Source organism: Lithobates pipiens, unplaced genomic scaffold (genome assembly GCF_037356315.1).
Source record: "Lithobates pipiens isolate NorthernLeopardFrog02 unplaced genomic scaffold, aLitPip1_a1.2 Scaffold_28, whole genome shotgun sequence".
Lineage (NCBI taxonomy): Eukaryota > Metazoa > Chordata > Amphibia > Anura > Ranidae > Lithobates > Lithobates pipiens.
The window spans coordinates 60,529,205-60,673,383 of NW_027507789.1; the positions used below are offsets into that span (position 1 = coordinate 60,529,205).

Here is a 144,179-nt window from a genome sequence, read left to right on the forward strand (position 1 = left end):
TTGTGTCTGAATGGACAGACAGAGCAGTGGCTCGGGAGTGAGCCTGCTCAAATTTTCCCATAGTGAGCTACCTTAATTAGCTTTTGACTTCAAAGTTGCTTGGCATGAATGCTGTTACTGCACAAGTGTACACAATAGCATCACATTCACCCTCCTTAACGTTTTGTAAGTTTCTAACTTTGTCAGGAACCAAGTCAATGCCTATAAATTATGATACATGCAAAGAGGTGAATGTGACGCTATAATGCTCATCTGCATGGTAGCAATGTTCACGCTTGGGTTTTTCCATACCAGCAAATGTGAGTTTGGTGCTTTTTTAAATGATTACACTATACACGTATTTCTTACATGTTTTTTTTCTGTAGGTGAGTTGTAATCCAAAATATGGAATAGAATACAATTTAAAATGTCAGAGTGAATATTCTCCTGCATATAAAACCTGCGAGATCACATTGCAGTGAAGGCTACTGATTGGCCAAAGCATGCACCCGACCTTCAGGCTTTAGCCAATTACAGGCTGATCTGCTGTGAGAGCCATACACCCTGCCTTTGGCCAATCATGGCTCAGGGGGCTAAGTCCATGCCCCCTGCCAGTGGCTGCGGGAGGGAGGCTAAGGGGGGCTGGAGCCCTGAGTGGGCCCCCAAAAAGCCCCGGGTCTCAGGCATTCACAAATCTATTAGCCCCGAGCCCGAGCGGGGACCATGCTGACTCAGAGCGCGGCCGAGTGATATAACAGGTCCCGCCTTCTGGAGCCTACAGCGCCTATGATGGACATCCCACTGGTCCAATGCTAGGACAGTGGGGTGTGTGACGTCCATCATAGGAGCTGCAGGCTCCAGCAGGCAGGAATTACAATGCGGCCATGTCACTATGAGAAGATCCCCACTCGGCGCTCGGGCGGGCAGCTCTCCTCTCCTGTCCTCTGCTGTCTCTGGCTACCTGCTGTCTACTGGGATGGGTGTGGCGGTGCTGCTTTAGGAGGAGCCGGAGGACATGGTCACCTGAAGTCTGATGTCACTGGTAATTATGATGAGGTAGATCAGTGCATGTCAGTGTGTGTCAGGCAGGTCAGTGTGGGTCTGGGTCAGTGTAATGCTCAGTGTGTGTAAGGTAGGTCAGTGTGGGTCAGTGTAATGATCAGTGTGGGTCAGCTAGGTGAGTGAGGGTCAGTATGTGTTAGGTGAGTCAGTGTAATGGTCAGTATGTGTTAGGTGAGTCAGTGTAATGGTCAGTATGTGTTAGGTGAGTCAGTGTAATGGTCAGTGTGTGTTAGGTGAGTCAGTGTAATGGTCAGTGTGTGTCAGCAGGGCCGCTGTTAGAAATCATGGGGCCCCATACAGCCTACCTGACGGGGCCCCCTTGACCCCGCCCACAACCCATCTTGGCTCCGCCCACAAGAGCGCCCCTGCCTCCACGCTGTCAGGGTGGGGGGAGGGGGGGGGGTCTGGAGGCAGGAGCTGGAACATGTAACATTTACAGCGCCCCACCAATCATAACTGCATCTGAATGGGAGAGATGTCAGTGTTTTGACATCTGTGCCCATTCAGTTTGTGTCTTCATACACCACCGACTTGTGTCCATTTACATCAGGCTACCTCTGGTCTGTTACATTAGGTCTGGAAAAATAGAAAAGGATATTCTTTTCCATTTTTTTTCCCCACCTGAATGGACACGGAGGAAGGTGGATCTAAATGCACACAAGTCAGTTCATACCTGTAAACCTACAAGGAGCTTTCAATCAGGTCTGCATGAAAAAGGACCTAATTGCAAAGCTAGGGTGAAAGGGTATGAAAGGGGAGGGGTTTGGGGGTGGTAAAAATGCAGCTTGGCTATGTGTTTTTACTGTCCCTTCCCCCATCACATGTGTAAAAGTAGCATCTCACTATGCGCTCATGGTCATTATCATTATGATGATCAGGGCACAGCAGGTGATGTATGGATCTGTCAGTGTAACATGACTGTGTGGTGCTGACTTTGTTATGGCTGTGCTGAGTTATAGTCTGTAACACACAGTACAGCCATATATCAGGAAAGTCAGCACCCAACAGCCATGTTACACTGACAGAGCCAAATAGCACCTGCTGTGCTCTGATCATCATAATGATAATAACCATGAGCACACAGAGTCTGGGGACTGCACATTCTACAATAGTGTGACCTGTCAGTATGTGTGTCTGTGCAGGGGACTGCTTGCCTGTGCACCACTGCCTTTGTCCAGATTACTCCTGCTGCACTGTCTATCTCAGCCGCCTCAGTGATAAGTCCCTCAAGCTGCAGCACTTACTGAATGAAGGGAGCCATATAACAGTAATATCCATCCGCCGGAAAGGCATACAGTGAGCAGGAAGAACTTTAGTTCGTGCAGGTATACTGAGAGCAGCATGCGGCACAGCATTGTATCCCTGCACCCGAAAATGGAAAAAAAGTCCATCTTCTGCTTTCACCTCCTGGGCCCCTCTGGTAACCTGATGGGGCCCAGGAAATGAATATATATTCCTTATATATCTTAGTAATCAAGTGGGTGCAGGTTAATATAGTTATTTTTTTTTTTTTTTAGCTAGAAGTTAAAAGCTGCTCGGGCCCCCCCTGCTGGCCGGGCCTGGTACAACAGGGCTGGTTGTACTGCCCTATCAGCGGCCCTGTGTGTCAGGTAGGTCAGTGTTGGTCTGTGTAAAGGTCAGTGTGCGTCAGGTAGGTCAGTGTACGTCAGTGTAATGATCAGTGTGGATCAGTGTAATCATACCTCCCAACATTTTGAGATAGGAATGAGGGACACCTACTAACAAACATATCTAGGCATAGGACACACCCCCTGCCACACCCCATTAAAGGAGAATTAACCCCAAAAAAGGTTAATTAAATCCACAGGGGCTTTTTTTTACCACTACTATTCCTTTATATTGGCTTTTAAAATGTACAAATGCAGCAATTTAGAAACTGGATGAAAGGTTTAGCACTGGGAAACACTTTTTGAAAGATAAAAAGTGCATTTTATATACAACTATATAGATCAGAAAAAAGGAGGGACAAATGAGGAGGTGTGATCAGTGTGGGTCAGTGTAATGATCAGTGTAATGATCAGTGTGGGTCAGGTAGGTCAGTGTGGGTAAGTGTAATGGTCAGTGTGTGCTGGGTAGGTCAGTGTGGGTCAGTGTGTGTCAGTGTAATGATCAGTCTGGGTCAGGTAGGTCAGTGTGGGTCGATCAGTATGGGTCAGGTAGGTCAGTGTAATGGTCAGGTAGGTCAGTGTAATGGTAAGTGGGGGTCAGGTAGGTCAGTGTAATGGTCAGGTAGGTCAGTGTAATGATCAGTGTGGGTCAGTGTAATGGTCAGTGTGAGTCAGTGTAATGGTCAGTGTAATGCTCAGTGTGTGTAATGTAGGTCAGTGTGGGCCAGTGCAATGATCAGTGTGGGTCAGGTAGGTCAGTGTAATGATCAGTGTGGGTCAGGTAGGTCAGTGAGCGTCAGTGTAATGATCAGCGTGGGTCAGGTAGGTCAGTGTGTGTTAGATGAGTCGGTGTAATGGTCAGTGTGTGTCAAGTAGGTCAATGTGTGTCAGTGTAAAGGTCAGTGTGTGTCAGGTAGGTCAATGTGTGTGTCCGTATAAAGGTCAGTGTGTATCAGGTAGGTCAGTGTGTGTCAGTGTAATGATCAGTGTGGGTCAGTGTAATCATACCTCCCAACATTTTCAGATAGGAATGAGGGACACCTACTAACAAAAGTATCTAGGCATATGGCACACCCCCTGTCACACCCCCTTAAAGGAGAATTAACCCCAAAAAGGGTTAATTAAATCCACAAGGGCTTTTTTTACCACTACTATTCCTTTATATTGGCTTTTAAAATGTACAAATGAAGCAATTTAGAAATTGGATGAAAGCTTTAGCACTGGGAAACACTTTTTGAAAGATAAAAAGTGCATTTTATATACAACTATATAGATCAGACCAAAATGAGGAACAAATGAGGAGGTGTGATCAGTGTGGGTCAGTGTAATGATCAGTGTAATGATCAGTGTGGGTCAGGTAGGTCAGCGTGGGTAAGTATAATGGTCAGTGTGTGCCGGGTAGGTCAGTGTGGGTCAGTGTGTGTCAGGTAGGTTAGTGTGGGTCAGTATAATGATCAGTATGGGTCAGGTAGGTCAGTGTGGGTCGATCAGTGTGGGTCAGGTGCATCAGTGTAATGGTCAAGTAGGTCAGTGTAATTGTAAGTGTGGGTCAGGTAGGTCCATGTAATGGTAAGGTAGGTCAGTGTGGGTCAGTGTAATGATCAGTGTGGGTCAGTGTAATGGTCAGGTAGGTCAGTGTAATGGTCAGTGTGCGTCAGGTAGGTCAGTGTGTGTCAGTGTAGGTCTGGTAAGTCAGTGTGGGTCAGTGTAATGATCAGTGAGGGTTAGGTAGGTCAGTGTGGGTAAGTGTAATGGTCAGTGTGATTCAGGTAGATCAATGTGGGTCAGGTAGGTCAGTGTGGGTCAGTGTGGGTCAGTGTGTGTCAGGTAGGTCAGTGTAATGGTCAAGTAGGTCAGTGTAATGGTCAGAGTGTGTCAGGTAGGTCAGTGTAATGATCAGTGTGGGTCAGTGTAATGATCAGTGTGGGTCAGGTAGGTCAGTGAGGGCCAGTGTGCGTTAGGTGAGTTAGTGTAATTGTAAATGTGGGTCAGGTAGCTTAGGTAGGCCTGTGTAATGGTCAGGTTGGTCAGTGTAATGGTCAGGTAGGTCAGTTTTTAGTGGTTAGCATTGATGGGCATGGGTAAGCCAGGCAGCAACCAGCAGGTGAGCTTACTCACCCCGGTGCCGGGCTCGGACTTCGAGCTAGCTATATATATATATATATATATATATATATATATATATATATATACACACACACACACACACACACACACACACACACCCTAGACCTAAGGCTATATTCACACCTATGTATGTTGTTTTTGAGCGTTCCTGCAATGCTTTTTGCATTTTTCTTGTTTTTTACAGCAGTTTTACCATGATTTTGCCTCGAGGTACGTTTTGCGTTTATTTATTTATTTATTTATTTTGTGCTTTTTAAAAAAAAAATTGCATGGGAAGTAGGTTATATGGTTTCCAATGGCATAGTTTACACTGGTGCAGTCAGTTCCAGGGCTTTCCAGTTACAGAAAAAAAGTAGAACATGCTGCATTTTTCCTGCACTGTAATGCAGTAAAACGCATCAAAAATGCACTCAACAGTGAACCCAACCCAACCCAACAGTGAAAAAAAAACAGGAATAAAGCATTTGGAATGCATCCAGAAACGCATCAAAAACACACTGGAATGTAAAGGTGCATGCAAAAATGCATCTGGAATGGATCGGGAGTGCGTTTTTGTGGCGTGAACCATCCCTGTTGCATCAACCATTGTTGTTGGGCAGATTTACAAATTCAAAACGCAAATTGTGGCAAAATCGCACTACATGCTTTTCTGCAGCTTCTCCATTGAAGTCTATTGAACAAAAAAAAAAAGTACCATTTTGCATTTAAAAAAGTGCCTGACCCTTTCCAAAAAACGCAGAAGCACAAAAATGTGAACATGTTCCATAGGAACCCATTTTAAAAATAATATCCTGCATTTCTTCAAAAAAGCATGAAAATACGCATTGGCGTGAATGGAGCATTTAAACCTTACAGTCCGTTTGAAGCCCCACTGCAAGGGTGCACTTTTACTTCCCCCAGGGATAGGCTTTAACAAAAAAAGTGCCTGGAGTTCTGCCTAAAATCTTCTACGCTTCAATAAATGATTTAAAAGAAAATCAGTTTCAATAGCAGAATAAATATTTTAGCATCCTGGGCAATATATCTGATTGTATTAAATGACAAAATGATAAATATCTGGATGGATATTTGTGATGGGAGATGACATGTTTGTGCCTAGACATGTGATATAAATTGGGGTTGGCAGGAAGTGACTGCTGTGGTCGTAGGGTCACGTTTGGTCTTTTGCAGGATGGTCAGATCAAAATGATTCCGTGTAGCTTAGTGCATGTAGAAATTTTGAAATTACAATCAGAAGTGCTTAGGAAAGGCATAAAAAGAGCAGCACAATGTCACTTGAAACTGTGACGCTGACAAGCTTGGATGGATAACGGATTTTTCCAGCTTGCACGCTGCACACTGTATAGGTAGGCGGAGAGCTGCTGGGATATTGCTTCTAATGGAAGAGGCAGGGCCAGGCCAGTGACAGCTGTGTTGTGGAAGGCTTGCTGGGAGGAGTGAGGATCAGTCTGTACAGCTTCTACCAGAGAGGAGAACAAAAGCCATCTCATCCCAGACAGCATGGAGCTCGAAGGGGACTTCTCACTGACAGTTCCACTCATTTTCACGGCGCTGGCCGTCATCTTGGCCATGCTTTGGGTGAAGCTGCGCTCTTCAGGAGAAAAGCAGCCAGCCGAGGAATCCCACGAAGAAGAGGTGAAGGAAAAAGTGGTAGAAACGTTAGAAGAAGAACAGAAAGACAAAGAGGATCATGCGTCAGAGGAAGAAGTGCCTGTAAGGACAGAGACTGTCCCAGTGGAAGAAGTTGGGGCGATGGAGGAACTGACCGAGGCCAAAGAAAGTGAGACGGACGCGACTGAGTGTGGAGAGAAGGAGACGACTCCATCCAGCCAATCTAGTCAAGAAGAGGAGGACAGTAAAGTAAGACCAGACTTACATTGTCCTAATAGACCATGACAGGCCTTTTACACATGGGCTTCAGCTTGTATAAGAGCAATGCAAGATTTTATAGAGCATTTAAGACCGGTTGTTGATGACTATAAGGCAACCTACAGCTCCAGTTTTGTAATATTAAAGATAGATCATAATGGGAGTGGTGGACGTTACTTTAAAAAAGCTGGCTGTGGGTTTTCGTCAATCTTCGAGTAGAGCCGAAACTGAAGCCTGCTTACAGCGTATATAAAGTGACAGTCAGCATTCCAATTGAGGCCGGGTTCGCACAAGTGCGGCCGTGGTTTGTACCAGGGGTCCGGTGCGTGTCTGTTCACCAGGTCAGGTGCGACTCAAGTCCAAATTTTTGCCTGAATTTGCACCTAAACCGGACCCAAACACGCACCTGACCTTGGTTCAATACAGACCGTGGCCACCCTAGACATGTGTGAACCGGCTTTGTTGACAGCCGGGCACACTTGCCTGTCATGGGAATTGGATGTGGGGAAGCCCAAATCCAATTTGCAAATGTGTGAACCCAGCCTAAGATCTGTGTTTAACCACCCCCCAAACAAGAGCTGAAGTTTGCTTTAGAGTCATCAGCAAACCTGAAGCTCCCTAAAGGCATATACAAAAGTTTCTGAGGGCTACAAGATAAACCACCCCGATAAAGGGGTAGAATGTCCCCTAAAAGCTTTGCATATATTCTGTAAAAGCTGAATTCCATAGCTACTTAACTCCGCCAAACATTAGAGTACATTGCGTTTGGGGTCATGCCTTGGATCCAAGAGCTAGCATAGGTTCTGTATGGTGTATAGCACCATGATCCTTAAGCTGGCCATACATTGTAAAATTTTCGTATTCCATTTTCTTTAGATTTGGTGCAAGGGCCTGCCTGATTACATACAAATTGAAAGTGTTTAGGTTTAATCTCGTATTATATGTTGCATGTTGGCAACAATTTTGGAGAACCTTATAGTCCTCATTGATGATTCATTCTTATTTAACCTCATATCATATGGTTTTTGGTAAATCGAAGGAAAATTGAACAATAAAATTGTATAATGTATGGCCAGCCTTAGAGGAACTTCAGTAATATTGTCCGAGTAGTTGCGCAAACTTTTCAATGTGGAGTGCGAGATAATATTTTGTGTAAACTTCAGTAAAATAATTGACCGATGGGTTCATTTGTAGTGGGTGGTAAACCAGGGTCTGTTTAAAATGGCTGCAGATGGACTTCCAGTGCCAGCGTGTAACTGGCATCCAGACGGCGCACAGCTGTGGGCACCCACCCTGCCCGTCTGCATAGGCTCTGGAATATTTCTCTCTGTGCATTGTTATTGGACAGAATGATGTCACTGAGATCAGTCCATGCAGACTTGATGGGGTAACCCCTGTATAGCTGAAGACAAACACAACTGCCTTTGAAAAAGTTAAATAAAGACTGACTTTAATTAAATTGATGTGGGTGTCAGCTTGGCATCTGATCAGAGATGGTGGATAAACACATTGCGTAAAAACACATTCTATATATATCCGCACATGTATATGTTTTTGACTGTGTGAAGGATTGTATTTATCATAGTGAGTCTGGTATCCACCCTTGTCTCTGAGTCTGTATTGTACATCTGGAGCACAGAGGAATGTGTTAGCATGTATATACAGAAATGCTTGTCTCTTGGTCTGGCTCACCTCCCTGTGTTAGCCAATGTTTGTGTTCTGCCCCTCTATGTCTGGCCTTGTTTATACTGAATTCTGCCCTCTGGCTTAGGAATGCCTGTCTCATACCCAGGAGCTGCTTCATTTCCTGTGCACATTCCTCTGTTGTAACCCATTCCCATGACAAGGGCTGGAAAGCATCCCTGGCTACACAAACTACAGACTTACCAACAGGCTTGTTTATTAAGACAAAGTGCAAAAGCCCATAGCAACCAATGAGAAATGATCTTGTAAAGTGGACCTGTACTTTGCCCACACTGGGTAAAGCAACAGGTTCGCTTTACAGGAGAAGCTTTATGGACGTTGGCTGAGTTCCCCCCATCACCCCCCTGTCTCCCGGGCAAAAATCTATCTATCCTTCAATGCCTTGAGGAAAGTGCACGGACAATGGAGATACCACGAGAATTAAAAATTCTTGCACATCAAAAATGAAAGATCTCCAATCTATTCTGAGATCTTGATTGTACTAACAACATAGCTTGCGCAAAAGGAAATGTCAAACCACCGACCTGGTTTTGGAGACACTATGGGGTTGATTTACTAAAGGCAAATAGGCTGTGCACTTTTTGTGCTTAATAAATGAGGTAAAGCTTCACTTTGCAAAGAATACCCAATCACGTGCAAGGAAATAACAAAACAAAAAAAAAAAACAGCATTTTTGCTTGCACCTGATTGGATGATGAAGTCAGCAGAGCTTTTGCTCATTTACTAAGATCTGGAGCAACTGCTCTTGCAGAGTGCAACCGCACTTTGGAAGGTGCACAGTCTATTTGGCTTTAGTAAATTCACCCCTATGGGATAGATTTACTAAAAGCAAATAGACTGTTAACTCTGCAGGTGCAGTTGCTCCAGAGCTTAGTAAATGAGGGGAAGCGCTTCTGATTCCCCTCATCCAATCACTTGTTTTTTAAATATTCCTTGCATGTGATTTATTTACTATGCTCTTGAGCAATTACACTTGCAGAGTACAACTGTACTTGAAAAGTGCGCCATTTATTTGCTTTAATAAATCCACCCTTTGGTCCCCTTTCTAGGCTCTACCACCTTAAGAAGAGGGACCACGATGTCTCCAAAATTTTTGTGGTTTTACATTGTCTTTTGCACAAGCTATGTTATTAGTACAACTAAGATCCCAGTAAAAATTGGAGACTTTTAATTTTTAGTGAGGGTAATTTTGCTATTTTGGACTTCGCCTTCACCAACCCCCCAGGCTAGACCAAGGGGCACAGCCACCAACCATCTCTAACTGCCCGACCCTCCTTATGCCTCTCAGGAAGCGACGCCATAGCAGGAGCACATCTATAAATCTTTTATCCTTGCCCAACCCTTCACATGCATCTGAGGAAGCCAGGTTAGAGCAGGGGCACAGCCACCGAACGTCTCTCACTGCCTGACCCTCCACATGCCTCAGAGGAAGCCAGGCCAGAGAAGGGGTACAGCTACCAAACTTCTCTCACTGCCCAACCCTCCACATGCATCTTGGGGAATCCAGTCCAGAGAAAGGGTACAGCTACCAAACTTCTCTCACTGCCCAACCCTCCACATGCATCTTGGGGAATCCAGGCCAGAGAAAGGGTACAGCTACCAAACTTCTCTCACTGCCCAACCCTCCACTTGCCTCTAAGTAAGGCAGGCCAGAGAACAGGCATAGGTATTAACGAGAGTTGAGGACAGTGTCTCTAGTAAAGCTCATTAGGCCCACAGTTCCTAACTCACCACATCTGGATGTGTGCCAGAACTGAAAGATGAGCAATCAATACAATGTTTTGCTGGTGTCACTGGATCTTCTGCGCAAACCATTCAAATGGGTGCAATGCAGATGAAACAACACATAAACCTCTTGTAGGCGTATTTTTGAAAAACACAGTCTACATTTGAAACTCTACCTAGATTTTTTCTTAAACTGATCTAAATACAGTTAATGGATATCTTATTGGATGTTGTGATTTACTAGGCTTTGCACATCATAGCCTTTTAGTCTGATGTATTAATTGCATCTAAAGTCAAAACCTTTTTAGTAGTGAATGTGAAAATGACTTAAAGTGGAGGTCTGCTCACCCCACGAAAAATTAAAAGTCAGCAGCTACAAATACAGCAATGACCGGGCGGCACAGTGGTGTAGTGGGTAGCACTCTCATTTAGCAGTAACAAGGGTTGCTGGTTCAAATCCCAACCATGACACTACCTGCCTGGAGTTTGCATGTTCTACCTGTGCCTGCATGGGTTTCCTCTGGGTACTCCGGTTTCCTCCCACACTCCAAAGACATGCAGGTAGGTTTATTGGCTTCTGTCCAAAATTGGCCCTAGTATATGAATGGGGACCTTAAATTGTGGGCTCCTTGAGGGTAGGGACCAATGTGAGTGTGCAATGTACAGGGACAATTGTAGACACTCACTCAGGTTGGACTGGTGTCTTTATTCAACCTTACTAACTATGAAACTATGGCTGACTCCTAATATTAGGACACTTACCTGTCCAGGGAGCCCGCAATGTCGGCACACCAGCCGATTTTTGGATTGGCTGTGGGGTGCAGCCGCCACCATTGCCAGTAAGGGAACCCTGCAGTGAAGCCTTTTGGCTTCACAGCCAATTCCCTACTGCACATGTGCGACGTGTGCTGCGCTTTCTAATTGGCCCAGTGGCAGAGGAAGGAGGAGGGGGGCCGAGCTTTGCCACGGCACCGTCTCCAGAGGTGGGGAAGGGGACCTGTCAAAAGCACTTCCCCATTCTCCCCTCCTCCCTGAAAGGTGCCAAATGTGGCACCAGAGGGGGAGAGGAGACGAATAAGTGGAAGTTCCACTTTTGGGTAGAACTCCACTTTAATGTGAAATTGTTAAAACCCTTTGTAATGTTTTCATTGTTGTCTGTGTCCACAATAGAAAAATGTACCCTCTCTATTTGTCCTGGTAACCACTGTCAATGGGGCAGACAGTGATGAGAAATGCAAACTTTTAAAGTTGTCACTGGAACAGGAGGTGATTCAAGTGGGAATTTGGATTTGAATAGATTTCCTACCAATTCCTGTGGTATCTCTAGAACAGGAATTAAGGGGAATCTTTTCAATGGGACATGACAGCGAAAAGATATAATCAATGTTAGGGGGTTTAACCAACCCTATCTAAAGCCAAAAAAAGATAGGCTTTAGATACAGTATAAATAATGGGGCACCTGCCTTTACACGCACATGAACTTTAATGGCGTCCAAGTCTTAGTCCGCAGGGTGCAATATTGAATTGGCCCACCATTTGTAGCTATAACAGCTTCAATTCTTCTGGAAAGGCTGCCCACAAGGTTTAGGAATGTGTCTACGGGAACGTTTGACCATTCTTCCAAAAGCGCATTTGTGAGGTCAGGCACTGATGTTGGGCGAGAAGGTCTGGCTCCTAGTCTCTTTTCTAATTTATCCCAAAGGTGTTCTATCAGGTTGAGGACAGGCCTCTGTGCAAGCCAGTCAAGTTCCTCCACCCCAAACTTGCTCATTCATGTTTCTTTATGGACCTTGCTTTGTGCACTGGTGCACAGTCATGTTGGAACAGGAAGGGGCCATCCCCAAACTGTTCCCACAAAAGTTGGGAGCATGAAATTATCCAAAATGTCATAATCCTCCCTCCACCAAATAATTTGGACTGGATGCAGGAACGTAGCCATCCTCTGTTGCCTGCTCCTGAGATGTACTAGGAGCTATGGGATTTGTAGTGTGCATAGAGCAGTGCACGTGGCCACAATGAACGTGCACTGCTCATTCAAAACAAACCAAACTGAGGTGGAAAAAGAGAGGTTACAAAAATAGATTACAGGGCCATTAAAGTGGTTGTAAACCCTCCTGAAAAAAAAAAAAAACACCCTGCAAGATAAAGGCATAATGAGCTAGTATGCATAGCATACTAGCTCATTATGAATTACTTACCCGAGAACGAAACCCCCACAGCCGTCCTCGTCTCCCCCTCCGGCTGGCAACATCTATCCCGGAGGTTACTTCCGGGTATCGCGGCTCCGGCGCTGTGATTGGCCAGAGCCGTGATGACGTCACTCCCACGCATGTGTGGGAGCCGCCGGGAATGGCACATACGTGCCGTTGCTTCAGTTGGCTTAAGTACACATGTCCTGCATGACATCAGCAAATGCAAATACAGGGATATCGCCTAAACCGTGCAGATTTAGGAGATATCAAGTGCAGTTACAGGTAGGCCTAATTATAGGCTTGCCTGTAGTTTAAAGTGGTTGTAAAGGGTTTATAACCACTTTAAAGTGGTTCTAAAGGCTTAAGGCTTCATGCATTCTATGCATGAAGGATAAAATACTTCTTTGTGCAGCAGCCAGCCCCAGTCCCCCCTAATACTTACCTGAATGAATGAAATACTTATATAGCGCACAATGCGAACTGAATCGCCTCTAGGCGCTGTGGCGAGCTTTGATCATCTGCTAAAAGAGGAAGGTCTTGAGTTTTTTCCTAAAAGCCAGGTGATTTTCTTCCAGGCGGATGTTGATTGGTAGAGCATTCCATAGCCGAGGCCCTTGGACAGCGAATCTCCGATCACCTTGGATTTATACCGGGCTTTGGGCACGAGGAGGAGGTTTTTGTTGGCTGATCGAAGACTGCGGTTTGGTGTGTAATGATTTATTTTCTCCATTAGGTATTGCGGAGCTTCTCTATGCTCTATTTGTGGGTGAGGCAAAGGGTCTTGAACGTGATCCGATTTTTTACGGTTAGCCAATGTAAGCTCCTCAGTGAAGGAGAAATGGATTCCCAGGGTTTTTTTCCTGTTATCAGCCTTGCCGCCGTGTTTTGGATCAGTTGTAATCGCGCAAGTTGATATTGTGGTAATCCTATGTAAAGCGAGTTTGCGAAGTCCAGTCGTGAATTAATGATTGTTCCAACTACCACTGCTTTGTCATTCTTTGGGATAAAAGGGATGAGTCTGCGAAGCATGCGCAGCAGATGGTGAGATCGACTGACTACTGCTCCTATTTGCGCATCCATTGACATTTGTGCGTCTAAAATAACCCCGAGACTCTTCGCTTTGGTCTTTGTGGAGATAGTCTGCCCAAAGACGGTTGGTGGAGACCAGGAGGTTTTGGTTGCGGGCTTATGATTTGGGTGTAAGATAAGAAGCTCTGTCTTTGATTGGTTCAGCTGGAGGGAGTTGGTGGTCATCCAGTCCTCTATTGATTTGAGGCAGTTTTCAAGTTGTTGTTGGTGATCTTTTTTTCCATTGATCCGGAAATAAAGTTGCGTGTCGTCAGCGTAAGAGTGGAAGCAGAGATCTGAGCATCTGATGATTTGAAGGAGTGGGCGAATGTAAATGTTGAAGAGAACGGGTGACAACGGAGAGCCTTGAGGGACTCCGCAGGTGACTACCCGAGTTTCGGAGAGGAATTTTCCTAGTTTCACTGTCTGTGACCGATTTCCTAGGAAGGACGCGAACCAATGGAGATCTATGTCTTGGACTCCGGCTACTTCTGTGAGGCGGACGAGTAGAGTATTGTGATCTACTGTATCAAACGCTGCACTTAGGTCTAGCAGTACGAGGAGACACGGCTCTCCGTCATCTGCCGCTTCGAGGGCGTCATCCCAAATCTTGAGGAGAGCTGTTTCTGTTCCATGACCCGGGCGGAAGCCTGATTGCAGCGGGTCCAGGAGTTTGTGAGTATCCAGGTGAAGTTGTAGCTGATGTACTACAGCTTTCTCCATGATCTTAGAAATGGTGTTGAGGCTTGTAATTGGCCTACGGTTGTTTGGATCCTGAGGGTCCAGGTTTGGTTTCTTGAGTAGAGGTTTGACGATGCCTTGTTTGAGGATGCTGGGAACAATCCCTTCGTGGAATGATCGGTTTATGAGGTGGGTTATGGTTGGAGCCACGATGTCGGAGCATTCTTTCAGTAGTTTTGTGGGGATGATGTCAATAGGTGAGGTACTGTCACGCAGTTTATTAATGATGTTTTTTGCGGTGTCTACGGTAATTGGGGATAGTGAAAATTTTGGCGGTTGCGGTATGTTGGTGCGGACATCCTCTTTATGTATTTGCTGGCTGAGGTCGGATGTTTTCTTCTGACAAATTGTTTCCCTGATGGTTTTGACTTTATCGATGAAAAAATCTGACAGTTTGTCACAGTAATCCTGGGATTCGCTTTCTGGGGGTTCTAGGCACACCGGATTCATTGATTGATTAACCAGTTTAAACAGTTCCCGTGGTTGGTTTGCGGCCGTTGAGATTGTATATGAGAAGTGGTCCTTTTTGGCTTTGAAGATTGCTTTCCGATAATTCTCTGTCAGACCTTTGTAGTTAAATAGGTTTTCCTCGGTGGGATTTCTTCTCCATGTTCTTTCCGCTCTTCTGCGTTCTTGCTTTAGTACGGAGAGGGAGCTATTAAACCATCCAGCATTTTTCTTCCTGATGAGAGCCCTGCGTTTTAGTGCTACCGAGTCTGCTGATTGCAGTAATGCCTTGTTCAGGGAGTTGAGTGTTTCCTCCGTAGAGTGGTTTAAGGTTATTGTAGATATTTTTTTGGACAGAGTGGTTTTGAAGGCTTCGGAGTACAGTTTTTTATGCGATCTGGTCCAGTGCGTTGTTACAGGTTTCCATTTTGCGTTGGTGATGTTGGTAGTGATTTTGAATTTGATGGCGTGGTGATCCGTCCATGGCAGAGTTATGTTGTCGCATATGTTGACGTCGATGTTCTGTTTGAAAATGAGGTCCAGGGTGTGTCCTGACCCATGCGTGGGAGTCTTTATCAGTTGCTGTAGACCCAGTTCTTCTAGTTGATTGATGCAGGCAGTCGCGATGGGGTCTTTAGGCTCGTTTGCCCAAAGGTTGAAATCTCCGAGTGCCAGGAAATTTTTGAATTTTAGGGTGTGCATTGCAAAGGATTCCGTGAGGGGTGAAAGAAGATTGGACTTTGGTCCCGGTGGTCTGTAGCACAGTAGAATATGAGTGGTGTCATGGGGTGTTGGTTGAAAATGTAGCGTCAGGGTTTCCATAAAAGACACTGGGTTCTGAGATGATGGTTTAGTGAGATCCAGGTGACCTTTAAAGATCACTGCTAGGCCTCCTCCTTTTTTCCCTATCCGGTGTTCGGTTAGGATCCTGTAGTTTTCCGGCACCAATTCGGTGAGGATGGTGTTGCAGTCAGAGGTTAACCAGCTTTCGGTGATGAAGAGACAATCTACATTGTTCTCGATGATGAAGTCGTGTACTTCCAGTCTATGTTTGACTGCAGACCTGGCGTTAATCAAGGCGCAATCTAATTGTAGTGGTCGAGTAGATGTCTTCCTGTGGTTGGGAGCTGCTTGTCGTCCGGTTTTTAATAGTTGTTCTCTTTGACCTGAGCCCCATCTCGATCCAGCAATGTGCACAAGAGCCTCATCTCTCTGGGGACTCTCACTCCTCATTGGCTGAGGTATGCAGTCACAGCCACTGAGCCAATGAGGAGAGAGAGCGGGCGGGGCCAAGCTGCAGCTCTGTGTGTGTGAATCGACACGAGGAGGAGAATCCAGGCTGCTCGGTGCAATTAATGTTTAATAACATGCCTCACTGGAAAAGGCTGAGAGATTAAAGGCAGAGCAATCCACATTGCTGGATCTTCAAAGACTGGGCGGAGGTGTAAAAATATAAGGCCTAGTAACCGCATGTTGCCCAGGATCACCGAAGTGACACATCTGCTCCCCAGGCTCTGCATGCTCCAAGCAGATGTTTTGACAACATGCAAGGGATTACATAATCGGAGAAGTAATAGACGTTTTATTTGGAATAGATGTTAGCCTGTCATAACCCTCTAAGTTTAGCTTCTAGTCTTTCTTCTTCATAGCTTGTGCATAATACATGCATTGCCTAAAACCCTACAACATACAAGTCTTATAAAATAGTACATGCTTGGTTTTGGCTGGCTTGATTAAAGCTAAAGTTTAATCTGCTTATACAGATTTTGGCCTTTCCTGGCTCCTCCTTTCCCCCTTCATGAGCATGTTGATTAAAATAAAACCTTTTCTGTCTTCATTACAAATCTTTTTTTTAAACCCAGTGATCAAATTACTGGGTCTCTGTGCTTCTCTATGCAATGCAGTCAGATTATAACTGGTGGGCAGAGCCGGCTGTAGCTTCCTGAAAACATCACAGCACCTCGGCATCAGTACAATATGCAAGCAGGAGGCTGGTTTTTGGGAGGGGTTAACCTGAATATCAAAATGCCTTGATGGGGGTGGTTATCAGTCTAAAGCAGGGGTCATTTGCATGAAAGTTGTGCTAGGTATCTCCACAGATGGTGCTGAGTCTCCAGTATTTAAAGACGTGAAATCCAGTTAAAGTTTTACTAAACTCACAATAGTAAAATTTGTCTGTATATGCAGTTGCTTATTATACTCATACTTATTATATATATTATATTATATTATTATTGTTATATACATTATTATTATACTCACTGTGGAACCTAAGGCCCCTTTCACACTGGGCTACAGCACTAAAAATATCGCCTGCAAAGCTCCCTGAAACAGCCGCTGATGTGTCTCCAGTGTGAAAGCCCTGAGAGCTTTCACACTGGAGCGGTGCGCTTGCAGGATGTTAAAAAAAACTCCTGCAAGCAGCATCTTCTGAAATTGAAATCAATGGGGCAGCGCAGCTATACCGCCGGCAAAACGCGGCTGCAGCGGCACTTTGCGGGCGGTTTTAACCCTTTTTTGGGCCGCTAACGGGGTCAAAACCCCACTCGCGGCCGAATAGCGCCGCTAAAATGACAGTAAGGCAGCCCTAAAAATAGCGCCGTTTTACCGCCGATGCCGCTCCCCCCCGGTGTGAAAGGGGCCTAAGGGGTTTATTCTGTAAAACGTCTGTTTGATCCTGTCTTCTCTGATCCTCCCCTTCCACAATCCCTAATCCATCTCCTGATAGAACAGAGCCTTGGGGGCTAGGTGCACATGCACAGTTTGGTGTGTATTGCTAGTTTTTTTTTCTTGGGAGAGTGGATGTAATCAGCACAGGGCCATTCAGCGCTGTTCAGTCATAGGGTCAGGGGTTCTGCAGCCTCATAGGACAATCCGGGGAGAATGAAAACTCCTCCTAAAAGCTTTAACCAGACACTGATAGATGTGATAAGACTGCTATATACTGCTGATGAGAAAAGGTATTTAACAGTTTATATTTAATAAAACTACTGTATTTCCATGTTCTGTGTACTGTTGGAGACCCTGTTTTTTCATATGCTCTGTTTTTGCTGGAAGAGTGGTCTATAGCATGTTCCCAGCACAGACACTGAGCTGTCGCTGATAGCTCTCGATCTCCTACTAACAATCTGGAGGCGAGCAGACTGCCTCTTTATCACATGATGGCTGTGATAGCCTGTCACTGGCTATCACAGTGATCACTCAGTAGAACCTGCCGCTGCACTGATCTCCTCTGAATGGGGGAAAAAAATTATCTTTTTTTTTTTTTATTATTCTTTCTTTTTTTTTTTTTTCAATACAGTAAAAAAAACTTATATGTCATACAAGACAGTAGACCAAACAAACCACAGCACCAGTGGTTACTACAGCATACTCCAATCATCACCCAATAGGATGGAATACAGAGTCTTGCAGTCTTGGAATATACAATGTATCGTTTTCTCCTAGTTAGAGAAGAGTTTTTAAAAAAATTCTGTATGTAAGGAAAAAAATATATAAATAAAAAATAAAGATTAAATGGCTGGGTCAGGTCCCGATCCAGATTAGTGTTAGGGTCAAAGATCATGGACAGGTCAAGGGTAATGGAATGGATCACACTTTATGTCAAGGGTCAAAAGTCAAGCTTTAGGTAGGATAAAAAAGTTGTGTTTTTTTTTGTTTTTTTTTAAGTAGTGGCAGCTATAGGGTTTGAGATTCCATGGCTGTAGCTTATTGGGTGGTGGTCTGTTATGTGACAATTTCCTGTGGACCCTGGCCACACTGAGTGTGGCCCAAATCGCAAGTCACCAAAGAACACTTTTCCCCTGCCTCCTCTCTCAGGACAAGAATGAGGGGAGTCCTGGGTAATGCGAACACCACAATACAAATGTGACAGACATTCTAATCCAGGGTATCTCAACTGGGGTTCCATGGAATCCTAGGGTTCCTCCAGAGGTATTCAGGGGTTCCTTGAGCAATGAGCAGTTTCTGCCTCTCAGATAAGTTCCCACTGACACCATTGATCTTTTTAAATATCTGTAAGGGGGTAATTCTTCCCAAAGACCACAAATGTAAAGAGCATTCTTCCCACTGACCATCACACTAATGTATCATGAGTTGTAGATATAGTCATTATTAGGAGGGGTTCCCTGAGACCAGAAAGTTATTTCAAGGGTTGAGAAAGGCTGTTCTAACCCATATACACATCATTAAAGTACAGATGAGACAGAAAAGGAGAAGTGCAGGGGACGACTGCACAAATCAGAGCTATCTCTTCCATTGGCAGCTCTGACAGTGGTTTATTGCATGCACTTTTTTTTGGGTGAGGCCGTTGTTTAGATAACTCATAAAAGGACAGATGGAGTTTAGATTTGTCCAAAGGCAGACTTGACACTCTCTGGAGAAATAAATAAATGTTGGTTTTAGGCTTCATCCACACTTATGCGACTTGTCATGCAATTTTGGACATCAAAGTCACATGACAAGTCCTTCCCCATGTCATTGTCCTCCTCTTACTATGACAGTGTTCAAGCTTGCCCTTACACTCAAGCATTGCATCATGGGAGGAGGTTCCCAATATGTGGAATATTTTTTTCAATGACTGAAGGAGCATCAGAGAAACAGGAATTGCCCGTGGGACGCAACACACTCAATAATGAAATAAAGTAAAGATTTATTGGTAAATACAATTTCCACCAGATCTACAGTGACATAATTGCCATATAGTCAATCAGATAGGTCAATATATACAGTAAATATTAATTCTGGAGCCAAGTACAGGGTTTCAAGGATCAATCCATAATAGGTGTGAACTGTCATCTTTGTAATCCGACGCGTTTCCTGACATAGCGTCACTTCCTCAGGGGCTCAACTGTCTATAAAGGTAGAAATAAATTAGGAATATATGACACATAATGCAATGTATTCTGTTATTGCAAAGATTGGGTATCAACCAAAAGGGAACCCATACTTACAAAACTGCAAAACATCACATGCTCATGACCTAATGGTAGTCGCTTGGAAAAAGTCTGACCCAGGAAATGAGGGTGTGGGATTCGGAGGGCCCAGCAGTGCAAACAGGACAAGATGGAATGGTGGGCATGGAGAGCAATCCAACAAGTCCTCCACCGTGATAGTTGTGAAAGATGTGTCTTATGTGTTAGTATACATGACATAAAACTACCAAGTAGGTGTTGACAAGAAAAAAATTATGTGTTTAAGGATTGTGGGATGTATGCACAGTATAGTACATACATGCACATGTGTGCAAAAAAATATATCACAAAAAAGGATAAACAATAAAAAAGTTAAAAAAAAGGAGGATCAGAGCATCGGACAAGCATGGTGAAGGTGAGCATAAGTGAATCAGAAGAGGAGCCAGCCGCCTGGTTCTGAGTTGCCACTTTAACCTTTTGCCGATCCACCCAACACATCTGTGCATCAGCAGGGCTGTTGTGCTTAGATCACATGCTTAGATCACACTCACTGCGGTGGAAGGGGCTCCTGGTCATTCTGTGGTTGGTTGTTGATCAGGAAATCAACCTCTAACTTCCGTCATTCGAACACTCCTTAAAGCACCAACAGGAGGCATTTTCTAGGAGTTAAATTAACATTCTCTATACCATTCCAAAACTGGAGCTCAAAAGATTTTCAAATGCTGCTCTAAACTTTCTGAAAGCCATGCAAATGCTTTGTACACAATGCCCTTATACAAGATGAAGCCTAATATACAAGGCCTTATTTATGCATTTATAGACGTTGTAGAATGAGATTTACTCTGGTAGAACTATTCCCAGTAGAGTGTAAAAATAGTATGTCCAGCTATTTTGTAGCTTTGGGTTTGCGTGTGGATGACCAGGGAAAATTTGCCAAACATTTTAGTATATAGGAATACTTTGCTGTTGGAAGATAACATTGGTCATAAATGGCCAAGATAAAGATAACATTGGTCATAAAAGTATGAATTTACTAAGCTGCAGAAACAGCATAGTATGCTACAAAATGTTATCTGGCACACAACTAGGTTCACTAGCGTATCATCACTGTGCACAGATTGGGGATTTAGGTCAGCCGAGGCTGGCTAGGGTTGCCAATTCTGACTGCCTAGACCTCCCCCACCACCACCACTGGCTTCCTAGAAACCAATGATGTGCTTCATAACAGCCCAGATTCACCGTCAGAAACTGTCATATAGGCCAAGGGCACCTCCCCTCTTCTTCTTCTTCAGATAAGGTATGCACACACCTGTAAAGGAGAAACTCCACCATATTGTGTCCCACATACTCCAAGCCTGAAGCCCACCTTTTTCAATAAAGAATGTCCACACAGATAGCCTTTCAACATTTTTACTGTGAAATAATAGTATAACACGCTGTACAGCCACCTCTCCAAGTTTACACTATAGTAGGGTGACCAGACATCCCCGGTTCCCGGGGAAAGTGTCCTCAATCCGGTGACTGTCCCCGGAAACTGGGGATGTCTGGTCACCCTACTAAGTCTGTTCCTGGTTTTGTCCCTGGATTGGATTTGAACAGGGGCTGGGGCAATTTCAAAGATGGTCAGTGCAGAATAAAAAAAAAAAAAAAAAAAAAATCTGAATTACAGCCCCCCTGCCCTGCTGCTCCTAATAGCTTAGGGGGGTGTATTTTTTCCATTATCTGTTCCCCTTTTTGATGATCATGTGCTGGTCGGAACGGAGGGAATATTTCTTCAGTTTCGGGTGCATGTCCACCCAGCTCTGCTCGCATGTTCTTCTGCCTTGGCTCAAGTCCCGGCCAGCCGCCTACCTGCTTATCTCCTTGCCTTCCCTGGTGGAGTGATTTTCCTCCGCTCCCCATCCAGTAGCAGCCGGGGCCCGGAGAGTAAGACTTAAAAAGGCTGTGAGGCAGGCGGCAGAGGGGATGGGCAGAGAGCGCTGATTGCCGCCATTACTAGTAAAAAAAAATAAAAAAATATGTCCCGTATTTAATTTTAAAAATATGGTCACCTTACACTATAGGCCTTCAATATGTAGCACCCCCTAGCATTGCTAGTGTGCTAGTGTAAGGTTTTTTGTTAGGCTTCATGTACACGGGACATTTTTACAACCTTTCCTGAACGATTTAACTTGACAGATCGTAACCCACATTTACAAAACTTTTATTTTGCCGCGTTTGCGTTTAGAATCGTTTTCAAAATAACCAAAAATGAAAAACGCCTGTAAACCAAAACACATCTAGAAGTGTTTGGCGCATGAAATGCCTCTAAACTCAGCTTCTGAACCCATTGTTTTTGTGTTCCAAAAAAAGCCTCTAAACTCAACTGCCTAGAAACGACTGTAAACGACTCTGTGTACATGGACAGATAAGATAACATAGAGGAGAGTTCAGGAGCCAAGCCTGTGTGTTTTTCTGGGTCAGGGTTGAGTGACCCAGGGAGGGCTGGTATGACTCATGGGCAGCATCTCTGATACCGCCCCCTCTACTTCTGAAAACTGGAAGAAGATTCCAGAAGAACGGGAGTGGAAGGGAAGGAGGAGCTGCCTGGAGTATTCATGAGGGCCCTGACCAATCCCCAACAGATAAGTTTGCAGGGGGCAGGCCCCCCCAAATATTTAGGGTTAGCCCAGCTGGGGCAGTGGAGTTCAGGTGGAAGATGGAGATAGAGTGTTAGGCTGTCGGAGGCCTTTTAGAGTAACCGCTTTGTCTGCAGGAGGTGAACTCAGGCCTGGGCTCGAGTGCAAAAGGAACCCTTCTCATGACACACAGGGGGCTCCTGATCAGAAGGCACGGGAGCAGGGAGAGGATAGCAGGAGAACACTGCCAGGCAAATATCCAGGAAGGAAGACAGCCAGGAGTACTGGTGAGTGTTATGCCACGTACACACGACTGGACTTTCCGGCAGACTAGGTCCGAAGAGATTACTCCATCGGACAATCCGATCATGTGTTTGCTAGTGCAATCGGTTTTAAAAAAAAAAATAATCAGACGGACCTAGGAATAGAACATGTTTCAAATCTATCCGATGGACTAAAAATGGGGAAAACCGTTGGTCTGTGTGCTTGTCCGACAGACCAAATACGACGCAAGGAAAGCTATTGGCTACTGGCTATTGAACTTCCTTGTTTAGTCCTGTTTACGTCATCACGTTCAAAACGAATGGACTTTCGAACGGACTTAGTCCGTTCATGTGTGGCCAAGTCCGTTCATTCGAAAAGTCCATCAGAACTCCGCTGAAAGTCCGTTGGGAAGACCGTCGGATCTAGTCTGCCGGAAAGTTCGGCCATGTGTACGCGGCATTACAGTCAGAGCAAAAGCAAGAGCAAAGCAACACAATGCTGCCTGCTTTAACCCCTTGTTTTTTTTTTTTCTTCACAAGGTTGCAGGGCACTTGCAGAACAGCCTCTTTCACTTGATTTGGTGTAACACCCACCAACCATGACAGGGCATATAACTCCTGCTGCGGCTTTGAAATGTGTACACCCCTGGCCACTGCAACAACACATAAAAACACGTCTTAACTATGGTGTACTGAAACCCCTATAAAGCTGCTTTCACACTGATGTGCTGCAGTTTACCTGCACCACTGGTGCAGCGTAGTGCATCTTGCGACGTCCAATGATCAGACAGGAAGCTAAAAACCTAAAACAGACCTCTACCTTCTCCTTCTTATATAAAAGCACAGGCATTACATAAATCAATATGCTAAACTCAACACATATAACCAGTGTTGCTTGCCTCATCTTTTTGCTTCTTCCATTATGCAATGCTGCTTCCACACCCTCCTTTGGATCACACTGCCATTTTGGAAATAGGCTATTGGAAAAAATACTCATTCAACAATTTTTTTTTCTACACAGCTATTAAGGCATTGGAGTGCTTTTCATAATAAATGGCAAAGCACTGCATTACATAAGTTTATGTTTGCATTTTACAGTGCAGTAATGCAACACACAGGTATGAACCGGTGAAAACCACCAAAACAAATCATTCTTCCTTCCCCATTGACTCCAATAATTTTCCCAAAATAGTTAAATTCACTAAAATCACCAGATTTTTTGCTGAAATCTTTTGAAAATCTGATTTCTCTGAAATAGCTCATCCCTAGTAGCTAGACTTCTGCTTTAATATTTAATGCCACGTCTTAGCTTTGTCAGATTTTCCACTGGCTGCAGAAAAAACTATCCTACATGGCAAATATGGCAACCTCATTCCAAATACATCCTGAACAGATAATGGTTATATTTTACTATATATTTTATTATTATGAAATTAATTATTAAATGCATTCAGTAAGTGAAGGAATTACATAATCCACTTTTTATTGCTTCTGAACAAAATGTAATTTGCCTAAAAGCTGACCTGTAGCCCAGTGAAATTACAAAAGTAACACTACAAAAAAGGGAGCTGTCAGCTGCCAGTGAATATCCTTCCCTGTGCTGCCAGCTCCTTTTCAGATTCTCATCATGTCAGCCTGCCAATAAGTCGGACTACACACCAGGATCCTTTAAGACAGACCTTTTAAAAATGTATCGAAGTGTTCCATTAAGGCCCCATTCACACTTGCGAATAGGGCAGTTTGCGATTACCTGGGGGAAGCCATCGCTATTTGAGGAGGGGGGGCGTCATCCATTTTTAAAGCTGAGTTCCAGCCGCAAAAATGTTTTTTTTTTAAGTCAGCAGCTACAAATACTGTAGCTGCTGACTTTTAATAGGGACACTGATCTGTCCAAGGAGCCTGTGATGATGGCCCCCTGAAGCCAATTCGTGCATTGGCTCGGGTGCAGGCGCTGCCATTGCAACTAAGGGAAACCGGCAGTGGAGTCTTCAGGCCTCGAAGTGTATATAAACTCCTACAATTAACTTTTTTTATCTCCTCCTTTTTTGGTCTGTTAAAGCAGAGTTCCACCCAACTATAAAACTAGGTCTTAAACTAAAGACCACAGAATTTCCTCTTCTGCCTCTAAGAGGAGGCAGAAGAGGAAATGACGTACCTCGCTGCGGCGAGGTTGGGATGGAAGTACATCTTTGTACTTCAAAAAGAAATAAAATATATATCCTAAAACGATCTTTAGTTCTTTCTTTTAAGACCTAGTTGTATAGTTGGGTGGAACTCGGCTTTAACAGACCAAAAAAAGGAGGATGTAAATAAAAGTTAATTGTTGGAGTTTACATACATTTCTTTTTTATTTAAAACGCCATGTTCCCAAAAGTTTTAGTCTAACTTTCTCTAAAAAATGCACCAGCGTCTGTCATGCACTTGCCTACAAGAGATATGATCTGAAAGGGTTAAAATTTCTTATTCTGACTCTGGCTCAAAGGAGTGAATAAAACTCATTCCCAAGTGAGTCACTTGCAGAGAGATCCGGCCTTACAAGGCAAAGAGCCTTACTCTGTGTTGAGCTGTGATCCAGGATCTAAGTAGTTCCCCTTTTTCTGCTAGCATACAGTAAATCTGTCCAACGTGCACCACTCAAACTGTGTATTACTCTTCTCTGCTATTTCTGTGACTTCCTCTACCAATATAATACCCTAAGGCCTCAGGCCTCCCTCTTCAGCTTCTACATTGTGCCATGTGGCTTCCTGTAGTTTGATGTCGCTGATCATGCCTTTTGATTCTGTTGTCCTCTCTGTGAATGCAGGGGACATTCTGAGGTTAGATACCAGATTGTAAGGTTTTACAATGGCGCCCAGGCTTATCTGCACCTTGCACAGTATGCCTTGGACCTGCTAGAGGAAGTAAGAAGATTACAGCTTGAAAAGATTAAACTATTTAAATCTTCACTGCCAGCTGATAGTCTAAAGACAGGAGACTAACCACACTCTGGCAGATCAGAAAATGCCGAACTACAAACTGCCACTACTGTGTAGTCTTGGGAAAATACTTGGACCTTAGACTTCATTCACAGATTCCTGGAAAAACCTGCAGTTGGGATCCCAGACCCCAGGGTTGTAATCATCTAAATGCCCATCTCCACACATCCAGTAGTTAGGGACAAATGTGGTTAGGGACAGATGTCCACCCCTGGACCAGACATCTGTTCCTAACCACAGGTAACCGGATACATTGGGATAGATACTTAGAGCCCTGGATCCTTTTAGCCTGACATTTATTTGTATAGGGTAAGCAGCCGCCTCTGATCGTAACACCTAGGATCCAGTCTCAAGTATCTGCACTATACTTGACCCGGGAACCCGCGGGAGGGCACTTTTTGCCCATGTAAATGAAGCATAAATAATACAGAATACAATTCTATACTTTTAAAGGATCCTTCCATTTTGTACATTTTTGAACTCCACCCAGATAAATATGAGAATACAGTGTATTCATTAAAAATAAATAAATGTGTATTTAAATACAACTGTACTGGTAAGCACCTACATTTCCTTTGATAGCGGCTTCTGGTATTCCCCAGGCTGGGAGAGGAAGGAGCAAGTCAGCCTCTGGTGTAGTGCTCATGTGCTTTTTGGATATAGTAGGGGAGGGTTAGAAGAACCCCTATAAAGTTTTAATTACTAGGTATATTTGGAATTGAAGCACACTGCACTATGATAATATAGTCCAAATACAAGTCTATTACAATGTAAAGAAGGCTTACAAGAAAGCTTAGTAGCCAAACCTGGACCACTTCATCAGGACCAAGAAAGAATGTATTTGGACTGGATAAAAAGTGAATTGTATGGTGTATTGAGTGTTGTGTGGATTAGCACAGTCTTTTGTCAGCAGCTGGTTCTGGCAACAACCAAGTGAGACTCCCTACATAAATACTACTAACATACTATTAGATAGTAATAAGGAATCTTATACAGGCCATAGATTATGCAGTTCATACAATGATATTGGCTCTAGCCGCCGCCACTGATCGAGTGAAAAAAACGACAGGCTGGTTGTTCAGAAGTCAATTTCTAGATCAACTTCTGTACAACCAGCCTGCTCATGGATGGATTGACATTTGGCTAGTCCCTGGTAAACTGGCCGAATTTCGATCCATCTATGGCCAGGTTTAGAGTTTCAGTGCTACCTATCCATTCCTTCAAGCTTTTTATTGTTGTCTGTGTCCCCATTGTAAAGGGGACACCCTTTCTATTGGTCATCAATTGATCACTGTTGTCACCAGGGTTAAAAATGTAACCATGCAAGCACAACTTCAAGATAAGAATTACAGTATGATGGGTTGATCTTGCAGTGGAAGGGTAACAGATAACAGTTTGCTTGTGCGTAATGCAACCAGTCGTTATCTACCAAAATCTCAAAAAGCATTTTGTTTGGACTGATTATAAATAAATATATTATTAAAACTGTAATAAAAATAGTACAAAAAGTCCAGCTCAAGTGCCTATAATCATTACAGCAGCGCTAGTGTCATAATAAATTATGATAAGCTATTATGTGTTAGAAGCACATGAGGAAATACAGTTGATAGATGGTGAGAGAAGTCCCAGAAGACACACAGATGGTGATCCTACTTTGATAGATAAAAGTGCACCTCACACCAGAGCCTGTGCGTCACACTCCCCTTTGGGGTTCACACTCACCAGAGAGATGAACACATAGGGCATTGATATGTTATCCACGGCTATCCTCAAAGTCATGGAGGGTGTCACAGCTTATCCTGGGGTCTCCGCCGGTATTCCTGGTTTATCTCTTCCTGATCGTGGAACGCGCAGGTCACTTCCGGTCACCGTAAAGGTCACCTCAGAGGAAGTCGTGATGACGAAACGTGTCAGTGCGTGCACTTTTATCTATCAAAGTAGGATCACTATCTGTGTCTTCTGGGACTTCTCTCACCATCTATTAACTGTATTTCCTCGTGTGCTTCTAACACATGAAAGCTGATCGTAATTTATTATGACAGTAGCGCTGCTGTAAAGATTATAGGCACTTGAGCTGGACTTTTTGTACTATCTTTATTACAATTTTAATAATATTGTTATGCATTGCATTTTAAACGCCAGCTGACACGATTTTGCATATAACGTAAATACGTAATTTCTGCAATTCTAAAAGTTCTATATTTTATGAAATCTGATATTTTCATAGCGCTGAGATAGGCCTAGGATTTCACTGTAGTTTGATATATTGTTCAGTCACTTCCTTAGATGTCTGCTAAGGCCCCTTTCATGCTACTGCAACTTTGCTGCAATTTCGAGGCCTCGATTTTTATGTGATTTTTGCTGCGATTTCAGGGAATGTCTGTGTAACTCACATCAAAGTCGGACCAAAGTAGTGCAGGGACTACTTTGAAGTCGGCAAAACTTGAAGTCGACAGGTCATGTGACTTTTCAGTCCCAAGTTGCAGGAAAAATCATACAAGTGTGAAAGGGGTCTAAAGCAGGGTTTCTCAAAGTTTTTACCGTTAAAGCACCCTTTAAAATTTTGCAGGCACCCCATTCAAAAATTTAAAAAAAATTTAACTAAATAAATGCAGCAGCATCCATACACATCCATATACATATAGGACACCCAACATTAGAGGTGATTTAATTTTTACAAGGCAATATACTGTACCTCAGCACACTGGTGCTTACATTATTGGTCTGTAGAATTCAGATGGCTGAACTGCATGGTGCCCGATGTTATAATGCTGCACAATAAAAACCTGTCGCTTTGTTGTAACAAAAGTTGGCTTGTTCACGTTTTTTTGCGGCAATTTTCAGGCATTTTGCCAAGGCACCCTGGGGGAAACCAGAAGGCATCCCATGGTGCCACGACACCCTGGTTGAAAAAGGCTCTGCTAAAGGTACAGCATACCTATTAATGTACATTCCTGTTCCATTTGTCTGTCCTTAGATAGTCATTTGAAAGGTTTTGCACATTCCACCTGCCTATATTAGTTCTTTCTCTTTCATTGTGAAATCTATACATGGATTAATAAATGCAAAATACCCTAATTATATTTGCCAGTTTATATATAGGAAATCGTTCGCCCTGTTTTTGAATACATCACTGGGTGTGTTTATAAGTCATGTTTCTCATCACCTAACATACAATAGGGTCTACTGGACATCATGCTATTCATTCTAATGGGATTTTTCCACAATGCCTCTGCCCTGCATTCTCAAAAGTTTATTTTCAGCACCCTTTCTAAAAAAGGAATACAATACAGCAGTAGATGTAAGAATGACTTGGCCTGCTGGCTGAGGAATGAGTAACACATGGATGATGTGTATAGGAGACACCCATTCAGTGACGCTTGTCTGGAATTCAGAGCATGACATAATCCAATGCCATCGTATTAATTTATTTTAATGGTATGCATGGCCTGCTTTAGTAGTTTGCAGATGTTCAGTAATGTTCATGTGCAAAATATGGATTAGGTTTTAAATTGTAGCAATTCAAAATAGAAAAGATCTTGTTAATGGGCCAAAATATGCACTGGGTTTTTAAAGTGGATGTAAACCCAATCTCATTCTTTCTAAACTACTGAAATATTGGTTATCTAGAAGGATAGACATGCCTCCTGCATGTATGCTTATCTGTCAAATGTCTCCCCTCTGTCTGCTATGAGACCTGTAAAACTGCAGATTTTGTCCTATCTCAACTCCATCCTAATCCGATGGGGATTCGGAACACAATTTACAGGTTGGATCTCTTCTCTGTATCAAAATCCAAAAGCATATGTTTCATATTCTGGATACCGTTCCGAATCCTTTGCCATTGAGAGAGGAACCAGACAAGGATGCCCCCTTTCCCCTCTTATATTTGCTTTGGCAATCGAACCTCTCGCACAGCTTATACGCTCCAATATAAATATTAAAGGCCTCGAACTAGGAGGTTATCAACACAAACTATGTATGTTTGCTGACGATGTTCTTATTTTCCTAACTTCACCACTTACCTCAGCCCCAAATCTTATAGATATCCTAACCAAATTTGAATCAATATCAGGACTCAAAATAAATACTCATAAGTACAAAGCCTTAAACATTTCTGATGATAATACTTCCTAAGATCCTATATCTCTTCAGAGTGCTTCCAATACAGGTTCCAGCATATTTCTTACGCATATTACAGAGGAAAGTTTCCCAATTCATTTGGGGGAAAACTTAAGCCCCGCCTCCCACAATCTACCCTTCACACTCCTCGTATTGGTGGTGGATTGAGCGTTCCTAATTTCTCTAAATATTATTATGCTGCCCAATTAGCCATGTTACCTAAATACCACGCTACAAAAGAAATTCCCCTTTGGGTTATAATTGAATCAGTAGAATGTGATCCTTTATCAACTGCAAACCTTCTTTGGCTCCCACCAGCAAACGCCGAGCAATTACTAATCCTATTACTAAGCATAGCCTTTCAATTTGGGACAGACTGAGGCTGCGTACACAGTTTCGGCAAACAGTCCGCTCAAAATTAGCATGGACGGACATGCCCACACACGACGAACGAACAGTTTGCTGAAACCGTGCGCGATGACGTGAACGGCACGTACGACGGGACGAAAAATACGACGTCCTATACACTGCATTATAGCTTTCGGCGTGAAAATCCTTTCTGAGCATGCGCGCAACTTTGTTTGACGAACAAGCCTACACACGGGCGGACTGTTCGCTCAAACAAGGTTTCAGCGGACAGTTTTTCGGAATTTCCGAAAAACCTTGTCCGTCCAACTGTCCGCTGAAACTGTCCGCTGAAAGCCCACACACGAGCGGACTGTCCGCCCAAACACTGTTCAGCGGACAAAGTTGGGCGAACAGTCCGCGCGTGTGTACGCGGCCTTAGAGCTCGTTTTGGTCTCCAATCCGAACATAACCCCATTCTTTCCTTCCTTAATAACCCATCTTTCTATCCTGCCTGGACTTCTCCATCATCTTTCCTTACTTGGTCAAATGCAGAATTAACCCGTTCTCATCACTTTTATGAATCCCCTTCTATTACCCCTTTTGCTGCATTACAAAAAACACATGCTATACCTCAAAAGGAAACATTTAGATACTTACAAATAAAACAATTTCTAATCCAAAACACTCCTTCAAATCCATCTACCCCAAGCTTCACTTTCTTTGAACAAGCTTGCAAATCTGATCCTCACAAACGAGGGCTCATTTCAAATCTGTACAACCAACTATTATCGCATGCAACCTCTTCCCCTCCAACCTATACATCTAAATGGGAAAATGATTTAAATCTTCAACCAGACAAACTAAACTGGACTCGCATATGGCAGGCTACTAGATCGGCCTCCCCGAATATAGTAGCTTCAGAAACTAACTATAAGGTGCTTTCTAGATGGTACTTAGTACCTGCTAGGATTTCAAAATTCCTCCCGCAATACCCAGCTAACTGCTTTCGAGGATGTGCTGACTTAGGCACACACTTACACATTTGGTGGGATTGTCCCATAGTCAAAGCTTTTTGGTCAGAAATATTCAAAATTCTTTCTATCATTTTCAAAACCACAGTAGAACCAGACCCTATGGTAGCACTCCTGAATAATAAACCTCAAACTTTAACTCACCACCAATTTAAACTTCTATTATCGATAACCACGGCTGCCAAACAAAATATTGCAAAAGCCTGGAAAACACCCACTTTATGCATGGTATCATTCAAACATAGAGTAACGCAAAAGCCATGAGTCACGCTAAAATAGAGGCAACCGTACTAGATAAAGTTCCCATGTTCGAATCATTATGGCTTCCTTGGATTGAACACTACTTACCACATGGTCTAGACCAATTTCTTATATTCTCATGAAACAACTAATCAAACATATATCTTACCCCCTATGTTACATGTAGAATTTATTAACATACCATTTTCTTTCGGAGTGGTCTCCTCCCTCCACAACCCTTATATATGCTTCCCCCACCCTTGCTTTCCCCACACCCTCTCCTTTTACTATATATAGATGTACAAGCTAAATTAATGAGTTATATATTTCCTAATGTTATTACTATAGAGGAGATTTTAGGGATGGTTTAATTAAGGAACTTTTATTCAGGGAATAACCAAGCCACATGGTTGGATCTTGGCCCTGAATTATCTACTTACCTCTCTATACCTTCTGTTATGGCAATTTTTTATATCTCACTTAAATGATTAACGATACAAGAAATAAGTGATTAAACCTTTGTCTACATAAGAATAAAAATGAACGATAACAGTGCGAAAAGATAAACAATTACCTTTATTTATACAGAAAAGAAACTTTAGAATAATTAGAACTTATCATATAACTCAAGTGATGTTACAAGTACAGTGTTGCTTAGGCTGCCAAGATGATTTAGGTCATATGGTTACAACAGACATACGCTTTCAATATATATATATCAATAATTCAAGATAAGTCCTAAGAAAGAAATAATTTGATATAGAAAAGAGACCTATGAAAGAAAGAGAGAGAGAGAGAGGGAGAGGGAGAGGGAGAGGGAGGGATAGAGAGAGAGAGATACGTTACATGGATTTCCGGTCGCTCCCCATGATCTAGAACTCAAGAGAGATATCAGCTAATTCTTGCCCTATTTTATATGCATTCTCGGCCAATCAGAAGATGGAACGCACCCATTGGTTCTGATTTTGCATCAACCTCTGATTGGTTGATTCTCAAGTCTAAATGCTGATTGGTTCAGGATGGCTCACACTCTGATTGGCTAATTCTCAAGCTCCCAAAAAATGTTCATAGATCAGGCCTGAATGTCACCTCCTTTGATCTTTAAACCCAAATAGTTCCGACATTAGCATGTTAATGTCCCCTGGTGAGATGGAGCCTCACTGTCTGCACAGATGATTGGGAAGACAAAAGGGAATACGCTGAACACCTGGGGGCCATTCAATGGTTCCCATCAGATAGAAGACACTAAAACTTCTGTATTAAAACCTCTGAAAATATTAAGTCCTACATTCAGAATGGTTTCCTTTAAACTCCTTGCTATAAATATGATATTTCAAAATCGCCACCACACTTCCTGGTAACAACCTTTTTTACCCTATATTATACCAAATCTCCTCCAACCCTAAACTTTGAAACTACAATTTTTACTATGTATCTAATCCAGTTATTAAACTTTATACATGTTTATCTTTAGCTAAAATGTGTTAAACTAATATATCCCAAATTACATGACTGTTATTATAGTATTCACCTCCTGTTAATATACTGAGAAGCCTCATTTCACACTTTTATACATTCTACTTAACTATAAATCTATTGTATGACTCTTTTTATTGCATTATATTCAATAAAATATTTGAAAAGAAAACTGCAGATTTTGTGGGCGTGTCTGTTTTCCAGGGCTCAGTGGGTGGAGTGGTGATGTCAGTAGACTCCCCGCCCACCTGTACACTCCCCTTATCAACATGCATTTTCTCCTGTGTATTTCTTACACTGAACTTCTGCTATGATCACTAACATCCAGTCAAAACCCAGAAGAGTCCCCACATGACTTCAGAGTGCCAAATCATGCTGAGATGTGGAACAGCCAATCCTTGCAGAGCAGCAGAAGAAAGCAGTGGGAGGGAATTAAAAAATAACGCATGTCTCTTAGGCTAGTGCACAAGATATGTACAGTATACGCAACAGGTGCACTTTAATACCAGTTTATAGTTACCTTTACTTTGCTCCTCCACCACTCATTTCACCTACATAAGTAAGAAAAGAAGACCTGCATGAGTTGTAATTAGGTCCTAATTGGATCTTACACAAGGCCGAGGACTCTCTCATCGATCCCATGTGAAAGCGTTGGTTCCTATGGGCCAACTGCTAAACTCCAGCTCTATCATGGGGGAGGAACATGGTCCTTCTTACCTGGATTTTCCCATCCAGTTGCCAAACAAAGCAGCAAATGAGCAAAATCGAGTTGCGCATGTGTAGCTGTAGGGGCTGGAATTAAAGGAAATTACCTATTTACCTTTTTTTTGTTACACAACATGCAGTGACCCCTTTTTGAAAAGTAGGTCCCCCAAGGTGATCTCACTTTTTACCATCATTTTTGGAAATGAGGAAACATGCTGATATTAAAGTGGAACTTAAAACAGAATTCCACCCAAAAATGGAACTTCCCCTTTTCCGGTTCCTCCCCCCCTCCAGTGTCACATTTGGCACATTTCAGGGGGGAGGGGGGAGCAGATACTTGTCTAATACAGATATTTTCCTCCCACTTCCGGGCATAGATACTCGAGTCAGCCACGGGAATCTGCACCACTTCCCGTCCCCCCCTCTGTCTTTTGTGACACACACGGGTCCCAGAACACAGCAGGGACCAGTGGGATAGAGCAGCACGAGTCGCGCATGTGCAGTAGGGAACCAGGAAGTGAAGCCGCAAGTAGAGTTGCCACCTCATCCCTTTAAACCCGAACACCTTTGAATTACACAGGTTCTGAGGCTAATTAAGCACCTGACAGCACCTGACAGCCAAGGGATAGATCGGCTTTGGGTGCCGACATTGCAGGCGCCCTGGACAGGTAAGACGTGGACATTTTGCAGATGAAATACGGACATACATACATCCCTATGGGATAGCAGGTGTCTGCGGATGAACATCCTCTGACACCCGATATCGTCCGTCTCCGCTATTGTTCGATTCTGCAGACGGAGGAAAATCCTATTTTTCTATCCATCTGCAGAGCAGATTGGATGAACACGGACAGACGTTCCGTGTTCATCTGATCCCCCATAGAGGAGAGCGGAAATCTAACAGGGTGGCCCCTGCACAGTGTGCTGGGACCGCCCTGTCATTCGCCGGCTCAGCGGGGATAAACTGAGCGATCCCCGCTGAGCAAGGGGATCATTATTGATCCATCCTGTGTGACAGGGGCCTAAGTGTCCTTATTTTAAAAGTCAGCAGCTGAAGTATTTTTAAAATAAAAAATAGGTGGAACTCCGCTTTAACTGTATCTGAGAACCACAAACTGAAAATGCTCTCTAATCCAAGCTCCACTATCCATCCATGTCTCCATGTTTATTTTTATTGAGAAACCTCTATCTTTTCTCGCTGTAGCCATCTTTAGAAAGAGCAAATGATTCTTGTAGGATTTACTTCCTGAAATTAATCTGCCCTTAGCTAAGACATGCAGGCAGGAGGGTGTGCTTAGCTGAAAAAACTCCTCCAGATGAATAAAAAATGCTAATGAAGACTCATGGAAGTAAGGTTGCCAACTTTTCTTCAAGTCAAACCCAAACTCTTTAGCACAGCAATCTTTTTTTATAGTAAGAAATATACATATATTTTGCAATTAAATAACATTTCTAATCAAATGAAGTTAATCACAAGGGTCCCCATTTACATCAGAGTCCACAGAGTTCCCCTTTTACATCTGAACTCACAGAGTTCCCTTTCACTGTAAGGAGGGACTCTGCAGAACTCTGGGGACTCTAATATAAGGGATGTTCTGGGAACCCTGATCTAAGGGGGAACACTGAGAACTCTGATTTACAGAGAGGACTCTGGTATAAGGGGGTACACTGTGGCCTCTGGTATAAAGGGAAACCCCTGATGTAAGGGGTGCTCTGAGAACCCTGATTTACCTTTTTGTGTACTCACTCAGAGGCAGGAGAGAGAAGGGGGAGACTTCAGTCACAGACAGGGATGGATGGTGAGCTCACTCACCCCTTGGCAGTCAGCACCTCTCATCCAGATGTAGCTGAGGCTGCTGGAGTGTAGTCAGACACAGAGTTGTAGGGCTCAGAGGAAAAAGGGCAGATCAAGCCCTCTCTCCTATCCCGTCTTTGTGGAGGGAGGGGATTATTAGTGCGGGCAGTGTAAATGAGACTGTAGCAGACACTCTCGGCTTACACAACTGCAGCCAGCAACCCTGCTGGGAAGCCATAGTCCGGTCTGAATAATGTGTCCGGGTTTCATGTGCTCTGAAACCCAAATGCCTGTTTCCAAACCCGAACTGTCCGGGTGAATCCCGGACAGGTGCCAACCCTGCCAGGAAGCAACTAAAGAAATGCAAAAAAAAAACGTTTAACACAAGAAAAGAAAAATTCCTGTCTATCTATTTACTAATGCTAGCAGCATAAGGATTGAAAAGAGTTCTGCTTTAAGGTGGATAAACCATGAGGCTTGGTAGTGGTGTACTAGATACAGTACATCATTAAATGTACAGGTCATACACAGTGGGAGGAGGTGAATGGGTTAATGTACCAGTCACATGCAGTGGGAGGATGGAAATGAGAGGGTTAAATTGAAATTGCAGATTTGTAGAATAAGGAAGGTTAAGAAAATACTGGGAATAAGATAGAGCCAGAAACAGAAAAGTAATACAATTGAATGAATACCTTGCCTGTGATCAGTGAATATCTACCTGTGATTAGAGGTCGACCGATATGGGTTTTTCTCTGGCCGATGCCGATGCCGATATTTAGAAATCATGGCGGCCGATAGCCGATATATGATGCCGATTTATTTTGGGCCGATATGTTAGGCCGATTTTTTTTTTTTTTAATCCCCCTTGATCTCATAAAATCTAACACACCTTTCCCACTGGGACATTTTTCAGGTGCTTTTGAGCTAAAAATAGCACCTGTAAAGTGCCTGCAAAACGGCTCCCTTGCAGTCTGTGTGAAAGACAGAGTGCTTTCACACTGAGTGCCCGTTCACACAGGGGCGACACGACTTGCAGCGCGACTCACAGACGCGACCTGCACACGACTTCAGCAGCGACTTGCAAAACGACGACTGTATAGAAGTCAATGCAAGTCGCCTGAAGTCGCCCCAAAAATAGTACAGGAACCTTTTTCTAAGTCGGAGCGACTTGAGTCGCTCCTATTAGAACGGTTCCACAGTACAGCTGTCGCGGTAGTGTGAACGGGTAGTGATGGCCGAACGGTTCGCCCGGCGGTCGTTTCGCGGCGAATTTCCGACATTCGCGGTCCGCACGTTCGAACGCCTTTTTCCGTCGTTCGCCGCGGCGGACTTACGTGTTTAATGTATACAAGAACTTTAACCTTTGGTGACACGTTTATCATGTGATACAGGACAGCCAATTGAGACATGACAGCACATGGACACTTGTACATTCCCCCTAACCTATAAATACACCCGATCCGGTGGCCATTTTACATTCTTTCTTCTGTTAAGATAGGGACAGGTTCCTGTGTGGAGTAGGGAGAGATAAACCACTAGCTATTTGGTACACAAAAGTTCTTTTCAGGACTGGTATAGGTGTTAGGTGTTGATAGGTTTGCTGTGCTGCTGATTCTTGCAGCAGCCTGAGTGTCTTTTGTTAGTTTAGAGAAAGGGAAAGGACGGTGTATGCTACAGGGACAGCCAGATTAGTCTTTCATCATCATCATCATCATCATCATCATTAGCTGTTACTATCAAGGTCCACAAAAGAGCTGTTCCAGTAACCACTAATCGTTCTCTTTTTTTGCCAATTTGTATAGGGACAGGAAGGAAGCAGTGTTGTCAGGCAGTGAGGGTAATTTTAAAGACTTGCTGTTATTATTAGTTCCACAAAGGTTCTTTTCAGGACTGGTATCAGTGGTACAGTAATAGGCTTGTACATGTATAATATTCTTTCTTCCAAATATAGAAAGGATATTATACTTGACTGCTGCCCTTCTGCTGCAGTCTGCTAAACATTCACAACTCACTTGTTCCACAAAAGTTCTTATAAGGACTGGTAACTTGGTATAGGGTGCTACGGTACATAGGCTTGAGTGCGGTACAGTCTGCTGTTCTGTAAGGACCGCTATCGGTCCACAATAGATAGGGTTGACGTGCACCACTGCTGACCGCTGCCCTATACTGCAGCAGTCCTTCAGCGGTATAGGGACTGACGTACAGTCTGCTAATCACTAACACACAACCTGCTTGTTCCACAAAAGTTCTTATAAGGACTGGTAACTTGGTATAGGGTGCTACGGTACATAGGCTTGAGTGCGGTACAGTCTGCTGTTCTGTAAGGACCGCTATCGGTCCACAATAGATAGGGTTGACGTGCACCACTGCTGACCGCTGCCCTATACTGCAGCAGTCCTTCAGCGGTATAGGGACTGACGTACAGTCTGCTAAACACTAATACACAACCTGCTTGGTCCACAAAAGTTCTTATAAGGACTGGTAACTTGGTATAGGGTGCTACGGTACATAGGCTTGAGTGCGGTACAGTCTGCTGTTCTGTAAGGACCGCTATCGGTCCACAATAGATAGGGTTGACGTGCACCACTGCTGACCGCTGCCCTATACTGCAGCAGTCCTTCAGCGGTATAGGGACTGACGTACAGTCTGCTAAACACTAATACACAACCTGCTTGGTCCACAAAAGTTCTTATAAGGACTGGTAACTTGGTATAGGGTGCTACGGTACATAGGCTTGAGTGCGGTACAGTCTGCTGTTCTGTAAGGACCGCTATCGGTCCACAATAGATAGGGTTGACGTGCACCACTGCTGACCGCTCACCTATACTGCAGCAGTCCTTCAGCGGTATAGGGACTGACGTACAGTCTGCTAATCACTAACACACAACCTGCTTGTTCCACAAAAGTTCTTATAAGGACTGGTAACTTGGTATAGGGTGCTACGGTACATAGGCTTGAGTGCGGTACAGTCTGCTGTTCTGTAAGGACCGCTATCGGTCCACAATAGATAGGGTTGACGTGCACCACTGCTGACCGCTGCCCTATACTGCAGCAGTCCTTCAGCGGTATAGGGACTGACGTACAGTCTGCTAAACACTAACACACAACCTGCTTGGTCCACAAAAGTTCTTATAAGGACTGGTAACTTGGTATAGGGTGCTACGGTACATAGGCTTGAGTGCGGTACAGTCTGCTGTTCTGTAAGGACCGCTATCGGTCCACAATAGATAGGGTTGACGTGCACCACTGCTGACCGCTGCCCTATACTGCAGCAGTCCTTCAGCGGTATAGGGACTGACGTACAGTCTGCTAAACACTAATACACAACCTGCTTGGTCCACAAAAGTTCTTATAAGGACTGGTAACTTGGTATAGGGTGCTACGGTACATAGGCTTGAGTGCGGTACAGTCTGCTGTTCTGTAAGGACCGCTATCGGTCCACAATAGATAGGGTTGACGTGCACCACTGCTGACCGCTCACCTATACTGCAGCAGTCCTTCAGCGGTATAGGGACTGACGTACAGTCTGCTAATCACTAACACACAACCTGCTTGTTCCACAAAAGTTCTTATAAGGACTGGTAACTTGGTATAGGGTGCTACGGTACATAGGCTTGAGTGCGGTACAGTCTGCTGTTCTGTAAGGACCGCTATCGGTCCACAATAGATAGGGTTGACGTGCACCACTGCTGACCGCTGCCCTATACTGCAGCAGTCCTTCAGCGGTATAGGGACTGACGTACAGTCTGCTAATCACTAACACACAACCTGCTTGTTCCACAAAAGTTCTTATAAGGACTGGTAACTTGGTATAGGGTGCTACGGTACATAGGCTTGAGTGCGGTACAGTCTGCTGTTCTGTAAGGACCGCTATCGGTCCACAATAGATAGGGTTGACGTGCACCACTGCTGACCGCTGCCCTATACTGCAGCAGTCCTTCAGCGGTATAGGGACTGACGTACAGTCTGCTAAACACTAATACACAACCTGCTTGGTCCACAAAAGTTCTTATAAGGACTGGTAACTTGGTATAGGGTGCTACGGTACATAGGCTTGAGTGCGGTACAGTCTGCTGTTCTGTAAGGACCGCTATCGGTCCACAATAGATAGGGTTGACGTGCACCACTGCTGACCGCTCACCTATACTGCAGCAGTCCTTCAGCGGTATAGGGACTGACGTACAGTCTGCTAATCACTAACACACAACCTGCTTGTTCCACAAAAGTTCTTATAAGGACTGGTAACTTGGTATAGGGTGCTACGGTACATAGGCTTGAGTGCGGTACAGTCTGCTGTTCTGTAAGGACCGCTATCGGTCCACAATAGATAGGGTTGACGTGCACCACTGCTGACCGCTGCCCTATACTGCAGCAGTCCTTCAGCGGTATAGGGACTGACGTACAGTCTGCTAAACACTAACACACAACCTGCTTGGTCCACAAAAGTTCTTATAAGGACTGGTAACTTGGTATAGGGTGCTACGGTACATAGGCTTGAGTGCGGTACAGTCTGCTGTTCTGTAAGGACCGCTATCGGTCCACAATAGATAGGGTTGACGTGCACCACTGCTGACCGCTGCCCTATACTGCAGCAGTCCTTCAGCGGTATAGGGACTGACGTACAGTCTGCTAAACACTAACACACAACCTGCTTGGTCCACAAAAGTTCTTATAAGGACTGGTAACTTGGTATAGGGTGCTACGGTACATAGGCTTGAGTGCGGTACAGTCTGCTGTTCTGTAAGGACCGCTATAGGTCCACAATAGATAGGGTTGACGTGCACCACTGCTGACCGCTCACCTATACTGCAGCAGTCCTTCAGCGGTATAGGGACTAAGAGTTTTGTCACAGGGTCATTTAAAAAATGACATGCAGAGGAAGAGGCAGGCCCTTCCGCAGGGGTGGTAGGGGTAGGGCAGGAGCAACAGGCTTGAGCCAAAGTGGGAAGTTGCAGAAGGTGCGTTCAATTACTTTAAAGGATGCACCAGACTTGGTTGAGTGGCTCGCTCAGCCTTACTCTTCTGCACCCTCCTCATCCTCTCGATCTGCACCCTCTTCTTCACTCTCTGCTATGTGCACCCCCAAAGACACTACCACCAACAACACGACCACCACCACCACCACCACATACCTTCCGCTTGAGTCACTGGAATTATTTTCCGATCCATATCAAGAGGACATTTCTGATGCGCAGCCACTCTTGGTATTGGATCAGGAAGAGGAGGTAGCAACAAGCGCTACTCAGCAGTCTGACGCCAGTACCCAGATCAGCCCAAGGAGGAGGTTGGTCCCCGGTGTTGCTGCCTACTCTACTTATAGCGGTGGGGAAGGTGACGTTGATGATGACGTGTCTAGTGATGTCACGTGGGTGCCCACAAGAGAGGAAGAGGAGGGGAGTTCAGAGGGAGATATGGACCAGCAGATAGGGAGGAGAAGCAGCAATGACTTACATTGCACAGCAGGGACAAAGCAGACTGCAAATGTATCAGGAGCGAGTCATCGACCATGTACGGTCACATCTGGCGCTCCCAGGACACCGGCACATGGCTCCGCAGTGTGGGCTTTTTTTAACGTGTCCGCTGCTGACAATAGCGTTGCCATCTGCAATCTTTGCAGTCAACGCGTTAGTCGCGGTAAGCCCAATACTCACCTAGGGACGACCGCCTTAAGAAGGCACATGAGCAGCCATCACCGAGCCCAGTGGGAGCAACGGAACACACAAAGCCACACTGCAGGCTCTCACCGTCCAGCCTCGTCTTCTACTTCTCCTTCTCCTCTCTCCTCACAATTGTCCTCCACTCCACCTTCCATCACGCCAAGCTCACATTTTTCTGCAAAAAGGCAGGCTTCCGTGGGCCTAATGTTTGAGCGTAAAAAAATGATGACGCCGGATAACCCTCTTGCCCAACGGTTGGCGGCTGGCTTGTCAGAACTCATAGCCCGCCAACTACTGCCATATAAACTGGTGGACTCGGAGGCCTTTCGCAAATTTGTGGCCATTGGAACACCACAATGGAAGGTCCCAGGAAGGAAGTATTTCTCAGAGAAGGGCATCCCAGAGCTATATGGCCATGTTCAGCGGCAAGTGAATGTATCTCTGGCACACAGTGTCGGTGCCAAGATACATCTGACCACAGACACGTGGTCTAGCAAACACGGGCAGGGAAGGTATATCAGTTTTACTGCCCACTGGGTGAACCTTCTGACGGCCGTCAAGCATGTAACCCGTGGCACCCGTGTAGATTTGGTTTTACCGCCACGGATTGCATGCAGGCCTGACTCTTCTTCTCCTCCTCCTACTCCATCCTCCTCCCTCTCCTCCTCAGCTGCCTCCTCCTTTTCCGCTGCTAGCGTCTCTTCCACTGCACCGCCCAAGCTCCCCAGAACCTATTCCACATGCCAGGTGAGACGTTGCCATGCCGTGCTGCGTCTGTTGTGCCTGGAAGCAAAGAGCCACACTGGCCCGGCACTCCTTTCAGCTTTGCGTTCACAGGCAGATGAGTGGCTAACACCGCTCAATTTGACAGTTGGTAAAGTGGTGTGTGACAACGGTGCCAATCTGCTTAGCGCATTGAAACAGGGCAAAATCACGCACGTGCCGTGCATGGCACACGTCTTAAACTTGGTCGTGCAGCGATTCCTTGTCAAATACCCTGGGGTCCAGGACATCTTGCGGCAGGCAAGGAAAATCTCGGCCCATTTCAGAAGATCTTACACGGCCATGGCTCGCCTTGCTGACATTCAGCGGCGACACCATCTGCCGGTCAGACGTCTTATTTGCGATTGCCCGACGCGATGGAACTCAACCTTCTATATGCTTGATAGGCTGCTCCAGCAGAAACGTGCAGTTAACGTCTACCTGTATGAACTCTGCGAAAGAAACGGTTCTGGGGAGCTGGGTTTTTTTTCACCGCGCCAGTGGCTGCTCATGCGCGACACATGCAGACTTCTGCGGCCATTTGAGGAGATCACCAAACTGGTCAGTCGCAGCCATGGCGCCATCAGTGACATGGTACCTTATGCCTTCTTTCTGGAGCGTGCATTGCGTCGTGTCATTGATCAGGCTGTGGAGGAGCAGGAGCGGGAAGATGAGGAAGTCGCAATGCTGGATGAATTCCCAGGGGGGGCTACTCTATCTGAGACAAGTCAACAACAGGAGTCTGATGAGGAGTCAGAGGAGGATGGTGCCGGGGCGGATGAGCAGGAGCAAGAAGAGCATGCTTTAAACCTTTCTGGGATCCCTGTTGTGCGAGGATGGGGAGAGGAGAATGAAGAGGACGACATTATCCTGGATGATGAGCAGGAGCCAGGCCACCACACCGCTTCCACTTTAGTGCAAATGGGGGCCTTCATGCTCCAGTGTTTTAATAGGGACCCCCGTATAAAAAGCATGAGGGTCAAGGACCAGTACTGGGTGGCAACGTACTTAGACCCCCGGTACAAACACAAAATGGCGGAAATGTTACCGCCGTCGCAGAGGGCTGTCAGAATGCAGCACTTCCAGGCCTTGCTTCGAGAAATGCTGCATTCTGCTTTTGCGTGCGCTGGCAGAGGAGCAATTCCCACTCCCAGAGAAGGATTTGCGGGTACCAATCCAACAGCGCCTGCAAGAAGAGGCCGGTTTGAAGATGTGTTGGTGACTTCGGATATGAGGTCATTCTTTCAGCCGACCCATCGACAGGTGTCATCCGGATCCAGCATCAGGGAACGCCTAGACCGTCAGGTGTCCGACTACATTGGGTTAACGGCCGATGTGGACGCTCTGAGGAGTGATGAACCCCTAGACTACTGGGTGGGCAGGCTTGACCTCTGGCCAGAGCTTGCCCAATTTGCAATCGAACTGTTGGCTTGCCCCTCATCCAGTGTCCTGTCCGAAAGGACGTTCAGCGCAGCAGGGGGGATTGTGACCGATAAGCGTACTCGCCTAGCTCACCACAGTGTTAACTACCTCACATTTCTAAAAATGAATGAGGCATGGATCTCGGAGGAATTCAACACATGTGATCAGTAGACCATGTATATGTCTATAAACAATTTTTGGAATCAAGCACACAGACCTTCTTAATTCATTTGGCTCACTTCCCTGACCCAAAAAAGCACACCGTACTATATGCCCCTACCCTCCTCTTTGAAGAGGTTGAGCGGTGTCATATTTCTACTGGGGCTGCTTATTATGAGGGGTTCCCACCATCCCTGTGCTGTGCTGACTTCCTCCTGGGTGTTCTTATTATGAGGGGCTCCCACCATCCCTGTGCTGTGCTGACTTCCTCCTGGGGGTTCTTATTATGAGGGGATCACACCATCCCTGTGCTGTGCTGACTTCCTCCTGGGGCTGCTTACGGTGCTGCTGTCAGCGCTGTATGTCACGGAGCTGCTGTCAGCGCTGTATGTCACGGAGCTGCTGTCAGCGCTGTATGTCACGGAGCTGCTGTCAGCGCTGTATGTCACGGAGCTGCTGTCAGCGCTGTATGTCACGGAGCTGCTGTCAGCGCTGTATGTCACGGAGCTGCTGTCAGCGCTGTATGTCACGGAGCTGCTGTCAGCGCTGTATGTCACGGAGCTGCTGTCAGCGCTGTATGTCACGGAGCTGCTGTCAGCGCTGTATGTCACGGAGCTGCTGTCAGCGCTGTATGTCACGGTGCTGCTGTCAGCGCTGTATGTCACGGAGCTGCTGTCAGCGCTGTATGTCACGGAGCTGCTGTCAGTGCTGTATGTCACGGAGCTGCTGTCAGCGCTGTATGTCACGGAGCTGCTGTCAGCGCTGTATGTCACGGAGCTGCTGTCAGCGCTGTATGTCACGGTGCTGCTGTCAGCGCTGTATGTCACGGAGCTGCTGTCAGCGCTGTATGTCACGGAGCTGCTGTCAGCGCTGTATGTCACGGAGCTGCTGTCAGCGCTGTATGTCACGGAGCTGCTGTCAGCGCTGTATGTCACGGAGCTGCTGTCAGCGCTGTATGTCACGGTGCTGATGTCAGTGCTCTGTATTACGGTGCTGCTGTCAGTGCTCTGTATCTCCTGCACCCTCTTGTTTGCCTACCCTGGTCCCTGACCTTCCCTCTCCTCCATTGCCTTCATTAGCTCCATAGTCCTGAATTGTCAGAACAATTTCCCAAATAAAAAAAAAATGCTTGTAGTTATCGATCCCAAATTCACCTCATACATGTATTATGCTATTGTCCAGGTGGTGGGACTACGTGCTACCCCCTAATAATTACCCCGTGGCCGCAAATTCGACCTAAAGGTTTGCGAAATTCGCCTCCCATTGAAGTCAATGGAGCCCGCGGCGAACGGTCGTTTTCGCGAACGTTTGTGTCCGTTCGCGTTTCGCGTTCGCGAAACGTCCCGTCGGAAGTTCGTCCATCACTATGAACGGGCACTAAGGCGATGCGCTGGCAGGATCTTAAAAAAAGTCCTGCAAGCAGCACGTTTGGAGTGGTGTATACCGCTCCTCCACCACTCCTGCCCATTGATATCAATGGGCACCACTGCCGAAGCGCATGCAATGCGATTTGGCAGCGGTGCTTCACGGGCGCATTTAACCTCTTCCTCGGCCGCTAGCTGGGTTTTATGTGCCCCACTAGCAGCCAAATAGCGCCGCTAAAATGATGGTAAAGAGCCGCTAAAACTTGCAGCGTTTTACCATCAACGCCTGCCCGCTCCAGTGTGAAAGCAGCCTTCATAAGTGATACAGAAAATTTCTTACATTTAAACATTTATTAAACAAAACAAACCTCCAAACAGTTTACTTGTATGCATGATTTAGATAAAAAAAAAAACCTATATAATAAAAACAGGTAGTCAAAACTTTTGGACGAAAAAAAAAATGGGCTAACTTTACTGTTTTTAAATTATTATTATTTTTTTTTTTAAATAGTGTATTTTTTTCCCAAAAAAATGCATTTGAAAGACCTCTGTGCAAATGCCGTGTGACATAAAATATTGCAAAACAGCCGCTATTTTATTCCCTAGGATCTCTGCTAAAAAAAATATATATGATTTTTGGGGGGGTCTAAGTGATTTTCTGGCAGAAAATACAGGATTTTTACTTGTAAGCGACAAGTGTCAGAAAAGATTTAGTCTTTAAATGGTTAAACTGAGAACTCTACACACAGAGATGAGTTCATTCATTCAAGTGTAAACATTGTATCTTTCTGTTCTTTTCTTGGCAGACTGCCCAGAGAGGAGACAAGTCGTTTCTATGACAGAAGTCTTTCCAAGTCCCGCTGTTCTAAATTGGCCTTTTTATCAGCACAATCGGCCGATGCCGATTAATTAAGAAACGGCAAATATCGGCCGGCCGATATATCGGTCGACCTCTACCTGTGATCCTTTATTAATTTCATGAATTCTTTCACTCATTAGTTCCTCTTTCCTGCATTGAAGTGAGAAGGTGAGGACTCTCACTAGTGTATTTACATTTGTGATCACAGTGATCACAAGGTCACAGGTGTATGTAGCCTATAGCATTAGGGTGTGCACACCAAATTCCAAAGCCGCCGCAAATTGTGGTTGTGGCCAAATTGCATTTACAATGGGAGGGGCTTAAAGAGACATGGTTAAATAAAACAAAAGCCTTCCTGTACCCCTAAAATATGCTTTTGGTCCCCCCTCCCCCCCCAGTAGGGCACTTTCACACTAATACAGTGTGGTTTTCCCGTACCATGGGTGCAGCCTAGTGTACCCGCAGTTTTCGTGTGGGTTAACTGTGGTTTTCCATAGACTCCTATCATGTCTGACGGTTTTGGTACGCTTTCTGAAACAAAAAACTGAAAGTGTGGGTTCAGTGCATCAAAACCGTGGGACATAATAAAAGTATATTGCAAAGCACAGCTAACCTACATACAAACCACGAGTACACTGCGATCCTCCGATGGTGTGGGAAAACTGCACTGCATCAGTCTGAAAGCCAAGCTGGCCATTAATTACCTGACCTCTGAACTCTCCGTTAATTACCACTGACTCTGGAACTCTTGCTTCACTTACTACTGACCTCTAAGTTACTTCTAAGCTCTGCGTCACTTACTACAGAGTTCAAAGGTCAGTCCTAGGTAATACAGAGTTCAGAGGTCAATACTAAGTGAGGCAAAAGTTAAAGTGATTGTAAAATCTTGTTTTTTTTTCTATAAAAATAACAAACGTCTTATACTTACCTGCTCTGTTGCAGTGGATTTGCACAAGAGCAGCCCAGTTCCTCCTCTTCTCAGGTCCCTGTTCTGTGCTCCTAGCCCCTGCCTCCTTTCGAGTGCCCCCACAGCAAGCAGCTTGCTATGGGGGCACCCGAGCCAAGCTGCAGCTCCATGTGTCCATTCAGACACAGAGCTGCGGTTCGGCCCCGCCCCCTTTCTCCCGAATGGCTAACTGACTTTGACTGAGAGCATCGGGAGTCAATGGCACCACTGCTGTGTCTCAGCCAATCAGGAGGGAAAGTCCCGGACTGCTAAGACTCTTGTGGACATCGCTGGACAGAGCAGGGGGCTCAGGTAAGTATTAGGGGGTCTGAGGGAGGCTGCTACACACAGAAGGCTTTTTATCTTAATGCATAGGATAAATTAAGATAAAAAATGTCTGCCATTACAACTCCTTTAAGGTCTAGTGCTACGTGAGGCAGAGTGCAGAGGTCAGTGCTACGTGAGGCAGAGTGCAGAGGTCAGTGCTAAGTGATGGAGAGTGCAGAGGTCAGTGCTAGGTGAGGCAGAGTTCAGAGGTCAATGCTAGGTGGGGCAGAGTTCAGAGGTCAATGCTAGGTGGGGCAGAGGTCAATGCTAGGTGGGGAAGAGTTCAGAGGTCAATTCTAGGTGGGGCAGAGTTCAGGGGTCAATGCTAGGTGGGGCAGAGTTCAGGGGTCAATGCTAGGTGAGGCAGAGTTCAGAGGTCAGTGCTAGGTGAGGCAGAGTTCAGAGGTCAATGCTAGGTGAGGCTGAGGTCAGGGGTCAGCAGTGGCACAGAGTGCAGTAGTGACTGTCTGTCTCACCTCTGCACTGTTTACTTCTCTTCTCTTTCTCCTTAGACTCTTTGCATTACTTAGGACACTGAAGCTCCAACTCTTCTCTTCCTTCTCATAATCCCTGGTCCAGGAGGCAGAGATAAATTACAGCTACACAAAGCCCCACCCACTGGTCCAGGGAATAGGCGATAGGAGAGAAGAGCCAAATCTGCACTACCCTTAGTACTGTGAGTCCCAGAGAGAAGAACAGACATAGGCGAATTCTCTTTCTGTGTCCCCTACAGCTGTGCTTGTTACAGGCAGCTACAGAGGAAACGCTGTTTGTATATGCCAGGGAGGGGGTATGCACTAAAGGACAGCACAGTGAGTAGGGGTGGGGCTACAATTGGCTTGTGCCACTGCCACGCCGGTGTTTTGTCACTTCCGGTTGCTGTAAACAGCCAGTAATTGGAGATTTCAATGACTTGCTGTTTTGACACAACACCTGCAACCAAATACACTCCGGTACACATTATTGTGAGCGGATATTGTTAGTCCGCTCTGATAGTAACCAACAAAATGACCGCCTCCACAGTGATAATTTTTTCCTCGTTACCCGCTGTTGTGTCAAAACAGCAAAGTCTTTGTGTATACAGTTGCCGGTTTTGTGTCAACATGGCAAGCCATTGAAATCTCCAATTAATGATGGAACAGTAACCGGAGGTGACGTAATTGGAAATCTTGATGAATTGGCTATTTTGACAGAACACCAGCCTTTAGCACCCGCCCCCTCCCCATACAAAGCCAATCACTCTCAATCACAGTCCCACCTCCCTACTTCCTGTGCCAACACTTTACTACCTGCCCCCTCCCTGGAATAAACAAGCATTGTTACTTCTGTAGCTGCCTGTGACAAGCACAGCTGCAGGGGAGACATGGAAGCTAGGAGCCGAGTGCCGGAATAGTGTCACTTTAAACAGATGGAGACGTGACCAACACATCACCAAATAACACACACAGTTTATTACACTGTCTTTAAATACTGATAACATTTTGCAACAATGATTTGTGGTGCATGGTGACTGTCCAGTTATCCAGTCTGCAAATAGATGAAGGTTGGAAAGGAAAATTCTGGGATGGATGGATTTATAGTGATATTTTATAAGCAGGTGTTTCTTTGTGTGCATAGGGCCGCCAGTGTTAACTTTGGCAGCAAATTTCAATTTAGTTTTAGTCTTAGGACTAAAATGGCATTTACGTTTTAGTCCCATTTTAGTCTTCTACAATTGTTTTAGTTTTAGTCGTATTTAGTCGACTAAATCTCCAGGACATTTTAGTCGACTAAAAGTTCCTACATTTTAGTTGACTAAAATCTCCAGTACATTTTAGTCGACTAAAACTAATTTTAGCTGTCTAAAATCTAATGGATGTAATTAAATTGTAATGCATTAGTGAACATTTCTCTTCAATTTTGAAACTCATTATATACTGTTGAAGTGAAAAATCTCATATGTTATTATTTATGGTATTGAGGTATGAACATGCACTACAGACCAGTGTTAATTTCTAAGTCAAATTTCAATGTAGTTTTAGTCTTATGCCGCGTACACACGATTGGAATTCTCGTCGGAAAAAGCTCTGATGGTTTTCCCGTCGGAATTCCGCTCAAACTGTCTTGCCTACACACAGTCACACCAAATTCCGACCGCCAAGAACGCGGTGATGTACAACATGTATGACGGGACTAGAAAAAGGAAGTCCAATACCTAGTAGCCAATAGCTTCCATCTTGTAGTTAAATCTGAGCATGCGCGAGTTTTTGCGCGTCGGAATTGCATATACACGATCGGAATTTCTGAACGTTTTTCCATCGGGAAAATTGAGAACATACTATCAAATTTTTGCTGGCGGGAATTCGGGCAGCTAAATTCCGATGGAGCATACACGCGGTCGCATTTTCCGATGAAAAGCTCTCATCGGTCTTTTGCTGGCCGAAATTCCGATCGTGTGTACGTGGCATAAGTCTTTTGACTAAAATTGCATTTTAGTTTTAGTCCCATTTTAGTCTCTTGACTAAAATGCCATTTTAGTTTTAGTCGTATTTTTGTCATCTCAGTTGTTTTAGTTGTATTTTATTCGAGGAAAATAGTATTCATTTAGTCGACTAAATTGTTTTAGTCAACAAAATTAACACTGAGGGCCACAGCAACAGAAAGGCTATACTATTCAGGAGAAAATGATGTTCTAGGCTCCCAAAAGTGCTTCTTACATAGCAAACGATCTAAGCCTCAGTTCACATAAGGAACTCTTGAAATAACTTGCCAGTCTTAGGGAACCCCTGCTAAACAGGGAGGCAGAAATTTCTCATTGCTCAAAGAACCCCTAACAACCTCTGGAGGAACCCTAGGGTACATGGAATATTGGTTGAGAAACCTTGCTCTAGGTTTTGAATGTGTAACCACAGCTAGAAGTAACCCAGGGCAGCATTAACCACCCAGTAAGACTGTTAACATAGCATTTATAATAACATTTCAGTGTGCATCCACCTTAAGGGTTGAGTGCTTTCCCTTTATTTTCCATGATACACGGACAGGGAGATTTATTGCAGCAAGTAACTGAGAACAATACAATTGGAACACGGTGACATGCACTGTGATTTCTGGTGCATGGTGACTGTTCAAATACCCAGTCTGCAAATAGATGAAGGTGGGAAAGGAATATTCTGAGAATAAGATGGAGCCAGACACACAAAAATACATTTTATAAATTTTATATTGCATGTTGTAGAAAAGAAAATATAATTAACTAATTAAAACATTTTGGGATGAGATTAAGCATCTTTGGTATGTACCATTTGCAAAAAGTAGAAATGTGTGACAGGAGAAAAAGTACTTACACCCTCCCTGTTGCCAGCTGCACAAGTACACGAAAAGACTGACAATACCTGTGTCCTCATGATGGAGGCCAGCAGCTGCATCTGCACTAAGCTGGCCATCTTTCTAATGCCGCGTACACACGACCGGACTTTTACGGACTTGGTCCGGCGGACTGGAATCCGTCGAGCAATTCGTGTGTGGGCTCCAGCGGACTTTTCCTTCCCAAAAGTCCGGCGGACCTAGAAATAAAACTTGCTTCAAATCTTTCCGACAGACTCTAGTCCAGTCGAAAAATCCTGTCGTCTGTGTGCTAGTCTGATGGACTAAAACTGAGGCTAGGGCAGCTATTGGCTACTGGCTATGAACTTCCTTATTCTACGTCATCACGTTCGAATCCGTCTGACTTTTGGAGTGATCGTGTGTGGCCAAGTCCGTTCGTTTGAAAGTCCGGCGGACCTCAGCTGCAAATTCTGTCGGATTGTCTGCCAGACCAAGTCCGTTGAAAAGTCAGATCGTGTGTACATGGCATTAGTGTTGGTTATAGCATGTAAGTTGATTTTGGGTGAATCTCCACTACAAGCTATTGTTTTGAAACATGAAAATATATTAAGAGGGGGTTTGCGCTATGGATAGAAATAGTATGTTAGTGGTATGAGCTGCCTCTGCCTGATATCACCACCACATGGATGGAAATATATTACATGTATAAGGAAAGAGACAGATCTGGAGCTATACCTTTAAAAATGAAAGTTAAATAAAAATTTGAAAAAATAAAGAAATGTGTACTTCTATTATTTAACCTCTATTGAGATTAAATAAATATATATTTGTAAGGTGTAACCAAGTGCGCCTGTCAAAGCCACATTCTAGTGTATAAATATAAAAAATAAATCAAATGATATCCTTGCAAAATTGTACCAATCTTAAAAAGAAAAAACGGAATAATGATGACTGTGCAAAAATTATACCAATAAAAATATATGAATCAAATAATGTCCATGCTTAATTGTGCAAAAAAAATAAAAAATTGTGTATATATATATATATATATATATATCAATGTATACAAGCCCAGTATACAATCATTACTCTAGAGTGCTACTAGACTATTAATTTGTGGCTACTGGCTACTGTCCGTTACTGCCTGGTAAACTCTATGAGAGGCTGACAGCTGTTGTGGCTGGATGGACCTGAACGGTGCACTGGGTGGTACTAACGTTTAGGACAGTATGTACCCAGGGATGAATGCTCAGTACCCAAGAAGTTTGCATTCCTAGCATTTGTCCCTCTGATTGGTACACCATTCAGCCTTATCCAGCCACAGCGACTGTCAGTCTCTCATATACTTTTACAGTCTGGGCTGGTGCGCTCAAGCATTCTAATCACACCTACTCTCCACTGTGCATAAGGTCTTAGGGTGCAGCCACCCTCACTAAAATACTGTAGCTGCTGACTTTTAGTAGAAGGACAGTTACCTGTCCAGGGATCCCGCAATGTTGGCACCCCAATCTGATTCGTCAATCGGTTTCGGGTGCAAGTAAGTGAAGCCTTCAGGCTTCATAGCCAGTTTTTCTACTGCTCATGCACAAGTCACGTTTTGTAAACGGTCCCGCTGTCTTCTGGGACCCGTGTGTGTCCCAGAAGGCAGTGGGGGGAAGGAGGAGGGGCCGCAAATGTCGTTTATCGCTGATCACCAATTTTACTCGGACGTAGGAGTAGGTACCTGTCAATACAAGGTACTCACTTCCCCTCCCCCGCAAAAAGTGCCAAATGTGGCAGTGAAGGTGGGAAGGGTGCAAAGAAGCAGAGCTTCCCCTTTTGGGCGGAGCTCCGCTTTAACTTTCTATTTCCACTCTATTTTGGGACACAACCATCTTGTGGCAGATTAGCTAACTGCAGCTGCTAACAAGTCTTTATGCACAATGCAAATCCCAGCCCCATCAATTGCTTTGAAATTTTCCCTAAACTGTAATTAACTAATTTGTGATTTCTACTGTAGATGGTCCTTCAGTTGACCGGTAATATAATTAATCAGCAAGCATACTTTATCATTATATAGGGTTCATATTATTTCTGACCCTAGTTCTTCTGTAAGTAATGTGTAACCTGTAATAAAGGGACTGTTTAACCACTTCAGCCCCGGAGGATTTGGCTGGCCAAAGACCAGAGCACTTTTTGCAATTAGGCGCTGTGTCGCTTTAACTGACAATTGCGCGGTCGTGTGACGTGGCTCCCAAACAAAATTAACAACCTTTCTTTTCCACAAATAGAGCTTTCTTTTGATGGTATTTTATCACCTCTGCGGTTTAAATTTTTTGCTCTATAAACAAAAAAGCGACAATTTTGAAAAAAAAGCAATATTTTTTACTATAATAAATATCCCCCAAAAATATATAAAGAAACATTTTTTTTCCTCAGTTTAGGCCGATACATATTCGTCTACATATTTTTGGTAAAAAAGATCGCAATAAGTTTATTGATTGGTTTGCGCAAAAGTTATAGCGTCTACAAAATAGGGGATAGTTTTATGTCATTTTTATTAATATTTATTTTTTTACTAGTAATGGCGGTGATTATCGATTTTTATCATGACTGCGACATTATGGCGGACACATCGGACACTTTTGACACATTTATGGGACCATTGGCATTAATACAGCGATCAATGCTATAAAATTGCATTGATTACTGTAAAAATGTCACTGGCAGTGAAGGGGTTAACCAGGAGGGGGCACTGCAGGGGTTAAGTGTGAGCTATTGAGTGATTTTAACTGTAGGGGGATGGGCTAGCAGTGACACAACACTGATCACCTCTCCTGATCACAGGGAGCTGTGATCAATGTACTGTCACTAGGCAGAACGGGGAGATGCTTGTTTACATTAGCATTTCCCAGTTCTTCCTCTCTGTGAGACAATCGCGGGTAGACTCACGGAGCTTGTGGTAGGCACGCGTGCGCACCGCTGGCGGGCGTGTGCGCCTGCTATGCAAGCCTTGCGAGATCACGTAATTTTGCGCAGCGGAGCCAACTAGCCACAGTAAAACTGCGGCGGCTGGTCCGCAAGCGGTTAAGGAAAGAGGAATTCAGTACTTACAAGATGTCTAAGGGCCCATGCACAGGGGGCAGAGGGCGGTTATAGACAATTTGTCTATAACCTTTTTGATATTTTTGGGATTCTTCATCCTTGTTATTTATTTGTTGGATATATTTTTTGATGATATTGTTATTGCACTTTTTGCACATTAGGACGTGAGATACATATTAGCACTTTATATTTAAGTATTGCTTTAGTGTATTAAGCTCTGCTTCACTATATCCTACATACATAATAAAATGGCCATATTTATGTGCTTGTGGAGTCACTGGTGCAGCTGTACAAATAAATGACAGTACGTGGCTGTATACTGGTAAACAATGACCAAAGTGTATACATGCATGCAGGTGGGATGTATGCCCCTGGATGCAGAAAGGTAAAGTACAACTAAAGGAAAAAAAAATCAGTTTTTTTCTGCCATCTGTGGCCCATTGTGGAAGTTTCCCATCAGGGAAAACAGGTGAGAGGATATATCTCCAAAGTTTAGGAATCCCAAAACTAGTGTCCCCTTTGGAGGATTTCCCTTCTATTCTTGTTCTGGTGACAACCCAAATGTTGGGGTTTTACATAGTTACATAGTAGGTGAGGTTGAAAAAAGACACAAGTCCATGATGTCCAACCTATGTGTGTGATTAAATGTCAGTATTACATTGTATATCGCTGTATGTTGCGGTCGTTCAGGTGCTTATCTAATAGTTTTTTGAAACTATCAATGCCCCCCACTGAGACCACCACCTGTGGAAGGGAATTCCACATCGTTGCTGCTCTTATGCTGCGTACACACGTTCGAACTGTTTGACGTACTTAGTCCGTTGAAACACATTTCAGTGGACAATCCGCTCGTGTGTGGGCTTCAGCTGACTTTTTCAGCGTGCAGTCCGGAGTACTAAGAATTTCGGATTTTCCAAAAATCTGTCCGTCGTACTTTGGTTTCAGCGGACAATACGGTCGTCAGTATGCTAGTTCGACGGACTAAGAATGGCGCATGCCCAGAAAGGATTTACACGGCGGAAGGGTGCTTTGCTGTGTCTTGGACTTCCTATTTCTAGTCCTGTCGTACGTGCTGTACACGTCATCGCGCAAGCTTTCGACGGACTGTTTGTGTATCCGTGTGTGGTCAAGTCCGTGTGTGGACTAAGTACGCCATACAATCCGCTCGTGTGTACGCGGCATCACAGTAATGAACCCTCTACGTAGTTTAAGGTTAAACCTCTTTTCTTCTCATTTTAATGAGTGGCCACATGTCTTGTTAAACTCCCTTCCACAAAAAAGTTTTATCCGTATTGTGGGGTCACCAGTGTGGTATTTGTATATTGAAATCATATCACCTCTCAAGCGTCTCTTCTCCAGAGAGAATAAGTTCAGTGCTCGCAACCTTTCCTCATAACTAATATCCTCCAGACCCTTTATTAGATTTGTTGCTCCTCTTAGTACTCGCTCCATTTCCACTACATCCTTCTTGAGGACTGGTGCCCAGAACTGGACAGCATACTCCAGGTGCGGCCGGACCAGAGTCTTGTAGAGCGGGAGAATAAACGTTTTCATCTCTGGAGTTGATCCCCTTTTTAATGTCAATATTCTGTTCGCTTTATTAGCATCAGCTTGGCATTGGATGCCATTACTGAGCATATCATCTACTAGGACCCCCAGGTCCTTTTCCATCCTAGATTTCCCCAGTGAGTAGATTGCATTCATATTTTTGCCACACAAATGCATTTTACATTTTTCCACATTAAACCTCATTTGGCAAGTAGTCGCCCACCTCATTAATTTGTTCAGATCTTCTTTCACTTTCGGTAATAACAGTAAATGGGAAAATAAAAGAGGATGAATCCTAATGGGAGCCCAGACAGCAATAAAAACATGACAGGTGATCTAACCCCCCTATACTCTGTCCACAACCAAAAAAAAAAAAGATATTTTTTTTTCCTTTTGTTATACTTTAAGAATAAGGTATATAAATTCTTTAATGTTCATGGTCTAGGCACAGATGTACAATAAATTCAGCTAGAGATGTAAATCAGGGGTGGTGAACATGTATAAATCACATTAAATCCCATAGTAAAGAAGTTCATAAAGTAATAAACAGTCCATTATGCTTAGAGTTCCACAAACAAATTCAGGCATATGTGACAATGTTCCAGTCCTGCAAACTCACTGCAGACATACTGAGGGGAATGTATCAAAACTAGAGTAGACAGAATCTGGAGCAGATGGGCATGGAAACCAATCAGCTTCTATCTTCAGCTTGCTTGGTCACACTTTGAAAATAAAAGATGAAGCTTATTGGTTGCCCTTCACAGCAACTTCAGATTCTGTCTGCTCCAGTCTTGATGAATCCCCCTAATTGCATGCTATTTAAATCAACAATATGCACTACAGCCCCTGATTTAAAGCATGATGACATCCCTGGTTTCTGAGTACAGTCCCTGACTTTAGGGGGGTGCCCCAGGGAAAAACATTGTTGCTTTTGTCCCCGATTAACCTCTTGAAGCCAGAAATGTTTTATTTATTTATTTTTTTGCTATTTAGCACTGTGCTATTTATTTCTTTTTTATTGTCATTTTCATATAACATACAAAATAACAAACAAACGCAGAACAATTAAGAGCCAGTCTGAAACCAGATCTCGCTCTCCAATGAATTCACAAAGTAAAACTCACAAAGTAGGACCCGCAGCATAACTTTGGGGCTCAAAATAAGCACACAATACCAGCATATATCATGTGTACTTAGTGTACTTAGTGTGTAATTAGTCTGAGTCCTTAGGGTTCAATAGTGAGTTGGCCCGCCCTTTGCAGCTATAACAGTTTCACCTCTTCTGGGAAGGCCGTCCACAAGGTTTAGGAGTGTGTCTATGGGAATGTTTGACCATTCTTCCAGAAGAGCATTTGTGAGGTCAGGCACTGATGTTGAATGAGAAGGCCTGGCTTGCAGTCTCCGCTCTATTTCATCCCAAAGGTGTTCTATCGGGTTGAGGCAGGGCTCTGTTCAGGCCAGTCAAGTTCTTCCACCCCAAATGTGCTCATCCATGTCTTTATGGACCTTGCTTTGTGCACTGGTGCGCAGTCATCTTGGAATAGGAAGGGGCCATCCCCAAACTGTTCCCACAATTTGGCTGCATAAAATTGTCCAAATTTTTTTTGGTATGCTAATGACTTAAGAGTTCCCTTCACTGGAACTAAGGGGCCAAGCCCAACCCCTGGAAAACAACCCCACACCATAATCCCCCCTCCACCAAATGATTTGGACCAATGCACAAGGTCTATAAAGACATGGATGAAAAAGTTTGGGGTGGAGAAACTTGACCGGCCTGATCTCAATCTGATAGAACACCATTGGGATGAATTAGAACAGAGACTGTGAGCCAGGCCTTCTCCTCTAACATCCGTGCCTGACCTCACAAATATGCTTCTGGAAGAATAGTCAAACATTCCCATAGACACACTCCTAAACCTTTTGGACAGCCTTCCCAGAAGAGTTGAAGTTGTTATAGCTGCAAAGGGTGGGTCAACGCAATACTGAACCCTATGGACTAAGACTGGAATGCCATTAAAGTTATTCTGCATGTAGAGGCAGGTGTCCCAATACTTTTGGTAAAATAATGTATATGCTTTCTTAGCCCTGACACATGGTCAGAGATTCCGACAACCAAATCCGTCGGATTTTGTTAGACGGATTTTGTCCGAAACTGTTGTATACACACGGTCAGACAAAGTTGTCGGAAAATCCGACGTGATGACGTTATTTCGTTACGAAGGGACTATGTTCACGCTAGTAGCCAATAGCTTTGGTGTAGGAATTTGATCTGAGCATACGTGGCACTTTGTCCGATCGGAATTCTCTACACATGATCGGAGTATGTCTGATCGGAGCATTTTGTCTGAAAATTTTACCGACATGTTGGAAAACTTGGTCCGTCGGATATTCCGACGGAAACAGTCCGATGTAGACCACACATAGTCGGAATATCTGACAAAACGGTCCGATCGGACACATTCCGTCGGAATCTCAGACCGTGTGTACAAGGGCTTAGAGGGTTTGCTCGTAAAGCACTGTTTTCCTGTGTACAAACAGTACTGTTTGAATACCAAGTCTGCGTACAAAGTCTAGCCCTAGTAAGGAGTAAGTAAGGCTTATTTGCTTTAGGGTAAAAAGGTGTTTCATATACTGGAGAGAGTATTCAGGGAGAAGCTAATTGAGATTCCATCTTGCCATGTCCAACACTCGCTTAGTGGAGTGTGAAGGGCATTTGGGAAACTCATGGATTTTGTCGCTAAATTCGCGCTCTAAATCAAGAAGCCGGGCCTCATGTTTTTTTAAGGAAGAGGGCAATTTGTATGCAGTGGCCCCTAATGACCGCTTTATGTGTCTCCTAAAAAATGGGGGCGGAAATATCTGGGGTGCTGTTCAGCTGTTCAAGTACTCAGATCATGGATTGTTTTCTCTGTGTTTAAAGATATGGAAAATCTAATCATGCATGATTAAAGTATTGCTTCCAGTTCATATGTGGCAGCAACCTTCAGATCTTGCTCGGCTAAACCATTTTTTGCAGTAAATCTGGAATAACAAGCATAAACAGCATCTCAGAATGTTGAACTACACATGATAACAAAAAAAAATCTTGTTTTTGTTGCAGGAAGAAGATGTTGAAACAGAAAATGATAAAGTTTTGAAGATTAGTGAAGCAGATGATGCAGGTGAGTATGTTTGGCCCGGTGACCTATAACCTGTGACATAATTTAACCCTTTTGCTGCCAGAGCCACTTTTGCATTTTTTCCAACACGTTTAAAACATTATTTTAGCCTTGAAGAGTGCATAGCATGACATATTTTCTAAAAGCAGACGCCTTTAAGAATAAAATAGTGGTAGTTCTAATTTTTCATGTTACAAGATTTTAGGAAATGCAAAAAAAAAAAAAATACTCTAAAGTTAATTTTAAGGCACACAAATGCAATACGTTTTTTAATAAAATTTTTTTGATCAAATAAAAGATGAGGTTGCGCCGAGTAAATAGATACATAACATGTCAAACCTTAAAATAATGTGCATCCGTTAAATGGCAACAAACTATAGTACCCTATATTTTCCATAGGCGATACTTTAACCACTTCAGCCCCGGAAGATTTTACCCCCTTCCTGACCAGAGCATTTTTTGTGATTTGGCACTGTGTCGTTTAGCTGACAGTTGCGTGGTCGTGCAACGTTGTACCCAAACAAAATGGACGTCCTTTTTTTCTCACAAATAGAGCTTTCTTTTGGTGGTATTTGATCACCTCTGCGGTTTTTATTGTTTGTGCTATAAACAAAAAAAGAGCACCAATTTTGAAAAAAAAGCAAGATTTTTTACTTTTTGCTATAATAAATATCCCCCAAAAATGAAAAAAACTAATTTTTTCCTCAGTTTAGACCGATATGTATTCTTCTACATATTTTTGGTAAAAAAAAATCACGATACGTATATATTGATTGGTTTGCACAAAAGTTATAGTGTCTACAAAATAGGGAATAGTTTTATGCCATTTTTATTAATAATTTTTTTGTTAGAAATGGCGGCAATCTGCGATTTTTTTTTTATTTATTTTGTCATGACTGCGACATTATGGCGGACACATCGGACACTTTTGACACTATTTTGGGATCATTGTCATTTATACAGCAATCAGTGCTATAAACATGCACTGATTACTGTGTAAATGACACTGGCGGGGAAGGGATTTAACATTGGGGGCGATCAAGGGGTTAAGTGTGTCATAAGGAGTGATTCTAATGGTGGGGGGGGGGGAGGAATGGGCTAGCTAGGACCTGACATCGATCACTGCTCCGAATGACAGTGAGCAGTAGATCTCTGTCTTGTCACTAGGCAGAATGAGGAAATGCCTTATTTCCATAGGCATCTCCCCATTCTACCTCTCCAGACAGCAATCGCGGGCACCCGGTGAACATTGAGTTCCTGGGACCCGCGGCGTGCCCGCCTGATAGCCGGTAAATTTAAAGGCATGTACCTGTACGCCCATTTGCCTGCCTGTGCCATTCTGCCGACGTGTATGTGCGGTGGTCGGCAAGCAGTTAAAAGCCACCCTACAGGTCATCAGTTTAGAGTTAGGCAGGGACTGAAGGCATGCATGGCGATATGTAACATGTGTATCTTAATCAACATTTTCATGCGTAGTCGTCCCCGTTGTGTGCATGTATTGTATATACATTCTTAAATGAGTGTATGTGGTGATTTTTGTGGTGTGCTGTTCTAATCTACTTTGCATGGCTTTTGAATGCCGTACAACTAAAAACAGTGGCACAGAATTGTCCTTCCTATTTCTGAACTGTTTGAACTTCTCCAATAAGCGCAGACCACACAAAAAAAACGTAAATGGCCCAAAAGGAAGATAATAGTGTATTTTCAGTTAGGATACAATATTATTATACTGTTTATGTCATTTTAAATAGGGAATTTTTAATCATTTGTATTTGGCTTTAATCAAGTGATAAATATAATTATAAACCCCATAGGAATCGCCAATGGTTATGCAAAAGGTGCTATGAAGACAATTGTAGGAGGAAGTGTAGGGAGGACACAATCAGCAAAGGGCTCCTTTACAAGAATTTTTGGGCCTCCATTTAATGCAATTCATATAAGTGAACCAGAACCACTGAAAACAATGGGATGGAAATTAACATGCGTTTTAATGAGTTGTAACGCAGCCCTTTCAGCACATCCCCCACAGTTATTACCTTTTGTATCACTTGACCCTCCCTCCTAGATTGTAAGCTCTAACGAGCAGGGTTCTCTGATTTCTCCTGTATTGAATTGTATTAAAACTGTCTGCCCTCATGTTGTAAAGCACTGTGCAAACTGTTGGCGCTATATAAATCCTGCGGTTTTACCCACCTGCTAGCAGCCCAGAAAGGGTTAAAACCACAGCAAAGCACTGCTGCAGCGGCGCTTTGCCGGCGGTATAGCCGCGCTTCCCCATTCATTTCAATGGGCAGGAGCAGTGAAGGAGTGGTATACACACCGCACCTTCACTGCTCCAAAGATGCTGCTAGCAGGACTTTTTTTACCGTCCTGCCAGCACACCGCTCCAGTGTGAAAGACCTCGGGCTTTCACACTGGAGTGTGAGGAGCGGCTCTTTCAGGGCGCTTTGCAGGTGCTATTTTTAACACTGTAGTGCCTACAAAGCGCCCCAGTGTGAAAGGGGCCTACTAGTCATCGACCTTGTACAGATATGCAGATCAAGTGTCTTGAAGCTAATCTGCCAGTCCATAATTTTGCCCTGACAGTTTCCTTTCCCTCTATTCTGTTCTCATCATCAGTGATCTCCTCCCATAATGCTGTTCTTTGGAGCTTACACCAAACTAAACTTATGGAGTGGAGGGGAAGTGTGGGAAAGATGAGTATAAAGGGGTTAGGAGTTGAAATTAAATGAGACTTTGTCCATTTTCCCGGCATGGACAAAGTGACAGTCTCTTTAGTGGAATAAATCTGTTCATAGATGAACGGCCTGATGATAAACCTTGCTTCCCTATCTTGGTTTTAAGCTGACTCTAGTATGGACTTGGTGTCTGTTTAATCAGGGGCCAAAAAATAATGCCACGTACACACGACCGGACTTTTCGAGGGACTAGGTCCGACGGACTTTCGGCGGAGTTCCGACGGACTTTCCGAATGAACGGACTTGGCCACACACAATCACACCAAAGTCCGACGGATTCGAACGTGATGACGTACGACCGGACTAGAATAAGGAAGTTCATAGCCAGTAGCCAATAGCTGCCCTAGCATCGGTTTTTGTCCGTCGGACTAGCATACAGACGAACGGGTTTCTCGGTCTGGCAGAGTTCCAGTGGAAAAATTTAAAACATGTTCTATTTCTAAAGTCCGCCGGATTTTTGGCAAGCAAAGGTCCGATGGAGCCCACACATGATCGAATTTTCCGACGGACTCGTTCTGTCGGACCTTTGCTGTCAAAAAGTCCAGTCGTGTTTACGCGGCATTAGAGAACCTCTTTTCATGCCACCTGTGAGATACCACATGAGACAATATTATCTTTCGGCCTTATACTAGGAACACATTTCTATTAATATATCTTACATCAAAGGCTAAAAAACCAATCAGAAGTTATATCCAGTATATGACTGACTCTACATCTTCTTGATGGGTGTGTTTGGCTATTCATGTCATTACAAATGTAGACATGTGGGATGCAGAGATAAAATTGGAAGACTTTTGGTGTTGACATTTGCTGATACCCATGAGTCCACACGCATCAGCTGTTGGATGACTGCCATGCCTTAGATTGGGGAAGGTCATGAGATGATTAGATTTTTTTTTATATCAGTGGCATCTACACTGATCAGCCATAACATTATGACTACCCACTTAAGCATGGACTACACTAGACCTCTGAATGTATACTATGGTATCTGGCACCAAGCCATCAGTATCAGATTCTTTAAACCTCTGCCGGATTGATTCTTTTTATAGTGCATCCTGTTGTCTTCTCTTCCACAGGTAAGTGACATACATGCACCCAGTCATCCACATGTTGTAAAAGAAAACATGACTCATTAACCACTTGCCAACTGCGGCACGCCGATATACGTCGACACAATGGCAGCGGTGGGCAAATGGGCATACGTGTACGTCCCCTTTAAGAGGCAGGGATAGCAGGTGCGCATGCTGGCCGCGTACAGCGTGAATGTGCCCACGGGCCCGGTGGACTCGATGCCCGCTGGTCTCCCGGTGATCGTGTCACGGAGCCTCAGAACTGGGAAGTGCCTATCCAAACAAGGCATTTCCCCGTTCTGGCTTGTGTCATGACAGAGATCACTGCTCCCTGGCATCGGGAGCAGTGATCGCTGTCATGTGGCTTGAAGCCCATCCCCCCCACAGTTAGAATCACTCACTAGGACACACTTAACCCCTTCATTGCCCCCTAGTGGGTAACCCTTTCACTGCTAGTGTCATTTACACAGTAATCTGTGCATTTTTATAGCACCGATCGCTGTATAAATGACAATGGTCCTAAAATAGTGTCATAAGTGTTCGATGTGTCCGCCATAATGTCGCAGTCACGATAAAATTCGCAGATCGCTGCCATTACTAATAAAAAAATAAATAAAAATGCCATAGATCTATCCCCTATTTTGTAGATGCTATAACTTTTGCGAAAACCAATTAATATACATTTATTGCATTTTTTTTTTTTTTTTTACCAAAAATATGTTGAAGAATACAATCGGCCTAAACTGAGGAAAAAACGGAAAATTCCTATCAAAATACTTACCGTAATTTTCCTTTCCTGATGGACTCCATGGCAGCAACGTGTGGGTTAAGTCCCGCCTCCACTACCCTATAGGACACTACTCCCATAAATCTTTGCTCCCTGCCCATGGCCGTGTTCGATAACTAGCCTACTCCAGCCATTTTGGGAGGGAACTCCTGCTGCCATGGAGTCCATCAGGAAAGGAAAATTACGGTAAGTATTTTGATAGGAATTTTCCGTTTTCCTGACAGACTCCATGGCAGCAACGTGTGGGAAATAACTCGCCAAACACACTCGGGTGGGCAAAAAATGCTGAACAAAAAATTTATTTAACACTGTCCACCGACAGCACCTTTAAGCCAAAATCAACAGAAGATAAACTGGCAGGTTCAACACAATAGTGAGCCATAAATGTATGAATGGATGACCAAGAGGCAGCCCTGCAGATAACCTCAGGAGCCACATGACGTGAAGCTGCCCAAGAAGTAGAGAGACTTCTCGTGGAATGCGCCGTAACCGCCTCAGGAGGAGCCAAGCCCTTCTCATTATAAGCCCACTGGATCGCCTGAACCACCCACGTGGAGATGGATCTGACCGAAGCCCTAAGGCCTTTGCTTTTACCATGAAAAAGAACAAAAAGATAATCTGATTGCCGGAAAGAAGCTGTCGCCTCCAGGTATCGTTTCAAGATAACTCCCATGTCGAGAGGATGAAGATCCTGATTCCCAGCCGAATGAAAGGTAGGAAGGGTAATGTCCTGATTTTCGTGAAAGACTGAGGTAACCTTTGGGTTCGAACCCAGCATTGGCACTAGGACCACTCTGTCAGGGAAGAATGTGAGGAAAGGTTCCTTTGACCCTAAAGACTGAATCTCAGAGACTCTTTTTGCTGAGGATATGGCCACCAAAAAAGATGTCATTAGGGACAATTCTTTGACTGAAAGTGTTCTGTCCAGATGAGAGAAGAAGTCGAGAACTAGCGGTAAATCCCACTTGGGGAACCTAGGTTTCCTCTGTGGTCTAAGTCTAATCGCTCCTTTAAAAAATTGCTGAACCAAAGGATGTTTAGCCCAGGATACTCCAGAAAAGGCCGAGATTGCCGAGACTTGCACACGAAGAGCGCTGACAGACAGGGGAATGTCTAGTCCGGACTGTAAGAAACCGAGAACATCCTGAACCGTCAAATTACCACTGGAGCAAGACCTGGAAGACCTGGAAGACAAGTGACTTGTGAATCTAGACCAAATCCTCTCATATACCTGTTTGGTACTTTTCCTCCTTGCACTCATGAGAGTAGGAATGGCCTCCTTTGGGCAACCCAGAGCCTCTAACCTTCCCCTCTCAAAAACCAGACCCTCAGACATAGATGGGCTGGACAGGGATGGAGCTTCGAGCCCTGGGATAGAAGATCGGGTCTGAGAGGTAAGGGAATCGGATCTCTGACACTGAGGAGCATTAGAAGCGGAAACCATGGCCTGTTGGGCCAATAAGGTATTACAGCTATCACCTCTACTGCTTCTGTTTTGAGTCTCCGCAGGAACTGTAGAATAATAGGAGTTGGAGGAAAGGCGTAAGCTTTGTTGAACCACCATCGATCCGTCAGCGCATCCACTCCGTAGGCCTGAGGATCCCGAAACCTGGAATAATACCTCGCCAGTTTCTTGTTGCAAGGGGAAGCAAATAGGTCGACCTTTGGGGAGAACCACAACGTTAGAATCCACCTGAAAACTTTTTCGGGAAGGGACCATTCGTTGTTGTCCAGATTGACCCGAGACAGAAAATCCGCTTGGACGTTCTGCTTTCCTGGAACATAAGTTGCTGTAATGTTGACCAGGTTCTTCTGAGCCCAAGACATGATTGGCTCTACCTCCTGAAGAAGGGACAGACTCCGAGTACCTCCTTGTCTCCTTATATATGCCACTGCTGTAGTGTTGTCTAGTCTGAGTAGGACCGAGGTTCCTAAGACCAGATGACGAAAGGCTAGGAGCGCCTGGAAGGCTGCCCTCAATTCTAGAATATTCGACACCATCCTCCTGGAAGGAAAGTCCCAGGTGCCCTGTGCTACTTCCGTCAAACAGTGGGCGCCCCAGCCCCTGTTGCTGGCATCCGAAGTTATTGTCACCCATGAGATGGGGAGAATGGAATGGCAATTGAATAGGTTCTCCTTCCGAAGCCACCAGAGCAGAGAGATTCTCATTGAAGATGTGATCCGGATAGGTTGCATCTTGTTGCCCAGCCATTGGTGAAGAAACCCCTTTTGGAACGGTCTCATCTTCCATTGGGCCCACTTCACCATTGGAATCGTGGCCACCATGGTGCCAATAATCCTCAGGCACTGAAGAGCCGGAAGATGGGAGGCTGAGAGGGCCGGACGAATTCTGTCTCGAATTACCACTACTTTCTCTTCGGGTAAAGAGATGGTACCCCTCATTGTGTTGAAGAGTGCGCCTAGGAACACAAGAGACTGGGAGGGAATTAACTGACTCTTTTCTAGATTCAGGATCCAACCGAACTCTTGAAGATAACCTGACCCTTGTGCAGTAACAGACGGTCTCTGTCCTGGGCTAGCAGCAGAAGATCGTCCAAATAGTGGTAAAGACGAATTCCCTTGGTTCTCAATAGAGCCACTACAGCCAACAACACCTTTGAGAACACTCGGGGGGACGTTGAAAGTCCGAATGGGAGACACACGAACTGGAGATGTAGTTTTCCTACTGAAAATCGCAGAAACTGCTGAAAATCTTCTGCCACAGGGACATGAAAGTAAGCGTCCTTTAGGTCTATTGAAATCATCCAGTCTCCTGACTGGACTGACTGTTGTATTGTAGACAAGGTTTCCATCTTGAACCTTTCCTTCTTGATAAAACGATTCAGATGTGTAAGGTCTATAACTGGTCTCCAAGAACCGTTTTTCTTCTGGACCATAAAAAGAGGGGAATAAATTCCTCTCCCTCGTTGATTGTCTGGCACGGGTACGGCAGCGCCTTGAGCCAATAAAGATTTCACGTAGGCCAACAAGATCTGCCTTTTTTCTTCTGTGGCTGGAAATGAAGTGGGAACATACTTTAGTCTTGGGGACCTGCAGAAGGTCCAAGAATGGCCTGAATAGACCGTTCTGACGGTCCAGAGGTCCTGGATTGAGGCCGCCCAGACATGCCGAAAATGTAGAAGACGAGCCCCCACCTGGCCTATCTGAGCGGGCCCAATCTCAAAAAGATTTGGTTGGTTCCCTCTCTCCTGACGCACTGCTCTTGGCGGATTTCTTGAAGGATGACTGCCTTGATTTCCATGATCTGGAATATTCCCGACCCGGTTTATAGCTACGGGCCTCCCTTGCCTGCTCTTGATACTGCTTTTTGGGAAAAAATCTCCTCTGGCTTTTTAAGCGTCTATCCTGGGGAAGAAACCCCGACTTACCACCAGTGGCCCGGGTTATGGCATTGTCCAATTTATTCCCAAAAAGAGAAGAACCCTCGAAGGGGATACGGCACCACACCTGTTTAGATGCTGGATCAGCCAGCCAGGGACGGAGCCAAAGGGCCCGTTTGGCGGTTACAGCTGAAAGCATGACCCGGGACACTAGGCGGATGATGTCAATCGAAGCCTCCCCCAGAAAAGCCGAAGCAAGCCGCAACTCCTGGATAGGAGAGTTTTTAGCGACTTCATCCGAAATGTTTCTGAGAGTATCATCCACACCGTCCGTCCAGACTTCCATGGCTTTGGACATTGCCGCTAAAGCCAATGCTGGCTTGCATGCCATACCAGCAGTGAGGTAGACTCTCTTTAAATCGGAATCAATCCGCCTATCTAAGGCATCCTTGAATGAAACTGTATCCTCCAATGGAAGGGTCACATGTTTTACCAATCTCATCACCGCTGCATCCACGAGTGGAGCGGATTCCAGATACTTGACCTCATCCTCCTTAAAGGGATATAACCTTAGGACTTTTGAGAGCATACTATTCTTTTTCTCAACTTTACTCCATTCATCCGTGATGACCTCACCAAGTTCAGACAGGAATGGAAAGTTAAGACGCTCCCTTTTAAGTTGCTTGAAATACTTCCTTTGTTTGGAAGGATTAGCCACCTCCTCTTCCCAGTTCAAAGCCTCTCTGATGGCCTTCACCAAGGGAGAAAGTAAGGCAAAGTCAAACCCCACACAGGGGCTATCTTCCTCAGATTCACTGTCTGAAGCAGCAGCTGAATGGTGGCTTGTTAAAGAGGACTCCCAGAGCTCTTGAGCATGCGAATCCCTGACTGGTGACTGAGGTGATTCTGACTGAGGCACAGGGGTCTGATTGGCCCCGATCCCCTTGAGGGATTCTTTCACCACTTTTTCCACAAGGGATCTTAGTTGCTGGTCCGTACCCCCTCTCTCACTAGAGGCTTTGGAAAAGCAGAGGTCACACAGGGATTTCCCAATAGGAACTTGCGATCTGCATCCCCAGCAAGTACTAATAACAGAGTGGCTGGAATGAGCCCTGGAGGAGCGAGATCGATCCTCGCTACGGCGCCCAGATCTTGAGGGTGAGCCGTGATGTTTAGACTTAGAATATGAGTGCCAGTGGTAAGACTTAGAAGAATTGCGTTGAGCTGCGTTGCTGTGCTGATCTAGATGGGCTAAGACAGAGATAGAAGAGACATACAGATAAGGAAAGATAACACACTGACTAATACCGGACCACTCCCCCCCCCCCTTACTTCCTCCCCAGACAGTACCTATTATGAGAGGGCTGGCCACATACCGGCGGAGGTGAGTCCATATCTCTAGGGGTTTCCATAAATGCTGCAAAGACATATAAGTAAGGCTGAGGGCATCAAACACACACACGCCCACCCCCTTCTTCCCAGAAGGCCACCTACCTCCACAGCAGAAAACCTGGACAAGGGGAAGTCACGAAATAACCTGCAAGCATTCCCAAAGCTTGCAGGCTATTTTCTAAGTTTAAATAAGGCGCCTTAATGACGTCATCACCGCGTCCTGTGTACCGCTACTGCGCATGCGCGAATAGCGTCATCCCGCCGCCACCGCGCCCGCGCGAACCAAGCCTCGATCCTGTGCCGTACGCGCGCATGCGCAGAACGAACGTACCGACGAAGACCCGGAAGTGAGCGTCGGTCTGGAACGCAGGCTAATCCGACCGTCACGCCTATACCCACATACACAGACACAGAAAACGAACGGAAAATGAAGGAGAAACGGCAAAAAACAAACACAAACTGCTGCCATGGAAAAGAGGAACAATCTTACCGCTCCCACACGATCGTCTCCAGGCCGAAGGTAAGCACAATACATACCGGACTTCTCAGGGCAAAATAGGTCACCTGCTATTTAGCTGGGCTATCCGACCAAATGCGCAGCCTGCCTGCCAGTGGCTAGGTTTCTGGCTTCCTCCAGCGCTTATATCCAATGCCCACTCCATACCCCGCTAGTAGCTAGGGCTTAGCGGAGTCATGCGACAATTCCATCCAGTCGCAATTCGGCCAAACCAACAATGGAACCGTGTGGGAGCAATCTTCAGGTAGAAAGACCATAACGTCTGGTCCTACGGAGGAGGACAAAAAAAGAACACGGCCATGGGCAGGGAGCAAAGATTTATGGGAGTAGTGTCCTATAGGGTAGTGGAGGCGGGACTTAACCCACACGTTGCTGCCATGGAGTCTGTCAGGAAATATATTTTTTTATATATTTTTGGGGGATATTTATTATAGCAAAAAGTATAACAATGCGTTTTTTTTCAAAATTGATACCTTTTTTGTTTATAGCACAAAAAATAAAAACCGCAGGGGTGATCAAATACCACCAAAAGAAAGCTCTATTTGTGGGAAAAAAAGGACGTTAATTTTGTTTGGGTGCAACATCACAAGACCGTGCAATTGTCAGTTAAATTGGCGCAGTGCCGAATCGTAAAAAGTGCTCTGATCAGGAAGGGGGTAAAGTCTTCCGGGCTGAAGCGGTTAAACTGGACCACCTGCTCCCATTTCTCCATGGTCCATGTGCCAACTGTAGGCACGTTTAGCTGTGGACATGGGTCAGCATGGGCACACTGCCTGGTCTGCGGCTACGCGGCTCATATGCAACAAACTGTGATCCACTGTGTGTTCCGACACCCTTCTATCGGAACCAGCATTAACTTTTTCAGCAACTTAAAGCAGACTTCCACCCAAAAGTGGAACCTCCACTTATATGCTCCCCCCCACCTTCCGGTGCTACATTTGGCACCTATCAGGGGAAGGGGGGAACGGTTACCTTTTTTTGACAGGTACATTTCCCCACTTCTGGGAGTCAGCGGCGTGGTGCCTTCCCTCGAAAGTTTGGCTCCCTCCTCCCTCCTCCGCCTGCCGGGCCATTTAGAAAGCGCAGCGTGTTTTGCACATGAGCAGTAGGGAACTGACTGTGAAGCTGAAAGATGAAAGGCTTCACTCCCAGTTTCCCTTAATATGACTGGCGGCAGCAGCACCCAAGAGCCGATACGAAAATCGGCTAGGGTGCCAACATCGCAGGAACCAAGGACAAGTAAGTGTCCTAATATTAAATGTCAGCAGCTACAGTATTTGTAGCTGCTGACTTTAAATTTTTCCATGAGGGGCCGGAACGTCTCTTTAAGCTACAATAGCTCTTCTACTGGATTGGACTACATGGTCCAGTCTTTGCTCCTCATGTGCATCAGTCAGCCTTGGTCACTCAAGACCCTGTCATCGGTTCACAGGTTTTTCTTCCTAATGCCTCGTAAACACGATCAAACAATCTGGTGGAAAAGTCCGGTGGACTCAAGTCCGCCGGACAATCCCGCCGTGTGTGGGCTCTGGCGGACTTTTTTTACCCAAAAGTCCGGCGGACTAAGAAAGTATTTTTGCACTCCAATCTGTCTGCCAGACTCGCATTTCGGCGGACAATCCGGCCGTGTGTGTGCCAGTCCGCCGTACTTTTGAAATGAATGGACTTTTCCCGCCCGGAGAAAAGTCTGCTCATTTTGAGCACGTCTCCAAGTAGCCAGGGCCAGCGAAGGAGGCGTCGCCTTTCCCCGTCACCTGGTATGGACTTAAAGGGGAATCCCTACGCCGAAAAATCAGCGTGGGGGTCCCCCCCACGTCCATATCAGACCCTTATCCGAGCACGCTACCCGGCCGGCCAGGAAAGGGGGTGGGGACGAGCGAGCGTCCCCCCTCCTGAGCCGTACCAGGCTGCGTGCCCTCAACATGGGGGGTGCCTTGGGGAAGGGGGGGCCACGCTGCCGGGTAGCGTGCTCGGATAAGGGTCTGATATGGACCTGGGGGGGACCCCCATGCCGATTTTTCGGCGTAGGGGTTCCCCTTTCAGTTCATACCAGGTGAAGGGGCCAGCGACGCCTCCTTTGCTGGCCCCGGCTACCTGGAGACGCGCTCAAAATGAGCGGACTTTCCTCTGCGTGTGTGGGTGAGTCCGTTCATTTCAAAAGTACGGCGGATAGTCCGGCGGACTTAGTCCGCTGAAAAAGTGCCGTGTGTGGGCAAGTAGCTCGTTCAGAAAGTCCGGCGGACAGTCCGGCAGAAAGTCCGCCAGACTAAGTCCGCCGGATAGTCTGCTACGTGTGTACGCGGCATTAGACCACTTTTAGTAGGTCCTGACCACTGCCGACCAAGAATATCCCACAAGAGCTGCAGTTTTGGACTTGCTATGACTCAGACATCTAGCCATTGCAATTTTACCTAAGTCGAAGTCGCTCAAACCCGTACGCTTGTCCATTTTTTCTGCTTTTAATGCACTACTTCATGGATAACATGTTCACTTTCTGTCTAAAATATCCCACCCACTTTCAGGTGCCATTGTAACAAAATATTCAATGTACTTTACCTTTCAGTGGTCATAATGTTATGGTTGATCTTTGTTATATTCAAATGAGAACATAAAGTAGCCACAAGTCCCCTGGAAAGCCTTTGCTCAGGGCATTCCCAGCCAGCAGCTAACAAACAGACACTATTGAGAAATAACTCAGTGGAAGCTTTGTCTGGGCAATGGTTTTCAGTGTAGGTGTTTGTAAAAAATCAGTAACCCTGGATAAAGAAGCCTTCTATCCCAAACAATGGGGCATTTGTGAGCCCTGCACCTATAAATGAATGAGTATTACAGATAAGACTTATTTTTCTTGCGATAACTCTGCTCCTACCAGACATACAATCTTCTATAATGTTAGCTGGGAATGTAATGCTGTGTAATGCTAGTGACAGCTTTCTTGATAAATGGAAACTGGTGACTTTTTTTATACAGTTGTAGCACGCTTCTGTTAGGCTCTTTGGCATTGGAGAGCTGGGGAAGCCATCATGAATCGTGTATGGCTGGCCTTATCTGTAACCAGTGGAGCAGTACTTGTTTGGTCTGGTCTGTTCAGAGTTTCACAGGTTAGCAGTTTGATTGCTTCCCCCTGACTTTAGAGGAAATTGCTAGAGCCTAGGGAGAGAAAATTCAAATTACCAGCCTCAATATTGATCAGGGCCTAGCCAGTCTCTGGATAGGAGTGCTCAGATGGTGGCTGGGAAGCTGATAAACAGTGTGGAAGCCTGGAGAGATTGTCTTTCCCCAGCAAGGAGAGTTACATGCCTCAAGGGGCTATTGCCCCTGAGGCAGTCCGTGGAATGTGTTGCTGTTCTGTGCGGTCCCGGCAGTGAAAGAGCTGTGACCTGGAAGTGATCTGGAACTGACAACAAGAATTCACTAAAGGGATGTGGTCTAGAGAAGGACTGTCTAATCACTGGGTTGTATCTGGATGAGGCTGAAAGGTGGCAGCTGTCCTGGGGACTTGTGAGTAATAACCCTGAATTGATTCCTGGCTGTCGGCTTCACCTTTTACTGTCCAATAACAGACTGGGGCAGGTCCAGAATAACTGGGGCTCAGAAAAAGCAGGCTTAACCATTTGGCCATCAAAGAGAGGACAGTTAAAAGCTGAAAAAAGGTTATTGGGAAAATTTCGGGATTGAAGATGAATATTGCAGCAAAAACTGTTCTTATTAATTTCCCAAAATTTTAATCTTATTTTTCGCTGAAGTTCACCTTTAAATGTAATGTCCATTTAGAGAAGATTATGATTTTTTTTTTAATCTAACCAATCGAATAATTGGTTATGTTTTCCTTTGTTTTTTTTATTTTTTATTTTACAGATGATGAAGATTTCTCATTTAAATATGTGCCAGGAAAACTACGGGGCAGTGACTATGAGAAAATGCTGACAAAGGATGAGTTAGAGGAGGAGCAGAGGTAAAAACGTTTCTCCACAACGCCTTGAATTAACATGACATTACTGCCTGACTTCTGTATATCCAGTGTCAAATTATTTATTATTAAAGCTGAATTCCAAGTATAGATATCTTTACATAGTCACATTGGCCTAGCTGGGAGCAATGTAAGTATTGATGTTTGATACCTGGCTGATCCCTGTGGAAGTGGAGAATTGCCATAAGTAGGTTTTGCTGTCTTCTGGATCCTGTGTCAAGTGGCTTCCCTAAGGCATAGTAACGACAGGTGGTCACTTGCTTGGCATGGGCACCATTTAGTGAATTAGGGATCGACCGATATATTTTTTTTTCAGTGCCGATACAACACCGATATTTCGCCCACCTCTCAGGCCAATATTCTCTGCCGATCTGTACATTTAAAATTTGTATTTTTACGCTGTTTTTTCTTTTTACTTTTTTATCACTGTTATTGCTGTCACAAGGAATGTAAACATCCCTGACAGTAATAGGCAGTGACAGGTACTCTTTATGGAGGGTTCGGGGGTCTATAAGACTGCACTTCAAAGTAGTCAGAACTTCAAGATTGGAGTTTTTGAATACTTTCTATTTTTTAAAACTGGTGCCTTTAAGATGCCAGTAACCTGAGAAGTGATGTCATGACATCGCATCCGGGTTACTAGATCCGAGACCCCAACTAAGCATCGGCTTTGTTCGTGTATTCGGTCAGCCAGACGTGCCGGCTGGTTACTTGGGCCAGTGGGATGGGAGAACCCGGGCGATCGGCCGGGAGGGGGGGGGGGTGAAAAGATCACCTCCCACTGCTTGTAATAACAGCCGCTGCTGAGCCGCTGAGCCGCATTGATTGTTATTACAATAAAGCTGATCATCCGTTCTAAAGAACGATACCGGGGTGATGCATGCAGCTGCATGCATCACCCTGCTAAAAGCCCTTGAAGCCATATCGGTTATGTTTTGTGACCGATACCGATACTTCCAAAAAAGGGAATATTGGCCACCGATAATTGGCCGCACTGATAATCGCTCAATCCCTATAGTGAATGCTTTGCATTTTCTAAATGGATGCAAAGCGTTCCCTTATTGGACAAGTTGGAGAGGAGGATGGTGACATTGACAGTGAACTGGCCTGAATAGTGCCCATGCTGACAAGGTGACTATTTGTCAGAATGGGACCTGGAAAATAGCAGTGGCTACTACAGTGATTCTACATCTACAGGGATTGGCCGGGTATGGAATATATATTCTTACATTGGTCCAAGCTGGGCCCCAATGTAACTATGCAAAAAAATAAATAAAAAATCTATACCTGGAATTCAGCTTTTAAGTTTACTATGCATACTGTAGATAGTCCATCTATGCCTTACATGCAAACAGCATATTTGTTGATTTCTACTGTATAAAAAGTACTCCTCATGTTGCTATATATTATGCTACATAGGTGTAGGATAGTAAAGGTAGACAATGTCCTTATATTTTTTCTATGCTTGTGATGTACCCATGCAAAACAACAGGTGTAAGCCCTTGTACACACGGTCGGACATTCCGACAGAAAATGTCCGATCGGACCGTGTTGTCGGATAATCCGACTGTGTGTGGGCTCCATCGAACTGTTTCCGTTGGAATATCCGACAGACAAAGTTTTAGAGCTGGGCTATAAAACTTTCCGACAACATGATCCGATCGGACATACTCCGATCATGTGTAGAGAATTCCGATCGGACAAAGTGCCACGCATGCTCAGATCAAATTCCTAGACCAAAGCTATTGGCTACTAGCCTGAACGTAGTCCCGTCGTAACGAAATAACGTCATCACGTTATGAACGATCGGATTTTCCGACAACTTTGTCCGACCGTGTGTATGCAACACAAGTTTCGGACAAAATCCGACGGATTTTGTTGTCGGAATGTCCGACCGTGTGTACAAGGGCTAAGAGATATACTCAGAATTTCTGTGTTTAGGAAGCTAGTGAGTTGTTCGCTATTTTCTTCCAATGGTGCTAAGAAGCTATTCAAAATTGGAGCTTACACTCCTTCTCCTTGGAAGCTGAAAAAAAGCTGCAGGGATGCAAATGGAAGATAATTAAAGCAGAACTACTGGAAAAATAAAATAAAAAATGACATATGATGCAGTCTGTCACTAGCATTAACACAGGAGATATTGTTTTGTTAAATAACCCTGTAATATAGTTTTACTACCCGTTGACTCCTGCAAAAGATCTGTTACTTCTCCACTTTAACAGGGTGACAACACTATGGATAGGATAGTCTTAAATAGATTTTTAGTTTTAAGTGGGCATAAAACAAATTAAGGCCCAACTCCAGCTAACACTTTTTAACTGCTTGCTGATGTGCCACAGTACATTTACTGCTCGTACAGCCACAATCAATGGTAGTCAATGGCAGTTAGTCAGTTGCCCCCCCCAGCGTCGGTTAATGTCACATTGCCAATTGCACTATCGCAGTCCCACTATAAGCGGCTGATCACCGTCATTACTAGTATATAAAAAAAAATTCCATTATCTATACCAAAGTTAGTAGACGCTATAATTTTCACACAAACCAATCAATACACACTTATTGTTTTTTTTTTTTTCTTACTGAAGATATTATGCAGAATACATTTTGGCCAACATTTATGAAGAAATTAAATTTTTTTTTTTATTTGATATGTTTTATAGCAGAAATTAAAAAATATTGTTTTTTTTCAACATTTTCTGTCTTTTTTCATTTATATAGCAAAAAAAACAAAAAAAACCCAGTGGTAATCATACCAAAAGAAAGCTCTATTTATGTGGAGAAAAATTATATAAATTTAGTGTGGGTATAGCATTAAATGACCACACAATTACCTGTTAAAGTAGCGCAGTGCTAAATAGCAAAAAAGCCTGGTCATGAAGGGGGTAAAATCTTCCGGAGCTTGAGTGATTAGGCAGTTACAGCGAAAGTTTTTTTTTTTTTTTTTTTTTTATCTTTTGGAAAAAAGATTTAAACCATGTGAATAAAAGCTGAAAAACATTCCCTGTAACTGTAATGCCCTGTACACACGATAGGATTTTCTGACAACAAATGTTGGATGTGAACTTGTTGTCGGAAAGTCTGACCGTGTGTATGCTCCATAGAACATTTGTTGTCGGAATTTCCGCCAACAAATGTTCGATAGCAGGTTCTCAAATTTTCAGACAACAAAACTTGTCGGAAATTCCAAGCGTGTGTAAATAGGTCAGACGCTCAGAAGTCCACCTGTGCTCGGAATCAAGCAGGAGAGCCGCACTGGCTATTGAACTTAATTTTTCTCAGCTGGTCGTACGTGTTGTACGTCACTGCGTTCTTGACGTTTGGAATTTCCGACAACATTTTGTGTGACCGTATGTATGCAAGACAAGTTTGAGCCAACATCCTTTGGAAAAAAATCCACAGTTTTGTTGTCGTAAAATCCTATTGTGTGTACAGGGCATTACTTTTGCTGGACAATTTGACCATCTCATCAATATGGAGAAAATATATATAATAAATAAAGGCCTGTCAAATGCATAAAAAGAAATTGATACACTGTGCTTAATACTGTCATTAGAAATATTAACCCCATATAGATACCAAAAATATTTTTGCTACTGTAGTCCTTTAAATGAAGCTCAGGTGGAAGACAGTTAAAGCAGAACTAAAAACTCTGCTATAATTTTCATCCAAGGAAGCTGCCATCTCAGCCCCAGTCATTCAAATGATGGGCAGCACAGTGGTGTAGTGGTTAGCACTCTCACCTAGCAGTAAGAAGGGTCACTGGTAGTGATGGACGAACTTCCGACGGGACGTTTCGCGAAAGCGAAATGCGAACGGACCCAAACGTTCGCGAAACCGAACGTTCGCCGCGGGCCCCATTGACTTCAATGGGAGGCGAACTTTGCAAACCTTCATGTCGAATTTGCGGCCACGTGGTAATTATTAGGGGGTAAAACGTAGTCCCACCATCTGGACAATGACATAATACATGTATGAGGTGAATTTGGGATCGATAACTACAAGCATTTTTATTTTATTTGGGAAATTGTTCTAACAATTCAGGACTATGGAGCTAATGAAGGCAATGGAGGAGAGGGAAGGTCAGGGACCAGGGTAGGCAAAGAAGAGGGTGCAGGAGATGATCACCAGCAGCGTGACATACCGGAATGACACATGCACCGTGATAGAGGCATCTGACAGCAGCACCGTAATACAGAGCACTGACAGCAGCACCGTGACATACAGCGCTGACAGCAGCACCGTGACATACAGCGCTGACAGCAGCACCGTGACATACAGCGCTGACAGCAGCACCGTGACATACAGCGCTGACAGCAGCACCGTGACATACAGCGCTGACAGCAGCACCGTGACATACAGCGCTGACAGCAGCACCGTGACATACAGCGCTGACAGCAGCACCGTGACATACAGCACTGACAGCAGCACCGTGACATACAGCGCTGACAGCAGCACCGTGACATACAGCGCTGACAGCAGCACCGTGACATACAGCACTGACAGCAGCACCGTAAGCAGCCCCAGGAGGAAGTCAGCACAGCACAGGGATGGTGTGATCCCCTCATAATAAGAACCCCCAGGAGGAAGTCAGCACAGCACAGGGATAGTGTGATCCCTTCATAATAAGAACCCCCAGGAGGAAGTCAGCACAGCACAGGGATATCATAAGCAGCCCCAGTAGAAATATGACACCGCTCAACCTCTTCAAAGAGGAGGGTAGGGGCATATAGTACGGTGTGCTTTTTTGGGTCAAGGAAGTGAGCCAAATGAATTAAGAAGGTCTGTGTGCTTGATTAAAAAAATAGTTTATAGACATATACATGGTCTACTGGTCACATGTGTTGAATTCCTCCGAGATCCATGCCTCATTCATTTTTAGAAATGTGAGGTAGTTAACACTGTGGTGAGCTAGGCGAGTACGCTTATCGGTCACAATCCCCCCTGCTGCGCTGAACGTCCTTTCGGACAGGACACTGGATGAGGGGCAAGCCAACAGTTCGATTGCAAATTGGGCAAGCTCTGGCCAGAGGTCAAGCCTGCCCACCCAGTAGTCTAGGGGTTCATCACTCTTCAGAGCGTCCACATCGGCCGTTAACCCAATGTAGTCGGACACCTGACGGTCTAGGCGTTCCCTGATGCTGGATCCGGATGACACCTGTCGATGGGTCGGCTGAAAGAATGACCTCATATCCGAAGTCACCAACACATCTTCAAACCGGCCTCTTCTTGCAGGCGCTGTTGGATTGGTACCCGCAAATCCTTCTCTGGGAGTGGGAATTGCTCCTCTGCCAGCGCACGCAAAAGCAGAATGCAGCATTTCTCGAAGCAAGGCCTGGAAGTGCTGCATTCTGACAGCCCTCTGCGACGGCGGTAACATTTCCGCCATTTTGTGTTTGTACCGGGGGTCTAAGTACGTTGCCACCCAGTACTGGTCCTTGACCCTCATGCTTTTTATACGGGGGTCCCTATTAAAACACTGGAGCATGAAGGCCCCCATTTGCACTAAAGTGGAAGCGGTGTGGTGGCCTGGCTCCTGCTCATCATCCAGGATAATGTCGTCCTCTTCATTCTCCTCTCCCCATCCTCGCACAACAGGGATCCCAGAAAGGTTTAAAGCATGCTCTTCTTGCTCCTGCTCATCCGCCCCGGCACCATCCTCCTCTGACTCCTCATCAGACTCCTGTTGTTGACTTGTCTCAGATAGAGTAGCCCCCCCTGGGAATTCATCCAGCATTGCGACTTCCTCATCTTCCCGCTCCTGCTCCTCCACAGCCTGATCAATGACACGACGCAATGCACGCTCCAGAAAGAAGGCATAAGGTACCATGTCACTGATGGCGCCATGGCTGCGACTGACCAGTTTGGTGATCTCCTCAAATGGCCGCAGAAGTCTGCATGTGTCGCGCATGAGCAGCCACTGGCGCGGTGAAAAAAAACCCAGCTCCCCAGAACCGTTTCTTTCGCAGAGTTCATACAGGTAGACGTTAACTGCACGTTTCTGCTGGAGCAGCCTATCAAGCATATAGAAGGTTGAGTTCCATCGCGTCGGGCAATCGCAAATAAGACGTCTGACCGGCAGATGGTGTCGCCGCTGAATGTCAGCAAGGCGAGCCATGGCCGTGTAAGATCTTCTGAAATGGGCCGAGATTTTCCTTGCCTGCCGCAAGATGTCCTGGACCCCAGGGTATTTGACAAGGAATCGCTGCACGACCAAGTTTAAGACGTGTGCCATGCACGGCACGTGCGTGATTTTGCCCTGTTTCAATGCGCTAAGCAGATTGGCACCGTTGTCACACACCACTTTACCAACTGTCAAATTGAGCGGTGTTAGCCACTCATCTGCCTGTGAACGCAAAGCTGAAAGGAGTGCCGGGCCAGTGTGGCTCTTTGCTTCCAGGCACAACAGACGCAGCACGGCATGGCAACGTCTCACCTGGCATGTGGAATAGGTTCTGGGGAGCTTGGGCGGTGCAGTGGAAGAGACGCTAGCAGCGGAAAAGGAGGAGGCAGCTGAGGAGGAGAGGGAGGAGGATGGAGTAGGAGGAGGAGAAGAAGAGTCAGGCCTGCATGCAATCCGTGGCGGTAAAACCAAATCTACACGGGTGCCACGGGTTACATGCTTGACGGCCGTCAGAAGGTTCACCCAGTGGGCAGTAAAACTGATATACCTTCCCTGCCCGTGTTTGCTAGACCACGTGTCTGTGGTCAGATGTATCTTGGCACCGACACTGTGTGCCAGAGATACATTCACTTGCCGCTGAACATGGCCATATAGCTCTGGGATGCCCTTCTCTGAGAAATACTTCCTTCCTGGGACCTTCCATTGTGGTGTTCCAATGGCCACAAATTTGCGAAAGGCCTCCGAGTCCACCAGTTTATATGGCAGTAGTTGGCGGGCTATGAGTTCTGACAAGCCAGCCGCCAACCGTTGGGCAAGAGGGTTATCCGGCGTCATCATTTTTTTACGCTCAAACATTAGGCCCACGGAAGCCTGCCTTTTTGCAGAAAAATGTGAGCTTGGCGTGATGGAAGGTGGAGTGGAGGACAATTGTGAGGAGAGAGGAGAAGGAGAAGTAGAAGACGAGGCTGGACGGTGAGAGCCTGCAGTGTGGCTTTGTGTGTTCCGTTGCTCCCACTGGGCTCGGTGATGGCTGCTCATGTGCCTTCTTAAGGCGGTCGTCCCTAGGTGAGTATTGGGCTTACCGCGACTAACGCGTTGACTGCAAAGATTGCAGATGGCAACGCTATTGTCAGCAGCGGACACGTTAAAAAAAGCCCACACTGCGGAGCCATGTGCCGGTGTCCTGGGAGCGCCAGATGTGACCGTACATGGTCGATGACTCGCTCCTGATACATTTGCAGTCTGCTTTGTCCCTGCTGTGCAATGTAAGTCATTGCTGCTTCTCCTCCCTATCTGCTGGTCCATATCTCCCTCTGAACTCCCCTCCTCTTCCTCTCTTGTGGGCACCCACGTGACATCACTAGACACGTCATCATCAACGTCACCTTCCCCACCGCTATAAGTAGAGATCTCGGAGTAGGCAGCAACACCGGGGACCAACCTCCTCCTTGGGCTGATCTGGGTACTGGCGTCAGACTGCTGAGTAGCGCTTGTTGCTACCTCCTCTTCCTGATCCAATACCAAGAGTGGCTGCGCATCAGAAATGTCCTCTTGATATGGATCGGAAAATAATTCCAGTGACTCAAGCGGAAGGTATGTGGTGGTGGTGGTGGTGGTCGTGTTGTTGGTGGTAGTGTCTTTGGGGGTGCACATAGCAGAGAGTGAAGAAGAGGGTGCAGATCGAGAGGATGAGGAGGGTGCAGAAGAGTAAGGCTGAGCGAGCCACTCAACCAAGTCTGGTGCATCCTTTAAAGTAATTGAACGCACCTTCTGCAACTTCCCACTTTGGCTCAAGCCTGTTGCTCCTGCCCTACCCCTACCACCCCTGCGGAAGGGCCTGCCTCTTCCTCTGCCTGTCATTTTTTAAATGACCCTGTGACAAAACTCTTAGTCCCTATACCGATGAAGGACTGCTGCAGTATAGGGCAGCGGTCAGCAGTGGTGCACGTCAACCCTATCTATTGTGGACCGATAGCGGTCCTTACAGAACAGCAGACTGTACCGCACTCAAGCCTATGTACCGTAGCACCCTATACCAAGTTACCAGTCCTTATAAGAACTTTTGTGGACCAAGCAGGTTGTGTATTAGTGTTTAGCAGACTGTACGTCAGTCCCTATACCGCTGAAGGACTGCTGCAGTATAGGGCAGCGGTCAGCAGTGGTGCACGTCAACCCTATCTATTGTGGACCGATAGCGGTCCTTACAGAACAGCAGACTGTACCGCACTCAAGCCTATGTACCGTAGCACCCTATACCAAGTTACCAGTCCTTATAAGAACTTTTGTGGAACAAGCAGGTTGTGTGTTAGTGATTAGCAGACTGTACGTCAGTCCCTATACCGCTGAAGGACTGCTGCAGTATAGGTGAGCGGTCAGCAGTGGTGCACGTCAACCCTATCTATTGTGGACCTATAGCGGTCCTTACAGAACAGCAGACTGTACCGCACTCAAGCCTATGTACCGTAGCACCCTATACCAAGTTACCAGTCCTTATAAGAACTTTTGTGGACCAAGCAGGTTGTGTATTAGTGTTTAGCAGACTGTACGTCAGTCCCTATACCGCTGAAGGACTGCTGCAGTATAGGGCAGCGGTCAGCAGTGGTGCACGTCAACCCTATCTATTGTGGACCGATAGCGGTCCTTACAGAACAGCAGACTGTACCGCACTCAAACCTATGTACCGTAGCACCCTATACCAAGTTACCAGTCCTTATAAGAACTTTTGTGGACCAAGCAGGTTGTGTATTAGTGTTTAGCAGACTGTACGTCAGTCCCTATACCGCTGAAGGACTGCTGCAGTATAGGGCAGCGGTCAGCAGTGGTGCACGTCAACCCTATCTATTGTGGACCGATAGCGGTCCTTACAGAACAGCAGACTGTACCGCACTCAAGCCTATGTACCGTAGCACCCTATACCAAGTTACCAGTCCTTATAAGAACTTTTGTGGACCAAGCAGGTTGTGTATTAGTGTTTAGCAGACTGTACGTCAGTCCCTATACCGCTGAAGGACTGCTGCAGTATAGGGCAGCGGTCAGCAGTGGTGCACGTCAACCCTATCTATTGTGGACCGATAGCGGTCCTTACAGAACAGCAGACTGTACCGCACTCAAGCCTATGTACCGTAGCACCCTATACCAAGTTACCAGTCCTTATAAGAACTTTTGTGGAACAAGCAGGTTGTGTGTTAGTGATTAGCAGACTGTACGTCAGTCCCTATACCGCTGAAGGACTGCTGCAGTATAGGTGAGCGGTCAGCAGTGGTGCACGTCAACCCTATCTATTGTGGACCTATAGCGGTCCTTACAGAACAGCAGACTGTACCGCACTCAAGCCTATGTACCGTAGCACCCTATACCAAGTTACCAGTCCTTATAAGAACTTTTGTGGACCAAGCAGGTTGTGTATTAGTGTTTAGCAGACTGTACGTCAGTCCCTATACCGCTGAAGGACTGCTGCAGTATAGGGCAGCGGTCAGCAGTGGTGCACGTCAACCCTATCTATTGTGGACCGATAGCGGTCCTTACAGAACAGCAGACTGTACCGCACTCAAGCCTATGTACCGTAGCACCCTATACCAAGTTACCAGTCCTTATAAGAACTTTTGTGGAACAAGCAGGTTGTGTGTTAGTGATTAGCAGACTGTACGTCAGTCCCTATACCGCTGAAGGACTGCTGCAGTATAGGTGAGCGGTCAGCAGTGGTGCACGTCAACCCTATCTATTGTGGACCGATAGCGGTCCTTACAGAACAGCAGACTGTACCGCACTCAAGCCTATGTACCGTAGCACCCTATACCAAGTTACCAGTCCTTATAAGAACTTTTGTGGAACAAGCAGGTTGTGTGTTAGTGATTAGCAGACTGTACGTCAGTCCCTATACCGCTGAAGGACTGCTGCAGTATAGGTGAGCGGTCAGCAGTGGTGCACGTCAACCCTATCTATTGTGGACCTATAGCGGTCCTTACAGAACAGCAGACTGTACCGCACTCAAGCCTATGTACCGTAGCACCCTATACCAAGTTACCAGTCCTTATAAGAACTTTTGTGGACCAAGCAGGTTGTGTATTAGTGTTTAGCAGACTGTACGTCAGTCCCTATACCGCTGAAGGACTGCTGCAGTATAGGGCAGCGGTCAGCAGTGGTGCACGTCAACCCTATCTATTGTGGACCGATAGCGGTCCTTACAGAACAGCAGACTGTACCGCACTCAAGCCTATGTACCGTAGCACCCTATACCAAGTTACCAGTCCTTATAAGAACTTTTGTGGACCAAGCAGGTTGTGTATTAGTGTTTAGCAGACTGTACGTCAGTCCCTATACCGCTGAAGGACTGCTGCAGTATAGGGCAGCGGTCAGCAGTGGTGCACGTCAACCCTATCTATTGTGGACCGATAGCGGTCCTTACAGAACAGCAGACTGTACCGCACTCAAGCCTATGTACCGTAGCACCCTAGCACCCTATACCAAGTTACCAGTCCTTATAAGAACTTTTGTGGAACAAGCAGGTTGTGTGTTAGTGATTAGCAGACTGTACGTCAGTCCCTATACCGCTGAAGGACTGCTGCAGTATAGGTGAGCGGTCAGCAGTGGTGCACGTCAACCCTATCTATTGTGGACCGATAGCGGTCCTTACAGAACAGCAGACTGTACCGCACTCAAGCCTATGTACCGTAGCACCCTATACCAAGTTACCAGTCCTTATAAGAACTTTTGTGGACCAAGCAGGTTGTGTATTAGTGTTTAGCAGACTGTACGTCAGTCCCTATACCGCTGAAGGACTGCTGCAGTATAGGGCAGCGGTCAGCAGTGGTGCACGTCAACCCTATCTATTGTGGACCGATAGCGGTCCTTACAGAACAGCAGACTGTACCGCACTCAAGCCTATGTACCGTAGCACCCTATACCAAGTTACCAGTCCTTATAAGAACTTTTGTGGAACAAGCAGGTTGTGTGTTAGTGATTAGCAGACTGTACGTCAGTCCCTATACCGCTGAAGGACTGCTGCAGTATAGGTGAGCGGTCAGCAGTGGTGCACGTCAACCCTATCTATTGTGGACCTATAGCGGTCCTTACAGAACAGCAGACTGTACCGCACTCAAGCCTATGTACCGTAGCACCCTATACCAAGTTACCAGTCCTTATAAGAACTTTTGTGGACCAAGCAGGTTGTGTATTAGTGTTTAGCAGACTGTACGTCAGTCCCTATACCGCTGAAGGACTGCTGCAGTATAGGGCAGCGGTCAGCAGTGGTGCACGTCAACCCTATCTATTGTGGACCGATAGCGGTCCTTACAGAACAGCAGACTGTACCGCACTCAAGCCTATGTACCGTAGCACCCTATACCAAGTTACCAGTCCTTATAAGAACTTTTGTGGAACAAGCAGGTTGTGTGTTAGTGATTAGCAGACTGTACGTCAGTCCCTATACCGCTGAAGGACTGCTGCAGTATAGGGCAGCGGTCAGCAGTGGTGCACGTCAACCCTATCTATTGTGGACCGATAGCGGTCCTTACAGAACAGCAGACTGTACCGCACTCAAGCCTATGTACCGTAGCACCCTATACCAAGTTACCAGTCCTTATAAGAACTTTTGTGGAACAAGTGAGTTGTGAATGTTTAGCAGACTGCAGCAGAAGGGCAGCAGTCAAGTATAATATCCTTTCTATATTTGGAAGAAAGAATATTATACATGTACAAGCCTATTACTGTACCACTGATACCAGTCCTGAAAAGAACCTTTGTGGAACTAATAATAACAGCAAGTCTTTAAAATTACCCTCACTGCCTGACAACACTGCTTCCTTCCTGTCCCTATACAAATTGGCAAAAAAAGAGAACGATTAGTGGTTACTGGAACAGCTCTTTTGTGGACCTTGATAGTAACAGCTAATGATGATGATGATGATGATGATGATGAAAGACTAATCTGGCTGTCCCTGTAGCATACACCGTCCTTTCCCTTTCTCTAAACTAACAAAAGACACTCAGGCTGCTGCAAGAATCAGCAGCACAGCAAACCTATCAACACCTAACACCTATACCAGTCCTGAAAAGAACTTTTGTGTACCAAATAGCTAGTGGTTTATCTCTCCCTACTCCACACAGGAACCTGTCCCTATCGTAACAGAAGAAAGAATGTAAAATGGCCACCGGATCGGGTGTATTTATAGGTTAGGGGGAATGTCCAAGTGTCCATGTGCTGTCATGTCTCAATTGGCTGTCCTGTATCACATGATAAACGTGTCACCAAAGGTTAAAGTTCTTGTATACATTAAACACGTAAGTCCGCCGCGGCGAACGACGGAAAAAGGCGTTCGAACGTGCGGACCGCGAATGTCGGAAATTCGCCGCGAAACGACCGCCGGGCGAAACGTTCGTCCATCACTAGTCACTGGTTCAAATCCCGACCACGACACTACCTGCCTGGAGTTTGCATGTTCTCCCTGTGCCTGCGTGGGTTTCCTCTGGGTACTCCAGTTTCCTCCCACAATCCAAAGATATGCAGGTAGGTTAATTGGCTTCTGTCCAAAATTGGCCCTAGTATATGAATGGGGACCTTGGATTGTGGGCTTCTTGAGGGTAGGGACCTATGTGAGTGTGCAATGTACAGGGATAGGGACAATTGTAGACACTCACTCAGGCTGGACTGCTGTCTTTATTCAACCTAACTATGAAACTATAAATGTAATGCTGCCACACATGCAATCAATTATGACATCAGCCATTTGATAGTTCTACAGATTGGTTGAGAACACAACCAATGTGACAGTCCAATGCCAGGAATGTAACTGTTTTTATCAATGGGTTTAGTTCCAATTTCAGTCAACCTTTTTTCTTGCATGGGTAAATCACAGGGTCACTTTGAAGCTCATCTTTTAAAAATACACTAAGGACTAATTCACACATCTTAATTGACCTTGGCCCTGCATGTATAACTACCGGTACTTGCGGCTGGAATTCCAGGTGTTCTGATTAGCAATGGTTGTTCAACTTGTTCTGAACTGATTGGCAGGGTAACAAGTGTTGGGGCCGTTCACTGCAGTGTATCTGCACATCCAGCATTTACCTTCAGGTAAGAAGAGATGCCTGCCCCTGGACACAGACAGATTGTCGCTGATTGGACCACCAGGATCCCAGTTGCAGGTATTCACAGGTATACAGTACTTGCTGCACCATGGTTGCTTAGGATGTGTGAATGAGGCTTAAAACCTTTTCCAAGAAAAAACCCAGTGTCTTCTCTTCCTGCAATCCTTCATTGCATCTCTTATGTAAAAGTGTTCTTTAAAGCCCAACTCCAGGAGAAAATCTACCCTTGCAGTGATTCCCACCATACTACAGGGGTTAAATGCTCTTCATGTCTAGAAGTGCTGGAATAAGGAGAAATACTTACCTTAGTCCGTGCTCCACTAGGATCCTTCCAGTGGTGTGAGTTTTTCCCTGTAGCCTCCCGTTTAGGCCGCTTTTGTCCACAGTCCCCACTATGTACAATGCAGGCTTAATAGCGAAGGGACTGTCATAAGTAATAATGCTTGTCCCTGTACCCCCTAGAAATAACAAGCATTTAATCCTTGCAGCACAGGGGAGGGCCAATGCAAGTGTAGATTTTTTCTAATATCTGAAGTTGGGCGTTAACAATGTTATTAGAGCCATTACGAACTTACTATAATATGTTTGTGTTTTGCTTGATATAAATTTGTGAAGAGTCTTTACAATTCTCCCTTTAAGAGCTTGCAATCTAATGTTAGCTACTGTATGTGCAATTCCCAACTACAAATAATATACTCTTTGAGTGTTAATTCCATAAATCTTGGCATTACTGTATGCCAGTATAAATAAATTGTACATGGTGCGGTCATGTAAAAATATATGTTGATTGAATTATGGATGCATGTTTAAAAAATCCTTAGCATGTCTTAATAGTTATATTTACCCTATTTTGACAGGTCAATGAACTGAAAGCTTTGTAGTTCATACCTATCTAATGTACAAAGCGTTGTATCCAGTTAGTCTTTTGCTTCTTGCCAAGGGCATCTGCCTGGAACCATCTACAAATTATTCACACAGATAAAACATTCTACTGGGCTTATATAATAAGTATGATAGGATTATGTGCAACATATGCTATGTATTTAGATACCTATTAAAGTGTCACATCACAATATCTTAAATTTATTTATATGGGAGGTGCCAGCATCCTAATTACCTTCATTGACCTCTTTATTTTTCCAAGGCTGAAGCAGTTGGATCTCTACATCAGAGCTGTAACTCCTCCAACCTGCTATGGCTATAACTCTCCTACCTGGTTATTTGGCTTTAACAATGGCTGTGGCAGTGGTAGCACTTGGAATTCTGTTTGAGGGATCCCACTGCCACAGTTGTAGGGATTTTAGAAGCTAGAACAGTCTAAATTTGCTGTCCCTCAAAATAATTAAACACAGCCATTAATGTCTAAACCACTGACAACAAAAGTGAGTACACCCCTAAGTGAGAATGTCCAAATTGGGCCCAAAGTGTCAATATTTTGTGTGGCCACCATTATTCTCCAGCACTGCCTTAAATCTCTTAGGCATGGAGTTCACCAGAGCTTCACAGGTTGCCACTGGAGTGCTCTTCCACTCCTCCTTGATGACATCACGGAGCTTGTGGACATTCGAGACCTTGAGTGCCTCCACCTTCCATTTGAGGAGGCCTCACAGATGCTCAATAGGGTCTAGGTCTGGAGACATGCTTGGCCAGTCCATCACCTTTACCCTCAGCTTCTTTAGCAAGGCAGTGGTCATCTTGGAGGTGTGGGTAGGGTCGTTATCATATTGGAATACTGCCCTGTGGCCCATTCCCTGAAGGGAGGGGGATTATGCTCTGCTTCAGGTTGTCACAGTACATGTTGGCATTCATGGTTCCTTCAATGAACTGTAGCTCCTTGGTGCCGGCAGCACTCATGCAGCCCTAGACCATGACACTCCCACCACCATGCTTGACTGTAGGCAAGACACACACTTGTCTTTGTACCCCTCACCTGGTTGCTGCCACCCACACGTGACACCATCTGAACCAAATAGGTTTACCTTGGTCTCATCAGACCACAGGACATGGTTCCAGTAATCCATGTCCTTAGTCTGCTTGTCTTCAGCAAACTGCTTCTGGGACTACAGCCATGCAGACCAATTTTATGCAGTATGCCAAATATGGTCTGAGCACTGACAGGCTGACCCCCCACCCCTTCAACCTCTACAGCAATGCTGGCAGCACTCATACTTCATTCCCAAACACAACCTCTGGATATAACACTTAGCACATGCACTCAACTTCTTTGGTCAACCATGGCGAGGCCTGTTCTGAGTGGAACCTGTCCTGTTAAACCGCTGTATGTTCTTGGCCACTGTGGTGTATAAGGGCATTAGCCAGTGTATCCCTTTGGGAAATAAATTTAAAAGAGTGAACCAAAGTCCCGGATGGCTTAACTCTAATGTAAAAATGCATATAAAAGCAAAGGAGAAGGCCTTCAAAAAATACAAGGCTAAAGGATCATCAACAGCATTCAGAATTTACAAAGAATGCAACAAGATATGTAGGGTGCAATTGGGGCGGTTAAGATAGAACACGAAAGATACACAGCGGAGGAGAGCAGAGTACATGGATTGAAAACTGGCTACAATGGCGAGTTCAGCGGGAGATGATAAATGGGGAATACTTGGAATGGTCAGGGGCGGAAAGTGGGGTCCCCCAGGGTTCTGTGCTGGGACCAATCCTGTTTAATTTGTTCATAAACGCCCTAGAGGATGGAGTTAACAGTTCAATCTCTGTATTTGCGGATGACACTAAGCTAAGCAGGGCAATAACTTCTCCGCAGGATATGGAAACCTTGCAAGAACATCTAAACAAATTAATGGGGTGGGCAACTACATGGCAAATGAGATTTAATGTAGAAATTTTTTTAAATAATGCATTTGGGTGGCAAAATCTAGGATGGAAAAGGACCTGGGGATCCTAGTAGATGATAGGCTCAGCAATAGTATGCAATGCCAAGCTGCTACTAACAAAGCAAACAGACTATTGGCATGCATTAAAAGGGGATTAACTCTAGGGATAAAGAGATGATGCTCCCACTCTACCGGACTCTGGTGCAGCAGCACCTAGGGTATGTTTTCCAGTTCTGGGCACCAGTCTTCAGGAAGGATGTACTGGAAATGGAGCAAGTACAAAGAATGGCAACAAAGCTAATAAAAGGGTTTGGAGGATATTAGTTACGAGGAAAGATCGCAAGCACTGAACTTATTCTCTTTGGAGAAGAGACGCTTGAGAGGGGGTATGATTTAAATTTACAAATACCGTACTGGTGACCCCACAATAGGGATAAACCTTTTTCACGGAAGGGAGTTTAATAAGACACGTGGCCACTCACTAAAATTAGAAGAAAAGAGGTTTAACCTTAAACTGCATAGAGGGTTCTTTACTGTATGAGCGGCAAGGATGTGGAATTCCCTTCCACAGACGGTGGTTTCAGCAGGGGGACATTGCTAGTTTCAAAAAACTATTAGATAAGCACCTGACTGACTGCAACATACAGGGATGCACAATGTAATACTGACATATAATCACACACATAGGTTGGACTTGATGGACTTGTGTCTTTTTTCAACCTCGCCTACTATGTAGCTATATTTAACACACCTGCTCCCCATTCATACCTGAGACCTTGTAACACTAACGAGTCACATGACACCAGGGAGGGAAAATGGCTTATTGGGACCAGTTCGGACATTTTCACTTAGGGGTGTACTCACTTTTGTTGCCAGCGGTTTAGACATTAATGGCTGTGTGTTGAGTTATTTTGAGGGGACAGCAAATTTACACTGTTATATAAGCTGTACACTCACTACTTTACATTGTAGTAAAGTGTCATTTCTTCATTGTTGTCACATGAAAAAGTATAAAATATTTGCAAAAATGTGAGGAGTGTACTCACTTTTGTGAGATACTGTATGTGAACCCAGCCTAAAAAGAAAAGTTTTTGTTGGACTTAAAGGGTAAGTCCACCCTAACATCACTACATCTACAGACATCCATGACCTGAGACTAATCTATCTAGCCCTGTAAAGGAGAAATTACTATGCATACCTTTTCTGAAGCCACTCTGGTCTGATTCCACACTGAGCTGTCAGCGGCAGCTTGGCTGTGGAGGTGGGTGCAGAGGAGGCAGCCAAAAAAATGGAAGCCCCATAGTAACTTTATGGGTGACGTCACTTCCTATTAATTTCACAGCTGTTTTAGGCTGTGTCCTCTGCAGAGCTTCTGCTGCTGGAGACTAGACTGAATCGGCTTTAAAAAAGGTATGTATAGCGATTTCTTCTTTACAGCGTTAGATAGATGTAGCAATTTTACTGTTAGCCCTTGTACACACGGTTGGACATTCTGACGGAAAATGTCCGATCGGACCGTGTTGTCGGATAATCTGGGTGGGCTCCATCGGACTCTTTCTGTCGGAGTATCCGACCAACAAAGTTTTAGAGCTGGGCTATAAAATTTTCCGACAACATGATCCGATCGGACTTTGTCCGATTGTTTGTAGAGAATTCCAATCGGACAAAGTGCCACGCATGCTCAGATTAAATTCCTAAACCAAAGCTATTGGCTACTAGCCTGAACGTAGTCCCTTCGTAACAAAATAACGTCATCCTGTTACGAACGAGCGGATTTTCTGTAAACTTTGTCCGACCGTGTGTATGCAACACCAGTTTCAGACAAAATCTGACAGGTTTTGTTGTTGGAATGTCCGACCGTATGTACAAGGTCTTAGGGTGGACTTCCCCTTTAATACTCTTAGGCTTGGGTCACACCTATGCAGGATGCATATTCCGGGTGAATTTTGCATTTTTCGATGCACATTTTTGATCCATTGAAGTCTATGGAACCAAAAGAAGAACCTGCTGGTCTCGGGCCCTTTCCATAAAATGTACAGATGTGAACGTGACCCATAGGAAACCTTATTAAATGGACTGTAGTGTGTTTCTGCAAAACTGAAAACGCAATGAAACATACATAGGTGTGAACCAGGCCTTACAGTGTACACATGACGGTAAGCTTATCCCTTTAAAACTGAACACATATTAATTACACAGGTTCTGAGGCAGATTAAGGTGGTAATTAAACTCACGTATCCGGATTAAATTAGCCTCAGAACCTGTGTAATTAATATTTGTTTGGGTTTAAAGGGATGAGGTGGAAACTCTATAGTAAGTGCTGCCATTCCCCTCTGAACACAGTACATGCATCACAAGCCTATACAAATATACCAAATCAAGATACAGTCATTTCAAGGTGATTCACTTCTTAAAGATCCACCAGCACAGATCCACACCCTAATCAGCTGGGGAGTTCCATATCAGGATATTGATTTATTTTTCTTGCAATACTTGTATACACACCCATTAATACATGAACACACATATTATGGGAGCCTGCACTGATCTGTACACATGGAGATATACACAAGCAGGAGCACAAGTGTGGTGGGTCAGGCTGTTACTAACACATAGCTCCCAACTTTCCCTGATTTTGAGGGACTGTCCCTGATTTGGAGCAATGTCCCTCTGTCCCTCATTCCTCCTCATTTGTCCCTCATTTTGGTCTGATCTATATAGATGTATATAAAATGCACTTTTTATCTATCAAAAAGTGTTTTCCAGTGCTAAACCTTTCATCTGATTTCTAAATTGCTGCATTTGTTTTTCTAAAAGCCAATATAAAGGAATAGTAGTGGTAAAAAAAGCACTTGTGGGTTTAACCAATCTTTTTTTTGTACAATTCTCCTTTAGGGGGGCGTGGCAAGGGGTGTGTCCTATGCCTGCATACTTTTTCTGATAGGTGTCCCTCATTCCCATCTCAAAAAGTTGGGAGGTATGCTAACAGCTGTAGTTATAGTAAACGGGTTGGGACCTTAAAGTGACGCTAAACTATGCTTATTAAAAATATTTAAGTATGTCTTCTTAAAGGGGTTGTAAAGGTTCGCAATGACACCCCCCCCCCCCCCCCCCGTTTACTTACCTGAGCCCGTTCATCTGCTGTGTGTATCCCTCAGCGTCCTCTTCTCCACGGAGTCTGGCTGTTGATTGGATAGATAGGATAGATTGATAGCAGCACAGCCATTGGCTCGCACTGCTGTCAATCACATTCAATGATGCGGCCGCTGGGGGCGGGACCATGTCTATGAATGCAGCGTGTATGACAGGGAGCGGTCCCGCAAGCTAACCCCCTCACGATAGAGCTTCCCAGAGGGGGGTTAGCTATTGCAGGGAGGAGCTGAGACAGCCGCCGAGGGACCCCAGAACAGGAGGATCGGGGCCACTCTGTGCAAAACGAACTGCACAGTGGCAGAAAGAAACACAATTAGAAGTGATTTCATGAAAAATAGATGAACCTCCATGGCGGTATTCCCGAGTGTGGCTTGGGGTGAATTTACATTAACAAAAGCGGTAACCCTGTGTCACACTTGCATTGCAGGCTCCAGGCAAAGTTACTTACCTTGTCCCCAGGATCCTGCGATGTCCCCCCGCTCTGTGTGCGAGCCGTGTCCTCCGCCCGATCTATCACAGTGCCAGGCTCCGTTCCCTGTGAGCATCACAACGCACGGGGACGGAGCCTGGCACCAATTTTAAAAAGTAAAAAACACATAATACATACAGTACACTGTAATCTTACAGATTACATTACTGCATCAAATTATTTCACATCCCTTTTGTCCCTAATGCTTTGTCCAGTGACCTGCGTGCAATTTTATATTATATATACTGTTCTTTCTGCCTGGAAACTTGAGAATGTCCATAGCAACCAAAAAGTGTCCTTTAACGTCAAAAGCTGTTTTAGACCAGCTAGAAAACATTGATAATAAATTTGAATCACTTGCAGAATTGAGCGATAGTTAATCGTGGGGAAATTCGTCATCAAACACTGAAAGTAATAACAGCGACAATTCTGCAACTGAGCAAATTTCTGTGTTTTTGTTTTGATTACATTATTGAATACATTTTATTAATATTATATTATTTGTTATAATTATTTATAGTCTTTTATTATATTAGAATTTAGGATTTCGTATTTAAAACTTTATCATACCCGGGATGCCTACTAGACTCTTGTCTGGACAGATTTAAGTGTGTTATTCCTAAGAATTACAGGCCTACAATATAAAATGCCAAATTTCCATGCAAAACATTGTACTGCTTTGACCATCAAAAATCTGACATAATCATATCGCCAGGGAGGTTAAAAGGACCACTAAGTAGCAAATTTGTATGGATTATATTTGAAGAATTAAGATATAATTTAGTCATTTTTAATATGTCACTTCCCGGCTGGTGATCCCATCATTAAACTGATCACCCTATAAAGCAGATCTGTACCACTTAATCATAAGACAGACTGCTACACTTGCACATTATCTAAGAAAAAAGTAACACTTTAGAAAAAAGTTATTTAGTGGACCTTCCATGAAAATGGGAAAATCTTTGATACTTATAACCCCACCCCAGTAAACACAAATGGGCTTACAAGCCATTGAAGAAATGTCCAAAAATAATAATAAAAAATACTTTAGCCCAGCTTCCACGCTTCTCAGATACATGGGTGAGACCCAGGGCCGAAACAACTAATTGATTAATCGATTTATGAAAATAGTTGACAACTATTTTCATAATCGATTAATCAGCTAGCCTATTAGTTGGGCTGCATACAGAATGCAATATTGGTTTACATATTACCAAATACAGTGCAGCACACATACAGCTCAGTACACCGTCCATACATGTGAGTAAGTGCCTAAGAACTTGTGAATGTGTGAGGAGCAATGCCTCATGGGACATGTAGTCCTGGGCAGGAAGTGAGTGGTTCTAAAGGCAGAAGTTTTTTTTTTTTTTTTTACCTTGCTATAGGGGGCACTCTATACTATAATTTTCAGCTTGCTATTGGGGCACTCTGAAGCCAGGAGGAGGACCCCAGAAAATGAGAATCGGAGCTGCTCTGTGCAAACCACTGCACAGAGCAGGTAAGTATAACATGTTTGTTGTTTAAAAAAAAGTCACTTTAAAGACTCTGTGCAGGGAAGATCAGCATCTTAACCCAATGAAGTTGGGAGGCTGATAGACTAGAGATAATAGAAAGCATTACAAGTACATTTAAAGTAAACTTTTACCAGTATTGTGAATTATATTTAAAATGATCATATCAATGAAAAAAAAAAAATCAGCTTTTAGTACTGCTTTAATATAAAAGATTTATATTTCCCTTCCACCCTTTGTGTCTGACCCCTAGTTAAAATGCCCATATATCCTACTTCTGGGTGTATTTATTATATATATGATATAAGTAATATATATTATTACTTTCACTGTTTCACAGTATAAATGAACCCCTTATAGTAGCGATTATTTGCTCTTTTTGTGCTATAAAGGGATAGTTTTCGTTTTTTAACCCCATTATGACAGGTGATACAAAAAAAAGCATGCTACTGATACTAAACATCTTAGGCCTGGTTTACACCTATGCGTTTTTTGGTGCTTTTTGCAGAAACACACTACAGTTCATTTTACATGGTTTCCTATGGGACAGGTTTGCATATTATATGATTAATCGATTAATCAAAACAATAATCGGCCAACTAATAGATTATGAAAATAATCGTTAGTTGCAGCCCTAGTGAGATTACTGTGCCTTCTGGGAGGGCTGGGCACCCAAACTCCCAACGCTTTCTTGTGCTCTTCACCACCTCCTTAAAGCGTCAGAAGTCAGGACAAGGTCAATTTTTTTTTGGGGATCTTTTTTTTTTTTTTTGTATTTAGGGGTGGTTAAGAGTAATGAATGTAAGTGGATGTTCTATTTACAGTACATGTAAGGCAGGGATCTCAAACTGGTGGCCCTCCAGCTGTTGCAAAACGACAAGTCCCATGAGGCATTGCAAGGCTGACAGTTACAATCATGGTTACCACAGGCAGAGGCATGATGGGACTTGTAGTTTTTCAACAGCTGGAGGGCCGCCAGTTTGAGACCCCTGATGTAAGGTTTGCTTGAATAAGGCCTAACTCTAGTCAGATAGACTTTATTAACTATGTGTGACAATTTTTTATCATTTTCTGTGATCTCCGTTAGGGAGATTTCACCTAACTTCCTATGCCTGAGGAGCAGGACAAGAAATGAGAAGAGCAGTTGTCAATTGGATGGGAAGACAATAATAATTACATGACAGAAGTTCTAACCCGTTGTTCATTTTACTGAACCTTTGTATCTTTGACCCAGAGGTTCGGAACATGTCGGATCCATACTGGTGTAAACCCTAATAGATGTAATGTTCTTTACTGAAGTTGTATTGCTGATATAAAGAATGATTTCCCTTTTCATCCTGTCCTGACAAGAAAGTAGGGGGAAATATCCTCAACTGGGCCACAGAACAACAACAAAAAAAGTTTTTGCTGTAGATATTTAAAAAGATAAATACATCTCTACTCTGATCATCATTCAATATTAAGTCACAGAAAATTGTCATAATGCTCTAACTATGTTGTTAGTGAGGAGGTACAGTTATTAAGTTATTGGTCTTCAGTGAATGGTGGGGGCAGCCATTTTGTGCACTTAGTGAGCGAACACACAATATCCTCACAAAACGGATGCCTCCATCACTTTGTTGTCCACATGTGATGTGTTCCTTGTACATTGTGTGATGGTAAGCACCATGAATTTGCCTTTCAGGATAGAGTTGACCTCTGATCTCACATCCCTGTAACACGTACAGTGCCCAGACACTGTGTGGTAAGATGCTGCACCCAATGTGTTAGTATTTAGACTCCCGTAATACTCATTAACATGTCTGTTACATTATCCCTTATCCCTTCACACTGACCCAGTCACCCTTCATTAATCACTACAATACCTCAGGTGATAAAACGGTCAAAGGTTTATTTCCATGCACGTGTACTTTTTTAGCTAAATTATTATTATTATTATTTTTAACAATGCATCCCCCTTATAGATGCTCAGGCATTGCATAGTTCACCTACGTTGGCTCTGCCCACCCAGAACTTAAAGTGGAACTAAACCCTCCTATCCTTTACAGCCAATGAAGCCGCCATCTTAGCCTTTGATCTGCAGTTGCCATGGTGCTACATGTGATCAGTGTTGAGACCAGCCAACTGTGACAGTTAATATTCATGGCCTAAATGTAACTGTTTTGGAAAAGAGGTAAATCTTGGGATTTATTTCCACTTTAAATCCTAGCTGAACCATATACCAGTTTATTTTACTTTTGTAGCTGTCGGTCCTAGATGTACTGACAAAGAGTGTGCAAACTGTCTTTTTCTACCACTCCATCCCCATCAATGCCAATGGCATGTTTATGTGGCTATGACATACGATATTGTTAGTGTAATAGCAACGGTTCAAACACCATTCAGAGCTCATACTGTAGCCAGTTCTACTCATTATTTTCTCAATGCAAATTATCATTAACCACTTCAGCCCCAAAAGAATTTACCCCCTTCCTGACCAGAGCACTTTTTGCGATTCGGGACTGCGTCGCTTTAACTGACAATTGCGCGGTCGTGCTTCGTTGTACCCAAACAAAATTGACGTCCTTTTTTTTCCCAAAAATAGAGCTTTCTTTTGGTGATATTTGATCGCCTCTGCGGTTTTTATTTTTTGCACTATAAACAAAACAAGAGCGACAATTTTGAAAAAAACACATTATTTTATACTTTTTGCTATAATAAATATCCCCCAAAAATATATAAAAAACATTTTTTTTCTTCAGTTTAGGCCGATATGTATTCTTCTACATATTTTTGTAGAAAAAAATCGCAATAAGCATATATTGATTGGTTTATGCAAAAGTTATTGCGTCTACAAAATAGGAGATAGATTTATAGCATTTTTATTATTATTATTATATTTTTTTTACTAGTAATGGTGATGATCTGCGATTTTTATTGTGACTGCGACATTATGGCAGACACATCGGACAATTTTGACACATTTTTGGAACCATTGGCAACAATCAATGCTATAAAATTGCATTGATTGCTGTAAAAATGTCACTGGCAGTGAAGGGGTTAACACTAGGGGCCAATCGAGAGGTTAACTGTGTTCCCTGGGAGGTGATTCTAACTGAAGGTTGAACAAATCTCTATTTGTAGGGAAAAAAAGGACGTCAATTTTGTTTGGGTGCAGCGTTGCATGACCATGCAATTGTCAGTTAAAGCTAATCAGTTCCGAATCGCAAAAAATGGCCGGTCATTCAGCAGCCAAATCTTCCGGGACTGAAGTGGTTAAAGTTGGAAATACCTTTTTTTGATCAGCCTCCAAAGCTCACCTTTTACAGCATGGTACATCCATATTTACGATGCAATCTGTAACATGCTTCAGATCCCCCCCCCCCCCCCCCCCCCCACACACACACACAGTGACAGCAGGCAGGGGATCCTCTCCTAGCATCCGCTGTCACTTTTCAAAAACAGCGCAGCTGTGCAGGGCTCCGCCCACACAACCATGTAATTCATACACAGAAATCTGTGAACGAATGAACTACAAGTGCCACCATAGCAGATGGCTTGCAATTCTCAATGAACTTTGAGGGTGCTGATGAGTGAGCTCCTAGTTTCATTCACAAGCAGTGCAGCTTTCAAACTGACAGCCATAAAGAGGTACAGGCGGAAAGCTGTAGGGCCTGACACTGTACCCCCTGTGATCCACAGATGCAATGTTTTGCAGGCTCCTGGGGGAAATATTAATAAATACATTTTTTTTCTTCAAAAATATGTGCATTTTTTTGTTTTTCCCAAAAAGTTAAACTTTAAACTGCTATGGTAATAAACTGTGTGCATGAGCATGCTCCTACTGTGACTAGTGTCATAATCATACCAATGTATGAAACTTGGTCTCCATCTAGTGTTCAGAATGCAGTAATGCACAATAGCATGCGTTGTAGAGACTTTTATACAGAATGCTTACAGGACAATTTCAGTATATAAATGATCAGTTTGTATTTATTAATGAAACAGAAATGTACACAATTTTGTATACACTGCACATTGAAAACATTAACACTTTTTAGTGTAAACCTAGCATGTTCTGTTTGAGGTTCCAGTGAGAGGTATTGAAGTGTCTCACTACAGTTAGCTGCAGTTGAATGTCCTGTGTACAATAAGCACATCACTATCCCAAAAATATTGAATTCTTAAAAATGCATATAATTAATACTTATATATTACAATGTTCATATTAATATTTTTTTTATTTAGATTTTTCTACACTTACATGTAGACTAAGCTGAACAGGCAAAAGTGACAATGGTTGGGACATGCTATATTAGAAATGCCTACAATGGTCACTATTTTTTCCCATGGTTTAACCACTTCAGTACTGGACACTTTCACCCCATTCCTGCCCAGGCCAATTTTCAGCTTTTAGCGCTGTCATGCTTTTAGTGACAATTACTCAGTCATGCAACACTGTGGGGTTGATTTACTAAAGTCAAATTTACTCTTCACTTTTGAAAGTGCAGTTGCACTTTGCAAGTGCAGTTTCTCCAGAGCTTAGTAAATTAGCAAAAGCTCTTCTGACTTCCATCATCCAATCATGTGGAAGAAAAAATGGTGTTCTTTTATTTTCCTTGTATGTGATTGGTTGTTTCAAAAGTGCAGTCTATTTGCACTTAGTAAATCAACCCCTGTATTTTTTTCATTTTTTTTTCCACACAAATAGAGATGTATTTTCTTGGTATTTAATCACCACTGTTTTTTTTTATTCTTTTCTATCAAGAAAAAAAAAGAGGGACAAAAATGGTGAACATTTTCATTTCTGTTATAACATTTTGCAAATAAATAATCTCTCTTCATAAATATAGGCCAAAATGTATTCAGCTATATCTCATTGGTGAAAATAATCCAAATCAGTATTTATTATTTAGTCTGTAGGAAAGATATAGATTGCAAAACCTATGATATATATTTTTGAAAATTGATCTATCCTGATGTACTGCCTATCTCACTTCTTGAGGCCCTAAAATGCCAGAACAATACGAATATCCCCCAAATTACCCCTTTTTTGGAAAGTAGACAGACTAATGTATGTAGTAAGAGGCACGGCGAGTTTTTTGAAGTTGTAATTTTTTGAAAAATGAAGAAATAAAAAATAAAAAATTTTTTTTTTCAAATTTTTTTATTATTCTTACATACCGTCACCAGTGCAGTACAGCGTCATTATATAACTGGTGATCTGGAATACTGACTGGGGACAGTATGCAAAAAAAATAATAATAATTCAAATTTTTAAACATTTTGTCCTTTTTCATCAAATTTTTTCACGATTATTTTTTTACTGTGACCAGAGCAATACAATCAGTACAGACCAATAAAAACTGTGAACGTACTAATTTATAGTGCAATTTTTTTTTTATGTGCAAAGTCCATGTAATTCTTCCAGCAAGTGCAAGGTATAAATGGCAGGTAAGTGTTTCTCCATGAGACTACTCCACCAAAAAACAATCAGCCTCTTACCAGATGTAATTGATCCCCTATGGTAAGGAAGATCAATACACTCATATCAAAAAAGCTTCTTTAAACCTCCTCCTTCAGCTAGCACACTTCCCAGATCTCCAGCAAGCCAGACTTGTAGAAGAGTTATCAGCATGGCATGTAAAGGGAATGTATACTCAAGAAATCACAAAGAAGCCAACATAGTTTAATACCGCCAAACAGGATACCTTTATTTTTCAGCCAAATACATACTTACAGTACACAGGAACAGAGAGCACAAACAGAGAAATACCGAGCTTCCAAGGCACAGTGGGCGTGTCATCACTATCTAGGCCCTGCCTGACATGTTTTGCTACCAATGAGCATCGTCAGGAGGATGGAGCAAGTATACATCCTGTTTGGCGGTATTATACCATGTTGGCTCCTTTGTGATTTCTTGAGGATACATTAACTTTACATGCTATGCTGTTAACTCTTTTGAGTCTGGCTTGCTGGTGACCTGGGAAAGTGTGCTGGCTGAAGGAGGCATTTTAAAGAAGCTTTTTTTGAATTAAGAGCGTATTGATCTTACTTACCATAGGGGATCAATTACATCTGGTAAGAGGCAGCTTAAAGAAGCTAATTTGTATTGCGTGCATATCGATCTCCCTAACCAGGGGGGATCATTTATATCTGGTAAGAAGCTGATTATTTCTTGTTGGAGTAGTCACGTGGAGAAATACTTACCTGCTGTTTATGCCGTGCACTTGCTGGAAGAATATTGCATGGTCTTTCCACATAACATTTGTTTTTTAATGTGTTTGCACTATAAATTAGCACGTTCACAGTTTTTATTGATCTGTAGTGATTGTATGTGTTATCGTTTACACAAGCACGAGCACTTTATGGTAAATAATTAATTCTTTATGAATTTGGAAGGGAAGCGCACCTATCTATTTTAGTTACAACAATTAGTGTGCTGCATCCAATTAGACACAAAGCGCAAAAATATTTTCTTTTTTTTACCAATTATTTTTCTTTATCAGTGAAAATGTATTTCTTATTCTCCTAGTGTTCCATGCTTGCATAAATAAGTGACAGCCACACCCTCATCAAAAACCTCCCCATTTAGACTTCTATAGCAGAGAAGGAGGGAGGTATGTGTGTGTGACCAGATCTGCTAGATCATGAAATGCACTGGGCAGTATGGTCAAACTCTGGTGCCTATTAGACTGTGTACAATTTAGACACACTGTGCAACTGGAAAGTGGCGGTAACAGTCTGAAAATTGGGGCTGTTAATTTTCTATCTAATGGCCTGTTCACACTATTGCAATGCGAGAACCCTGTGAATCAACTGCGGGTTCCTGCATCGTACCCGACACACAGCAGTTCACACTGCAATATGCAAACGGCTGGGGAGTGTCATTATATGTTAACGACACCCCCATATCGCACTGCGAACTGACAGTTCAGACATGAATCGGATCACATATGTGAACATTCTGGTCCGAACAGAAAAAAGGGTCCTGTGCGTGTTTGCACCGAATGCGGTGCAATATCAGCCATACTATACTATCTGTGTGGCTGACATCGCACCGCACAGACATCGCATGTAATATGAACAGCAATGCGCTGTGAATTACATGCAATGTCTGCCATCGAATTAGTGTGAACCGGTCCTTAATGACTGAACATCAATTTCTATAACTTAAAGTGGAGTTCCACACAAAAGTTGGAACCCCGCTTATCTGCTCCCTCCTCATTTGGCACCTTTGGGGGGGGGTTATCTTTTTTTTTTTTTGACAGGTATCCGTTCCCACTTCCAAAAGATCACTAGGAAGTTCAGCTTCCCTCCTCCTTCCCCCACTGTTGAGCCATTCAGAAAGTGCAAAGCACTTCGCGCATGCATAGAAGAGAACCGACTGTGAAGCCGCAAGGCTTTACTGCCAGTTTCCCTTACAGGCAATGACGGCAGCACCCGAGAGCTGATGGAAACATCGGCTGGGGTGCCAACATCGCTGGATTCCACGACAGGTAAGTGTCCTAATATTAAAAGGTAAAAGTCAGTAGGTACAGTATGTGTAGCTGCTGACTTTTCATTTTTAGCTGGGGGGGGGGGGGGGGGGGGGCAGAACTCCGCTCTAAAACAAAACTTATTGCCACTATTCATAACTACCAACATTGTCATAGTTTGTCCCAACTTCTATGACTGTCATTTTTACTGGATAGCTTAGTCTGCATGTATACATGGATAAGAATGTGAACCACACATAAAATAAAAAAGAGTTAATATGCTGAATACTATCATTACATGCATTACCTACACATTATAGGAATACAGTATTATTTACAAATGTGGTCTTTTAAACTGGTATCAGACCAATGCATTGAGAAAAGGACAATGAAGACATTGCTCACTAACAGGTTCACAGGTCATATCATTGTGCACACAACATAAATGAGTAACAACCCTCATACAAGTATAAACATAATCTGAATTGTTCCATTAATATTGGGTATTACGTTATTCACATACAATCATTTTAAAAATTCAGAGGGAAGTAAATGGATAAAGGGATGCAGCTGTGTTCTTGTTTTAAAAAATATGCAGAAAAACCTTTGGCTGGTTTATTTACTTTTTTACCCGTACAGTGCCCCCCTTTGCATTGAGGAAAATAGATTTTATATTTGTTGAAGTTTGAAGGTATTAGTAACCTTGACTAGTATGCCAGTGCTTTTTATGTATGACAGATCCACATCTGGACTTGCCGTATAGGCAGTCAACCTGACATAAAAACTGCATAGAGAGCCATAGATTTTTGAAGATATCTGTATTCGGCTTATTTCATATCTTAAAACATAAATGATAATGACATAATTAGGAGGTATCAGTAGTTCTTCATTTACTACTCAGCTGTCAGCCCACATCAGTCTACCCATCTCTGGTTCTTCTGCTAAGTCATTGCTGAGATGATGGACCATGGTTTCATTGTATGCGGTCACATTCCACTCCATGGGGTGGTTGGTAAGGCTACATTGGCTTATAACCAAAAAAAGACGCTTGTTTTATTTTTATGCTGTATGATTAGCCAAACCACCTACCAAGACCCGCAGATAGTAAAGAACATCAAATTCATTAGCAGCATCAATCACACTATTTGAATTATTTTTTCTTGCCACCTGGTTTTGACTAACACAAGTCACCATATAGGTTGCTAAAGAACCTTATGTTTTAAAGCAGAGAACTGCATGCTGGTAGTGTTTGGTATGGAGTTTTCAATATTAAAAAAAGTGGATTAAAGTACACTACCTCATGCCTTGACCCCTAAACTTAACATATTACTAACTGTGACCTTAACATGTACCCCCTTCCTTTACATGGGCTGTAAAATAGGACAAATGGTATAATTAGTCCTTTAAGGTATACCCCTGAGTCCAGTACTTTCCTAACCCACTCTAGTGATTTTAATTGTGTGAAACTTCCCAGAGCTGCATAGCCTTACTCCTAAAAACATCCCCACCATCTCTTCTTCATGCTGTACATGCTCGCTGCAGCCTTAATCATTTCTATGGGAATATCTGTATTCCCAAGGACCTATGGAGGCAGCCATTAGTGCAGCACCCCATAGGAATGAAAGGGGCCATGGCTCGCAAGTACAAGATGAAGAGGGCTGGGTCAACTGTATTTAGGATGGTGAGGACATGGTTTAAGGACAACTTGTTCTAAAGATACAGTTATATTTTAACATAACCCCTAACAATGTCCTAACTCTAAATCTGGCCCAAATATTTAACACTTAACCCTGAAACCAAACACTTAACCTTAAAGCTAAACCCTGGGCCAATATAAAGCTTTAGTTATGCACTTATTAGAAGAACATTCAATTTATTTTTACTGTCATAAATACCCAAATCTGTCCAGCTACCCACCTTTTTTATTCCTACCCACAGCAGCCCCAAAGCAGAAGAAGGAGGGGTAGCCCCGTCGGCACATCAGGGCTTTGATGCTGTGAACAGTGCTGTAATTCAATAATGTGAGCATGCTTTTAGAACAGGAAAACAGAGAGATGATCTAATCAATGTTCTGCAGTTCCTTCATTGTCTAGTTGGCAGGCTAGGTGGGCAGGTGACCAAGATTGGTTCTTTAATTGCAGTGGAGAGTAGTGAGGTCACCATCCTGGCTGTATTATCTGACAGGGGATTACAGGCTGAATAGAAGTGACAATCATTGGCAGGTAAAGCAGTTTCCATACATTAATTTTAAATGTGCATGGATTTATTGGTCTAGAGTTCAGCTTTCAAGTAATTCTAAATCCTCAAGGTTTTTTACCTTAATGCATTCTATGCTTTAAGGCAGGGATATGCAATTAGCGGACCTCCAGCTGTTGCAAAACTACAAGTCCCATCATGCTTCTGCCTCTGGGTGTCATGCTTGTGGCAGTCAGAATCTTGCTATGCCTCATGGGATTTGTAGTTCTGCAACAGCTGGAGGTCCACTAATTGCATATCTCTGCTTTAAGGTAAAAAAAAACCTTCTCTGCTGCAGGATCTTCCCAGCCCCCTGCCTTAGTCTTACCTGAGCCCGATCCGATCCAGCGACGTGCATGAGAGCAGCAGCTCTCACCGCTGTCTCCCTCCTCATTGGGCAGATTGATATCAGGAGAGCCATTGGTTTCCACTCCTGTCAGTCAACTCCAGTGACAAGGGAGTGGGGACAGGGCTAAGTCACGCTGTCTGTGTCAATGGACACAGCAGAGGGGCTCGGAAGTGAGCCCATGGGATTCAGTTTCCTGATGAGAGCACCAGCAAGAGAGGAGGAGCCAGGAGTGCTGGTGGGGGACCCAAGGAGAGGAGAATCGGGGCTGCTCTGTGCAAATCTATTGGATAGAGCAGGTAAGTATAGACATGTTGATTATTTTAAAAGAAAAATTCCTCTACAATCACTTTAACCCTAAATTTTAATCTAACACAACCCCTAAAATCCTTACTCTAAAGGCCTGTGTTGGACTTTGGTTTTACATTAAGTGAGACACTTCTGAGATCATTTAGAATTTATTGACAAGTGCATATGACTGGCAGTTGACCTCCTTATGACTGCTTCAAATGGGATTTGCAAGCAAACAAAAACCAATTGGTGCAGACCGTAACCTTAACTCTAATGCCTTGTACACACGGTCGGACATTCCGACAACAAAATCCATCTGATTTTTTCTGATGGATTTTGTGCCAAACTTGTCTTGCATACACACGGTCAGACAAAGTGGTCAGAAAATCCGATCGTTCAGAACGAGGTGGCGTAAACCATGTACGACGGGACTATAAACGGGCCAGTAGCCAATAGCTGTGGTCTCTTAATTTATTCTGAGCATGCGTGCCACTTTGTCCATCGGAATTGTCTACACACGATTGGAAATTAAACAATTGGATTTTGTTGTCAGAAAATTTAAGATCCTGCTCTCAAACTGTGTGTGTCGGAAATTCCGAAGGAAAAAGTCAGATGGAGCCCACACACAATCAGATTTTCTGACAACATGATCCGATCACACATTTTCCGTCTGAGAGTCCGACCGTGTGTACAGGGCATAATCCTTTAATACCCAGGCTTATCACATCAGGGACCTTGCCTGAGTGCTACTCCTGGTGGCAAAAGTAACTGTTTTTTTAGATCATAAGAAACATATTGTCCTATTCATTCATAGCATTGATTAGGAATGGACCTAAACAGCCCTATTCTGCTGTCTGTTTTCAAGGGCCTGTGTGCTTCATTTTTTGGTTAAAGCTAGCGAGATGAATCACACACTTGTTTCTTATAAGTCTCATATACTCCAGCAACAAATCCTTCTCACTATAATTGTTGGTTCTGTTTCATCGCTCATCTTTATTATTGTTCTCTTTTGTTTGTATATACTATCTCTGAAAACTAATAAAAGAGATTTAAAAAAAATGTTGGTTCTGTAGGATCCCTACTATCCAACAGAAAAACTGAGATCACAAAAATGCCCATGGCCATTGACAGCTGGATAGAACTAGTCACATACTGTATGTGCAGAGACCTCAGCAACAGAGTCCCAGTGAAATTAAGATGCTATATGATCTCAGAAGCATGTCTTAGCCCCTGTTTACATCGGGCCGATTTGAATGTGTCAAATCACATGCCAAATCGGAGCCTATTGCCGGCAACGGCACTGTACCGATTCCCAAAAGTAGTTCCTGCCCTACTTTTGGCGATTTCGGGGGGCAATTTCAATAGACATCTTTGCATGAACCCACACAGATGTCTGTCAAATCCCCCCCAAACTCGCACTGAAATGTGGTTTTGAAATCGTGCAAGTTCAGCTGAACTCGCACAATTTCAAACCCCCCTCAGTGTGAACGAGGGCAAAATGATGTGAAAAGCAAAATACATTTGCCCATTGATATAGGCCTAAAATCTCAAAAACAAAATGACCTTCTCCCATAATTCAATAAGAGCTTATCCTGTTTGCCATAGGTAAGCTATGCTGTCAAGCCGCATGTAGTGAAAGAAAAATTTCAGGTATGGATATTTTGTACATAGCCACATTGGTTCAGCTTGGACCAATGTAACTATATATACATTGAGAAAAATTATGAACGCAACACTTTTGTGTTTGCTCCTATTTATCATGAGCTGAACTGAAAGATCTACAATATTTTCTATGTACACAAAAGGCCTATTTCTCTCAAATATTGTTCACAAATCTGTCTAAATCTGTGTTAGTGAGCACTTCTCCTTTGCCGATAATCCATCCACCTCACAGGTGTGTCATATCCAGATGCTGATTAGACAGCATGATTATTGCATAGGTGTGCCTTAGGCTGGCCACAGTAAAAAAAAAAAACTCTAAAATGTGCAGTTTTATCACACAGCACAATGCTACAGGTTTTGAGGGAGCGTGCAATTGGCATGCTGACTGCAGGAATGTCCACCAGAGCTGTTGCCCTTGAATTTAATGTTAATTTCTCTACCATAAGCTATCTCCAAAGTTTTAGAGAATTTGGCAGTACATACAACTGGCCACACAACTGCAGACCACATGTAACCACACCAGCCCAGGACCCCCACATCCAGCATCTTCACCTCCAAGATCATCTGAGACCAGCCACCCAGGCAGCTGCTGCAACAATCGGTTTCCATAACCAAAGAATTTCTGAACAAACTGTCAGAAACTGTCTCAAGGAAGCTTATCTGCATGCTTGTCGTCCTCATTGGGGTCGGAACCTAAATGAAGTTCGTCAATGTAACCGACTTGAGTGGGCAAATGCTCACATTTGATGGCGTCTGGCACTTTGGAGAGGTGTTCTCTTCAAGGACGAATCCTGGTTTTCACTGTACAGGGCAGATGGCAGACATTGTGTATGGCGTCGTATGGGTGAGCAGTTTGCTGATGTCAACGTTGTGGATCAAGTGGCCCATGGTGGCAGTGGGGTTATGGTATGCGCATGTGCTATGGACAATGAATACAGGTGCATTTTATTGATGGCATTTTGAAATCACAGAGATACCGTGATGAGATCCTGAGGCCCATTGTTGTGCCATTCATCCACGACCATCACCTCATGTTGCAACATGATAATGCACTGCCCCGTGTTACAAGGATCTGTAGGCAATTTCTGGAAGCTGAAAACATCCCAGTTCTTGTATGGCCAGCATACTCACTGGACATGTCATCCATTAAACATGTTTGGGATGCTCTGAATAGGTGTATATGACAGCGTATTCCAGTTTCTGACAACATCTAGCAACTTTGCACAGCCATTGAAGAGGAATGGACCAACATTCCACAGTCAACAACCTGACCAAATTTATGCAAAGGAGATGTACTGCACTGCGTAAGGCAAATGGTGATCACACCAGATACTGACTTGTTTTTGGACCCCGGATCCTCCCAATACAGTAAAACTGCATATTTTACAGTGGCCTTTTATTGTGGCCAGCCTAAGGCACACCCGTGCAATATTCATGCTGTCTAATTAGCATCTTGATATGCCACACCTGTGAGGTGGATGGATTATTTCGGCAAAGGAGAAGTGCTCACTAACACAAATTTAGACAGATTTGTGAACAATATTTGAGAGAAATAGGTCTTTTGTGTACATAGAAAAAGTCATAGATCTTTGAGTTCAGCTCATGATAAATAGGGGCAAACACAAAATTGTTGCATTTATAATTTTGCTCAATGTATATACAGTATCTCACAAAAGTGAGTACACCCCTCACATTTTTGTAAATATTTTATTATATGTTTTCATGTGACAACATTGACGAAATTACACTTTGCTGCAATGTAAAGTAGTGAGTGTACAGCTTGTATAACAGTGTAAAGTTGCTGTCCCCTCAAAATAACTCAACATACAGCCATTAATGTCTAAACTGCTGGCAACAACAGTGAGTACACCCCTAAGTGAAAATGTCCAAATTGGGCCAAAAGTGTCAATATTTGGCCACCATTATTTTCCAGCACTGCCTAAACCCTCTTAGGCATGGAGTTCACCAGAGCTTCACAGGTTGCTACTGGAGTCCTCATCCACTCCTCCATGACAACATCACGGAGCTGGTGGATGTGAGAGACCTTGCGCTCCACCACCTTCAGTTTGAGGAGACAACCTCTGGATATGACGCTGAGCATGTGCACTTAACTTCTTTGGTCGACCATGGCAAAGCCTGTCCTGAGTAGAACCTGTCCTATTTATACCTCTGTATGGTCTTGGCCACCATGCTGCAGCTCAGTTTCAGGGTCTTGGCAATCTTCTTATAGCCTAGGCCATCTTTATGTAGAGCAACAATTCTTTTTTTCAGATCCTCAGAGAGTTCTTTGCCATGGGGTGTCATGTTGAACTTCCAGTGACCAGTATGAGAGAGTGAGAAAGATAACACCACATTTAACACACCTGCTCCCAAGTCACACCTGAGACCTTATAACGCTAATGAGTCACATGACACTTGGGAGGGAAAATAATTGGGCCTAATTTGGACATTTTCACTTAGGGGTGTACTCACTTTTGTTGCCAGTGGTTTAGACATTAACCTCCCTGGCAGTACTCTAGGGTCTGGCTCGGTGTGAATTTTCAGTACCAAAAGCGGTAACCCCGAGACACATTTGGGATCGCATCGCAGGATCCAGGCAAAGTTACTTACCGTATATACTCGAGTATAAGCGGACCCGAATATAAGCAGAGGCAACTTCTTTTACCACAAAAAACTGGGAAAACTTATTGACTCAAGTATAAGCCTAAGGTGAGAATGCAGCAGCTACTGTAAGTGGAAAAGAGGGTCAATAATGCCCATTTGCAGCTTCACTGTGCTCATTCGCATGCCTCTGCTTCACTGTGTCCCCCATCTGCATGCCTCAGCCTCACTGTGTCCCACATCTGCATGCCTCAGCCTCACCTGATTGGCGTTGTTCCCATCTGCCGTTGTTATAATCTCCCGGCGCTGTCCCCATCTGCATGCTTATCTCCCGGTGCTGTGATATATTCAGTCTAGTCAGCGGCCATGCAGTGTACCAAAGCCCGCCTCCTCCTCGTCCTCCTCCGTGGCGGAACACTGACTCGGTTTCCCATCAGTGATTCAGTGTTCAGCCTATCGAGGACAAGGAGGAGGCGGGGCTTTGGTACACTGCATGACCGCCGACCAGACTGAATATATCACGGCCCCGGGAGATAATAAGGCTGCAGATGGGGACAGCGCCGGGAGATCATAATGCTGGCACAACGGCAGATGGGCACAACGCCAATCAGGTGAGGCTGAGGCATGCAGATGTGGGACACAGTGAGGCTGAGGCATGCAGATGGGGGACAAAGTGAAGCAGAGGCATGCATTTTGTCCCTAATGCTTTGTCCAGTGCCCTGAATGCTTTTTTTTATTATATATACTGTTCTTTCTGCCTGGAAACTTGAGATTGTCCATAGCAACCAAAAAGCGTCCCTTTACATCTAAAGCCGTTTTAGACCAGCTAGAAAACAGCGATAACAAATTAGAATCACTTGCAGAATTGAGCGATAGTAATTTGTGGGGAAATTCATCAAACACTGAAAGTAATGACAGCGACAATTCTGCAACTGAGCAAATTTCAGTGTTTTTGATTTGATTAGATTGCTGAATAAATTTTATTATTATTATTTGTTATAATTATTTATACTTATTTATTATATTATAATTTATGATTTTGTGTTTTTTAAACTTTATCATACCCGGGATGTCTACAAGACTCTTGTTTGGACAGATTTAAGTATGCTATTCCTAAATTACAGGCCTACAATATAAAATGCCAAATTTCCATGCAAAACATTGTACCGCTTTGAGCATCAATAATCTGCATAATCATACCGCCAGGGAGGTTAATGGCTGTGTTTTGAGTTATTTTGAGAGAGCAGCAAATGTACACTGTTATACAAGCTGAATACTCACTACTTTACATTGTAGAAAAGTGTCATTTCTTCAGTGTTGTCACATGAAAAGATATAATTAAATATTTACAAAAATGTGAGGAGTGTACTCACTTTTTTGAGATACTGTGTATACACACACACACACACACACACATACACACACACACACACACACACACCATACCTGGCCAATGCCCTGGAAGGTGGAAATCACTGAAGTGAACACTGCTATTCCAAATCTCCAGATCTCAACTAGCTTCCAGGTTCTGTGCTGCATTCTGCACACAGGAGGTCAACCGATTAGCGCTATTTATACAATGCAAAGTGTTTTCTGATTAGATGAGGTAGACATCACCCTTCACCTCTTCACCTCATCCAGTCGGAGAATGCATTGCATTCATTCTCTAGATGGCACTGGTGCCAAGCTGCTGACCTCTTCTCTTCACAATGCAGCAGGGCAGTCACTCTGCACGATACCCGGAAGCAAAGGGAGCTCATTGGAGTAGTGTTGCCTATTTCATTGATTTTCGCCTTCCAGGGGGATCAGTCAGGTTTGGTATATACATAGTTGATTGGTCCATGCTTCTTCTTTAGGATTTCTGGTTCATACACAAGTTTTTCCACTGAACATTCCACTGTAAGAAAAGTAAGTAAAAGTATAATGTAAGAACAATATCCTGCATCAGAGCTACAGAGATGAAACAATGAGGTGTACAGTAGATATTGCCAGAAACTAAGACCCCTTTCACACTGGGGCATTTTTCGGGCATTTTTCATGCGCTTTATCATTAAAAAAAGCGCCTGTAAAGCGCTTGGAAGAAGCCTCATCTGCAATCCCAATGTGAAAGCCCAAGTGTTTTAAGAGCCCTTTCACAATGTCAATGCCCGAAAAACGCTCGTAAAGCGCTGCTTAAACTAGCAGCACTTTACCAGCGTTTTTCGAGCCTTATTGGGGTGCTTTTAACCCCTGCTAGTGGCCAAATAAAGGGTTAAAAGTGCCCACAAAGCACTGCTGCCAAAAGAGCTTTTCAGGCATTTTGCAGGCGCTTCCCATTGATTTCAATGGGAAGGGGTGCTTTAGGAGTAGTGTATTAAAGAGGAAGTAAACCCTGATGAGTTTACTTCCTCTTTCATTCCCTGCAAAGGCAAAGCATAATGGACTACTATGCATCGCATAGTAGCCCATTATGTGTCACTTACCTGACACAGGAGCCAGCGAAGTCACCACTGTCCCTTGTAACGCCTGAAAAATGCCCCAGTGTGAAAGGGGTCTAAAGTGGAATTGGGTGGCGCTCATCTAATGTTTGCTGGTCCGAATACCACATAGATTATTCAGTTATAATAAATTATTTGAGAAAAAAGAGGCATGTGGCTTACATATAAAACACTCCAAATCTAGGTTTAGTTGCATCCTAGAAATAGTAGCGATCCTATACCAAGCATGAGGTCAAACAGAAATAATTTTGGGAGGAACTCTCTGCTTTTCCAGTTAAATTAAAACTAGTGATTTCCTCTTGTTTTTGTCTTTCTACAGAACTGAAGATGATAAGAAGTTATCCTTACAGTCCAGCTAAAGAGATTTACTGAAAAGATCAGACCTGCCCACCCAACAATATTATATGAGCAAACCAAAATTCTGAACCAGTTCCATAGGAGAACACCAGCCGTTTTCTGTTGTTGGATTTAAACCAGTAACTGTTTTTAGAGGTGTATAGCTGGGAGTTAGATGGAATTGCCTTGAACCCATAAAGGCCAATGCACAGTCCAGTGCTGATCACGTATTGTTAACCAAAAGGTCTATACAGCACCTCTGTCTTGCTTTAGCCATTTAAATCCCAGCACTTGAAAATAAGATCCAGAGGCTTTTTCTTTTTAGTGCAATAACCAGTCCAAAAAACTATGCAAATAATGCCTTAAGTATTTGATACATACATTGTAGATAAATACATATACATTTTCACTATATAGTGTGGTAAACAATGGGAGATAAAAAAATGATTTTAATTGTATCATTGACTCTGGACTGTCATTGCTAGATATTAGTGTGGATATACAAATGTTTATAATGGAATTTTTTTAATAGCAGGGCAAAGTGCTTGAAAACCTGTAATCCCCAGCAACCAGTCAGAAATCAGCTTTCAGTATTGTGCCCAATCGTAGCTGCTTAAGACAAATCTCTGAATGGATGCTATGGGTTACTGTACACTATTACCTTTTGCACTATGTTATTAAATAAGCCCATATTTCCTAGAAAGTGCTGATCTGCCATTGCATTTGGTAGCTGGGTTTTGTTACATTGAATCCATATTATGCATACAGTGATTAGTACATTGCTATCCCTAAGTGCTTCCTCTCTGACCACCCCCCCCCCCCCCCCCCAATCACCATGATATATATTTCACTAGCTGTCCTCATATATAATAGCAGTAGTAATATAATAACAATAAAGTTGTTTTGTTTGTTTTGCCTTTTATCACATTACCTGTTTAGCTTACCTACTAGGTCCACATAATGGCTGCCAGTGGATAGAGCTATTTGTAATAATATAGTGAACCTTGCCTGTTCTCCATGTACCCTTGAAAGGTATTACACTAAATTGTTACAAATGTTCTTTGTTATCAGTTTAAAGAATAACTGAAGCTCCCCTTAGTCAATGAATCAACTAAGGATGCAACTAGACAGTAAATGGGTGAGCTTTTACCTCTGCAGCCTGTCTTCTGCCTGTGGGCCACGGTTTGTAAGCAGCAGCTTCTCTGAAGCAGTCCGAACCCCACCCCTATGCTGATTCAGAGCTAGAGATGTGCGATTAGCAGGGAGCTTCGAACTGCTGCAGGGAGACTGCTGCTTATCTAAAGAGAGCAGCGGTCTTCTCTGCAACCTACTGACGGGGACAAGCTGAATTCATTCCCAAGCACCTCATGTGCAATGAAATCAAAAGATCGTAAAGATTTGCTCTCTTGCTGCACCTGGAGTTAATTTATTGGTTTTTGAGAGAAGCTTCAGATGTGTTTAACCCCAGCTAAGCTTTTATAGCTTTTTTTTTTTATTATTTGTCAATCCCACCATTTAGATTGCAAGCTCTGCAGGGTGAATTGGATTGTAGTCCTGTATGTGGCATATGTTATATCACAGATGGATGCATCATGTATTCTCCTTACCAGGGTACAGAGGGAACAGCTGGGTGCCATCTTTAGGATGATGGAGAAGAATCAGGAGACCTTTGGGATGATGTCAGAAGTGGACTTGAAGGATCAGCTGAGGCTTTACAACATGTAGTTCTCCTCTGCTGCTAGAAGCAAATCAAAATCTCTGATTGTATCACAAACTCAATATTTTGAGGCCTGCTTTGCCATGTGGGATGGTGTTAACATTTTGTAATGGCTATAACATTATTTTGGGAATGTGTCTATACACTGTCCTAGAACTTAATGCATGACCTTTCAATAATGCAAATGTATTTATGTAATTAGCAGAGGACCGTACTGAGTTTGTTGTGAACATTCAACAGAATAAGTATGAATATTCCAATTTCAGCAACTATGTGGGTGATTCCAAATACCATTAATACACATAATGAAAGGGTTGTAAAGATGGCCAGAGATTTCTCATCATGCTGGAAAAAATCAGTCGCCAATTATGCAATCTTTTTCTTTTCACTTAGGGATCTTTAAAATATGCTTACTGAATGTTACAAGGACTGGTGTAGCTTGAGTAGCCAACCTAAAATACCGGTACATTGGAAGCTTAGTTCAATACCACCATTTTTTCTAGAGCTTTATCCCTATTCCCTATAATAAAAAAACAATGCATTGCAAAATAATCTTTTCTTATGCAGTATCCCTTCACCATAATAATGAAGATATGCCGGTGGAGCGCTAGATTAGGATTTTTGTAGATATTTAGATCTTTTGTTGTATTAGGCTGCTCTCTGAAAGCCGATGGGTTTGAAGAAAAAGGACCCAATCACAATTGTAGATGTAATAGAATTATAAGTGGCAGGTGTATGGTTTACAGTTCAGATCAAATTTATAGTCACCAAGAAAAATATACCAATCCCCTTTATTAGAGCTCCTGCAGGTGAGGGTTGAGAGTAGGCTGGACTGAGAATTTGTATCCTGGAGTAGATTACATTATCATGGATAAAAGTCATGTTCTGGTCACCAATCTGCTGGAAAAATAAAAAATTAACTGGACTGTGAACCATGTGCTTGGTGCCATCTTCATTCTACCAAATTCACCAAATGAATAGCTACCTAAAATGGAGATAAATAGACTATCAAAAAAAAAAGCAGTGCAGAGTGACAGTTTTACAGCCAAACAATAAACTGGCTTGAACAATCTCAGGGGCCAGGTCACCAGAACACCTAAAACATTGGCACCTAACTGTTTAAAGCCATTTCCATTATTGTCAGTGGTAGCATAGATTCCTGGTCATCTCACAATTTCTTATGCCGCGTACACACGATCAAACTGTCCTGCATACTTAGTCCGGCAAACAATCCGGCGGATAGTCCAACAGACTTTCTACCGAACGGACTTGGCCACACACGGGCACACAGAAAGTCCGGCGTTTGCTAGCGCGATGACGTACAGCACGTACGACGGGACTAGAAAAAGGAAGTACAGTAGCCAATAGCTTCCTTTTTGTACTTGCTTCTGAGCTTGCGTCATTCTTAGTCCACCGGACTAGCATACTGACGAACGTATTGTCCGCTGAAACCCAAGTCCGGCTTTACGCTGAGAAAGTCCGCTGAAGCCCACACACGATCAAATTGTCCGGTGAAATGCGTTTCGGCGGACTAAGTACGCCGGACAATTTGATCGTGTGTACGCGGCATTACTGGCACCAAGATTGCACTAGCTAGCTTATGAATTCATTGATACTTCAATCTGGTCCCATGCAATAAGTACTGTATACTTGACCAGACAGGAAGAGGCTTGCAAGCCTTCCCATAGTAAGCTTACCAGGAATGGAAACCCTGGTGCTTCACTGTACTGAGCAATAGTTTCTTTATATATATCATTGGGTTAAACACAGCTACTCTGTCATTATGATGATTTTTATGTTTATTTTCCTGACATTTGATATATATATTGGTGTTTTTTTCAGTGATTTTGTATAGGAATTTGCTAGCATGGCTTACTTCCATGCAAGAGACAAGGTGTAATAGCTGCAGATTGCACAGTAGCCAGGCTTGTGTAAATCATATGACCGAAGTACAGTAGAGGCTCCACCTAGTATACCTTAGAAGCTCCATCCTGTGATGGGAATAAGATTTTCTTGACTGTGCTAATTGCACAGATGTTTCTTCTTCTTCTATAACATTTCTTATCATTTCTAATAAAATATTTTGCAAGCCTTGTTGTTTTTGTGTGTGACTATTTGTTTTGTATGGTTGTAGCAAAATATGCAGTTAACTTACTATACTGTTTTTATTGTTGCTTTTACTATGGGATGTATAGCTTTAGCTTTCAAGGTGAATTCCAGGGGAAAAAAGAAAATAGGTCATCAAGAAAAAGAAGCAGCCGGCAACTCCATCACATCAAGCGTATTCATTATAAAGCCTTCATAGTGAGCACAGTCAGCAGCAGCCTAGTATCAGCAATAAGCCTTGTTCACAGCACACATATATGTGGAAAAGCATGAACATTTATACATAAGAGACTACCACATGACTACTGCTCCTCTCCAATCAACAATGTGTTCAATTGAAATCAGGTGATTGGTTACAAATTGTCAACAGATGTGAAGATGACAAATGAGAAGCAAAGAGTCTAGCTATAATAAAACACATGCGATACAAAACATACAAAGCCCTTGTACACACGGTCGGAGATTCCGACAACCAAATCCGTCGGATTTTGTCCGACGGATTTTGTCCGAAACTGTTGTATACACACGGTCGGACAAAGTTGTCGGAAAATCAGACGTAATGACGTTATTTCGTTACGATGGGACTATGTTCACGCTAGTAGCCAATAGCTTTGGTGTAGGAATTTGATCTGAGCATGCGTGGCACTTTGTCCGATCGGAATTCTCTACACATGATCGGAGTATGTCCGATCGGAGCATTTTGTCGGAAAATATTTCCGGCAAGTTGGAAAAGTTGGTCCGACGGATATTCCGATGGAAACAGTCCAATGCAGACCACACACAGTCGGAATATCCGACAAAACGCTCCGATCGGACACCATCCGACGGAATCTCCGACCGTGTGTACAAGGGCAAAGACTATTTTGACATGTGAGAAAATACATATATTAAAAGCTCTATGAGAGAATCTTTAATGAACAAATATGTACTTTAACCGGTTCCTGACCGGCGCACGCGGATGTACGTCGGCAGAATGGCACAGACAGGCAAATGGGCGTACAGGTACGTCCCTTTAAATATGCTGCCGTGCCATCACATGCATGCCGCTGACAGCACGAGCGCCGTCCTGGACCTCCATGAGTCGGGTTGCGATCGTTTCACGGGAAGGAAGAACAGGGAGATGCTAATGTAAACAAGCATCTCCCTGTTCTGCCTAGTGACAGTGTCACTGATTTCTGCTCCCTGTGATTGGGAGCAGAGATCAGTGACGTGTCACATGTAGCCACACCCCCCCCCCCCCCACAGTTAGAAACATGCCCCAGGACACAGTTAACCCATATCCTGCCCCCTAGTGGTTAACCCCTTCACTGCCAGTGTCATTTACACAGGAATCAGTGCATTTGTATAGCACTGATTGCTGTATAAATGACAATGGTCCCAAAAATGTGTCAAAAATGTCTGATGTGTCCTCCATAATGTCGCAGCCACGATAAAAATCTCAGATCGCTGCCATTACTAGTAAAAAAAAATGATTAATAAAAATGCCATAAAACTATCCCCTATTTTGTAAACGCTATAACTTTTGCGCAAACCAATCAATAAACGCTTGTTGCATTTTTTCCTAAACTGAGGAAAAAATTTTTTTTTATATATTTTTGGGGGATATTTATTATAGCAAAATGTAAAAAATAATGTGTTTTTTTCAAAATAATTTTTTTGTTTATAGCGCAAAAAAAAACAAAAAACGCAGGGGTGATCAAATACCACCAAAAGAAAGCTGTATTTGTGGGAAAAAAAAGGACGTCAATTTTGTTTGGGAGCCATGTCGCACAACAGCGCAATTGTCAGTTAAAGCGACGCAGTGCCGAATCACAAAAAGTGCTCTGGTCAGGAAGGGGGTAAAATCTTCTGGGGCTGAAGCGGTTAAAAAATTCATAAGATGTGAAATATAAGGCTGGGTTCATACTGCTGCGGGGGGAGATCCGGATGTGATTCGCACCGCAAATCACATCCGATCTCCGTAGCGATGCGAGTTCAGCCATACAGATAGTATGGCTGAATTCGCATCGCTCCCGCAGCAAACTCGCACGGGACCCTTTTTTTGGTCCGCAACAGAATCGGATCGCATGGGGGTTCACACCATGCGATCCGATTCCTGTGCGAGTCGGCAGATCGCACTGCGATATGCGGACGGATCTGGGGGTGTCATTAACATATCATTGACACTCCCAGCCGTCCGCATAGGGCAGTGTGAACTGCCGGCGGGAGTAATGCGATGCGGGAAAGCGCCGCGGATTCGCGGCGTTCCCGCATCGCAGCGGTGTGAACCCGGCCTAAAGGCTATACATAAAAGATAGTACACATTCAAAGTATATCACAAGCTGTGGGCGTAGTACAATGCCCATAACTTCAGGACTTTTTTTAACTTATTTAATAAAAAGGTCCGCATCATATCACTGGCTCATTCCCACAGGTACCCTTGTCTGTAGGTGGAAAATCCACAAGATTTCATGTCAAAGACATGCAGGGTAGATATCTGATATAATTTAACTCTTTACATACCTGAGAACGAAAAGGATGCCATATTGGCGTTATGTTCATACTTAAAGTGCTTAGGATAAGCCTTTGTCAGTACTGTAAGATGCACCATGAAAATGTTTGCTGATTCGAGTTCTCATTGGTCTCATGGTGCAACCCACATATTGTTTGTTACATTTATCGCATTCCACAACATATACAATATTGCTAGTGCCACAGTTGAAGACAGTAGTTTCACGTGCCACAGAATGAGAATTCAGGATTCGTGTATATATCAACTATACACTTCTTCTATACAACCCAGTTAGACAATTTAAGGATGAGCTATCGCAATTAATAAGGAAAGGGATTAAGAAAAATGTTCTAAATAAAAAAGTAGCTGAGTCTTTAAACCCCACCTCCTGTCAATCCCCTATAATTTATTTTCTTCCAAAAATACATAAGGACAGTCAGAACCCCCAAGGAAGACCTATTGTAAATGGGGTGGATTCCCTAACATCTAGATTGGGACAATAGTTGGATGTCTTTTCACAACCTCTGGTTATGTCTTAAAGACACCAAACTTTTGCTGCAAATTCTTGATAATGCCATAGTAGATGATACTCCTTGCTTTTTGGTAACATCGGGTGTGGGATCTCTGTACATAGGCGGCTCTCTAATTAGGCAAATTAGGCAATCGCCTAAGGCCTTGCACTCACAGAGGCCTCGCAACCGCCAAATTTAAGAGCCACCTCTGCCAACAACAATGCCGCTGCGGCGTCGCTGCGCTCCGGCCAGCAGAGGGTTAATGCTGCCTGTGATCTCCATGGTCAGGCAGTGGAGAGAGCAGAGCTGCAGAGGGGAAAAGGAGGGTCCCTCTGGGGAGGAAGCCTCACCAGCTCAGTATATGGAGCCGATGGAAGATGGGAGGGAGGAGAGAAATGGTGTCTGGGCCGTCCCTCTCTGGGGCTGTCAGTCAGGGCGGGGGGATTCGGGCTCCAGCTGCAGGGAGAGGGACAGCTACCTTGCCACAACCCCTTCTGTAGCCAGCTACTACCAGCATAACAGAGAGCCAGACTCCCGATCCCTGCTTCTCCAGCATCCCTCCACCACTGACCTTAAATCCACCCCCTGCCCCATCCCCTCCACTACCTTCCTCCTGATTATCAGTGCCACAGTCAGGGCAGTTCAGTCCCATGCCAGTGTCCCAGTGCGCCAACCTGTGCTTGACAGCCCCTTACCCCTCCCTCTGCCCAGCCCTTATCCCCACCTATGCAGGGCTCCACTGCCGGGGGTCCAGAGGTGCCAGTCCTGATCCTCAACCATGGTGCTGGCACTGCCTGCTGATTGGCTTCTGCGCTGCTATCTCCCTCACTGACACCAGCACCGAGATAGAACACTGTCACCAGCACCGAGATAGAACACTGACACCAGCACTGAGATAGAACACTGACACCAGCACCAAGATAGAGCACTGACACCAGCACCAAGATAGAACACTGACACCAGCACCGAGATAGAGCACTGACACCAGCACCGAGATAGAGCACTGACACCAGCACCGAGATAGAACACTGACACCAGCACCGAGATAGAACACTGACACCAGCAATGAGATAGAACACTGACACCAGCAACGAGATAGAGCACTGACACCAGCACTGAGATAGAACACTGACACCAGCAACGAGATAGAGCACTGACACCAGCACTGAGATAGAACACTGACACCAGCAACGAGATAGAGCACTGACACCAGCACTGAGATAGAACACTGACACCAACACAGAGATAGAGCACTGACACCAGCAACTAGATAGAACACAGACACCAGCACAGAGATAGAGAACACTGTGACCAGTACTGAGATAGAGAGCACTGATTCCAGCACCTAGAAAGAGCGCTGACACCAGCACCGAGATAGAGAGCACTGATTCCAGCACTAAGATAGAGAGCACTGACACCAGCACCGAGATAGAACACTGACACCAGCACTGAGATAGAGAGCACTGACACCAGCACTTTAAAGCTCTTAATTAAATGTAATTTATACAATACATTTTTTTTATCGCTTGGATTATTTTTCCCATTATGGACATAAGGGGGCCTCTTGTCTAGGTTTTGCTTAAGGCCTCACAAAGCCTAGAGCCGCCTCTATCTCTGTATACCATTATAGAGCACACAGATGCTATAGAATCGGTTAAATGGGCATTAAGTGGCTCCAATATAGAAAGAAAGCAATTATTACCTGCAAAAGACGGGTGTAGCCATGGGAGCTCGCTTTGCTCCCAGTGTGGCCAATTTATTTTTGGCTCACTGGGAGTCTTAAGTGATCTTTACAGACAAACCCCACGGAACTAGTGTGCTATAATAGGTTTATAGATGATTTGATCATGATATGGAAGAGGGATGAAACTAGTCTCCTCTCCTTCAAGAAAAAATTGAATTCAAATAGTAAAAACATAGTACTGTTGTGGAAATATGACAAGGAAGAAATGGTCTTTCTGGATGTAGAAATGTATATACAGGAAGGGAGAATCCATAGTAGAAATTACTATAAACCTACAGACAGAAATGGTTATATTGCAATAGATAGCTGTCATCATAAACCATGGTTGCTTAATATTCCTAGGGGACAGTTTGTCCGACTTAGGAGAAATTGTAGTAAGAAAGAAGAATTTGTACAACAGGCATTGCAGTTTGGTGAGAAATTTGTGCAAAAGGGGAACAAGGAGACATTTATCAAGAGAGAATTTGAAGCCGATAGGAATATGGAAAGAAAGGATTTAATAATAGCAAAAGAGAAAAAGGGGTGTATGAATAAAATAGGTCAGGAATTCAGAATAGTATTAGTCCCCTTTCACACGGGACGGATCAGTAATGATCTGCCCCGTGATGATCCCCTCGCTCGGCGGGGATCGCTCCATTGTCCCCGCTGAGCCGGTCCCGGGAAACACTGTGCAGGGACTGCCCTGTCAGCTCTCCGCTCTCCTCTATGGGGGATCGGATGAGCACGGACCGTCTGTCCGTGTTCATCCGATCCGCTCTGCAGACGGATAGAAAAATAGGATTTTCCTCCGTCTGCAGAATCGGACAATTGCGGAGGCGGACAATAGCGGGTGTCTGCGGATGTTCATCCGCAGACACCCGCTATCCCATAGGGATGCATGTATGTCCGTATTTCATCCGCAAATGGATGGATGAAATACGGACATACTGTCCGCATGTGTGAAAGGGGCCTTAGGGTATAACATACAGGAAAAAAATTGAAAAGATAATTAAATTACATTGGGGAATATTGATGAAGGATAAGCTATTGGGGGCAGTACTTTCCCCATACCCATCCTTTCTATATAAAAAAAGCCCAAAGTTTAAGGCATCTAATAGCCCCAGGGGTATTAAACCCCGAAAAAGGGAATGGGGACCCTAACACCGTTCCTCACTGGCTTCTATTCATACGGGAGATGTCTGGCATGTAGAACCACAAAAGGGAGCAATGTAAAGAAGCGTAAGGATTTTGTAGAGACAGCTATGGGTAAAACTCATAAAGTTAAGGAATTTATTACGTGTACATCAGAGTGGGTTGTGTATATATTGGAATTTCCATGCCAGCTCCAGTATGTTGGTTGTACTTCCAGACCACTACTGGTAAGGGTGCGAGAACATATTAATAATATTCGAAAAGGACTAAAAGAACATAGTGTAGGCTGGAGCAGGAGAACTGATATAGAAGTGGAGAGAAAGGAGGGAGCTTTCATTCAGAGCTTTTTTGGCTCATTGTTGAGGTGAGAAGGCATAACAGCTGGTGGAGGTGTGCACATCTTATTATATATAATGCCCCATGGAACAAATGTTGGATGTGAGCTTGTTGGAGGAAAGTTTGACCGTGTGTATTCTCCATCGAACATTTGTTGTCGGACTTTCCGCTAACAACTGTTGGCTAGCAGGTTCTCAAATTTTCCACCAACAAATGTTTGATGTTGGACTTTCCGATCGTATGTACACAAGTCCATCGGACAAAAATCCACACATGTTTGGAATCAAGTACGAGCTGGAGATATAACTAGCGTTCACAATGGAGATATCATGTACGTCTTGTACGTCATTACATTCGTAATTGTTGGCCAACATTTGTGTGACCGTGTGTATGCAAGACAAGTTGGAGCCAACATCCTTCGAACAAAAATCCACGGTTTTGTTGTCGGAAAGTCTGATCGTGTGTACGGGGCATAAGAAGTGTGGTAGAAGCACAGCAGTAGAATATTTGTGTGTGTGTGGGCTTCATCTGACTTTTTTTTCTAAAATTCTCACAGACCTAGAGATAGAACATGTTTTAAATCTTTCCGACTGAATAATTTCCTATCCGGAAAAAACATATGCTATTCCGATGGACCAAATACGATGCAAGGGCAGCTATTGGCTACTGGCTATTGAACTTCCTTTTCTAGTCCTGTCATACGTCATCACGTTCTAAACAAACAGACTTTGGTGTGATCGTGTGATCGTGTGTAGGTAAGTCAGTTTCAGCAGAACTCCATCGGAAAGACAAAGTTTATTCTGATGGAAAGTCCGGTCGTGTGTATTCAGCATTAGGGTTCTAATGACAGGAAAACAAGTTCAGTCACTTTTGTAACTGCCTTCTCCTTGGAACTTAATCAAATTAAAAACATTATAGATAAATATTTAACAATACTTCCCACGGATGGAGATTTGGCACCATGCTAAAACGCTAGGAGGCCTTTTATCCCCAAGTTTGTTTGAGTAGCAGCAATACAAAAAAATGGTTAACCGCTGTGGGCTCTTACATTTGTGGATAAACACATACCATTTCTGTAGGAGACACTCTAGACAACACACGACAGTAGTCTCATGTGCCACAGAACGAAAATTTGTGAATATATAAACTGTGGCACTAGCAATGTTGTATATGTTGTGGAATGCGATAAATGTAACAAACAATATGTGGGTTGCACCATGAGACCACTGAGAACTCGAATCAGCGAACATTTTCATGTTGCATCTTACAGTACTGACAAAGGCTTATCCAATGTGTCTAAGCACTTTAAGTATGAACATAACGGCAATATGGCATCCTTTTCGAACTCAGTTTTGGAAGGAGTTAAGTCAGTGTTTCTCAACTCCAGTCCTCAAGGCGCACCAACAGGTCATGTTTTCAAGATTTCCACTATTTTGGACAGGTGATTTGATCAGTTTTCACTGCCTTAGTAATTACCACAGCCATTTCATCTGAAGGGAAATCCTGAAAACATGACCTGTTGGTGCGCCTTGAGGACTGGAGTTGAGAAACACTGAGTTAAGTAATGCCGCGTACACATGGTCGGACTTTCCGGAAAAGGTCAGACGGAATAATTTCATCAGATATTCCGATCGTGTGTGGGCTTCAGCGTATTTTTTCTTTAGAAAATTTTGACGGACCTAGAAATAGAACATGTTTTAAATCTTTCTGACGGAATCAATTCCTATTGGGAAAACCATTCGTCTGTATGCTATTCCGACAGACCAAAAACGACGCAAGGACAGCTATTGGCTACTGGCTATTTAACTTCCTTTTTCTAGTCCCATCATACGTGTTGTACGACACCGCGTTCTAAGGATTGGACTTTGGTGTGATCGTGTGTACGCAAGTCCTTTTCAGCGGATCTCCGTCAGAAAAAACGTTTATTCTGATGGAAAAAATGGTTGCGTGTACGTGGCATTATCCTCACCTGGGGGGGACATCCACCGTGCACTTTTTTCATGTGAAGTCTGGTGGATTTTCCACCTACAGACAAGGGTACCTGCGGGAATGAACCACCAATATGATGTGGACCTTTCTATGAAATAAGTTCAAAAAAGTCCTGGCGTTATGGGCATTGTACTATGCCCATCGCTTGTGATACACGTTGAATGTGTACTATCTTTTATGTATAGTCTTTATATTTCACATCTTATGAATTTTTTCATTTATACATTTTTTCATTAAAGATTCTCTCACAGAGCTTTTAATATATGTATTTTCTCACATGTCAAGATCATCTTTGTATGTTTTGTATCTCATGTGTTGTATTATAGCTAGACTCTGCTTCTCACTTGTCATCTTCATATCTGTTGACAATTGTCATGCTTTCCAACATATATGTGTTCTATGAACAAGGCTTATCGCTGAAACTAGTCTGCTACTGACTGTACTCAATGTGAAGGCTTTACAATAAATACAATGTACAAGTAAATGAGCAGAAAGCTAGATCAAAAAGGATTTTATCACACAGTGCTAGATGACATGAGTCTGTGTAAAATAAAAACTATTAGTCCAAACAAGGTCCATGCCATAAGTGGTCCATACAGGATCTATATAAAGATCCAATTAAAAGGGGATCTAATAGTAGGGAATTCACACACATAGGGCAGCCTTCAGGGGGAAACAGAAACCATGTTCCAAAAATTGTATATGGGAGTCATCAGATAAGTCAGCTCCTCCTGCCGGCTGGGATGCTGGGTCTGCTGTGTCCAGGAAACTGCACATAGAGGAAGCGCGTGGTAAGCTGGAAGCAGAGCAAGGTATGGAATGCAGGCAGAGGATGTTGACGTCACTGGCATGCGTCAAGCTTGACAAAGGAGCGCGGCTGACGTGCCATCTCAGCCCGAGCGCTCACGAAACCGGTCACATGCCATTGACGTCATCATCCTCCGCCTGCATTCCATACCTTGCTCTGCTTCCAGCTTACCACGGCCAGCGCTTACTGTATGTGCGGTCTCCTGGACACAGCAGACCCAGCATCCCAGCCGGCAGGAGGATCTGACTTATCTGATGACTCCCATATCTCGGATTGATTTATTTTATTCAAGGCTCACCTTATACTCCCAAAATGGGAGTTGCCTGTATTTACATTGTGTGATTAAAATTGCTTTTAAACTCCACACACAGAGGCGCTCTTCTCTTGTACTCCTTTACAATAAATACACTTGATGTTATGGAGTTGCCGGCTGTTTCTTTTTCTTGATGACCGTTTGTTTATTGGTGTGTGGGAGGATACCTCGGCTTGGACACCCTAACTGCAAACTTCCAAAGTAAGACTTTGCTTTCCACTTGACCCGTGTAGCCCAGATATACACTCAGCTGAAATAGCCCCTTTACTCCTACCCCTTTTCCCTTAATAATAGACCACACAGTTCTCGTGGAGTAAACTGGCCACAACAGCCTTTATTAAACCAACCAAAATAAAACTCCAAATTACTTTAATAATAAATACCCTTAAATAACATATTAACACATATAACCAAGAAACAACATGTTTCACCAGATTGATTGGTCAGTGACGGAGCTAAACTCCTTCTTCCCATATACCTATAAATATATATATTCGTATATATCTATATATACACCCAGGGGGGCACTGCGGGACTTTTTCCATAGCCTCATAGGCCTCCAGCTGTACCGCTCGGAGACAACCACCGTTCCCGCAGTGCAACAACACCAGTATTCATCAAAACTTTTGATGTACACACCAGAGGGGCCATCTACCGACGAGCCCCCCACCCACTTTTTCCACCTCTATAACTGCTACCGTCACTGACCAATAAATAACTACCACCACAGCCTGAAAGGGTGAAACCTCATCCTTGATGGCACCTCCACACCCGCAGGGCCGCCTGAATGCCCTCCTGAAGCCCCAAAGACCAAAGGTCAATGCCCATTGCCCACATCCGTAAGATGGACCCCATCCTTCCTTAAATAAAGGCCAACGTTGACCTCTAATTCTCTATGGCGAATCACCATCCCCCCTTCTTTCGCCAAAAACCTCCTGACCACCTTATTGACTCTAATCCGTGCCTTATTGAGTCTGTACACAGACCGGGCCATGCGCCAAGTTGTCCACGCCACCATGTCCGACCACAGCAGCAACGTGTCCGGGAAAGCTGTGCGCAGGTATACCAGGTCCACCTTGATATCCGCGATCAGGTCCCTGACCGTACGAACACCCAGGTCGTTACCTCCTGCATGCACGACCAACACATCCGGCGGCCTGTCCAAACCAACATATCTTTCCACTTCTGGGACCACCCTGCCCCACATCATACCCGGCCTACCCAGCCACCGGATGGTCGCCTCCCGCCCGGAGATCCCCAACTGTCTCCCACCTGGTCTGGCATCCCCTCTCCTGGCCCCCCAGCACACATACGAATGCCCCAGGATCCAGACGAGGCGCGGAGGCCCTCCATCTGAAACAACAGAACAGAACATAGCAATCACTCACCAACCACTGTACAAAAAAAACCCCTTTCTTTTTTTTCTTTTTTTTTTTTTTAATTTATTCACAAACCAACTGTGGTCTAACATAAGTACGGAATCGTTTGGATTCCCACCTCCCCAGCCTCCGCACGTCCGCTTCATCCAACCCGCGTCTGGTGGCCTCTGTGGCCGCCCCGATACGGAAGGAGTGGGAAGCGTACGCTGCACTATCCAAGCCCAACCCTTGCAAGCATTTTCGCAGTACCGCCACAAACTGGTATTTCGACAAGAAAGATCCATCCGCATGAACCAACAAAGGACCACCCCCTGCCGGCCTTTCCCGAACAAAACTTCCAACCGCCCGAACAGGGCATGCCACACAGCCCGGCAAAGCATGCAACGACAGACACACCTCGTTGGTCCGTTTTCGACCTCCTCAACAGCACCGATACGGTATCGTCGAACACTGCTACATCCTGAGCCAACAAACCACCCCCGACCGCCTTGGAAGGGCTCACCAATTCCCCGATCCTGAAAGCCCCAAAAAACGCCAGCAAGCCACCAAAAACAACAACCCTTCAAAGCGCGATGAACATACCGATCCCAATTGTGCGCACAACGCCAAAAGATTCACGAAAGTAATAGGCCGCCGTGCATCCTGACTTTTATGCTCCAACCGCTATCCCTTAACAGCCTGTTTCACCCAAAAATCCTTCGTCCAATCCACCATCCCCCGCAGCTTGAACCAAAACGCCAACCCTGTCAATTTCCTATTTATGGATGAAACCGACTTCCCCTCCTCCATGTTCCTGGTCACCCAATACAACACCAAAAGCCTCATCTCACGCTCCTCACCCCCGACCTCCGCCTCCCGGACCAAAGCCAGCCATTCCAACCATACCTTAGTATAAGCCGACCATGTGGCCGCACTTAAGGACCGCCGGATCCATCCTGCGGCGATTCCAATGCCAACTCCCAAATCCAGCCCGGGCAGGGGACTCCCTCCTCCTTCGCGTCCGGTGCCAGAGTCCTGAACCTGTCCCACTGGAACCGAGACAAAGAATCAGCCAGGGCATTATCAACCCCCGGGATATGCACAGCATAAAGCAAAATGTTCAACTGCAAGCAGCGCAACACCAACTGCCGCATCAGCCGTATGACGGGTTGTGAAGACGCCGACATGCTGTTGATCACCTGCACAACCCCCATATTATCGCAATTGAGCCGCAATTTCAAGTTCCGGCAAGCCTGCCCCCACAGTTCCAAGGCCAGCACCACCGGAAAAAGTTCCAGCAGCACCAAATTCTTAAGGAAACCCGCCTCCACCCAAGATCGCGGCCACGGCTCTGCGCTCCAGTAACCTTGAAAGAACGCTCCGTAGCCTGTGGATCCCGCGGCGTCAGTAACCAATTCCACGTCGAAGTTACTCACCGGGCCCGACATCCACACTGACTTGCCATTGTACTCGGTCAGGAATCGATACCACACCAAAAGGTCTTCCCTATGCTCCCTAGTCAATCTGATGAAGTGTGTAGGCGACCGCACCCCGGCCGTGGCCGCCGACAGCCTGCGACAAAATATCCTTCCCATGGGAATGATCCTACACGCAAAATTCAATTTCCCTAACAATGATTGCAACGCACGCAACCGAACCTTCTTACAACCGCGAATCTCCCGAATTTCCCTCTGCAAGTCCCTGAGTTTCCCCTCCGGCAATCTGCACTCCATCGCCATGGAGTCAATCACTATGCCCAAGAAGCTCAGCTCTGTACGCGGGCCCTCCGTCTTATCAGCTGCCAAAGGCACCCGAAATCTCTCCGCAATGTGCTGCAACGTGGACAGCAAAATCGCACACACATTGGAAGAAGGAGGGCCCACACAGAGAAAATCATCCAAGTAGTGGATGCTAAAAAAGGAGCTAAACGCCTCAAACATCGCGCAGGAAATGGAACAACCCATCGGTAAACATCTATCTACATAAAACTGGCCATGCCAACAACAACCCAGCAATAAAAACTATCCGGGTGAACCGGCAAAAGTCGAAACGCAGATTCCACGTCAGACTTCGCCATCAACGCCCCACGACCGTATCGCCTCACCCAGCGGACCGCCGCATCAAACAACGTATACGACACCGTACAAGCCTCCGGGTCAATGAAGTCATTCACCGACCCCCCCTTCGGGAATGACAAGTGGTGAATCAACCGAAATTTGTGAGGCTCCTTTTTGGGAACCACACCCAACGGCGACACCACCAACTCGGCTAACGATCTCGTCGCAAAAGGCCCGCCATCCTCCCCAAGGCCACCTCCTTAGCCAGCTTCTCAGAAACCACCGCCGGGTGCTCCAAAGCCGACTTCAAATTCCTTGCCAGCGGGGGCACCACCGATAACGCACACAGGATCTTAAACCCATGCCGAAAACCGGCGTAGAGCAACCCCGCTGCCGCCCTATCCGGGTACCTATTTAGGAAAGGGACCATCCTTTCCCACATCACCGGCATCGTCCCTCTTGTGCGAAGGCTCTCCGGCACGTTTTCCCTTCTTAAAACACCACGCGAGTGTGCGTGTCCTCCCCCGCAGCCCGAACACTCGTGTTTGAACTTGCAGACACCACCAAACTTGCAGGAGCACCGAGCCGCATCTGCGATCCTCACAATGTCCGACCTCGCCGTCTTCTCCGTGCCCGGCGAATCCGCCGTACTCACCTTATCCGAAACACCCGGCGCCTGACTGCCCACGGGTATCACCCCCGACCCCTCACTGAGCACCCCGTCGGCGACCCCAGGAGTCGCACCGCCGGCCTGTTCCACGCAGTCGACACCTCGCCCCACCACGGGATCCAGAACCAGGTTACCAGCAAAACGGCCCACCAGAACCCGCAAACCCTCCAACAGTTCCTGCATCTGGCCCCGCGCCACCCCGTCGGGCACACTCCCGCCCCGCGTCTGGGCAGAGGTAGCCAGCGGCGGCGCGGGAGACCCCGTCACTCCCCCCCCACCGACACAGAATCCAACAAACCCCTTAAAGCAGTAGTGAAAACAACATTGTCGGTCGACTTACCGGGCTGACTGGGCGGTCTCCCCACAGCCGCTGTTCGGACCTCCCTGGACGTGATCGGTCGACTGGGCACCTCCTCCTCCTCCGACAGCTCCCCCTCCGATCTGCTCGCACCGGCCAAGTCCTCCGCACACGGCGACCCCCCTGGCGAGGGGCCCCTGGAAGGCGGGCTGCTCCACGCCCCTCGTTGACCGTCAGCTGCCCCCCCGCTGTCCAGCGGGACCGGCTGTCTCTCGGCTCTGCTGGCAGGCGGGCCGATCCGGGCACCGCTCCTGCTCCGTGATGCCCGCACCCGGTCACCTGACAGTCTTCGCCCCCCCTCCGGACTGGCCCTACCCCCGCCCGCTCGGCCCCCAGCGACTGGCCCAACGCTTCTCCTTCCGTCAGCCCCCCGCGACCCGTGCAGGGCTGCCGGGGGGGATCGTCAATGGTGGACCCCTGGCCGCAAAAGCACCCTTCCTGGCCGTGCCATGAGGAGCCCGTTTGCCCGCCCCCCTCGTCTCCCGCAGGGCTGCTGGCGGGGTAACTCCGGTCCTGCTTCGGACATCCGCAGCCGTGCATCCATGTACACGAGCCGTGCGGGGGGTCCCGCCGTCCGCCCCCCCGCTACGGGCAGATCGGCCGGGGGAGACACCCCCGCGGAAGTCCCCTTGCCGACGGCCACCCTTCCGGCAGCCGCAGGGCACCTGACCCTCCTTCTGGAAGCCCCCCCCCCGGCCCCTGCAGGGCTGCAGCATCCAAAACCACGTGGGATATGGTCCCGCTCGGGCCTGGCAAAGACCCGCCATGTAAATCCGTGGCCCCGCCCCCTCCCGCATGTCCGCGGCCTGCAGGCCGCCCAAACCCCCCCAGATGCAGTGGCTGGCTCCTCTTAGCAGGGGGGGAGGAGTGCTCCCCCGCGGGCTCCTGGAAAGTCTTGCAGGCCCCCCCACAGTCCCAGGCGAGTACCTTGTCGGCGGCCGGGAAATCCGCCCACGTGCCGCCGGTCTGCCGCCGTCCGCGCCTCCTGGCCGTTCCTCCCGGTCCACGGACCCGTCCAGCGCCGCCGCCACCTGCTGGTGCAGCCAGTCCGGTCCCCGAGATGATGCCGCCGCCCGCAGCCTCTCCAGAAGCGCCTCCACGTCGGCCATGTTCGGAACGAAAACGAGGAGCAGTGAAAAAACTGCCTCCTCGTGTCTTCCTCCTTCCGCACTGCCCGTTACCGGCTCCGCCCCCTTCATTTAAATGGCCGCTCCCCTTCCTTCGGCCCCGCCTCTCCTTTCTAAATCCCACCCCTTCGTGTGTCACTAGACACACGGTCATGCCCGGCCCTCCTCTATCCTTCCCTGTGGTCCGTCCCGCTCCGGTCCTCTCTGTTCTGAGCCATACAACCTTTGATCGAAAAAAGAAAATACCCTTGAATTTTCCCCTCCCAGAACTGTGATGCTCGTTTTTGCATAGGATGCCAGAAAAAAAGGACTTTCACTTACCTAATCCTTCGATCCTGCAGGCTCCTCCTTCCATGCGACTGCTCTCCCGAAGAATCTTCTCCAAAGCACATGCACATGTTGCAATCTCCCTTAGATCTACCAACAAATATGTAGTGCGAGGGTCTGCCTGTTTAGATAGAAACTTTAGGTAGGTTCTCATATTGCATAGTTTTGACAAATCTAAAGTTGAATGTACAGAGATTTCACAGTCAGATTATTACGTGTATGGTGAGCCAGAAAGTAGTGGTTAATGATTCTTACTCTGTAAGGTTATCAGTGGTGTACACAAAGGTTCAGTGTTGGGATCCTTACTTTTTAAAATCTTTATAAATGGTATAGGGTCTGGGGTTAAAAGTACCATTTCAGTCTTTGCAGATGGCACCAAGCTATTCAGTGGAATAATGTCTCTACAGGATGTCTCCAACTTACAAGCCAACCTCAATGCACTGTTTTATTGGGAAACTACCGATTTATCGGCATATAAAACGCACAGGCGTATAACACGCACCTTCATTTTAGGAGGGAAGTTTCAGGAATTTTTTTTTTTAAATGAAGAACTTTGAATAAAAATAAGGGTCAGTGCCCATCTGTAGCCTGATCAATGCCATCTGCAACCTCACAATTGCCCATCAATGCAGCTTGATCAATGCCCATCTGCAGCCTCACAATTGCCCATCAATGCAGCTTGATCAATGCCCATCTGCAGTCTCACAATTGCCCATCAATGCAGCCTGATCAATGCCCATCTGCAGCCTCACAATTGCCCGTCATTGCAGCTTGATCAATGCCCATATGCAGCCTCACCTTTGCCATGAATGCAGCCTGATCAGTGTCCATCTCCAGCCTCACCTCAGATTACTGATGCCTTTAATAGGACAGGGATGGGGACGAGCGCTGTCAGATTGCATACAGTGCAAATCTCCTGTTTACTCGGCAGCCTCTTTAATACAAAGTTCTATGATAGACAGAACACTGGTCCAATGCTGGCCCAGGAGATGGGACTTCCTATTGGAGAGGACGCTGAGTAAACAGGAGACTCTCGCTGTATGTAATCTGATGGCTCTCATCCCATCCTGTCCCCTTCCCATTCCCTCCTAGGCAGCCCAAATTGCAGTATTGGCGTATAACGCGCAAACGCTATTTACACCCGATTTTCAGTGAGTGTTATACGCCAATAAATACAGTATGTGGCAAATGAGGTTTAATGTTGATAAATGTAAAGTTATGTACTTGGGGGCTAAGAATATGAAGCATGCATCATACATACTAGGGGGAGTACAACTGGGGGAATCCATAGTGGAGAAGGATCTGAGGGATTTGGTAGATCATAAGCTTAATAATAGCATGCGATGCCAAGCTGCGGTTTCCAAAGCTAGCAAAGCCTTTTCTTCTATCAGGAGGGGTATGGACTCCAGATAGAGATATTATTTTGTCCCTGTACAACTCATTAGTAAGACCTCATCTGGAATATGCAGTTGAGTTTTGGGCACCAGTTCTCAAAAAAGGATATTGGGGAACTGGAGAAAGTGCAGAGAAGGGCAACCAAACTGATAAGAGGCATGAAGGAGCTCAGATATGAGGAAAGAATAGAGGAACTGAATGTATTCTCTCTTGAGAAGAGGAGATTAAGGGGGGGGGGGGGGTATATGATCAAAATGTACAAATACATAAGAGATCCATATAGTTAACTTGGTGTTGAGTTATTTACTTTAAGGTCATCACAGAGGACAAGGGGGCAGTCTTTACGTCTAGAGGAAAAGACAGAAAGGTTTCTTCACAATAAGAGCTGTGAAAATGTGTAATAGACTCCCTCAATAGGTGGTTCTGACCAGCCCAGTAGATTGCTTTAAAAAAGGTCTGGATTCTTTCCTAAATGTACATAATATAACTGGGTACTATTTATAGGTAAAGTTGCTATAGCAAATTATAGCAAATTGGATCTTGCTTTCCTGGGGTTTTTCGCCTTCCTCTGGTTCAACTGTGGGCATAGGATTGTGTATATGAGATTGTGTGTTTTTTCCCTTATATTCACCGACTGACACAGCTCCTCTCTTAGGCTTGATTCACACTAACGCGTTTTTTGATGCATTTTGCATTTTGCAGAAATGCAGGGACATTTTTTAACATGGGTTCCTATGGAACATGTTCACATCAATGCATTTTTCTGCCTCTGCATTTTTGGAAAGGGTCGGGGACTTTTTTTCATGCAAAATGCAGCGTTTTGCATGTAATAGAAGTCAATGGACCTGCATCAAAAACGCAAGTACCGCTTTTTTACCGCATTTTTACAGCGATTTCGCCACGATTTGCGTTTTTTTTTTCAGTTTTTTTTTTCACTGTATATATCTGGTTGCTAAGCAACCACAGTGTAAAAAAAAAGAAAAAAAAAACCCAAAACACGGCAAAAAACGCGTGTCCAAAAACATGACCGCAAAAAGCACTGCAAAAATGCTCAAAAGCAACATGCATAGATGTGAATCGAGCCTTAGACCATTGGGTTGTTATGCCACCGTCAGGAGAGGACTAGGCATTACATGTTAACATGTGATAATAAAAAGTAGAACTTTCTAGTTCCGCCCAAGGGGCAGTCCTTTAGGTAACAACCCCCCAGCCTGCCATGCAGCCTCAGTTTTATTTTGCCTAGTGAAGGAGAAGGACCTAGGAACCTTTTGGACCCATCGGTCCATGTTTTTTCTGCAGAAGCTTTGCTTTTTGCGCAAGACTAAAGATCCTGTGATCTGCTATCAACAGCCGGCTGGGTGACAGGCTGGATACCCTTATCCTTGTAGCCTCCACAGCCTGGCCATCGACCGTGTGCAGACCAGAGCTACGCGCTGGGTCGGCCACGACGTACCTCAGCTCCAGAGGTGGTCGGTGAGCATAATGCTCTGAGGCACACATATGACTGGGCTACTGATGTCTGCGTCACAGTGTGCTGGGCCAACAGCCATCCCGTACTGATCGGAGCGTGATTCTGTGAGGGAATGTCTCCCTACCTCGGTGGGGCTGAGCAGCTGGGCATTCCCTGGGAGGTCGATTCGGGGGTCCCTCACCTCCCTCTATTCTCTCCCTGTCCCTATATTCCCTCCCCCCTCCCTTTCTTGGAGCCTGAACACGTTGTGGATCTGTTTCAGTGCCATTGACAGCAGCTCTGGATAGCACAGTGTGATCTCCTATGCACCTGGAAGCTGACAAGGGACACAGGCACTACTAGCTGGACAGCGCAGAACCAGTCAGGGTGGTGAGTCCTGTGGGAAAAAGCCCCTCAGCCAGCAGCAGTTAGGAGGGTGGGACCATCACTGTCCTAAGTCCCTATCAGGTGGCAGACAGGGTAGGGTCAGCATGGCTTCAGAAACTGGTGTTTCTTCCCCCGAAATCCAGACAATTGCAACCGGTTCGCCTGCAGTCTGTGCAGTGCCTCTGGACGCTTTGTTGGCGGTCCTCAATTCGTTTGTTGCCAAGATGAAGGCGGTGCATGGGCGCAAGGTGCTAAAAAGTGCCCCCCGTCCTCCGGGGAGAGCTCTGACGCAGACTCGGGCCCTGCTGAGGCTGGTGACCCCTGCTCTGTCGTTTCAGATGATGCTGACCAGGACCGATCGGACAGTGAGGATGAGTCCCCATCCATAAAGCGTTTGTTGGATCACTTATCACAGCTGTGCGAAGATTCAGGAGCCAGCAGATCCCTCTGCTGATGTAGCAGTCCCTTTTGGGTCCTGTAAGCCAGCCCGTTCACCTAAGGTGTTCCTGTGTCTGACTTATTTTGATAAGTTCATTTACAAGGAATGGGGTCGACCCCAACAGACCTTTTCGGTCCCCAAATACATGGCGGTGCGCTACAGCTTTGAGGAAAGCCTTCTCAAAAAATGGTCAGTTCCTCCGCTCGTGGACCCCCCAGTATCCAGGTTAAACAAAGTAACCACAATCCCGGTAGAGGGGACTCCTGCATTTAAGGACCCCACGGACAGGAAGGCAGAGGCAGTAGCTCATTCCTTGTTTATGGTTGTGGGGTCAACCATGCGACCAGTACTGGCATCCGCACTTGTGTCGCAGACACTAACTGAGTGGGCAAAACTGTTGCACTGCGAATTGGGAGAACAACAGGCTTCTCCTGTCTGCGTGGAACTAGCAAACCAACTAGTGCAAGGCCTTAAGTACATTTCTGGATACCCTTCCTCTGTTATCCGGGGCTTCAGTGTCAGCAGTGGTGCTGAGGCGCCTGATTTGGTTAAAATGCTGGTCTACCGACCAGGCATCCAAAAGAGCCCTGACGGATCTTCCCTTCCTTTGGATGACATTATTAAAAATGTCACAGGTGGTAAGAGTCCTCTACTCCCACAGGCCAGGAACGTTAAGGGCCCTCTCTTTCTGCTCACAAACGGCTTTTTCGTCCGCCCGGGGCTTCGACCAAGTGTCCCCAGCCCGACAGGACGACTTCTGAAGGACCAAAGCGTTCCTGGAACCACAAGCCTAACAAGCCTGCAAGCAAGAGTGCTACCGCATGAAGGTTTGCCCCCACCCGTGTCGCGGGTGGGGGGTCGCCTTCGGGAGTTTGCAGTGTGGTGGACCTCTCGGCTGTCTGACCAATGGGTCTGCGATCTGATTTCCTCCAGCTACAAAATAGAGTTTCTCTCTTGGCTGCACAACAGATTCTTCCCGTCCAGCATACCCGTTCTCCCGGTTCGCCGGGAGGCCCTATTGGGGGCAGTAAGGGTCCTGCTGAGTGGCGGGGTGATAGTACCTGTTCCGGTTTCGGAATGCTTCCAGGGGTTCTACTCAAACCTGTTTGTAGTTCCCAAAAAGGAAGGGGTACAATCAATCTTGGACCTAAAAGCCCTTAACCACTTTGTGAAAGTGCAGAGGTTCAGAATGGAATAAGTTCGCTCAGTAGTTGCTGCACTCCATCAAGGGGACTCCCTGGCGTCCTTAGACATCCAGGATGCATACCTGCACATACCTATATGCCTTCGGCATCAGAGGTTTCTGCGATTTGCAGTCGGGGAAGCCCACTACCAGTTTGTGGCTCTCCCCTTGGGTTTGGCATCAGCCTCCCGAGTCTTTACCAAGGTATTGGCTCCTATTCGGCGTTGCTGCAGCAACGTGGGATCGCGATCGTGGAATACCTAGACGATCTCCTCCTTCCGCCTCAGAGTTAGAGGAGGATGTGGCGATCACCATGCAGACCCTGCAGGAATTTGGGTGGCTGTTGAACCTAAAAAAGTCGGTGATCGAAACGACTTAGCGTGTGGAGTACCTAGGCTTGCTGCTGGACTCCATGGAAGCGAGAGTGTTTCTCCCTTCAGATAAGCTGCAGACTCACAGAGCCGCGTAAAACTGTTGATGGACCGCAGGTGGTCGTCGCTACGCAGAAGGAGATTTTGACAAAATGGGACAAATCTCCGTTGTCCCAGGATCGGCAGATTCAGCTGAGCCAGTTAGTCAGGTGTTTTTCTTATCTGGTGGCTGAGGTCCCCGGCACTTCGGTTGTTCCTACCTCTGAAATGGACAGTGTTCCCCATGGATGCCAGCCTGACTGGCTGTGGTGGAGTAATGGGAGTTCAGTCGACCCAGGGCCTCTAGTCGGTGGAGGAATTCAAGTTGCTCATCAATGTGCTTGAGCTGCGAGCAATCAGGCTATGCCTCTCCACATGGTCGATAAGACTTCGAGGGCATCCAATCAGGATCCAGTCAGACAACGCCATGGCTGTGGCATACGTCAATCACCAAGGAGGAACAAGATGCTCGGCCGCCACACGGGAGGTCGCTCACACCCTTCCGTGGGCTCAGCGACATCTACCGGCCCTGTCGGCCTTTTACATCCCGGGAGTGGAGAACTGGCAGGCAAACTATCGAAGTCGCCAGATGCTGGACCCAGGAGAATGGGCATGGCATCCGGAGGTATTCAGGCTACTGTGTCTGCAATGGGACACACCAGACATGGATCTTCTGGCCTCCCATCTCAATCAGAAGGTACCAAGATTCGTGTCTAGGACAAGAGATCCATGAGCAGAGGGGTCAGATACGCTGGTGGCTCCGTGAGAGCAATACCAGCTGATCTATACCTTCCTCCGCTGAAACTATTACCATGTCTGGTCCGCAGAGTGGTGGCCGAGGGGATCCCAGTAATAATGATTACCCCAGATATGCCCCAGAGTACCTGGTACGCAGGCCTAGTGTGCCTGGTGGTGGACGCTCCATGGCAATTGCCGTTACGAGAAGACCTTCTGTCTCAAGGTCTATTCTCCATCCTGCTTTAACATCGCTGGTTTTAACGGCATGGCTATTGAGAGCCAGGTGTTGAGGAACCGGGGTCTTTCGGTAATCCCAACTATGCTGAGAGCACGGAAATCTTTTTCTCTGAAGATATATCATCGTACCTGGAAGGCCTACATCTCCATGTGTGAGGAGAAAGGATGGCGTCCACGCTCCTTTTCTATATCCAGGATCCTGCTGTTTATACAGCAAGGAGTAGACCAGAATTTGGCCTTAAGCACCATTAAAGGACAAATATCAGCTTTGGCTGTCTTTTTTTCAATGACTCCTGGCATCTCACTTTCCAGTGAGCACTTTTGTTCAAGGGGTCCGATATGTAGTTCCTCCGCTCCGTCCACCGTTACCCCTGTGGGATCTGAACCTGGTGTTATCGGTGCTTCAGAAACTGACATTTGAAAATATCAGAGAGAGTCCCCTGTTGACTCTTTCCCTGAAAGTGGTCTTTATAGTGGCCATCACATCGGCTAGGAGGGTTTCGGAACTGGCGGCCTTGTCTTGCAAGTCGCCCTATCTGGTTATCCACAGGATAAGGTAGTGTTGCGTCCGCAACCTTCTTTTTTGCCAAAGATGGTTTCAGCGTTCCACATCAATGAAGACATTGTGTTACCATCTCTGTGTCCTAAGCCGACACATCCTAAGGAGGTGGCCCTTCATGCCCTGGATGTGGTTCGGGCTCTGAGGGTGTATTTGTCTGCAATGGCTCCCTTTCGGAAGTCAGATTCCTTGTTGTTTCGGTGACTGGTCCGAAGAAAGGCCTGGTGGTCTTGTCGGCCACCATTTCCAGGTGGATCAGACAGATTGTAGTACAGGCCTACGCCTTGAAGGGGCAGGTGCCCCCCTTTCCGATCACGGCCCATTCCACAAGGGCAGTCGGAACGTCTTGGGCCTTCCGACATCAAGCGTCTGTTGCTCAAGTGTGTAAATGGCGACTTGGTCGTCTGTTCACACTTTTACAAAGTTCTACAAGGTAGATGTCAGCGCATCAGCTGATGCCTGTTTTGGCAGCAAAGTTTTGCAGGCGGCTGTGTAATTGCAATTGCACATACATTTTTTTCCTGTTTTTTGGGTAAAAACGCTGTACTTTTAAATTAATGCACTTTTGCATTTGTTACCGCAGTTTGGTGTGGTTTGAAGTTAGTGCCTCTCCGGTGAGGAGCACCCCGTTTTTTTGTGGGTAAAAAAGGTTTAGTTCACACTCACTGTCGTTTTTTGTGGGTAAAGTTTATACTAGTTCCCACATGCCATGGTGAATTAAGTTTTAGGCTGTTTTTCCCACCCCTCTCAGTTTGGCTCTGCTTGGGGACGTCCCAATGGTCTAAGAGAGGAGCTGTGTCAGTCTGTGAATATAAGAGAAAATGGGACTTTTTGTACTCACCGTAAAATCTTTTCTCTGTAATTCACCGACTGACACAGCACCCGCCCCTTCTATTTTTCTTTACGTTATACTGCTTGTTGAGTACTGGGGCTGCTTAGCAGGCTGGGGGGTTGTTACCTAAGGGAACGCCCCTTGGGCGGAACTAGAAAGATCTAGTTTTTATTATCACGTGTTAACATGTAATGCCTAGTCCTCTTCTGAAGGTGGCATAACAACCCAATGGTCTAAGAGAGGAGCTGTGTCAGTTGGTGAATTACAGAGAAAAGGATTTTACAGCGAGTACAAAAAATCCTATTTTTTTTTTTATTGCTTAAACTAGATGGACTTGTCTTTTTTCAACCTGATTAATTATATAACTATGTAAAGGCACTCTGGCAGGCAGTTGCAGCTCTGAGGTCATCAACTACAATGGTGGACCAGTAGTCCTGCATTGTCAGTAGGAACACCAAGGGCCTGCCCACAACCCAAACCAGAGAGAAGAGGTGAGTTCTGGCTGCCAGGGGAGCCAGGGAATAAGGTAAGAACATGTCTTTTTTTTACTGATAATTTAGGCAAAGAATAAATAAATAACGAGCATTTAGCCCTTGCAATGCACGGAAAGGGGAGTCCTACTGCTGTGTATTTTTCTCTTTCCCAGAGATCAGTTCTAAAGCTACAAAAAAGGCAGATATAAAGAATACTAATGAATGCATTTATTGAAACACCATTAAATGTATTTTTTAATGCAAGCCATGTAAGTTTAAGAAATGAATTGGTATCAGCCTCTTGCAGTCCCTGTCCCTGGAAGAAGAAAAAGAGACACAAGGAGCCAGTCAGTTGTGCTACAATGATAATGTGCTAACATGCAGACTCTAATAAGAGGAGAGAACATTGTGACAGGGAGATGAGCTATTTAGTCTTCTGCTTCTCACTATCCGGTACCTTAATGGGACAAAGACAAAATCTGTAACAATTACTTCATTAGAGAAAACTCAGGTCCCTTGCCTTGCCAGGGGTTGTACTGTGCGCAGGACTGTGTAAATCCCAGAACTGGATAGACAGAATTAGCAAATTTTTGGTAAGTGAAACAGCATCCATCTGGCAAGCTGACTAATATTAAAGAAGCTGTCAAGAAAAATGTCACGTGCTTCTCTGCAATAAATGGCTGCCTATAGTAAAGCAGAGAAGTCCTCACCTTTCGCATCCTCTGCATAATCAACAAAGGGACCGGCGCACCTGGCAAGTGACAATTGCTCCACTACAAAATGATTTTAATTTAAAATAATACTGTTGCACCTGATTTTCCCAGATAGTGTGGCAGGTAATGTTTGGCAATTATAACTCATTAGTCACTCATCTAGTAACTTGAAAAATCCTTACATTATCCAAAATACTACAGATACTTTTATTATTAGCGTGTATAAAAATGTGTATGTCTATTGTGTATTATACTTTTCAAGATATTCGCAAAAATACAACATTAATATTAACAGCATATACCAATTACACAAATGGCAAATGAGATTATAAGAGAGTTACATGGATACACAACTACCTGGTTCAGGGGCAGAGATTAGACCACCTAAACCGAGACAGAAGGAGATGTCATGAATAATAGGGAACACACACAGGGCCTATAAAGACCCAGTCCCTACTTAACTCCCTCCCACTGTCTACTGGTGAACAGATGATGGCGTTGGGATACAAGTCTGCAGTGGAGCACTCTAAACAGAATTTTGTAATTCCAGAACAAGGAAGCAGCACTCATAAATCATCTTATGGGTCTGAAAGGGTAGTGCTATAAGTGGGAAGGTGGCAAAGATGATGGCTCATAAATCTCTCAGCACTATTGCCCAGCGAGAAGTACAGGAGTCCTTCTGGGACTTGCAGCCACACTCAGTCTCTGCCTGATTTGCACCACTTTCCTGGGGGCTGTATCTCCCATAAATCCTTGCAGCTCCCAGCATAAATGTGCAAGCCTCACTGGGTGTCCTTCTCTTTAGCAATGGGCAGGTCTTCAGCTGTGGCTGCTCCCATAGCAAAACCTCCATCTCTGTCCCTGCCCATCTGCACAGTATAAAAGTAGCCGAGGACATGTGACTGCAGTGACAGTACTGACATGAGCCAAGCTACGCATGCACATTGTTTAAAAGAATATTTTTTTTTAACCTTTGTATCAGCTTGTATTAGTTGTTCACATATCACAACTAAAACTGTACATATTACCGCAACTAGTTTGTGTATTCACGTTAATTATGCCTTGTTTTTTCAGGACAAATTAGGCCTTCATTTGGTAAAAAATGGATACCTGTTTTTTTTTTATTACCAAAGACAAACTGGTTCAAAATAGTAAAAACATTTCTTAGGTGTAAATTTCTTGCCATTACTATGACCCACCATCAGAAAAAAACCTGAAATAAATCTGAGTTTAGGAGCTTTTGGAGTTTTTTTGCCAAAACCCCTAAACTCAACTCCATAAAAGCCTATGGGGTAGATTTACTAAAACTGGTGCACTTAGAATCTGGTGCAGTTGTGCATGGTAGCCAATCAGCTTCAGACTTCAGCTTGTTCAATTAAGCTTTGGCGATAAAACCTAGAAGCTGAGCTGCAGCAGATTTTTCACTCTTCATTTGTAGTAAATAACCCATGTCCATGTACACATAGACTTTTACCAGAGTTTAGGAGCTGCTTCAGTTAGGTGAGGTTCAACCTCCTTCAAACTCCCTCTCCTAGGCGCGGAAGAATCGTCAAAAACAACTGCAAAATTGCTGCAAGATTTTGCTACCATTTTTGCATTGCATTGCCCGGTGGTCAAAGTAGGCAGTGTGTACATGAAGCTCATTGTATCAACCCCCTATATAGACAATTTATCTTTATTTTTATTTTTTATTTTTTTTCACACTTTTTTTGTTTGCACTTTTCTCTAATTAGGAGAAACATTGTATCTTTTTCTCCATTCAGAGGTAAAAAACAATGCAAGGGTGGGTTTTATTCAGCGATAACTGTGATAGAAGGTCACAGGCAATCACAGCAATCATGTGATCGATAGTTGCAGTGGCATAGCATGGGTTGCCAGCGTCCGAGGCAAGGCAAGTATTATGCCTCATAATCCGTGGTCTATTAGCACTCCTTGAGGCCCTTACACCCTAGAGAGACTGGAGGCTGATGTCCAGCTGGTAGCATCCCAACACAGGGTGGCCCTTGGCTTGTCCAGTTGTGTAGTCAGGCACAGGGCTGTAGCCCAGCCATTCCATTTTTGTGGTCGCAGAGTACTGCTTGAATGTTTTGCATGAATGCTGCCTTCCTTACATATGGAGCCAGTTTTCTCTATAACACCCCAGGGATCCTCTATGTTTTCAAAATTAGCAATGTACAGTGCCTTGAAAAAGTATTCATACCCCTTGAAATTTTCCACATTTTGTCATGTTACAACCAAAAACATAAATGTATTTTATTGGGATTTTATGTGATAGACCCATAAATGACACATAATTGTGAAGTGGAAGGAAAATGATAACTGGTTTTCAAACTTTTTTTACAAATAAATATCTGAAAAGTGTGGCGTGCATTTGTATTCAGTCAATACTTTGTAGAACCACCTTTCACTGCATTTACAGCTGCAAGTCTTTTTGGGTATGTCTCTTCCAGGTTTTGCACATCTAGAGAATTACATTTTTGCCTATTCTTCTTTGCAAAATAGCTCAAGCTCTGTCAGACTGGATAGAGATCGTCTGTGTACAGCAATTTTCCTCCCACAGATTCTCAATTAGTTTTAGGTCTGGACTTTGAATGGGCCATTCGAACACACATATATGCTTTGATCTAAACCATTCCATTTTACCTCTGGCTGTATGTTTAGGGTTGTTGTCCTGCTGGAAGGTAAACCTCCACCCCAGTTTCAAGTCTTTTGCAGCCTCTAAGGCCGCGTACACACGGGCGGCAACTTTGTCCGCTGAACAGTGTTTGGGCGGACAGTCCGCTCGTGTGTGGGCTTTCAGCGGACAGTTTCAGCGGACAGTTTGACGGACAAGGTTTTTCGGAATTTCCGAAAAACTGTCCGCTGAAACCTTGTTTCAGCGAACAGTCCGCTCGTGTGTAGACTTGTTCGTCAAACAAAGTTGCGCGCATGCTCAGAAAGGATTTTCACGCCGAAAGTTATAATGCAGTGTATAGGACGTCGTATTTTTCGTCCCGTCGTACGTGCCGTTCACGTCATCGCGCACGGTTTCAGCAAACTGTTCGTCCGTCGTGTGTGGCCATGTCCGTCCATGCTAAGTTTGAGCGGACTGTTTGCCGAAACTGTTTGACGGACAAAGTTGGGCGAACAGTCTGCGCGTGTGTACGCGGCCTAACAGGTTTTCTTCTAAGATTGCCCTGTATTTGGGGAAGGCAAAGATAGTAGAGTGCATGACTAATAGTTGTCCTGTGGACAGATTCTCCTACCTAAGATGTGGATCTCTGTACCTCCCCCAGAGTTACCATGGGCCTCTTGGCTGCTTCTCTGATTAATGCTGTCCTGGCCTGTCACTTTAGGTGGATGGCCATGTCTTGGTAGGATATTTTTTTATAACCTAACGCCGCTTTAACCACTTGACCACTGGGCACTTAAACCCCCTTCCTAACCAGACCAATTTTCAGCTTTCGTGCGCTCACATTTTGAATGACAATTAGTCATGCAACACTGTACCTATATGACATTTTTGTCCTTTTTTTCACACAAATAGAGCTTTCTTTTGGAGGTATTTTTATAAAAAAAAGGGAAAATTCCTATCAAAACACTTACCGTAATTTTCCTTTCCTGATGGACTTCATGGTAGCAACGTGAGGGTTAAGTCCTGCCCCCACTACCCTATAGGACACTACTCCCATAAATCTTTGCTCCCTGACTACTTCAGCTGCCATGGAGTCCATCAGGAAAGGAAAATTACGGGAAGTATTTTGATAGGAATTTCCTGGTTTCCCGACAGGCTCCAAGGCAGCAACATGTGGGAAATAACTCCCACAAACACACCCGGGTGGGCAAAAATGCTGAACAAAAAGATTTATTTAACACTGTCAACCGACAGCACATTTAAACCAAAATTGACAGAAGATAAACTAGCTGGCTCAACACAATAATGAGACATACAAGTATGAATTGTTGACCAGGAAGCTGCTTTCCAGATAACTTCAGGCGCAACATGACGTTAGGCTCCCCAGGAAGTAGAGAGTGTAGGGAGTAGGGAACTGGGAAGTGAAGCCGATTCGCTTCACTTCCTGATTCCCTCACCTAGAATGGTGACGGCAGCAGCCGAGAGCCGAGCGATCGATCGGCCTCGGCTGCCGGCATCGCTGGAACCAGGGACAGGTGAGTGTCTATTTATTAAAAGTCAGCAGCTGTAGTATTTATAGCTGCTGGCTTTTAATATTTTTTTTTTTAGGTGGAATCCCTCTTTAAAGGACATCATCCCTGGTTACCACACTCAGGAGGACTCATCACTAGAAATATCTGAGTGGCATTTCTTACCCATTTAGAGGTAAGCGCATAGAGAGCACTGAGTGGAGCACACGAAGAGTACACAGTGGATATCACCTGAAGAGTTTGCCTGTCACATTGCTGCACACCAGCACTTTTTGCACTAATTTGCACGTTTATGGATGAACTTTTATGTGTATCACTGCTCAATATAAATAGGACTGTATTGGTACACCTTAAAGGTGTACATAAAGGATCATTTGATACTCAGAACTTTATGATAATCTTGCACCATTTTGCACTATTTAGTGTTCATTCAATTATTATTTAATATTTAGCACCTGATGATGATTTGCACGATTTTGCACTATATTAATTGTTTGTTTTAATTATCTGCACAGCAGCAGCTCTTTTAGTCACTCTATGAATTTATGGAAATATTCCTGAGAGTATCATCCACATTGTCCGTCCAGACTTCCATGGCCTTGGACATTGCTGCCAAAGCCAACGCTGGCTTACAGGCCATACCAGCTGTAAGGTCGGAATCAATCCGCCTATCTAAGGCATCCTTGAACGAAACTGTATCTTCCAAGGGAAGTGTCACGTGCTTTACTAGTCTCTGGTCTGCCAGCGGAGCCGACTCCAAATGCTTGACCTCATCTTCCTTAAAGGGATATAGCTTTAAAATTTTTGAAAACATCGAATTCTTCTTAACCTTGCTCCACTCATCTGTAATGACCTCACCAAGTTTAGAAAGGAATGGAATACTTCTTTTGTTTGGAAGGAGCAACCACAGCATCTTCCCAATTTAAAGCCTCTCTGATGGCCTTCACCAAGGGGGAGAGTAGGGCAAAATCAAACGCTACACTGGGATTATCTTCTTCAGATTCACTGTCTGATGCAGCAGCTGAAGGATGGCTTGGTAGAGAAGACTCCCAAGTGTCTTGAATTTGCGTCTCCCTTACTGGCGACTGTGGCGACTCTGTCTGAGGCACATGGGTTTGGCTGGACCTGACCCCTTTAAGGGATACTTTAACAACCCTTTCGAGCAGGGATTTTAGTTGCTGGTCCGTATCCCCTCTTTCACTAGAGGCTTTGGAAAAGCTGAGATCACATAGGGATTTCCCAGTAGGTACTTGCAACCTGCACCCCCAGCAGGTACTAACAGCTGAATGACTGGAGTGAGCCTTGGAGGAGCGAGACCGGTCTTCGCTGCGGCACCCAGATCTTGAGGGTGAGCCGTGATGTTTAGACTTAGAAGAGGAATGCCGGTGATATGATTTTGAAGAATCGCTTCCTCTGAGAGCTGCGTCGCTGTTCTGACCTGGATGGGCTGATGTAAGAAAGAAATACAAGGAACATACAGATAAGGAAAAGATAACAGGCTGACCAAGACAGGTCCCCCCCCCCACTTCCCCCCCAAGAGGCAGTACCTATTGTGAGAGGGCTGGCCACATGCAGGCGGTGGAGAGTCCATGTTTCTAGAGGCTTCTATCGGTGCTGCAAAGACACACAGATAAGGACAGGAGCAACCAGGAGTTACCCCCCCATTTCAGAAAGCCAATTACCTGAACAAGACAATCCTGGACTAGGGGAAGTCACCGCAATAGCCCGCAAGCATTCCCAAAGCTTGCATGCTATTTCCCTTGTTTAAATAAGGCGCCTTAGTGACATCATCATGGCGCCGAGCCCGGTACTATTGCACATGCGTGACTAGCGTAATTTTGCCATTATCGCGCATGCGCGAGCCAAACCTCAGTCTCACGTCACACTCACGCATGTGCAGTACGGCCGTGCAAACGAAGCAGGGAGTAAACGGCGGCTGGAGCGCAGAAGAAACCAGCTGCCATGCCTGCTATTTTGAAAAGAGAACCCAGAAAAATAAAGAAAAGGCACAAAGCTAGCAACAAAAACAGGAGATGAACATAAACTGCTGCCATGGATAAAGAGGAACAGTCTCACCACTCCCACACAAACTTCTCCAGGGCCGAAGGTAAGGAAAACACTGGACTTCTCAGGGCAAAATAGTTCACCTGCTAGTTAGCTGG

General features: G+C 44.7%; 1 protein-coding gene across 4 annotated transcripts; it reads left to right on the forward strand.

Moving 5' to 3' along the window:
• The first annotated feature begins 6,171 nt into the window (after positions 1 to 6,171).
• Positions 6,172 to 113,825, forward strand: MXRA7 (matrix remodeling associated 7). Of its 4 annotated transcripts, none has more exons than XM_077459291.1 (5): positions 6,172 to 6,656; positions 57,560 to 57,620; positions 71,324 to 71,420; positions 94,294 to 94,374; positions 109,998 to 113,825. In XM_077459291.1, exons 1-4 carry the CDS (start codon positions 6,297 to 6,299, stop codon positions 94,325 to 94,327), a joined length of 552 nt encoding a protein of 183 aa, XP_077315417.1. In that variant the 5' UTR covers positions 6,172 to 6,296; the 3' UTR covers positions 94,328 to 94,374; positions 109,998 to 113,825. The 4 variants fall into 4 exon arrangements, with proteins under 4 accessions (XP_077315417.1, XP_077315413.1, XP_077315415.1 ...); XM_077459289.1 differs by having other exon boundaries at positions 6,175 to 6,656; positions 94,294 to 94,353; XM_077459287.1 differs by lacking the exon at positions 94,294 to 94,374 and having other exon boundaries at positions 111,625 to 113,825.
• The last annotated feature ends 30,354 nt before the right edge of the window (positions 113,826 to 144,179 follow it).

Excerpts from the sequence above, each read along its gene's own strand:
- MXRA7 (XM_077459287.1), top strand. The coding sequence starts at position 6,297 with ATGGAGCTCGAAGGGGACTTCTCACTGACAGTTCCACTCATTTTCACG. Across the intron at positions 57,621-71,323 it reads TAGTGAAGCAGATGATGCAG|ATGATGAAGATTTCTCATTT; the intron begins GTGAGTATGTTT and ends TTTATTTTACAG. Across the intron at positions 71,421-111,624 it reads GAGTTAGAGGAGGAGCAGAG|GGTACAGAGGGAACAGCTGG; the intron begins GTAAAAACGTTT and ends TCTCCTTACCAG.